This window comes from Castanea sativa, chromosome 4 (genome assembly GCF_040712315.1).
Source record: "Castanea sativa cultivar Marrone di Chiusa Pesio chromosome 4, ASM4071231v1".
Lineage (NCBI taxonomy): Eukaryota > Viridiplantae > Streptophyta > Magnoliopsida > Fagales > Fagaceae > Castanea > Castanea sativa.
This window is the reverse complement of record NC_134016.1, coordinates 25,833,529-25,977,707: the sequence shown is the minus strand read 5'-3', so window position 1 is coordinate 25,977,707 and position 144,179 is coordinate 25,833,529. Positions and strand designations below refer to the sequence as shown.

The 144,179-nt window shown below is 34.4% G+C and overlaps 6 protein-coding genes and 1 long non-coding RNA gene across 9 annotated transcripts in view; 3 read left to right on the top strand and 4 right to left on the bottom strand.

Annotated features, from left to right (window-relative positions):
* Positions 1 to 48,136, bottom strand: part of LOC142631655 (uncharacterized) — a 60,160-nt gene extending 12,024 nt beyond the window's left edge. The window contains exons 1-42 of one of the 3 annotated variants that reach the window (XM_075805880.1): positions 47,826 to 48,136; positions 44,638 to 44,713; positions 42,665 to 42,745; positions 42,496 to 42,576; positions 41,704 to 41,780; positions 41,513 to 41,567; positions 41,348 to 41,396; positions 40,930 to 41,067; positions 37,862 to 37,940; positions 35,581 to 35,659; positions 35,430 to 35,476; positions 35,086 to 35,280; positions 34,186 to 34,261; positions 33,410 to 33,490; positions 33,260 to 33,340; positions 31,374 to 31,450; positions 31,237 to 31,291; positions 31,102 to 31,150; positions 30,764 to 30,901; positions 28,588 to 28,669; positions 28,410 to 28,488; positions 27,343 to 27,389; positions 26,246 to 26,457; positions 25,696 to 25,783; positions 25,417 to 25,536; positions 25,197 to 25,315; positions 25,042 to 25,114; positions 24,819 to 24,938; positions 18,031 to 18,099; positions 17,740 to 17,910; positions 17,606 to 17,653; positions 17,368 to 17,509; positions 17,073 to 17,170; positions 16,749 to 16,893; positions 16,570 to 16,658; positions 16,204 to 16,314; positions 15,414 to 15,488; positions 14,289 to 14,354; positions 13,930 to 14,118; positions 13,737 to 13,847; positions 13,055 to 13,135; positions 12,528 to 12,889 (exon numbers count right to left, since the gene is read on the bottom strand). In XM_075805880.1, coding sequence (XP_075661995.1) covers positions 12,710 to 12,889; positions 13,055 to 13,135; positions 13,737 to 13,847; positions 13,930 to 14,118; positions 14,289 to 14,354; positions 15,414 to 15,488; positions 16,204 to 16,314; positions 16,570 to 16,658; positions 16,749 to 16,893; positions 17,073 to 17,170; positions 17,368 to 17,509; positions 17,606 to 17,653; positions 17,740 to 17,910; positions 18,031 to 18,099; positions 24,819 to 24,938; positions 25,042 to 25,114; positions 25,197 to 25,315; positions 25,417 to 25,536; positions 25,696 to 25,783; positions 26,246 to 26,457; positions 27,343 to 27,389; positions 28,410 to 28,488; positions 28,588 to 28,669; positions 30,764 to 30,901; positions 31,102 to 31,150; positions 31,237 to 31,291; positions 31,374 to 31,450; positions 33,260 to 33,340; positions 33,410 to 33,490; positions 34,186 to 34,261; positions 35,086 to 35,280; positions 35,430 to 35,476; positions 35,581 to 35,659; positions 37,862 to 37,940; positions 40,930 to 41,067; positions 41,348 to 41,396; positions 41,513 to 41,567; positions 41,704 to 41,780; positions 42,496 to 42,576; positions 42,665 to 42,745; positions 44,638 to 44,713; positions 47,826 to 47,933 — 4,137 coding nt within the window. In that variant the 5' untranslated portion in view covers positions 47,934 to 48,136 and the 3' untranslated portion in view covers positions 12,528 to 12,709. Of the gene's footprint in view, positions 1 to 12,527; positions 12,890 to 13,054; positions 13,136 to 13,736; positions 13,848 to 13,929; positions 14,119 to 14,288; positions 14,355 to 15,413; positions 15,489 to 16,203; positions 16,315 to 16,569; positions 16,659 to 16,748; positions 16,894 to 17,072; positions 17,171 to 17,367; positions 17,510 to 17,605; positions 17,654 to 17,739; positions 17,911 to 18,030; positions 18,100 to 24,818; positions 24,939 to 25,041; positions 25,115 to 25,196; positions 25,316 to 25,416; positions 25,537 to 25,695; positions 25,784 to 26,245; positions 26,458 to 27,342; positions 27,390 to 28,409; positions 28,489 to 28,587; positions 28,670 to 30,763; positions 30,902 to 31,101; positions 31,151 to 31,236; positions 31,292 to 31,373; positions 31,451 to 33,259; positions 33,341 to 33,409; positions 33,491 to 34,185; positions 34,262 to 35,085; positions 35,281 to 35,429; positions 35,477 to 35,580; positions 35,660 to 37,861; positions 37,941 to 40,929; positions 41,068 to 41,347; positions 41,397 to 41,512; positions 41,568 to 41,703; positions 41,781 to 42,495; positions 42,577 to 42,664; positions 42,746 to 44,637; positions 44,714 to 47,825 lie in introns of those variants that run through there. The other 2 variants (XM_075805879.1, XM_075805881.1) reach the window with 2 other exon arrangements.
* A 21,445-nt stretch (positions 48,137 to 69,581) lies between these two features.
* On the top strand, positions 69,582 to 73,515 carry LOC142630573 (uncharacterized). Its single transcript, XM_075804584.1, has 2 exons — positions 69,582 to 72,831; positions 72,917 to 73,515. Exons 1-2 carry the CDS (start codon positions 69,855 to 69,857, stop codon positions 73,273 to 73,275), a joined length of 3,336 nt encoding a protein of 1,111 aa, XP_075660699.1. The 5' UTR covers positions 69,582 to 69,854; the 3' UTR covers positions 73,276 to 73,515.
* Positions 73,516 to 86,440: 12,925 nt separating this feature from the next.
* Positions 86,441 to 90,321, bottom strand: LOC142633166 (uncharacterized). Its single transcript, XR_012843818.1, has 4 exons — positions 90,264 to 90,321; positions 89,532 to 89,594; positions 86,913 to 87,025; positions 86,441 to 86,816 (listed from the first exon to the last, which is right to left on the bottom strand). It is a non-coding gene; the product is annotated as an uncharacterized LOC142633166 (long non-coding RNA).
* Positions 90,322 to 90,971: 650 nt separating this feature from the next.
* Positions 90,972 to 91,541, bottom strand: LOC142632638 (uncharacterized). Its single transcript, XM_075807009.1, has one exon. It carries the CDS (start codon positions 91,539 to 91,541, stop codon positions 90,972 to 90,974), a length of 570 nt encoding a protein of 189 aa, XP_075663124.1.
* A 9,360-nt stretch (positions 91,542 to 100,901) lies between these two features.
* Positions 100,902 to 101,438, bottom strand: LOC142632637 (uncharacterized). Its single transcript, XM_075807008.1, has 2 exons — positions 101,243 to 101,438; positions 100,902 to 101,191 (listed from the first exon to the last, which is right to left on the bottom strand). Exons 1-2 carry the CDS (start codon positions 101,436 to 101,438, stop codon positions 100,902 to 100,904), a joined length of 486 nt encoding a protein of 161 aa, XP_075663123.1.
* A 6,548-nt stretch (positions 101,439 to 107,986) lies between these two features.
* Positions 107,987 to 117,174, top strand: LOC142630852 (uncharacterized). The gene is made up of 4 exons (XM_075804906.1): positions 107,987 to 108,446; positions 115,545 to 115,997; positions 116,073 to 116,298; positions 116,513 to 117,174. The coding sequence occupies exons 2-4, from the start codon at positions 115,557 to 115,559 to the stop codon at positions 117,022 to 117,024; spliced, it is 1,179 nt and encodes a 392-aa protein (XP_075661021.1). The 5' UTR covers positions 107,987 to 108,446; positions 115,545 to 115,556; the 3' UTR covers positions 117,025 to 117,174.
* A 12,048-nt stretch (positions 117,175 to 129,222) lies between these two features.
* LOC142630992 (uncharacterized protein At3g17950) lies at positions 129,223 to 130,326 on the top strand. Its single transcript, XM_075805044.1, has 2 exons — positions 129,223 to 129,581; positions 129,676 to 130,326. Exons 1-2 carry the CDS (start codon positions 129,498 to 129,500, stop codon positions 130,171 to 130,173), a joined length of 582 nt encoding a protein of 193 aa, XP_075661159.1. The 5' UTR covers positions 129,223 to 129,497; the 3' UTR covers positions 130,174 to 130,326.
* The last annotated feature ends 13,853 nt before the right edge of the window (positions 130,327 to 144,179 follow it).

Sequence of the window (144,179 nt, the reverse complement as noted above, 5' to 3'; positions counted from 1 at the left end):
AAAGTTAGCACACGCGGAGTGGGTGAGTTATCTCAAAAATTTTGAGATTTTGGATAAAAATGGACCTAAAAAATCCATCTTAAAAAAAACAACAAAATAGGACAAAAGATTCATTCTACGATTTTATAATCAAACCATTTCCTTAGTGACTTTTATCAACGATTCAAATGTCCTCTCTTTAAAACTAAGATTTCATTATAATATTTAGTTATTGTCACTTTGATGCAGCCTTGAGCACGGATCTGGGGGTGTCCTGCTGAGATGCAAGCTGCACTACAATGAATCAAAAAGAGCTAGAGGTGGTGGTCACTCTCACTACACGACTTCAAAGACGCAATGGAAAAGTGTAGTTCCAATGTCCCAATCCCCATCCTTAATATTGTCAAGTTAACCCTTTAGTAAAGGAAATTGAAGGAGCATTGTCTTTGCTTGACATTTGATGAAAAAGGCCACATTCGGCAACCTACGAATAGAACATCCATGCATAATTTAACTAGAGTCTCAAAAACATAATATTAACCTAAACTTACCATACATAATATTAAATTCAGACTTAAAAAGTGTTTTCCCTCCATATGACTTAAATAGAAAATTCCTGCCAGCAACCTTTATTAGGGGTTTTCACCAAACCACAAAAACCGCACCAAAATTGCCCGTAAAATGGCATAACCACACCGCAAGTAACAGTGCACTGCACCGTATGGTGTAGTGCAGTTTATGGTTTTATAATAAGAAAACCGCACTGCACCACACCCTAACTATATATTAATATATATTTTTTAATATTAAATATATTATTAATAGTTTAATAACCCTAGTTTTCAACAAAAAAAAAGTTTAATAACTCTAGCAAGTGTTGATTAGGAAAGTCAGTCCAAAATAAATAATAATAAAAAAGCTTAATATTTTAAAACTTGGCCCAAAACAAAAAGAAAAATAAGTTTTAGGCTGGGCAAGAAAAGCCCAAAATTTGAATATATACCAGCTTCAAACCACATTTTATACGCCACAATGCATATGTGATCGCAAAAATGAGGTGCGGTGTGGTTATGGTTTTGGCTAAACTCTAAACCGCACTGCACCGCACATATAACCGCAAAAATGAGGTGTAATGCAGTTATGATTTTGGCTAAACTGCATTGCAGAGTGCAGTGTTAAAAATGGCCCAAAGCTGCACCTCACCGCAAACACTCCTAACCTTCATGAACTTCGCTAACAACATATTGCCAAGTCTTCATTTCCTACAAATAATAAAAATATGGTCAAAAACACAAAACAATAAAACTATGTCAAGGGCCTTATTTTCCATTTTTGAGCTATTAGAATAGCTGGTCCACAGTCCTAAATAATCAATTCTAACTATGACCAGATCATGATTCTGCCTTGGCCTAATCTTGCTGCATTGATAATTAGTTACACCCATGCTGCATTTGGTCATGATTCTTTTTTTTCTCCTTGCATCTTGCATGCAATTTGAAGTTTATCTTTATTTGGACTTTCAGCAATGTTCTTTTACCAGCCTTCATACTTGAACAATCGCCAAAGCAACAAAGAAGCATAGTGCAATTTGAAGTTTTACAACCCCTTGGGAGCTTTAGTTATAATTTCAAATCTAAGATTATCACTAAAGGTCTGTTTGGATAACCCTTATTGCTGAAAATTAAAAACTTATTACTGAAAATACTGTAGTAAAATAATTTCTAAACTATGAATAGTGCCCGTGGGACTCAGTTTTAAAGTTATTGCTGCATTTTTCCGTACTTGCTAGTCTATGAACAGTGCGTGGGACCTAGAAATAAAAAAAGCAAAATGTGCACCCTACCGCTACGCAAACACAAACTAAATGTCCATCACCAAGTTATCTAGTAAGAACAATAGGTTTTATGGATCCATAGTTCAGACTGGGATCTCATAAAGCTTTTGTTGAAAAAAATCAAATGAAAAAAAAAATCAAGTGAAGATATTCAAAATTTATAAGCTTGCATTTTCTAACCAGGAAAAAAAGAAAAGAAAAAGGCATTTGCTGGCCAGACACGAAGTATTCAGACAAGAGAATAAATCAGATAATAATGTCGGTAAGACATGGATCAAGCAATAATATATAAGTATATGTAAGCCTGTGTGGTGATGTTTACTCTGTAAACATATTAAAAAGCGATATGTGAGATTCCTTGATGATTTCAATTATTGGGAATTAAATTTTCTTCATATGTTGGAGTCTAATACTCCTACTGTGAGTGGGGACTGTGTTTGGTAGAAATTGAAGAAAAATGGGGGTTTTGATATTCATTCTTACTATAATGTGCTAAGAGGGTCTTTCTATGTCATCTTTCCTTGAAAAAGTATTTGGAGGGTTAAGGCCCCTATGCAAGTTTCCTTTCATGTTTGGATGGCGGTGTGAGGGTAGATATTGGTAACAACCTGAGGAGAAGAGGTTTTTAAATTGTGGCCAGGTATTGTATGTGCTAGAATAGTGGCTAGATAGTGTATCATCTTTTGATTCACTATGAGAGGGTGTATTAGTTGTAGTGTTTTGTCATTAGATCATTTGGAGTTTTTGGGTTTTGCCTAGAAGGGTACTAGATCTTTTTCTTGGATGGATATATTAATTGGGGCATCTGACATTTGGAATTTTTATTTTGATAGCATCTTAAGATTTTGAAGATATGGTTGCAATGGGGCACATCTGACATTTAGAATTTGACACTGTCATGTTTAATGTGGTATTTAAGGAGTGTAATAGCTGCACGTTTGAATCGACACTTAGGTCTGCTTGGGATCAACACCCAGCACTTCAATAATTTCCAGAACAAAATTCCAACCATCAAAGTCTACCTTAAATCGTTACTAAAGCCGTTTTAAATAGGCTTCCAATGAGTACATCAATAAGGAAAGTATTTAAAAAAATAATCCCATGAAATCCTTAGTTGGATAAAGATTTACATTGGTGAAATTCCAAAATTTGAGGTTTCAAATTAACATATTCTTGGTGCATCATGGTGCCTGCACCACTGGAACATAAAAGTAGTAAGAGAATATAAATCAGCAATAGCTAGTTAAAGGGTTCTAAAAATGACAACCAAAACATAAATAACAACTAAAGTGGCTTAGTGGCTCCAGTATAACATGAATTTGATCGAGAATAAGTTTTGAAAACTAGTAGTTTTTGAGGTTAAGCCTAAATTCATCAAAATCCAAAAGCAAATAAGAGAAAGTAGATCTTCCAAATAAAATGTATACAAGGTTTCAAATACATCCTACTATGAGTCCAAGCAATAAGTTCCCAAAGCATAATAACAACTCTTTTAAAAAGAGGGTAGTTTTCAAGTAATCATTCAAATAACAAAGGAGATACACACACGCTAAAAGGTTGAAGCTACAAATCTAGACAAGTCAAAGCAGGAGCAATAGCACAATAGGTTAAAAGACGTGTTTTATTAGAAAGTAGATCCTTTTCAAACATTCCTCTCCAGCTAAGTTAACTTAGCATTGTAACCTCAAGAATGCATCAAGAAAATTAATCAAAAAAGAAATTGCAAATGTAAAACATTATCATGCTTTTCCTAGCTAATGCATGACTTACGAGCAATTTCAAAGGTTTATTTGATGGAGCATAGAAAAAGAAATTACCTTGCTTAGAGATAGAGATGGGCTTTACCCTAATAGATATGACCCCTACAAATCCAATTCCCCTCCACACTTTAGTTTGAAAGGTTTCAATAGTAGCAGTAGAAGCATTCTCAGCCTTGAAGGTAAAATAATACATGAGGCCCTCAACGCACTGCACATTTGCCTTCACCACCTCCTTGAACTTAAAGTTCTTATTCTACAAGAAATTGTCCCAGACACAATAAAGCCAACAACAATAACAATAATATTAAAGGTAACTAATTAAGAGGTTTGATTATGAAAAGACCATATCAGTGTTGTACTTGTGGATTGCTTCCATAGAATATTCACCAAGTTTTTTCTTATCAGCATCATCAATTATCCCCCGAATCCCATCGTCTCAATTCTACCACATGCGAAAGAGTGGGAGAATTCTTCAACATCAAAGCCTTGCAAATCAGAAAGAGAGACAAAAAATTGGACCTATAGTGGCGTTTGTAAAACGCCACTATAGGTACTAAAAACGCCACTATAGGCCCATTTTGGCTATAGTGGTGTTTGCTATAGTGGCATTTATAAACGCCACTATTGTACCGCCACTATAGACCAATGTTTTTTATTTTTAAAAAAGGCTATAGCAGCGTTTTAGAAGGATTCAGATCTTCTAGAGTTCCTAGGGTACTCTACCAAGTAGAGTTCATTAAATCCTAACCACTCTTTAATGATTTAATGGTTTAGATTCTGTCATGTCAGCATTTCATTAATAATATTCTTGAAATAATAAAATAATGTTGTAAACAAAACAATTAAGATGATTGTTAATGAAATGCTGACATGGTAAAATCTAGACCATTAAATCATTAAAGAGTGGTTAGGATTTAATGAACTCTACTTGGTAGAGTACCCTAGGAACTCTAGAGGATCTGAATCCCGTTTTAGAACACCACTATAGGTCTACAAACGCCACTAGAGAAATGAAGTCTGAAGGTGGCGTAGAGATAAGGGAGTGGGGGGTAGGTGGGATTTTTTAATTTGAGTGGAGATGATTATTGGAGGTAGGTGGGAAAGTGTGGTGTGGTGGGAAAGTGGGTTTTTAATTCTGAATTTTGCAGAATTTACAGTGGCGTTTGCAGACCTATAGTGGCATTTGCAAACGCTACTATAGGTCCCTTATTTAAATTTTTTTTGTTCTTAATTTGTTTTTAACTTTTTTTTAAAAAAACTTTTCTGGACCTATAGTGGCGTTTGACAAACTCCACTATAGGTCTTTTTTCGTCCTCTAGCTAGCCTTTATTATAAAAAAAAATCCAACTAAAAAAAAAAAAGAAAAAAAAAACTACCTATAGTGGCGTTTGAAAAATGCCACTATAGGTCTCCTCCTATAGTGGCGTTTGACAAATGCCACTATAGGTCATTTTTTCCTCTACCTAGCCCCTATTATCAAAAATAAAAAAGAAAACCCAACCAAAAAAAATACCTATAGTGGCGTTTGAAAAATGCCACTATAGGTCTTTTTGTCCTCTAGCTAGCCCTTATTATAAAAAAAATTTTTAAAAAAAACCCAACTGAAATAAAAATAATAATAAGTATCTATAGTGGCGTTCGTAAGACCAGGACGCCACTATAGGCCCTTGGAAACGCTACTATAGACCCATTCTTTTAAAACACCACGGTAGGACTCCTTGAATGCCACTATACGTATGCCTATAGCAGCGTTTTTGACAAATGCCTCTAAAAAAAACGCCACTATAGACTCACTATATCCGATGATTGCTTATCCCGTTCTCATAAACCTGTTGATGATACAAAACATATTCTACACGGGTCATCTCAGGGAGCTCACCAGGAAAACAATCATCATCGTCATCGTCATCGTCATCGTCACTAAGAAGTTCGTCATCCCAAGGTAAGCCAGCTTTCTCGCGATAGAGGACGTCTTCTTTTTCTTCTTGTTTTTCTTCATCTGTCTTCCTCTCTTGTGGTTCCTCCTGCTTTTCTTCCAGCCTCGGGACAAGGACATTAGCAGTAGCAGCCGCCATAGCCATTTCTGATGAGATCAGAAATTTTTATTTTTCATGATCTCACACTCACGTGTTGTTTCTTTTAGCCTTATTTTTATTTCTATTTACTTTACATTTTTACCCTTTGCGGCTTTGGTTCAAAGTTCAAACCCAACCCATTTGTTGCATAAGGTATGGCTCTAATTGCAAGCCACAAGCCCAAGTCGGTCAAGTCGGCTTTAGTTGAAAGTCCACTAGCCGACCTATAATAATGTTTTGTAATTAAAAAGTCCACTTAATCATTTGTTGCTTGACTTTGAATTTCCAATTATTCAAATGTATATCGTACAAAGTTGGATATTTTGGAATAGGAGTGTATTCGGACTTGTAAGGAACAAATTGGCAGGCTACATAAAATTTAGAATGGCTGGAGACTCGGATTGAACTAAATTATATATATATATATATAAAGAAACCCATTTAACTTGTGACACAATGGTAGGGTATATGAAGACTGCCAAATATAGCTTATTGTTTCTAAATCTTAATGATTATAAGGAGGGTTTATTCTTGAAATAAGAAATGATAGAAAACTATTCTAAACCACTTTACCTACCTTTTTTTCTTAGAGATAATTACCACATACTGCTAACTCTGTTGCTCAAACTATTTCCCCTCTAGACCTCCAAGCACTTTATGCATGGAGACGTGTCAATTTAGCTACAAGGCTTTTGACACTACTTTACCTACCTTGTGCTACATTCATTAAATTATGTATGGTTACCTATTATAATCTGATTCCAAAATCTCAAGTTCCATTTATTTTCCTTTTACATCCCGTAATTAAATTTTACGCATTTTTGCAAGTGGCAACTTTAGTTAGCTATACTACTAAGCTTGATTCTTGAAAAACTATGAGAATACATAAATAAATAAATAAAGCATCTCATATAAGCCCTGTAAAATGGATAGATCGATCATACAACCACTTGTACTTTGAGGGTCTTTAATATCTCATCATCTATCTCAAATTGCATGGGCTTCTTGTCCCTTCCAATCTTAAGATACCTGCGAAATGCTCCTTCAAGTCTTTAGTAAAGTCTGTGGTGTGGGCCTATCGATGCCGTATTTTTTTTCTACCCTCGATTTGTGTGTCAGCCCCTAAAAATTCAAAAAAAAAAAAATTTCTCACCAGAGGATCACGAGAACATCTAGATCATTGTGGTTCAACCTGTTTAGGCATTGGAGCACTTAAAGTGCCATATCAGGTCAAAATGTCCTTGGGCAACCCAGAATTGACCGAAAGTCAAAATTGGTCAAAACCACTCTAAAACAACATTTATCGTGTTTTTATATCAAAACTTGAGGCTATTGGAAATTTTCATCAACTTTGATCAAATTTGACCTAAGGATGACTCTCGGAGGCGACCGAAAACCTAATTTTGATTTGACTATTAGAACGGGTTAGAATCAATGCCATTGCGAAGAATATTGAATTCTATTTCCAATGACTGCTCATAGGTCGAAATCGAAGTTAAAATGGTTGAGATATCCAACCGTTTGATTTTTGAAAAGTCAAGTATTCTAAAAACTAGACACCCATACCTTTCTACTGCCACTAAGATCAGGTCAATCATTGTTTGGAAAGGCATCTAGCTAAACTATAAAAGTCAAAACTGAAAAGCAAGAAAGAGCCAAAAGCCGAGGAGTCGCAAAAAATATAAAAACCCTAGACCTCCAAGATTCCAAAAAAAGAAGAAGGAAATTTGAGCATTTTGGGAGCTATTTTCTCTCCATTTTTTCTCCTAAACACACACAAACAACCTTTGATTCTCTCATCCTCCACACATCAAGAGGTAGATTTCTTGCTTCCATTTCCTCCTACTTGGTCCATCTACCTTGGTTTTTAGGTTTGGAGGGGGGGGGGGGGTGTGGATGTAGCTTTTCAGCTACAATCAACGCCCATTTAATTTCTAGCACATTTATTGCTTTGTTTTAATTTCCTAGCATATCTATTGCTTTCCCTATCTCTCTAGCATGTTTTTATTGCTTTGATGATGTTGGCCTATCCTTCTCAGGCTAAGATATGCCTAAATTTCTTGTTTGTGCTTCTATGCCATTTTTACATGTTCAAATCTATATGTTTGGATGCTATCTTGAGTGCTTTTAGCTTCAATAATTTTTTTTTTGCCATGTTTTCTTTCTATGAGTCATGGGTAGGGTGTAGATCTAGATCAATTGGTTTAGGCCTACATTCAAACCCCCAAGTTCAATAAAAGGTTTAGATTAGAGTCTTACTTTCTTGTTTGGCCTCTCACATGCTCATACTTACTTTTACTCTTAGATCCATCTCTTTTGTTGCCATGTTTGGATGCTCCATGCTTAGATCCATGTTCATCCCTTAGATTCATGCTTGCATGTTTAGATCTAGCTTCTTGCATCTTTACCATACTTTACATGCTTTATGCTTCCCTCTAGTATGTGTTTGTTTGCACATGTGCCTTTTTCGTCATGTTCCGTTGCATCATTCCTTTTTGTTGGTTGTTTGGATGTGACCGCTTGCATGATATCTTATCTTGTTGGCGTGCTTGTGTCCTTGCCTCTCTTAAATGCCTAGCTTTTATCCTTGAGTGTGATAATATGCTTTGCCTCCCTTTTTGTTGCTTCCTTTGCTTGCTTTACGCCATCATGTACAATTATCATGTGATTTGGTTGCATCCTTTGCATACATACATACTTCCTTTGCTTGTTTGTTCATGTCTTTACATATGGGATCCCGAGCACCTTTCTCGGAGCCATGCTTGTTGGCATGTGGGTCATCCATAATCTAATCTAATGGATCTATGGACACCACATTCAAACCCACATTTTCCCCCTAAGGACACATATTCTATTTGTTTGCTCGTTTGTTCACATGCTTGCTTGCTTCTTCACATGCTTTCTCTCTTTGCTTGTTTGTTAGCATGTTTTATAACAACCCAAGAAAAAACGCTAGTTATATCTGCGCTATACCTCAAAAAGACTAGTTATAGTTAAGTCTTCTTGTAGTTGTTAATAAAGTCTAGTTCAACCTAGTATATGCCTGATGTGGGACTCACTACATATCCACACATATCACACAATTAATCAAATTGGAGCATCATAATTTCCCCCACTTAAATCTCTAATGTCCTCATTGGGGCCCAATTGTGGGGTGGCGTCTTTGAGCACACATGAGGTTACTAGGGCGGCTTTGACACCATATGTAACGATCCAAGGAAAAGTGCAAGCCATATCCTCAAAATGAGCACTAGTCACAATTAAGGCTCCTTGTAGTTGTTAATAAAACCTAGTTCAACCCAGTATATGCCCTATATGGGACTAATCACACACCTACACACCACACAATCAATCAAATTGGGGCATCACATGTTTCCTCTCCTTTGCTTGAGTGCTAGTTTGCTTGTCTGTTGGCTTCCTATTTTTTTATGTGTTGCATGTACGGACAGAGCATGTGATGTAGAACAGTTTTGCGACATCAGCATGTGTGCAACTTGCAATAAAAATGGCATAGATTAGTAGATTAGGGAGCTTAGTCTCTCCATGAGGTCCACTCTTTCTCTTAGCCTTTTCCATTAGAACCATGTCTAGTCACTTTCCTAGATTAGAATTCCTTTTCCTATACCTTGCTTTGGTCACACCTTTCAGGGTGTGAAAATTTCTAATTTTCTTTTCCGCTCTGTGTGTGATATATATTGTGCTTGTTGCATGTTGTAAAGGTAGCTATACACTTCGTGTGATGGACATATTTGGTTAGGGAGGCAACCCCTCCGTAATCATGGATGCTCTTGATCTTAGAGTGTGGGTATGCATTCAAGGTTTGTGTTGTAGATGCATACTCATGCTTTATTGGGTGCATGACCTACCAAGTGTGATCACCCTTATCCATGTCAGTTAGTGACATCGGTTTCCCTATGTATGTGACACGCATCGTGTGTTTGATACTTTGGTAAGCCTCGGCATACCTTAGTTCGAGCATATTAATGCATGTCGTATACATAGGCATGAAAAACCCGCCAGTGTTCCATAGCACACCAGATGTGAAACTCTGCTGGATTTTCTCCTTGAAAATGTGGCATCTACTTGCCATATTCTCACCGCGAAAGTTTTGGTGAGAATAGTGTTTTATGTGCTACGATGCACCTAAGCCAAATTGTTGTTAAATTTCCACCATGAAAATAAGGCAAAATGCTGTCAAATTTTCATCGTGGAAATTTGGTAGCAATTCAAATATGCTAGCAAAGCATCGACAAAAGCCATACCCCTTTTCGAACGCAGATCTCATTTCATAAATAGAGGTCGTACTTATTACATAAGTGTTTTATTGTAAGATCTAAAAAGGTTTTTTTTTTTTTTTATGGGAATCTAAAATGATAATTGGTCTGTTTGTAACTTAGAGCATTCTCATCTAGAAATGCAAGGCACAAAAAAAAGTACAAAAATGGATGATAGTGCTCACAAAAAATGCACAAATGAGCCTTACATCTGGTGCAAAAAAATTTATCGACTGCATAAAACTTACTTTTGTGTATTTGATTCTCACTCACTCTCTCTCTCTCTCTCTCTCTCTCTCTCTCTCTCCTCCCTATAGTTTTTATTTTTATTTTTTTGGTAATATGATGTGATGATGTGTGAAATCAATAGGTTGTATGCTTTGAACTTCAACGGTGGATTGGTGACCTGAAAAAGAAAGAAAGAAACTATCGAAGGTGACCAGGGTGAACCGGCCAAGGACCGTCCGATGGTTAAGTTAGATTTCTCTCTAAGACTTAAGTATAATGAGTGAATGAATAGTAATACATACCTTAGTCCAGCAAAGTTGGGTCCTTTTTAAAGAGAGTTTGAAGTGGGTCTACTATCATGGGAGATGTGTGGACTTAATGGGGAGAGTGGAGCGAATTTCGGGGAATTCACCTCACATATTAGAATAGTGGATCGTGGTGCAACTGTTCTTGGTTTGCATAAAACACCTTAAAATCTACTAAGTGTTTGTTGGTCATCTATACCCCCTTATGGTGTAGATGACTGGTCTTCCTTAGACAACTTCTTTCCCTGGTGTTGAATGTTGTTCTCCTCTTTTCCTTTTCATAACTATCTTGGACGTGGGTTTTCTTGGATGACTCTTTTGGACAAATCATATTTTTATAAATTACCCATCAATGGCACACCTCAATTTGTTGATAGCTTGAACACGTGGCATCATGAGATATGTTGATATTACTTGGCATACATGCTGCCACATGGCTGTCAGTGAGTGGTTGATGGGTCACATCACTTCGTTCCTCAAGTGGATTGGACACGTGGCATTCTCTGATTGGCTCGTGGTGCTTCAGTGACCCACTTGGTCACCTATAAATAGCTCAATCTCTAGCTTGCCCTCCTCTCTTTCTCATATTTTCTCATTTGACATTTTTGCTCCAGTTTGTCCTTCATGCTTCGTCTAGGATTCCTCTTCCGTCCTTAGTCTTCTTCATCTAACATCAGGTGTAATCTCCTCCTTGTTTGTAGGTTTTCTTAGAATTTACATTGGTTGAAATTTTAGTTTCTTCCTCTAGTGATAGAAGTGCCAACGATAGTAATAGCAATAGTGATAGTAATGGCAGCAGTAGTGGTACAAGTGTTAGTAGTAGGGATAGTTGCTCTACTGACGAGTTGTATACCTCTGGGGTTCCTGGGATTAGCTTAGAGGTCCTCCAAGAGGAAATGAGGAAACGAGCAGTTTTTGGATCGTCTGCTGGTCTGTCGTTCGTCCATAGCCCCTCCAAATATTCTTTCGTCCATTCCATCTTCTTCTTATCAGGTGGACGAAGTAATGGAATGTTGTGCTGTTGCCTGTGAATGTGTCGTTTGTAATAGATGCAGAGAAGTTACATAAGCTTAGGGGCAGATATCAAATTCCTGAAACCATTCATACTCGTCTTCCTACCCCTAGAGAATAGTGCTTCTCTCCAAATTCTCCAATGATTGGTGTATATGAGGCTTATCTTTTAAGGGTTCTTAGATTCCCTTAAAATGCTAGAGAGGTCCTCCGTAGACTAGGTGTTGCCCCAAACCAACTTAACCCAAATGGAAGTATCATTGTAGCGATGCAAGTGTTGTGAAGGGAGGCTTTTAAAGGGAATTGTCCTCTTACAGTGGACGAGTTCTTTTACTGTTACAAACCCAGTGAGATAAAAAAAAAATCCCCTATTTTTATCAGTTTTCTGCTAGGGGTTCTAGTTGTAGGATGATAAGATTTCTTCTAACGTCCGATAGAGAGTGGAAGAAAGAGTTTTTTTTTTTTTTTTTAATTTTATTTAGGGCCTTGGGCTGGTGATCTCATCGAAGTTGGTATGATTTCGTTCCCTCCCTTGGTTTGTGCCTAGGGTCGTCTCTGTTACGAGAGTATGTAACTTTCTTTTAGCTCATCCTAATTCCTTATATCCTCGGCTAACACTTTCTTACTTTTTCAGGTCACCGATCCATAATTAAAGTTCGAAACACATGGCCTACTGATTTCTCACATTATCATGATGTTTTCTAAACTGAAAAATGGGATAGCCAATACATTGTTAATTGGTTGCGTACAAGAAGAAAAAAAAAAAATATATATATATATATATATATATATATATATATATATATATATATATATAGCTTTATGATGCAAAATAAAGGAAATTTGCAAAACCGAATGGAATGCTCTAATACATATGTATATCAGTATATATATATATATATATATATATATATATATATATATATATAGTTACACACAAATCAAGGCAGAAAACACGAGTCGTACAACATAAAGCTGATTTTTTTTTTTGGTCTGAGGGGATTTTAATCCAAATTCTAACCGTGGAAATAACTAAAAAAAACCATTGAGTTATAAGACTCTTTACCAATGTAAAACTGATTGGGGTCACCCATATTATTGATATTTATATAAATCATCATTCGTTTATTGCTGGCCTCCCAGTCAGCCGTTCACAAAAAATTACAAATTGAAGGAAATATCATAAATTGCCACATCATAATGCTGATTGGGTTGACGGCCTTTTCCTAATTTGTATAAATTATTACGCTTTTCCTGCTGAACCAAATAGATGCATCTTCTCTGCAACCACAGCTTTCATGGCCTCCTTTGCAGATGCCATAACATAGACTAAATCTTTACTGGGGTTGCTCAATGAGTCCATGTAAGCCTTCCGCACTTCAGTGTTCACGTTGAACTTTCTGACGCCCCGCTCTATACAACCCTGTATGCAGTAGTCAAGCAAGCTCATATGATGTTACTCACCCTCAAAGCCATTCACCAACGTTAGTTATATTACATAAGAACATGTTTTGTTCTCGAATTTTTAACAAAACCTTCAAAAAAGCCAATAAATTCTAAAAAATTTGTATTTTATAAATATTTGTACCTTGATAAGTTCCTTTGACAAGCCAGAAGCTCCATGAAGCACCAGAAAAACTCCTTTCTTCAAACACAAAGCACGCAAATCCTAAATGTAGAAGGAAGCTAGAATCAGTAAAAAGCTAATATGGATGAGGTGGAGCCATGAATCAAAAGACTCAGCAGAAGACCGCCTTTTCAATGTACATTTTTTATGATATTCTTAGTCTGAGAGGAAAAAGGAGATTCAGCATTATTGAGTTGTAAGGATGTTATTCCTGACACACTAGATAATCTGGCCCAGTGGCCATAACATTACACAAAATAACCACGAATCTCATAGCTTTAAGTTGAAGCCAAAATTTTTAGCAGGTGAGCAGGACTAATGTGAGCTCAATATTTTTAACAGCATATTCCTTAGCCATTTAAATTTACAAATTAAATTTCAAATCAACACCATAGACCATATAACATAAAATAATTCTAGAACATAAAAACTTAGAAACCTTAATGTATCTTTATCCAAAAAAAAGAAAAAAGAAGAAGAAAGAAACCTTAATGTAACAAATATGGTAAGTTTTTAAGTATCCAACCAAATGCTGCCTTCCTTTTGTAAAGTTACATTAATTACACAGAAGTCAGTAAATTTTTTAATCCTAATTGAATTACTAAACTATATGGTGTCAAAAAAGTATTTATATATACTTTACCTTGAGCAAATCAAGTCTAAGATTTGGGCCACTTGCAGGGTATTTTCCATGGACATTTCCAACACACACTGCCAAAGCATCTATGCCAGTCTCATCAATGAATTGTTGAGCCTGAAATTCATGAGGCCGGTTATTGGCAACGTTATGTGTGAAAAGGAAAAGCTGACTTTTGCAAATTCAAAACAGAAGTAACCTGATTAACATCAGTCAGTCTTGCTTCATAATCTTCCACAGTCAAGTCATCTTCTGTTCCTGACAACCTCCCTAATTCAGCTTCCACTAGCATATCTTTTGAGTGAGCCAAGAATGATATGAACTTCGTATATGATACATTGTCCTTGAATGAAAGATGTGAACCATCTACCATAACTGAATCAAATCCCTGGCACAGTTGGGTTCAAAAAATGAAATCGACTTTTTAGTTATTATTTATTGAAGATAAATAGAATGCAATCTGACCGCATAGAATGCTCAGCAGTAAATCAAATGGAAGGTACTCTATGGTGACAGAAAGACATATGGCTTTGATATTAAATAAAAAAGACAACTAACCAACTCAAGAGCTTCAACCAGATCTTGCTTCGAAGTTCCATGATCAAAGTGAACAGTGATGGGGACCTGCCATTCATGTATTAGCATTTACTCCAAAACATCTGTGCATCTTACCTTAAGTATAAAGAAGTAAAAGAGTCTGGCAATGTAAACCCCTAAGAGAAATTGAATGGGGTTGCAGTACAAGAACAGGCTCATGAGATGTTTAGTGACCTAGTATTTGGTTATTAGAGAATCATTTGGTTGATTGAACTACTATGTGGATACATCATAGATAGCATTTTCTCAAAAATTTGTAGTCTCCAAGTATAATAGTGTAAGTTTCCTTTCAATTGCCTAAAAAGGTAAGCCAAACACCAAATCACATAAAGCTTGTGTTATTACTATGTCACTATTTAATCCTTCATATTCTCGGTATTCTTTTCCTGCATAAAAAATTGCTTATTCTTTGTTTATTTTTTCCTTTCATTTTTGCGGTATAAATTATTTTACTAATCATAAGAAACAAACACATCCAATATCTCTTTCTTGTAACACAAGATCGAGTACCTAACTGTCATCAGCAATAGTTTAACAAATTCTAACCTCAAAAAGTAGGAAGGATGTCTTCAGAGAAAAACTAAAATTCTAACCCATACATATTTTTTAACCAAACAAGGAATGAGATCAAGAGATTAACAAAATCCAATTATTTATAGACAAAAGAGATGCACTTCTTCGGGTAGAACAAAATAAATTCAGCAGAAAGTTTTGTTTCTGGTAAGGGTTTTTGGGAGGAATAAATTCAGCACTTTTAATTGAATGACTAATTTTCAATGCTCAAGTTGCATAACAGCTGTATAAAATATATGTCACATCTAAGCTAAACAGAGGCATATAAACACATTCTAAGCCAAAACAGGGCATTTTACCAAACAATAGCATTTGCCTATTGAGTATATCAAGTGCTTGATAGAAACTCGTGGAAACAACGCAGGCCTTTCTGTGCTTTTCACCCTGAATGTGCAAACAAGTGTTCTTTGTTTCTCTTTCAACCTTTCAGTGCTTTTTTTTTTGCCCCTCGTTTTTTTTTTTCCTAAACTTTTTTGCTTTCTACTTAAGTCAAGTGTATGAAATGGCACTTACACTGGCTTGTTCAGCAGCAGAGACACAACAGGCAACCAAAGGAATTCCCCCTTGCTTTAAGGCACCAGGATGAATCTGAAAAGGAACAGAAACAAGTCAGAAAATTTCCCTAAATCATGATTCTTCCAAAGAATTTCATCAATCATATCACCAATGCAGACAATGGTCAATAGAGCAAGATTTTAGCACTGAGGGATAAGATTAAAAGACAAGTGTTGAAAGAAATAATGCAAAATATTAACTAATATAAGTTTTTTAAAAAAAACCTTAATTTTTATACAAAAATAATGTAAATGTATGCTGTTAATTGAGATGAAATTAAATTGTTTCCATCATAAATAATTCACATCAAGATTAAAAAATCCACCTTGATACAAGTTCATTCAAAATTCAATTGAGACTCAATATAATATAATTATGCTTATGTTTCTCAGTAATCTCAAGAAAATATAGCCATATAGGTAAATATTTCATACAATTAAAAAAAAAAACAATACATAATCATTGACATATATTAACTTTAAAATATTAATTTAAGTATAATAAATTTACATGTGTTATTTGAATAGTTAAGAGTATATTGAGAAAATAAATCAACATAAAGAAATGAAAAATATAATCGTTAGATCCAAATACAACCTAAAAATAGAATAAAAATTGACAACACATGTCCATGCTTCAATTTGGAAACTCAATAGTCTTATCACAAATTATGGATAAAATCATGGCAGATGTTATTTATGAGTCTCCATGGCTATAATATCAATCTTCTAAATAGACTACTTCCAACCTGTAATATGGCAGGACTTTGTTCTTCCTCTGCAGCCGCAACAACTGCCTCAGCTCCTTCCAAATTATAAACGTTGAATGCTCCAACAGCATATCCACCTTTTTCTGCATTCTGCATATAGAGCAAATTTTGAGTATCAGTGGAAAAAAGTATCAAGATATCTTAAATTCTTTTTTTTATTTTTATTTTATAAATATTTTATTGATCCCAAAATAAAGAACAAAGAGTCACCCAAGTATACAGGATGTATATGATTGGGGACCAATATAATCAAGCACGCAAATTACAAAAATCCATCAAATCAAAAACTGAACATAGAGAATAACATCCTATGAAATCTTTATATATTATTTTAATGGACATTACAGAAAGAAGTTCTTTTGTAGATGAAAGTCTAAGGGGACGAGCCCAAGATTTCACAACTTCGGCCAGCGCTTTACTATCACCAACATTACCTATAAAGCAGATTTTCAAATTGTCAGACTCAAAATAAAATTTTCAACAAAAGATTATATAACCTAAACAATATAAGAACATATATTCACCCGGGAAAACAATGTATGGAACTCCAGGATGTCTACTTTCAGGACCTAGCTGCCACAAGGGAACACCAGCCAATGCTTGTCCAACTATCTTGGCACATTTTGCTTCAAGGGCTTTTGTAGCAAGATCTGATGAGGTGATTCCACCCTAAAAGAGAGTAATAATGTTTTCAGTATGTAGCATTTGAATTTGAGTACTTTGAAATTAGTCCACAAGCTCAAATTGTTTTAATAAAGCTTCCACAATGTGTCAAGATCAACATAAAGTACCATTGTTTGCCATGTCAAAAAGGTAAAAAGGAGGAGTATTGTTTATTATAAAAGTACCTTTGCAAGAATGTAACGAGGTTTTATAGTGATCTGCCTAACAATTTCCACCAGTGCTGAGCTCACTTTGAAATTGATCTCCAAACTCTCAGAAGGAGCTGCAAATGGAAAATGAATTGACACATGAGAAAAGGGGAGGCAGGAAAAAAAAAGTACTGCTGTTCCAACCATTTTTTTGAATACAGACATTTAACAACTGCTCTAGTGGACATTATCCATAAAGAACTTTATATTGTTCAGAGAATTCAATATACACATAGCTAAGCAACATATCCAGGAAAAAAAAGAGTCGAACTTTTTCCAGTGATGAGCTCCCGACTGGTCAGTATTAGAGTGTCCTTACGAGCCCTAAGAAAACAATCTGCCATGGCTGCTGTTCTACTGATTTCCTCTTCCCTCTCTTCTACAGACCTCATTGCAAGTTTATCAACAGAAACCTGTTTCATTACAAAGTTGGCTATTCAGTCTTTTATATGAAAAGCTATAATTATCACAAATCCACAACTAAAAGAGAAACTTAGTATTTGGGTCACCTCAATACTTCTAAAGATCTGGCCACATTGTTGTCTGAGCTCTTCCACCTGTGGAGGGAGCACCAACCAAGTAGAGATATCAAAATATTGGATAAAAGAAAGAAATAGAAATCTCCATTATTCATCATTTCTACCTGTTTAGTTGTTTTTGGAACATATGACCCCACAACTATTAGACCACCATTCTTTTCTTTGTTTATTCCTAGATCCTTTGGCAAAATTGGGGCTTTAGGGATAATTCCAATGCGAGTAGAAACAAAACTAGCAGCAGTACGGCATAGGAAACGTTTTCCCTTCAATTCTGCCTGTCAGTTTAACATAGCTTATTAAAACAAATACTAGCTTTTGAGGAAAACATCCTGGAAAGTAATCAAAATTATACTAATTGAAAAACAGAAATATTATAGCGATAGCAGGACATTTGCCTTGATCATTCCAGCTGCAAATACAGCCATGTCTCTTTCGCTAGCTGCATTAACTATACATGTCGACCCCTGTTCAAGAAATAAACCAGAAACAAATTACTCAAAACCTAGCATTTCATTGTCCAAAGAAAACACACACACACACCTGGCACAAGTGTGGCTAACAGTTTCTTTTTTTTATAAGTCCGGCTAATAGTTTTGTATCATATAAACTTAGTAACTAAGCTGTTAAGGTGCATTAAGCATGATACCTGTAAATAGATATACATTACATGACTTGACTATACCCAAACCTTATTACTATGACCTGCCTTATAAAAGCTTTCAACAATAACCATGTTTAATAGTTGTTAGTTTAAAATATGAAACTCTGGAGTAACATGTGGTACTTTTGTTTAGCTAGAGAGTGAGATATTGGATGTCTTAGTGCATTGCAACACTGTAGTACTTAGGACTCAGGCAAAAAGAAATAAAACCAATTTATGACTAGATAATGGAGTAGAAGAGTCAAAACTGTATGATTTGAATTACTAACATAGTAAGGCGGGACTTACAAGGCAAAAAACAAACTGGAGAATGAACAATGGATAGACAAGGAATTTCTAAGCCCAAGTACGATCCATGAAATCTTGCATCATAAACAGGACTTGACTAATTCACCTTATAGACTTTTAACCCCTTGAAAAAGGGAATAAGTGGGAATTTTTTTGTTTTGGAAGAATACAAAATGCTGACTAATGACTTTAATCACAAAAAGAGAAGGCTATGTTGCTGATAATTATACTAGAACAAAACTGACAAGTCAAACACTTCTCATAAAATTAGTTACAAAAATATCAATGTTATTATTTTTTATTCTTTTTTTATTGTTAGGTTACACATACACACCCAATGGGTCTTGAACCCACAATCTCTGTCTAAATGTTTTTCACCCCTTTTTTTTGGGCAATCAAGTAATTTCCTTGAGTAACACACTTTTGGTAATTTCTTCTCACATTTACTTTTAATTAACAAACTAACTTTCCAAATAGCTAGGTCCTATGATGCATTGAAAAATCAAATGTCATTTACTACATTAGCGAGATAAAGATAAAGTAGCACTAGGATAATGGCTGATATGTTCTTTTTCTTTTCACTATGTTAAGCCCTAAACAAAGATTTGCTCATCAATATATATATAAAAGCAGAGACCTCATGCAAGAGTGCATGAGGTTCTGCCATGTGGCACTCTATATGAGTTTTTTGCAATTCTCTTTATTATGAAACGATTTTTTCCAACCTCAAAAATTAAAACAATGCAGCTTTTGTGTTTAGCACTTATTGCTTCATCAAAAATCAATTCACTTCTTCCTCTCTCCTAACTCTTCACTTCTTTCCATTACCAAAAAAAAAAAAAAAAAAAGACTCTTCACTTCTTCCGGACAAAAAAAAAAAAATTCACTTCCCCATTCAAATTTAAATGCACACTATGGATAAGCACCTGGCAAAGTGAGACCAAGCTGTGCACTATTACACATTTACAATAATATTATACTTTCCAAGTAATTTCTGATGAAATCAAACCCATCTTTAAATTTTTTAAATTTCACTCATTTTCTATCTTAACTCTTTAGTTCTTTCTCTGTCTCTTAACTCTTCACTTATTCTAGAAAAATCAAAAACAAGAAACTCTTTCACTTCCCCTTTCAATTAAATGCACACTACGTACCTGTTTCTTTGGAAAATTATATATTGATGATGGATCAACGATTCCTCTATGAGTTCATGGACAAAAGCTCCTTTCTTAGTGTTTGTAAATAAATATTGTCAACTCTCTCTCTCTTTATTTCTTTCTTTCAATTTTTTTTTTCAAAATTTTATTTGGGATATTGAGTTTGCAGTTTGCAATGTTTGAGGAAGAACGGACTCAGGGAGATTGAAGCTTCAACTTTACCTATTTTGGCCAAGGACTAAAGTCATTAAACCCAAGGAGAAAAAGCCACTGGCTTCTAATTTATCAAACCCTTCTTCAGTATCTAAGTCCTAAGAGGTACAAAATACTAATACTCAATTTGTTCATTCTTTGCTGTTGTTTGGTAATGGGTTTTAGACAATCAAACTAGATGGTGGTTTGTTTCTTTTCATTTGAACTGTTTACTGGTTAAGATTTTTACTGAGCCACCCCGTTTTTGTAATTTATGATTTGTCTTTTGGTGAGTGATTTAAATGTGTTACATGAGGATGTGATTAAGAAAATTGGGTACTATGTATACCCTAAGGCAAAGACAGATTGAGTAAATAATCTGGTTTTGTTGGGCAGGTAGAAAGATCAAGGAGGAAGAAGCTTAATCAATAAATCAAGCTCTTCCATGCCACATGTAGTCGGAGCACAAACTCATGTATCTATTTGGATTGGGTCACATTCAAAGCGCCAATGGAGGCAAAACTTTTGTGGGATTTGAAGTGCAAAGAGCCCAAGAGTAATTACAAATTTATTTTGAATCCATAGTGTTTGATAAAATGTTTGACAGAAAATTTATAATTTTTATTTGGTTGTATGATGTAGCAGCCTATATAGTTGGCATGAGTGAAACAAATTAAATTAGCTACGGGTAAGAAAGTTGTTATTATTTTTAGGCGAATAATTTTCTTTTACTTATTGAGGAGTTAAGTATTATTTGGTAGCAAAGTTTTAAAATAATCTCCACAATCTACACATATTCTATGTCCTACTAAATGATAGAAACTCAATTGTTAAAAATAAGAACAAAGAAAGAAACAATAGAATTGCAAAGGTATAAATTAAGAAGTAAGTGGGTAGAAAAAATGATATGGTGTCTCCATTATTTGAAGGTTAGCCTAGAATCTATATAAACTCAAAAGGGTATTAAAGAATTGTTAAATATATTATACCGGTACACCTTTGTTAAAAAATTGTTAAATATGTTGAATCATGTCTACCTCAACCATCATTGAAACTACTTACTTTATTTATTTATTTATTGGTCAAGTATCATGTATGGCTGTTTGCAAGAGCCTTGATAATATCAAAGTGTGTTTGTTGCTTTGCCTAGACATGAATCACTATGCAACCTTAGTACTGCTATAGTTAAAATATTATTGAAGATGCTTCATAAGATCAACACCTTAGTTAGTCATTTCGTATGACAAGGGATAGGTTGAAGGAGTTTGATATGCATAATGTATGCTTGCAATTAATTGGTTTACAATCAACTAATGGTATGCAACAAAATATGCCTACATGCTCCGAAGTTTCTACTATAATTGTAGGTGATTTTAGCAATGAAAGTATTCACCATTTATGCTATAATATATGTAAAAAAAATTTCAAAAACTATTTTACATAAAAGTTTATAGCATTATCCGCGCAATGCGCGGGCAACCTTCTAGTTTGTAACAAATGATGACGAGACAAGCTTCATAGATATTCTAATTAGCTTCAATATTCAGTCATTCCCCTCTGGAGTAGCTAAAGTGCATGTTTCTCCTACAAAGGAAAGGTCCTGGAAAGGGCAATCTAGATAAGTTCCTAACCTACTGGCTCCTGTCTCTTGCCACTAAATTTAAAAACCATATATAGCTATGATGATCCCCACATAGCTAGAGGTTCCTATTGAATCCACCACATTGGTAGGGTTGTTAAAGTTGGTAATCAGGAGCAACTGAGGTTTGATTATGTTAATTCAAATTGGTAGGACCACTAAGATAGTGATTAAATTATCTTTTGCAAATTTTCTTCAACAAACAGTTTTTATTATATCGCTTATTTGGTGGCAGGTGGGGGGGTTGGGGGGGGGGGGAGGAGGGAGAGGGATTTGTATAGGAATGTTGCCAGAAATTTCACTTTACAGGATTATATAATAAGAAGAAAATTATGAAATCTCATGAAACCAAGTTTTATCTTAAGCAACATATGCATCTCTTCAACACTGAGTCACTGATTAGTTCTTTTTGGGTCCATTTCCCAATGCCACAACCTTATCCTCTACTAGGGGTCTATATGAACTGAGCCAAACTTGTCTCGACCAAGGGCTCAACTCAGCTCACTTATTAAGTAGAATGACCCAAGCTCAAGTTCATGCCAAAACTAATTTAATATAACGATATAAACTCAACCATTAAGATCTGTTACAATTATGGTTAAATGATTAAATTCTCAATTTTCTGATAGCTTAAAATTTTGGGTCGATAATTTATCATAGTATCAAAACAGGTGATCCTAAATTCAAACCTTGTCTCCACCCTTTCCTATTTATTACAAGGGAGTCTGGGTCCACACATAAGGAGAGTGTTAGATTTATGGTTAAATAACTAAATTAAAAATTCCCTTAAAAGCTTAAGTTTTTGGGAAAATTGATAATTTATCAACACGATTGGCTTCTAGGCTCATGTACCAGCTCAAGGGCAACTTGCACTAACATTTATTTTATTTTTTTTGATAAGTAACTTGCAATAACAGATTTCAGGAGGAAAAGCTTTAAAGAGGTTTAGTTATTTGAGTGTTGTCGCTGATCCTTAACATGGGACTTATGATTTACATTGCATTCTAAAGTTAGAGCGGCTAAGAGGGTTTTATCTACATGTCTTCCCTCTCATTAGATCTCAATATTGAGGTGCAGGATTCCCAAATTCATGAAAAGCAAGAGAGGACGGAAGGGCAGTGTTTATAAACAAGTATTCCCTCTTCCCTCTTTCTGATCTTCTGGTGTGGACCTGTATGGGAGGGTAGAATTGAGATCTGGACTGGTTTAAAAAATTTCGATTGTCAGGGTGAGGATAGGAACCTCAAGGATCATCAAGCTGCTCGTGAGCTTGACAAGCTTACAGAGCCCTTCATATTTCTGATCAAGCTGAGCTTGAGCAGGGTAAATCTCAGTCAGCTTGGCTAGTCTGGAGCCCTGGCGCATACCAACTTTCGGTTGGATTGGGACCTCCAACCCAAGCTAAAATCTGTCTATATTCATCCCAAATCACCCCATTTAATGAACTGCAATTTGCAGATTGGATACAACCTGCTTGAGTGAAAAAAGGTTCAGGAAATGGATCAAGCCTCATTGTTGTCCATCTAATTTGGAATGAAGCAATAAGGCAAAGATGCTGTAGATGTTGACTGGCCTAAAAAATGGAGGTGGGCTGAATTTGAGAACTAGGTGGAACTCACTCCATTATACTTATCAAAGGGCCAACAATATTGCCACTGTCCATGGAGAATTTATTAATCCACAAATGATGTACCAGAAATTTCTCTAGATTTTATTTTCTTATCCCTATCTTTATGGAGCAGACAATGAAGAAGAAAACTTCTGCAATACATGAGAACCACCAACTTTGCAGAATTTTGATGGAATTTCTTAAACCATTGTCTCCCTCACTTTTGTTGAATCTATCATTTTCTTTATTTCGTTCATCAAATAGAAACATTTTCTTCCTCTTCCCATCTAATTTTACCTTTCAGACTTTAATAGCAACTTTTTCCAATAAAAGAAGTTCTAGAAGCTTCAAACATAGTTTATGGACACAGTGGGGCAGAACATGATAATGTATTATTCTATCCTAATCACTGGTTCCTATCATATAAAATAGATGGAGTTTATTGTGTAATCACTCATTCTAAAAAAAACCAAATACATGAACTACCTATTCTTTTAATAGAAGCTTCAAAAAAATATGGCTGTTGATATTGATATTTCCCAGCCAATAATAGGCAGAGGCACTTAGACTCAGCTGGATTTATATTCTGTTTTACCCAGACACTTCACATTCCTGTGATTGTATCAACATGATATGACATTCATAAGGGTATGGTACTAAAAACTCAAAATGGTGGAAAATATTTGGAAATATATATATATATATATATATATATCCAACACTGGATGCTTACCTGCATGTAACATTCATACCCAAGTCTATGTACCAAATGTTATATCTATGGTATGAAAAATAAACAAACTAAAGCAGGTATTCTTCAAATAACGTTTATTTGATCCATTTAACAACCTCAGGATGCTCCAGCTAATTGTTATAGACTGGTGTCGCATGTGTTAGTTGGTTGGTTAAACTACAGATCATCTACTTCTTCATATAGAGAACTTAAAAGTATGGTGTTTTCTCTTTTTGGGGTTCACTAGGTTATGCCAAAGGGTGTTGTGGAGCTCTTAGCAAGTTGGCAAGGAAGGCATGGTAGACGTAGTAATATAGAGATTTGAAAGGTAATATCTCATTGTCAAATGTGATGCATCTAGAGGGACAGAAATGCTAAAAAAATTTACGGTTCTGAAAAATCTGTTCTTGACCTAAATATTTTTTAAGGGTTTATTTCTCAAATCTTTATTTGAGTGGATAAATTCTTCAGGTCTATTCTCTTTTGCCAATTTTCCTGAGATGCTTGATAGCTTACTTTAGAGCTTAATGCTGTTTTATACATCCTGTTTACATGACTTGTGCCCCTTTGCTCTTCTTAATGAAATATTTACTTACAAAAACTATATATAATACTTTTGATCCATAAAATGATAGTATCCCACTTAATTCAGGTCCAAAATTTATAAAAGAGAAGTGATAAACATATCTGCTGAAAAACATTCTAGCCTAGATGTATTTTTAATTTTTTACCCCTCAATTGACATTATTGACAAATTACACAACCACTTCCGAAGATATAGAAGCATATTATGACAACTACTTAACGAGGGAAATCACTTCAACCATGCAACTAATGTGTTATTGTACGTATGTATTTCTGCAGTTGTGTGTGTGCACGTGCTTGTGTTCACAATATTATGTACCTTTGGAAGATTGCAAAGACGCTCAAAAACAGCATCTGGTCCACCTTTCCTTAGCAGTTGTATAGAAATAGATGTTACTTTACTGGCTGGTATGCGGCCACCTGTTTTCTCCTCCACCCACTATATTTAGACAAAAAAAGTTGCAAAGTTATGAGAAATCTAGTAGTATTAAGAGTTTGTATAAACGATTACCCATTTTGAACAGACGAAGAAAAATTTTGACATCACGGAGGTTTGAAGCTTTGTAGCCGAAAGCAGCATCTTTAGCAAACTCTGTGTCCCCTGCAGGGACAAGCCTACAGACACCATGATCCTTATTATATTTTTGCATCTAATAATGACTGAACAAACCTTTCAACACAAAAAGGGAAATCTTACTTGTCAGAATCTGCAACATAGTGTACATCATCAATAGTGTAACGCCCTCCTTGAAGAAAAAATGGGCAAATGATCCATGCATCCATCTCCCCTAATACTGAAACAGCAGCATCAGCTTCCTAAAAAAAAGGCAGTCCTATGTCATGATGTGAATTGAAATTATTCAGTCTCAATAGCATTGACTCCATAGTAGAATTCTATTTTAAGTTCTTATCCTTGCCTCCGGAAAATGACCACGTAACGTTGAATCCCCTCTCAAAACTACCGTATAATCAATGTTCTCAACTGATGTAGCTGCAGTATGTAGGTTTCTGCAGATATCTTTTATCAATGCACTGGCCTGTAAGAAGATGATTTCAAACTCAGTGACCAGGAACAAGCAGATAGTATTGAGACACTTCTTATAGCAGAAAGTTGCGTTCTAATAAGGACTATTTTTATTAACGGATGAGAAACAATCTTAAAAGAATTTGCATGTGTATAAAAATGAGATCTTTACCTTTTCAGAACTCAGTGATCTGGAGTTAGTCAAAATGAAAAAACATTTAGGAATTTTTCTGAACTGGGCAATAAGTGATTCAATAGTCCTGCAATGAAAAATGTGCAAATTATAATAACTGTAAATTCATCTTTTGGAAGGTTTTTTCCATGACTCAAGGAAAGCTTTAGTCACGTCTACGCTATACCCGAAAGAACTAGTCACAATTAGGCTTACTATAATCAATTATATAGCCCATATCAACCTAGTATACACCTAATGTGGGGCACATGCCCCTACAACAGTTTCACAAACAAAATCTACACACAAATCTATACAAATTAGGTATTACAGTTGTCTTTAGCTACAAATAAAACAGTACACAGGGTTTATCTAACATGTGCAATGAGATGAATAACACTAGTTATTCAACAAAAATGCAGCAGCTTTGCTTTATGGCTTTATGTCTAAAAATAACTAGTTTTATAGAAATGTGTTTCATACTATCTGGTATCTAGATCAAATCTTTACCTAAGAAACTATAAAAAAAAGAACAATTAAAAACACTCACCATTCTGTTAAAACTTCAATATCATGAACAGTTTGTGTTCCAGTTGGATCGTCATCCAGAACAACCAAAATCTTTGAATTGTTCTGATTTAGTCTTTGTATGTCATCAATGGGATCTAGTGGCCACTCAGATGGAAGAGATTTTAAGACAACTTCTTTCTTAAGAACAGGAAGTTTTCCTTCGACAATAACACCTGTGAGTGTCTCATAAACCTGTGGAAATATAAATATTGTGTTTAAACCTACAATTTCTGGATTTGAACCATTAGATCACCTTTTTACACTTAAAAAGCTTCCCACATTGTGCACTTAGATTTTAATACAGTTAGAAAACTGGGGGGGGGGGGGGGAGGGAAAAAAGAAGAAAAAGTTTTAGAATTCAAATTTATGGAGGGTTTTAATCGATTATAAATGTATTTGAGCTTGAAATCTAAGGATTTCTTCATGCTATTACATAACCACATTCTAGTTTGAATTAAATTCAAACACAACTAGCAGAGAGACACAAAAAATGAAGAACAAGCAATCGAGAAACCATAACAAGCTCATCAACCTAGAAAAAGTAGGGTTCTGATTTGGTAGCAGTTAGAGATTTAATTGACCCAAGAAAAAGAAGGGGGAAAAGGACAAAAGAAGATTCAGATAAATCGTATCAGAAACAGGTTCAGTTAAAATCTAATTTAATTTTTTAATAAGTTATAACGTACTTTTATTAGGGAAAAAGAAAAAGAAAAAAGGAGATTCCATGATCTACCAATCGGAGTACCAAGAGATTATCATAAGTCACTCAACATAATTACTTACTTCAGATCATGTGAGAAATTAAGGCTATTTCAATTATTTAGTTACAACAGCATGGGTCAATGATAGCCCATCTTTAACAAGTAGTTGGAACACTCTTTCCAAATCTGATATTTTGTATTAATCTTTACACAATCAATGTAAGCTGGAACCATAGGTCAAGAATCAAAAGGCTTCTCGCTGGTAAAAGCAAATAGCAGAAAGGCTTACTGTTTGAATCTCTGAAATACTCAATTGATCATAAATTTAGCCTGACACATTAGATTGACTATGTTTCTTCAGCTTACTTGCTCTTACCTTAACCACACCAGAATCATCTTGCCGGCCCCAGCCTGCAGCAGAACCTGTTCAATAGTAAAACTATGAGTAATACTCTGTTGTCCCATATTATTTACTAATAAGTTTGCATTTCCAGTTTATGCTATATATATGGTAGCAAGTGCTATCTTTTGCCACCTCCCTCTTTCTGCAGAAAAGTTCTGCCACAATCAGAAATGTTGAAGCTAGTTTTGAAATTTCTGCATCTCGAAATTTATCTAAATGAAAAAGATTCATGTTTGGTGACTTGAAAAGTGAATTTTCCCTATGAAAGGAAAATATTATTGGCTTAGGTGAATCAGCCAAAGATGTTCATCTAAGATACAAGAAGCTTGCTTATGAAAATCATGAGAAAGTTTTTGAGAAACAGGAAAAAGTCTAAGTGCCTAATTGACTTTAGATGTAAACAGGCCTTAAGAGGAAGATTGCAAAGTCAGTTCACTGGACAGTCATATATCTAAAGCAAAGACGAATGATTGAAGGGAACAGTCAAGAGGGAGAGCAAAGAGGGCGAGGAACAGATAAAAGATGTAATTTTAGCTGCAAGAAAATTTCTGCATAGTTGATGAGAAAAAGAGGTAATTTATAAATATCCATCTTAAACTATCACTCAAGTTTCAATCTACCCCTAATTTTAAAATTGAGAAATCAACTCTCTAGTGTCATTAAAACTTCAAGTAGACCCCATCCATTCCAATTACCATCAAGTTGAACAAATTATTGCAAAAATTGCGCCACCCAAACAACCAAAAGAATAACTAAGATGAAACACAAAAGCTCTCTTCAGTTTCTCTCCTTTTTATGCTCTTTAATTTAATGTTAATTTGAAGGAAATTGGAACAGCAGGAGGCTCTTTGCAAATTTGGGCAACATTACCGGGTAGCCAAGTCACAGGTCAAATGCTTTGTCCTGCAAGACTGCTCCAGGTTTTCACACTGATCTTATCTATAGTTTAGTATGCAATGTAGTTTCCACTGATTTAGGTGATGAAGAACCTAAAATAGAGACTTTACGATATTATAATAATTTAGAAGATTATGCAGCACCTGACAGGAACAGCTGGTGTGCCACTGTGGCAATATGAAGGGGAACTTTATGGGAGGAACATTCACGAGAAACAATGCCCTGTAGATGATAATAACCATTATTTCTTTGAACTCATGAGGAAATATTCATATACATTGTTTCCACTAAAAAAAAGGCGTAAGTGGATTTTAGACTGACCAGGTCCTTCACAAAGATGTCAAGTGCAGAGTATGGTGTATAATCACCATCCAGCATGTGTGGAACACGATTTTCAAACATCCTGTAATAGAAGAACTTAATGAAGCTCAATCTACATAGTTGTAAATGAAACACTTATTCCAAAACATAGATGCATGCAGCTCCTCTTAATACAAAACATAGATGAATAAAAATGGGCAACACAACCTGAAGAAAATAAGGTTTTGGCGTTAATTAGTCAGCCTCCACCTTAGAATATATTTATATTAGGTTTATAACATAATTACACAAATACCCTTATCAATATGCTAATAGAACAAGTAACCAGAAAATAACTATAACACAGTAAAATCTCACAAGCGCAAAACAACATTTTTAAGCCAATAGGGAATGATGAATTTAATCATTTAACTATTATTCTAACACACTGTACGCCACACTCCCCCTCAACAAGTGGGCCTAAAATGTGAAAATTTTTATTTTAAGTTGAAGTTAGAGTGGAGACAGTTTTTTGACTCTGGACGTCCAGATTTGGTACCATGATAAGTTAAGCTAGTCCTAAAAGCTTAAGCTGATAAGAAATGGTGAATTTAATCACTTAACAATTATTCTAATGGTATATACAAGCTTCACTCATATAAAGAACCTTAAAGCTTACATCCTTGATTCCACCCACTCAATTTTCTAACTCCTAAAACGAGGAACAACATTCCAAATATCTACATAAGCTGAAACTAAATCCAAAAAAGAATGTAAATTAACAAAACCCTAAATTGACAACATACTAGCTCTGCCACAATACAACCACAAACCATAGTATTACCATATAAGCATGATTTTGATATCTTAACATTGCCCCACATAAAAGGAGGATGGAACCAAGTTGGTTCTACCATTCCAAGAAACTTTGAACCGTAGGACTATGGAGGGACCTACCTGTGGAGCTAGCACTGATTTTGCAAATTTTTATCCATGCCCTCTGCATCATTGCCAGAACCTACATTGGTTAGTTCTCACCAAATACTGATGCTTATAGGGGTAGGAGTTTGAAGAAGTTTAGTTGACTGAATCCTTAAATCTAGAATGATAGGACACTGCCTTGAATGATGAAATTAGAATATTGTGCAACTCCACCATGTAAAGCCTTTTAAGAAAGTAAAACATTTTATGCTATTTCTTGCACCATACTGACAATAGAGGGTAATTATACTTGTATTACAATGTTTTGGTTTACATCACCATCTGTTGTTGGAAGTTTTCCTTTTTAAAATTTAAGGAATCTCAACCATTTATTGTTGGACTTGCATTACAATTATTATCATGGTTGTCAGCTGTTTAGAGAGATTATTTATGGGAAAATGTTATCATTAACTTCAATAAAAATTGAAAGAAAAATCTGGATAAGGGACTTTTGTGAAGAAAAGGGGAAACTAAGAAAAATTAAGAAGGAATCTGCATATCATCCCACAGCTCATTAGAGAGTTTGAGACTTGTTAAAGCATCTTGCCCAAAAGCTTAAGCGAGTATGTGGAGAAGCCTAACTAGTACATAATTTCACAACCAAGACCATACCCAGCCAATGTGGAACGTATCTCTTTCACAACCCCTATCATGTGATGGCCCAAAAAAAAAAAAGGGACAATCCAAAATTACTAATATTCTCCAACCAACTGAACAGACCAAAGACAGTTATAACCAAACAAGTGAAGCATGTGGAGTCCAAGAACAACAAACCAATCTCCAATGTCATGTTAAAAAACTGCTTGTAAGTGGAGAGCGCAACCAGTGAAAAAAATCATACTAAGACCATCATATCCTCATCCTCCAAAGGAAATTTCTCTCACAAGACTGTTAGATACTCATTAGAAAACAGTGCTCACACTTAAGCAAACACAGAAGATTAAATCAAATGAGACTAAGTGTGCATTTGGATGCAGATGAAAAATTAAAATTATTTCACCATTCAGCTTATTTTTACTACTATTCATGGGTCTCACGGCACTTTTTGGCACTATTCATAGGCCCCACTGTACTATTTCAACTAACTTTTACCTTTATCTACAGTACTTTCAGCAATAATTTTTCAGTTTCAGCAAAATAAGCAGTATCCAAACACATCCTAAGGTTGAAACTAAGATTTCAGCAGTCATAACTAGAACAATACAGAGTTGCATACCAGGATGTCCCCCCACTGTTTGTGATGACATCAAACAACATTCTTGTACTAATTCCCAGTCGAGCTCCAAATGCCATTGCTTCTGCTCCTGAGGCTATATGAACTCCAGCAAGCAATTGATTAACCATCTTTACACCGCTACAGAACCAAAAAAAAAGTTCGTAATAAAAATTGACTTCCCCAGCAAAACCAGATTACCATGCCTCATGAAAATGAATAGACAAATTACCTTTTTTTTTTATTAGCATATATAAGGATGCATGTGTCCATGGATTTATTATTAGATGAATGAAAATTTAATGTACAGAGAAATATTGACCAATATGAGTCAGAAGTACCTTCCAGCCCCGCAACCTCCTCTGATAATATAAAGCTTCTCACTCAATGCTATACAAAAAATCAGTCAAGTATTACTCACAAAGTTAATTCTAAATCACTACACCCCCAATGAATTTCAAAAATATGCCTAGTACCTGCAAGAACTAAACCAGTACTCTTAAGAGCTTCATCTGTACCAGAAGCCATTATCTGAAAAGAATAAATTAGTGAAATTTCAGCCAACAAAAACCAAAGAGCTATTTTAGTAAAAGAAAAGGCGGTATTTTCACACCGTAAGCGTTCCCATGGCAGCCCTCTTAACACCACCAGAAACAGGAGCATCCACCAATTTCAAATTCTTGCTGTCATCTAAGACATTTGGAGATTGATCAATATATGATCACATTAAAAGCATCGCATGGAAAGATATAAGAAGAAAAGAGAAACCAAAGAAAAAATAATTCTCAAGAGATCAACATAAAATAAACACACTCAGCACTCATATAGAAGGAAATTATAAGATTACCCTTCAATCAGCAGTCTTCCCCTTTTCCTAAACATAGGAACTAAATTTAAATAATAATATAGTATCATTCCAACATATAAAGTTAGCCAATTAATCCCAGAAAAATTCAAGTTTTTATCCCAAACGTATTTGTGTCATATTCTGCATATACATACATATCAACCTAAGATGCATGTCAGATAAGGTGTAGCGGATACTGTGAAATACCCATGCTTCCTATGGGAGTAGGGATGAAATTTATTTTGGTAGTGAAATTCAAACAAATTTAACTTTCCCACAATGGATTGTCAAAGTGATAATACAAGCAGTCCAACATTTACCCTATGAAGCACGGGTGCGTTTTCGGATTCGGGTGCGGGTGCGGGTGCGGGTGTGGGACTCGGCATTTTTTGAAAAAGTAGAGTGCAGCGGGGTGCAGTAATTAAAAAATTATTTAAAAAAATTTTATTTATATTTTTAATATATTTTTAAGCATCTTTTTCACATTATATAAACATATACCAAATTTAAGAGCAATAGTAAATAATAACTAAAACATGATGTTCATAAATTAAATACAATCCACTTAATACCCTTTTTCAAGACAAAATTAAATTAAATTAAATTAAATCCTTAATACCCCCACTTAATAAAGCCACCTTCACGTGGGTTCTACCAAACTATAGACTAAAAAAAATCTCCAAAATTGTGCCACTTTATGCCTTATCCACGAACCTCTGGCCCTTTGTTTGAAAATCGTTTTTTTCCCCTTTTTGCCCTCAATTATTTTTGTTTTGATAAACTCTTTGCCTTCAGTTAGCACACAGAGAGACACATAGAGAGACTTTCTTTTCTTCTCCGAGTCTCCAACTTTCTTTTCTTCTCCAACTTTCTTTCTTCTTCTCCTAATAATTCTATCCTCTTTCCTCTCCATCTTTGCCGGCTCAAAAGACAGTCAGTCACAAGTTTTTATCCATTTTTTGTTCAGTTTTTATTTTCTTGTTCGGCGCCGGTACGGTGTGTTTCGGCGATTTCGGCCGATACAGACCGATTTGGCCCGAGTCAGGCCAAGTCTGCACCGCGTCAGCGTGAGTTGTGCAACGAAAAAAAAAAAAAAAAAAGAAAAAAGAAGCTAGACGCAGCAGCAGCGTCCCTCGCACGTCGGGCCGCGTCGGACGCAGGTGTGGCGGGCGTTTTGCCGCATCCTTGCATCCCAGCATTTACCCCCCTAGAGAGAGAGAGAGCAGTAACAATTATGGTAGTTAAAAAACCACTTGGTCTTTTCTTTTGTGAAAATTTTACATGGTAAGATCAAGTATAAGAGAAAATTTAAATACATCTTTCATAAATCATATACTATTTTTGTAGATGTAATTTGATGTTCTCATTGTCCAACACAGCCAAAAATTATAATAAGGGATAGTATGAGGGGAAAAACACTAATAACTGACATTAAATCATTGCATGATCAGGACAAATGAAATATAATCAAGATTTTGAGCAGTCTTAGAAAAAACCATTGCCATGATAATGAGATACAATAAAACTGAAGAAATTTTCTGGTTAAGGGAAAAAAAAATAACAAATGTTAGAGTAGTAAATTCTGCATAAAAGAGCAAAAGTTAACATGCCACATATAAAACAACATACTTATCAAACATAAAACAACGTACTTATCAAACGTTGCTCTAGTTGGCTCACAAATCCAGGAGAAACAGTAGATGAAAGGATAATAGATGCTCCAGATGGAAGTGCTACAGAACACATAAAATAAGGTTAGTACTGCTACAAAATAAGATGATATACTGAAAAGTTTTGTCTACCTGAAACTGCGCCAAGATCTCCATATATAACACTCTCAGCTTGAGCTTCGTTTGTGACCATGATTATAAGTACATCAACATCTAGAATAGAAAATGTGTCACAAGCAAATAAGTTCTTTCTCCTAAAAAAAGAATTTGAAAATAACTGCAAATTTTTCTCATAACATCTAACAGTAGATTGACATATCTGATTTCCTATTTTGGCAGTTATAGAACTGACTGGAATTAACTAGTGCAAGGGAAAATGTGGATTACGCTCTTTAGGCTACAGCTAATGTGTAATCATGTATACATCGATTTTTGCTCTTAGAAGCGTTGGTGCAAACATAATTATTCTGGCAAGCTTGTGCCTATGTAGATCATATATGTAACTTATATTACGTAATGGGAAAAATATTTTTGAGGTTCCAATAACAAAAAAGTAGTAGCCATATGATAGGCTGCTGCTTTATAGAGTAAGGTCCCAAGGGCAGGGCCTCTGCCAATGATAACAAAAATGGGCTTATTCCCCATTTATGGACTTCTTTTGTTTTTTGTTTCAAAGGTAAAATCAGACCTAACAGAGATATGATCTGAAAGTGTTTGGAGAGAAAAACCAATCATAATAGAAAGTAAAAATTATTATTGTATTGAAGCATGAAATTTACATTCTCAAAAAAAATCATTGTAGCCATAGAAAGATCACACTGAAAATTTTTCTATCAATTTTTTATTCATTCATTTGTTCACTCATTTATGGCTTATATTGGTATATATTTCCATATGTCTCCAACTACCTTTACTTGCTTCTGCTAGAGAGTTGCAAACCAAGCCACCAGCTTCGAAAAATCGAGTCAATGTTGGCTTATATGCCTGCACTCAAAGAAATGTGCAAAAATACATTAATTATAATGGTATTTTAAATGATCACCTCAATTTGCAACATAAGTTTACTTTCTAGTCAAAAAACAAAAAATATAACAAAATTTAAAAAAATTAAATGAATGCACAATCATGTGCAGACATACACAGTTCATATGCACAACACATGGACAAATCAGGCTGTTACAAAACAACATGAGGCTCAATCAGTTCTAGCTACAAAATAATGATGGTGCAAATGGGTTAACAAATTTATCCTTAAATATAAAGTTCACCAATTATATGATAATTAATTATTATAATATATTCTGACTAACAGTTGTATGAGTCTAGAAAAGGAAAAACTACTTTAGCACTTCATGCCTCCAAGAAATATACAAATGAGTCGTAAATGAATTTTTTAAATCATCTAAGTTCACTAGTTTTCCAACCTCTAATTTATAACTTTTGACACATCGATTTCATTACCTCAAGAGAAATAACAGAATGAAGCCATTTTGGTTTAATTTAGATCCCAGAGAATTTATAAAATAGTATAATGCAGTTCAACATTTAACTTCTGGTAAACTGCATGACTGCTATTCAATAAATTCCAAATCCATTTCACTACTTATTTCTCAAATTTCAGATAACTACATCATAAAACTCAAACTTCATTAGACAAATACATTTAAAGCAAGAAAGATCACAAACAAAGAAAGTTAAGAATAAACTTGGGGAAGGAAAGCAATTACTAATCATTACAGTTTCCTTTTTCAAACAAGTAATTTAATTGTTGAAGTATAATGCAATAAGAATTGAACTTAGAAAATTACATCATAACCAAGGACACAAAAGTTTGATCTCAGCAGGTGAGTTGTCATGCCAAATCCCATTGCTCCAAGACCAATGAAACCAATTCGGTTCACTGTACTAGATTTGCAAGCAATTTGGTTTGCTAGTTTCTTGGGATCGTACATTTCCACATTTGCTGCATCGGTAATACCCACTCCAAGGACTTTTTCCCAAACCTGCTCAGAGTTATACAGTTCAGAGACAACAAAATCGTATTGACATATGACAAGGCATAACTCAAAAACATTTTTTGAAACTTCTCCTGAAAGAAAGTCACAAGCACTTGCTGCAGAAAATTTTGTAAACAGAACTGTGTGGGGATAACCTTGGCTAATGTGGCAGTGTCATCATCTCCAGAAACATGTGAAGACCCTGAAAGAGGAAATGTGTGAAGTCTATAAGAACGAACTAGATTGCTTCCAAACATCAGAATTTAAACTAAAGTAGTAATACATAAAGTATTTTCAAAATGATACCAAGAATAAGTTGTTGATGAGCACTTGCCAATAGTGGAAGAGGAAAAGTAAGTGATTTGGCAACATCCAAAATAGTTCCCTTCAATATGGAAATTCTATTAGTCTCATGTACCGTAACAATAAAACATTAAACAGAACCAACAAGATGACTGAACATGTAAAAACAATTTGAATCTAAAATTATACTTTGGAAAATAAATCTTTCCTGCAATATCAGTACGTGACCAATATTGCCACGTTTTAAATGACAATCAGTTATATGTAACATACAGAAGCCAAATTTTCAACTTGACATCAAAATCATAATCTTAAGAACACAAAGATTCAAAAATTTATAAGTATGCCATATTGCTATATATTCTTTCAGTTCAATAAACAATAACTACATATGGATATCATTCTCAAAATCATTTTCTTCTTTTAATGATCCATATTTTGGAAATAAATATACATATCAATTAAACTTGACAAGCCTTATCTGAACCATTTAGATTATCACTTTTCCTATTTAAAATACATATTAGCCAAAAAGTATCCATTTTCAGACCCCAAGTGTGAGAGTGGCTAGAAACTAAAGTTCCACTTAACAAAGAAGTCTACTCAGCAGCAAGGAGACAATATTGAAACAGTGCATTAATATTTGTCTTTACCAACTGGATCTTCAGGATGTTATCTATGTAACTGAAACTAACGAGTTTCATTTAAGATAATTTTTCATTAATCTCATGGGTAGTGGCACCCCACTGACCTCCGCCATGCACATATTGCTCATCCTGTATAAACTGCAGATGATGATTTAAAAAAAAAAAAATCTAGTACATAATTTTTATGAATATGTGACTCCTATGCCTCCCCCACAACTCCAATCGCATCAACAATCTTTCTTGTCCATTTGATGCCATTACTACCGTTTTTGGTTCTTTAAATTTCCAAACTATTGATTTCTGTCTTCCAGAAAGAACTCCTTTAGTCCATTGATACAATCAACTGTGCCACTCCATCTCTTGCAAACACAATTCATATATGATATCCATTTATAATTCTGGGGCCATCCACTTTGCTTCCCATACTTTATCTGACCAGAAATTTCTTTTATGACACAAGCAAGTTTTTGGACAGATTTATGATGTTAGAATAATGATATGTAGATGTGTTCTGAATCTTAGACTCAAATTGAAATTCATACATCAGTAAATTTATTTCCAACATACATCAGAAACTATTATCTATATTTAAAACTTGGTTGGTTGAGGAGGTTGGCTACCCATATGGTATAGACATATGGGTGTCTATTCATCATCGGTGTCATCTAGCACTGCCAATAATGGTGGAAAATGTTGGAAATGTCCACTCACAAGACTATCATGTCATCTTTGGGCCACATGTTTGACCATAATCTATTTGATAACCACCACCACCCCGCCTAAAACACACTTTTTTTTCTCAATTTGCTCTCTCTCTCTCTCTCTCTCTCTCTCTCTCTCTCTCTATATATATATATATATATATATATATATATATATTCTAGATTACTTTATAACCATTTTACTTCAGTTTGTATGTAAATATAAAAGATAAAAATCCTACGTGTCAGTTTGGCTCCATTCTATGGTGCACCGTGTATTTGTTGCATATTAAGTTGTCAAACTCATGCCTTCCAATTACATACTTTTCAAATTGAGGTTTAGAGCTCAAAGGATTGGGGTGGACTGGATCTTAGTGAAATTTCAGAGATTTATCTATGTGTTGTTTACAAGTTGGAATTTCTTAGAGAAATTTGTTTTTTCGAGATTTTAATAGTAAGCTGTATTTGATGTTCAAATGTATTAAGGTCCTGTACATACTTGCATGGTTTAATGGAATTCTACGGTTTATTATAGTTCCCAATGGCACTTTATTTAAGTCTAAAGAGTATGGATTTTAGGTTGTAATAGAAACCAAACCAGTCAGACCAAATTGTAAAGTTGGTTCGGCTAAGTTCTTCTTGTCTCTTTCCATTTTTCTTTCAAATAAGTAGTGCATTTGAAGTTAACTAATGGTCTAAAAATTAATTCTTCCATAAGCTTGATGAAGAAATGGACATATTAATCAACTTCGAACTTGTAAAGAGCAAAAAAATTTGAGAATATAAAATTGGCTTAATATATAAAATGATATAGTTCTACAGGATAAATATGACAAAGCATTAAAAACAACATCACCACATACCTTTAATTGAACCCGAAGCCACATACAACCAGAAAATAGGATCAGAAAAACTATTTATCACGATATATCTTACCAATTTTTGAACAAAAGTGCTCAGAAAATGATGTTTGGTATTGCCCTGTAACAAATTGGGAACATGATTCTTGAAAACCCTGAAAAAAAAAAAAAAACCAGCATCCCACAGCCCACCCCCAGAATAAAAAGGAATAAAAAACTGCATGAATGGAGATTTTATTCTAATTGTTTCATAGGACATGACAATAAATGCATTCATTCAAATTACCAAAGGATCAATATAAGAAACCCTCATGAACCACCTCAAAGTAAAGGAAAAGCTAAAAGTGTCAATGAAATTCTTTAAATCATCAAAATAATCACAATAATTAATTGGTATAAAAATGTAGCATTAATGAAGAATGCTTTAGCACCTTGATGTATCAACGGTTTCTAGTAAACTCACTAGCATTCTGATGTATCAAAGGATTTTTGTTAAACTTATTAGCACTCTGACATATCAAAGGGTATGGCAAGCTTATCTATCTATATAATATATGAGGCCAGATCTACTGTAAAGTAACACAAATTTAAGAGCCATTTTATGAATAAGCTATGCATCCTACACCCCAAAGCTGTGAAAAGTTAGGATACTTTAGCTAAAGTAAGGAGATGACAGCACAAAGTTCTTCCACAGGTTGGCTAACTCCCATAGATAGTCCATCAAGCTTCTTTGCTCTATGGGTTTGAGGCAAGGCAATCCATTATTGCCACTCTTGATTGTCTTGATTATGGAAGTTCCTAGCAAAATGATTGGAAAGGAAATCTTAGGAGGAAGGATGCCCTGGTTTGAGAGGGAGGGGAGGAATAGAACAACTTTGACTAGGTCACACTTTTTGCATTTGATATTATCATTTTCTGTGGAGCTGAGGTAAGGCACATGTGCAAAAGAAGAACCTTAGAAGTACACAGGTTGTATACCCTAAGATTCTTTATATTGTCACAAAGCTAACGCTTTAAAAAATCATAGTGTAGAAGATGTACTCAAGCCCAAAGGCATCCAACAAAATAATGAACCCACAAACTATGATTCAATTTCTAAAGTAGAGACTACTACTTGGTGTTCAAATGTCCTTCTATTCCACTCCCCCCAAGTAACCCACATAAAACTCCCAGGTACTGCATTCCATGCTCTATTTCTTCATTTCCACCCTTGTAACACACCCTTCACTATCTTAGGCATCACCCATCGTAAGCTAACACTAATAATATGAAGTTCGATAATTTCATTGCCACTGCATTGAGGCAATTAATGATAAATAATTTTCTAGTTTTTACACATAACACACCAATTTCACAGCACCATACCCCTTTTCACCAAGTTATCTATAGTAAGGATTTTCCCCCAGGTTCTAGACCATACCAAAAAAAAAAAAAATTCAAGTGGGGGTTTTTACCTGTCAAATAGCCTTCCAAGGAAAATCCAAGCAACTAACACCCAACTCCCAATCATGAGCAGCTCACATGAATATAGGATTCCAGTGGATTTCTCCATTTCTCAACTAAATGCAATATGATACCATAGCCTCTTTGTTTACAGCTAATTGAAACAATACAGGATATGACGATGTTTAAGTCCTGTCAAAGCTCCACATATCCTCCCCAAATCTAACCTTCTTCCATCACCTAGACCAGAGCCAACAAATCTATAGAAAGAATTTTAACCTGTTTTAATTCCTTCCAAAGACCAAAACCATAAGAATGTTGGAAAGATAGGATTCAAGATGAGAAAATTAGCTTAAAAATAAGGGTGACCCCTAATGATGAAAAGAAGAAGGAGAGTCGCCTGAGATGGTTTTGTCATGTACAAAGGAGAGCAACTAATGCATCAGTTAAAAAGAGTAAGATGATTCCAGTTGAAGAAATGATTAAGGGTAATGGAAGACCAAAAATAACATTAGTTGAAATAGTAAAAAAAAATTGACAAGTCAATTAAGCTATCAATTAAGGAAGACACAGAGGGTATGACTTCAAATATAGTAGAATGGAGAAAAGAATACATGTGGCCAATCCTTACTAATCTGTTGAGGATCCATAGATGGTTCGAAAAAATTTGGCATTAAGGCTTTGTTGTTCCCCCCCCCCCCCCCCACCAACTTCCTCTAAAGTAAATCACTCTTTTGGCTGAAATGCCAAAGCCATTTTCCCAATAATGCCTAATTAAATGTAGTCATCTTCTTAATCCACAACCCTCTTTATGTAAAGGCAAACTAGCAATGCCCCAATCTACAAGATGAATCTTATTCTCCTCCCCCAACCCTACCCAAAGAAAATCTATTAAAGCTTTCCAATCTTTTAGCTACATTATCTAGCATAGTGAATAGGGGCACAAAATATATAGGTAAGTTAGACAACATACCCTTAATGAGTGCGAGTAGACCACCTTTAAAAGATATAATCTTTACAACCTAACCAACCTTCTCTCCATTCCTTCAATGATAACATTTCATAGATACCACAACTTGAAGTGAGCCCCAAATGGAAGACCCAAGTCATAGGTAATGAACCAACATGACGTCATTGCCACTTCCTATATCATCCAACGAACCCACTAGAAAAATTTCTCTCTTACCCAAATTTATTTTCAAACCAGTCAAAAAAAAAAAAAAAAGCTCTCAACATTCTTATTTTCTCCATCTCTTCCCCACAAAGGATAATCATATCATTGAAAAAAGACACAAAAAATAAAGAAATAAATAAAATAAAAAACTAAATGGGATACAATCAGGATATCAGGATATCTCCATGACTCCCCTCGACTGTAAACCCCATCAGATGAACATCCTCTATTTCCCTATTGATCATCTTACTCAGCACCTCCATAACTAGAATGAAAATAAGAGGGGATCAGGGATCCCCATAACACAATGTTATATATTATCCTTAAAAAAATCTCAATCCCTAAAGACATGTTTCAAGTTCTTGCACATATAGCTTGAGACTCAAAAGCCCAATAAAAATTCATAAAAAGAACCAGCTACATGAATATACAGCATCTCATTCTTAAGCTTGCTTCTAATTTGGACTTCAGAACATGAATTTCAGTTATTAAAGAAAGAAATTAAATTAAAAATTAGAAGGACTCACCATGAATTTCCAGCAGCATTAGAAATGATGTTGTATATTATCCAGGGATGAATACCAACTTTGACACCAAGAGAAATGGCCTCCAATGAAGCAACAAGATGAATGCCCTCAAGCAGCTCATTAACCATTTTAATTTTACTGCAATAGAAAACGAAACCATGATTTAAAAAGACATTTTATACACCATCAGCTACCATAATAAAACCTCTAATATCAATTTAGGTCACTTCTCTAACAACTAAATTAAGGAAATTTCGTTCAGCAACTAACAAGCTTGTTAAGCATATTTTTAACTTTTTTACTATAAAATTTACATTGGCTATCCAAATTATTAGTAAAACCATTAGATTAAGCCAATACAATTTTACAGCAGTCTTGATTATGAAAAGAAGGTTTGCAAGCAAAGAAGAAAACACACCTTCCAGCACCAACTTTGCCCTCAAAAACGTAAAGCTTTTCACACATTGCTGCTCACAAAACACACTCACAGATGATATATTAACATTTATAATAAAAAGTAAATATATAAGGGTACACAAAACAATATTCTAATACAACCATATTAGACCAAGAATGGATCTACCAGAGAGAAAAGGCCGAGCCCTTGCAATGGCGTCTGACCTTCCTGATGAAATAATCTGAATAGTTCAAAAAACATTAGAACCCTTACTGTTATGGACTAGCTGCTAACAAGAACAAAAATTGATCTTTACATTTACAAATAATCAATATGGGAAAAAAGAAGATATAATGTTAAGACAGACATAACATTACCATGACTTTTCCACCTAACAGCTCAGACATTCCCCTAGAGACATGTGCATCTACAAGATAAGCTGTCTCACAATCATCTGCAAGATAAATATACAGGCAGATGCAAGCAAAAATTTCAATATCAGGGCTATGTCCCAGAAGGAAAGCAACCATAAAGATCATAAATAGAAGATTGGTACATAATAGAAACCTTCAGTTCCTGAGCTAACTTGGTTTCATGCTTGGGAATTAGGAGTGACCCCCTAATTTCTTACTAATTGAAGATAAAATTTTTAAACAGAAAGAAATTACATAGGTAAAGAATAGAAGTCTGACATCCAAATTTCATTTCCCAATTATGGAACATTCCTTTGACATATGAGCATGAATCACATGAAACATAAACCTAAAATCACATTGATTGCTGACAAAGGATAAATTATCTACTGTGTGTGTTTGAGAGAGACATAGAGGGTTCCTCACTTGCAAACCAAATAAAAAAAATGTACGATATGTCAAATATACAAAAACAACAAATGTTTACTTGTGTGTACATGCCATAAGGTTCACACATCTGGTGATTCTTTAATGGATTGCAGCCCCTTAAAAACAGTCTACTATATATCTTTCTTTTCTACTATAGCAGATAATGTGTTCTTTACATGAGCTTCAGTAACATTGACTTAAGAAACAAAAGTTCAGATTTTATAATGGTGTCTTCTCCGCAACCGAATTGAACATAAATTTTACTCATAAGAACGCATTTTTCAGAGAACCATAGTATAAAGGAAAAAATATCAAGGTGTAAATTGCCTGTGAGGCGCTTTTCCAGGTTCTGGACATAGGAAGGTAATATGGTTGAGTGGAGAATGATGATAGCATCCTTGGGCAACCCTGCATATCCATAAAGTTACATATTTCATATATCAACCAAGAGACTGGTGATTATATTACACATTATGTGGAGAAGCTTCCTAGAGACCTTTCAAAGCACCCTCGTTACCAAAAATTACATCATTTATTTGATCTGCATGAGATATTAACACAATCAAAGCTGCAACACCTGCAAGGAAATATTGAGCAGGAAAAGCATCAGGCAGACATTTCTAAGACACAAAACATACATTTTCATCATTTGCATATGTCAAGGATTCAAAACTCGTTAAACAAAGTATAATAATGATGGTGATGCTGAGATTGGGTTCATCTGAAAACTTAGAATTAATAGGAATATAGTCAAATTCATGAAACTTTTGGTGGTATAAAGATATTAAAAAAAAAAAAAAAACAATTGCAGATAATAGTAACACATGATATAAGCTTTTTGGTTCAATAGATGGCTTCTAACAGGAAGCCCTCGAGGTATAACCTGATAAACTAAATTGGAGCAAAAGGCACATGCCATCAAACTTAATCTAAAGTTCATAGAGTATCGGAGTTTGAAGAAGGGAGACAAGGAGTCCTCGACCCATAACAGATAGAGGATTTATTTCATCACATAGTTTGAGCTCCTAGAATATGACACCCTTGGGTTTTCTATTCGATTGTATCAAACAGCCCAATGAAATGGGATTTCCTGATTGAACTGCATCATTCTAGGGCAAGCAGATCATTTTCTGATGAAGAGGATGAGCTTCAAGAGAATAATTCCCAGTTCTAGCAGAGTGGTCAGTTCTTGCTGAGTAGAACCATGCAATACCAGACAAGAGATAAAGCTTCCATAGAAGACTTTTTTTCTGAAAAGCCAATTCATTTGGGATCAGGTAGACATTGTTTCCTATTAAATATCAGTCTTGTCTTTGTGCCTTCAGATCAAGAATTTTATGTGGTTTATTATTTGTTCTACACACTCTAAATTTAAATTCAATCATCACTTGGTAGCACTCATTTTTCGTTTCAGTATTCTTGATAAATTACCACTAGTCCCAAAAGTTTAAGCTGATAGGAAAAGGTGAAATTCAATCATTAACCAATATTCTAACTCTCCCCCCTCCCCCCTCCCCCCACATGTAGACTCTACCTTAATAAGTGTGACCCAACATGTAGGATTTTTTACAATAGTAGCTAGAGTGAAGACATGGTTCAATGTAAGACCACTTGTTTTGATACCATACCAAATTAACACTAGCACCAAAAGCTTAAGTTGTTTTGAATCTGTAAATTTAACTATTATTCAAACCATCCTTCTTTAATAATGCTGAAAGACGAGAATAAAATAAATTAGAGAAATGAAAGCAAGAAAGAGAAAGAACACAATGATTATGTGATTTAGCTTGACGGCTTACATCCACGAGATAAAAACCGTAGGGGCAACATCTATACTGCATTCTCAATTGTCATTTACAATGAACCTACAATATATTGGGTCTCTTGGGCCATTACATTAACATAAACCCAATATCTTTAACAACTAACACTTGTCTTCTCAAATTGGTCCTTTGAACTGTATCAAAAATTTTCCAATTGACCACTAAAGGTTTTGTAATTTTTTCCTATAACATACTTAAAATTACTTTTACCACTTCTTAGTAGGTGTCAATAGAATTTAAGATTTTCTTACCGAGAACATTATTTAATTGACTTCTGCAAAGGTTTGTGTGTGTGTGTGTGTTTCCTCAAAAAATGATAATAAATAAATAATAAAGAACTTTTGCTAATATTCATAATAAATGAACTTTGTCCCTCGTCAAATGTAGCATATCCCATTATTCAAGGTTGGAAATGAGAACATTTCACTATAAATATTGAAACTGACAAGTGGCAAGGTGGAACAAGACTTTCAAGCCATAGGTAGAATCAAGATGCCATCATCCTCTGTTCAGAAAACAGAAACAAATACAGAATATACCAACTGTGGATATTGTCAGTCATGTGCAGCTCAGTTGATTATAATTACCCAACAAAAAAAATAGGCATCTAGATCATCACAGACATGCATTAATATGATTGTTTTACCTCTCCCTGCCTCCATAGGACTAGCACATCTTATTCCCCCAAGTTTCAAAAACTCAGTTATCAAAGGATCATATATCTGCAAATGGAGAAATTGCAATGAAACATTAAATTAATTACCCCAACATAAAATTATCTTTTCACGGGATGACATATCAAACTGATTACCAAGTACATACATAGTGCATAATGAAAAAGAGACAAAAACTAGATAGCCTTTCTTTTAGCCTTAAGATTACTTTTTTAATAAATTTTGCCTTAAAAAAGTTAAAAATTAACTAACATACATGATTCAGAAATTTTGAGATTTATCTAAAAAGAAAAAAATGCACATTTATCAGTCCATTTGCCCATTTGTATTACTCATTATTAAAAGAACAGTACCCCATGTTGGCCCAGAGAAACCAAGGGCCTAGGGTGTGACATCTATTGCAGTCCCAACCATCAACAATTTTGCATGAAGTGGCAATTCTCAAGAATGTAACCCACACTCGTTTTATTTGATAACCAAGTCAAATTATTACTGTGAGTTAACCACTCATCACATTGTTCACTGCCTGAAAGGATCAAGAGCTCAATCGTTTGTTGCTAGAACACTAATTGAAATATAGACCTCCTTGTTCTTGCAATCTAATGTTTTCATTGTTTAAGATATTCAATTGGAGTTCTTGTTCATGATTCAAACATGCTAAACAGTTTGTTTTCTATTAGTAATAGAAATTCATTTAAAAGGAGCAAAATAAAGTGGTATCCTAGTACACAGGATGTATACAAAAGAATAGCAAAGACCAAAAAAAAAAAAAAAGAACAGAGATAGAAAACTTAGCGACTAAACTCCATGAAAGTAGCCATGGAGAAAATATAGGAATTGGAAGTCAACTCTTATAGCGTCTTTAGAAAGAGAACTTTAAGATAGCAAGGATAACTCCTTTCCCTTAAAAGCACAGTGATTCACCACATGAGGCATGAAGGTGCTAAATCCAAACTTCCCCACTCCTAAGATTGCTCAACTTCCCCTTCCAAGATTCCAATATAGCAACTACTGAATTGGGCACTACTCAAGTGTCACCAAACAAACAAAACAGTAGCAACTACCCAACATCAATTCACAGCTATAATTGCCCTGAATCTCTAATTACCCGTTGCCAATATTTTCCTTAGTGTTGTAGTCCATGTGAAAAGAGGCTTACTATATCAACTCGCAACTCTGGGTGGGGTTCTAACTCTCAAAGGCTTACTCTATCAACTACAACACGTAGTATATAAAAAGCAAGGCTTATTAAATCAATCACTTGAATGCATTATGATGTTTTACACAAGGATTTAATATTTTATTGATTAAAAAGTAACAAAAAATTTAAGTTTCCCACACCTAATCATTGAGATACAAAAAGTTAGTTTGATTGATTGATTATAATCCTGTTTAGAGGCCATTTACTTGTTAATTACATGGGAAATACCACATTCTAAGTTGTTCCTCACTTTATAGAAACTTGAAGCAACCCACACAAACAACCAACAAAGAAGAATTTTTTTTTTATTTTGTTTATCATTGTTATAGCAATTGATGGAACAAAGCAACTCTAGAAGTCTAAAATGCTAATTGCATCATAGAGGTGGGATAAGCAAAAATCTAGCAAGTACCCAAGAAGTCAGCACATTGTTAGATGCTTAACCTTGCCTCCAATCCAATTGGTTGAAACCCTCATCCTCCTTTAGGTTAGCTACAAAGGCCAGTTGGTAAGAGCAAATTACTAGTTCGATAACATATAAATTTACTTTCCTCCTTTTTTTTACAAAAGAGTTCATAACTAAATAACTAGACTAAGAATCTCAATTGAGTAATATCATAGATTTCGAGGATTAATTATTTCCATTTGGTTACAATTTTTTACATGGGATACACAACTACCAAAATCGATATTTTAGAAACAGACTAATTCATTCAGTTCAACACTAAACAAATGCCATTTTCAGTCCATTTGACCCTCTAAAGTTTCTTAGAATTGAAGAAAATTAAACCAGTCCATTCAACTTTTTAATTTACCAGAGAGAACCAATTCAAATATCATCATCATATTTGTTCATTTCAAATAATCAAACTTTATAATTTTTTTTTCCAAAACCATTAATCTTATATTTTCATACTGTAATTATAGATAAATTAATTTATTTTTTTTTTTTTTTTTGTTCAACAAACAAAAATACAAAAACCAATCCACAGCAAAAACCAGCTACTCATACAGCAAAGGGACCATACCATTCCTAAATACAGAGCATGCCCTGTTCTAATTCAAGTTGAATCAAAAATTAAAATTACTACACATATTTCTATTACAAAGAGAATTAGTAACCTCCTCACAAATAATTAGAGACTAATTACTTGTTCAATACACTTATAGTTTTAATTCATTCATTACGATATCATTGTTGAACTTGAATCAATTCCAGAAACCATGTTTCTGTATATGTATAAAAGGAAGTAGCACCCCAGTCTTTGGCCAGTTTATTAAACTCCTTGCCCATGCGACACCCTGGTCACCCTAGACTGATAGTGTGATGATGAAATTTGGAACCTTTAGATTTAGAGCACATCCTTCAAGTCCATTGAGCCGACCACATGGGCATAGGCCGTTTTAGTTGTACATAAATTGCCTAATCATCGTCATCATCATCATCATCGTGGTGTGTGCATATATACATATGGTTGACACTTCAAATACACGTAAGTGGGCTGGTTTTCTCCAACGGAATAAAATGACAGCTATTGATCACCCATGCATTATGCATATATCACGGACCATAGCGAATACAATAAATTAAAAAAAATCTACCTACACATAATTTTTCACAAGTCAAATGTAAAAATAAACAATAAAAATCATATTGCTCCAATCACGACTCACCACCCAAAAATAAAAAGTTATAAAAACAAAAAAGAAAATTCGAGCGCCTAATATTGCTCTAACAAACAACAGTATATTTTCTAAAAATTAAAAATAATAAATTAATAAACCAAAAAAAAAAGCAAATAACAATGTGGTCATTTTGGCCACTTAGGCACAGAAATGAAGAACAAGAAAGAGAATAAATTCAAGAAATTCAATTTTCGAATTCCATTTACTTCTCTAACAGTTTTTTCCAGACAACTAATTCATCGACCAAGAAAGAAAGAAAGAAAGAAAGACAACCTCGAATGCCTGGACAGCGTAGCCAGAGCGGAGAAGAGAAGCGGCCAAGTCGAGGCTGATGTCGTCCAAGTTCACGAAACCAACGACTCCTTGATGATCAGACGCCATTGTTGCAAATAGAGAGCTCTCTGTTTTTTTTTTTTTTTCAGTCTGTGATTTTACTTTCCTTTCTTTTCTTTACAAGAAATGGAAACTATTTCAACTCTCAACTTTCAAGTTTATATTATAGACTGAGTGAGAGAGATATATATATAAATCAAATGGAGACGTATAGCCAATAAAAACAAATGGAGACGTATAGCTTTCTCCACAAAAAAATAAATAAATAAATGGGGGACGTATATATATAACATAATATTCGCCTGTAGCCACGTTTTAAAATTGCGGACACTGTCCACTCTCGGGAGTGGAGACTGGAGACTATTTAAAAAGGAAAAAAAAAATGCAAAGGTAACAAACTTTTTTTACAAGCCGAGCAGTTATTGTAAGTAAAAAAAATTTGAGGCAAGTGATAATGGGTTTAGATAAAAATTAATAAAAATTTATTATATCAATAGTTTGTAAGATAGTTGTAATTGTAAGACTAAAATTCTAAACTCGCTTTTTTTTTTTATCAATAGTGAGGGCTTCAATTTTTCTACATTTTTTATCATGTTTTTTTATTATAAGCTTTTTACTTTTTCCGTATTAAGCTTTTTACTTTTTCTATCGACATTAATCATTACCAACTTCTAGTATATCACCTAAAATATGATATGAATATATATATATATATAATTTTATGTTAGAGAACAAAATATTTTTATCAATTGGGTTAACTGGAACTTATTATAATATGATATTAGAATTTCACAATATATTTTTTTTTTTTTTTTTTTGGAGAAACCACAATAGATTGTTTGATTCATCAAATTTTGTCAATATTATAATCTTACATCTTTTTTTATAAAAATATTACACTTATATTTAATTTGTTAAATACACAACAAGTTGCGGTATTAATTTCAACCCAAGAATCTTATATTTTAGTGTTATTGTGTCTTCTTTTCTTTTCTTTTTTGGCAAGAGAACCAAAAATTCAAATCACTTTTTCCTACTTATAACTCTCAAATTATCCTCAAAAGGAAAAGGAAAATATAATTTCAAGAATCCATTATTCAATAAATCCATCATTCCAATAGAGTTTTAAGACTCCATGAAACAAACACCAGTGAATGGTCAAAGATAGAGGAGAAGAAAATGAAGGGAATTAAAAATATGTTTTAACTTTTAAGAAATATTTTATTTATTCCAAGGATTTTGTGGGAGTGAAATACAGTTTTGCTCCACAGAAGTGAAAAAAAATCTATTCATTCAAAAAAATGGATATAAAATGTCAATGTTATCACATATTGAGAAATTGGATATTTCCTTTTGTTGTATTCATCCTTTTATAAATTCTCAAACACAATAATAAAGTGCTTTTTTCCATTTTATTACATTCTTTAATAATTTATATACCACATAAACCCTCACATAAATAATCCTAATCACAAAATTTACGTATAAGTGCTTAATTATTATAAGATTTTTCTAAAGAAACTTGAAATTGATGTACTCCCACACGTGTACAGCTGTGACACGCAGACTGCAGCCAGTGCTGAATCAGTGCGACTATCTACAATTATTATGTTAATCAGCGCATACGTGGTGCTGACGGTGAATAGCTACCCAAAACAAGTATCTTGTGTCTTGGATCACTGAATGTTTTCTTTCTTTTTTATTGTCCTTATCCTGACACATCAATAGTGAATGAAGAGTGGACAATGAAAAGGAAAACATGGCGAAACTTCCTTTTGTTGTTGTTTTATGAAAGGGTAATATTAGAAGATTAATGATAGGACCAGGGACACATAAATAAACATAACAGATATTTTGTGCAAATTATAATACAAAATTGAGTTAATTTTTTTTTTTTTTTTTTTTACGAACGAAAAGGGGGATAGGGGCGATTTTATGTGTCTTACTCTTTAAGGTGTAACCTAATAGAAGCACCTCTTTAGAGAATGTTAAATTAAGTCATAATTATTGTGACTGAAGAGCCACAGACCTTACCCTAACACCCTAAGAGAGCCTGCGGATGGGCACAATACAAAACTCACCCCCAAATAATATCCGTTACGACTCAAACGAGGGACTTTATGCATGTATGCGAGATCCCCCACCAACTAAGCCACCCTTCCTAAGGCCTGTGTTAATTTATATGATCCTAGTTTTACTCATCATACATTTTTAAACTCAAAATTTCGGGCCACCAAGTAGGCCCAGTCTCTTCTCAAAAAACAAAAGTAGGCCCCAAGTCTATTCTCAAAAAAAAAAAAAAAAACCATAAGTAGCCTAAGCTGTACTATGTGAGATGGAGTTGGTGGCACTAGGGCCCTCTTGGATCGTCCTTTACTGCCAATAGATGGTGGATGTTGGATTGAGATCAGGTGTTTGGTGCAGTACTCTTTAATGGCTGAGATGAAAAGTTTTAAAAAAATAACTTTTATTCTTATTCATTAAATAAATAAAATTATGGTGTATCAAAAAAATAAATAAAATTATAAAAAATAAAGTGAAAGTGGTGAAAAAAAATTTTGAGTGGTGAGGGGGTATTTTCATCTCTAGGTATTGCACTTAATTCTAATTTCAGGATGTTTGTTGTTTTTTCTTTTTTTTCTTTTTTTTTTTTTGAGAAAAGGATGTTTGTTGTTGATTATATTTCACCACTTGTTTTGAAAGTTTACGTGTCTATGATTGCAATATTTTTAAATTGTATGCTCTATTGTTTAGTTATAAAGCATTTTATATCACAAAATGTTTTTATCTTTGCAGGTAATTAAAAATGTTTACATTTTCGATGTTTGTTTACATTCATGAAAATGTTTTGAAAAAACTTTTATGGTGTGTAATGCACCGTAAATGAAAATATTTTATTATATCACAAACCAATTCTCCGTAAAATGAATTTTTATTAATTATTTTAGAAAATGCAAAGTTTATAAATACAAATAAATGTCAAGAACTTGTATTACTCGGAAAAGATATAAGTAATTACCCAATATAAAAAAATCTTAAGAATAGTCTTGATCAAAATCTAATACAAATTATTGAAAATTTCAAAGTTACATTTTTCACCCCGTTTTGATCCCTTATAGCTTCAAAAATGATTCATGCTACCTTGTTTTGTTAGTAGAAATGTTATTAGGTTTTAAATTTATAAATTACATGAAAATGTAATAATTAATGAGTATGTAAGTGTAACTATTGTTGAAGTGCCTAAGATCAAAGTGTGTAGAAGTCAAAGTCACCGCGGATATCTACAACTAAAAATCTTCTTCTTCTTCTTTTTGCTGAATTAAAAAGAATAAAAATCTATTTATTTGCTAACATTTCAAAGTGACTTTAAAATTTGATAGGGCCAACGGTGCTTCTGAGACTCTAATGCATGGGCCGCGCTAGATGTATTTCAGGGGTTTAAATGAACCCGACTTTTTATTAAAAAAATATTATATATATAATATTTTTCTATCTGTTTAATCTATCATTAAAAATAATTCTGTACATTGTGACTTAAATCTTACACACCTTGATCACATATTAGCTTTACTATTTTTTTTCCTCAAATTACTAACTTTATAACAAGAAATTATTAGAACTTGATAACATTACACATACATGCATACAACCCTCTGTATTTCTTGATTATTAAATTATATTAAGTTATATTATATTTACAATATACATGCACATATTCACACAAATTACTTTATAACAAAAAATATAATAATAATGCACATATCAGACATATACTCACAACTAGCAAACACTCACTCTTTACTCTTAAAATCAGATATATCGATATAATCAAATAGAGAAGAGAGATGAGATGGGATTCATGAGAGAGATTCAAGCATTTGATTAGTTAAGTAGACACTTAGTGTATTATTAATGTATAGATATATGTGGTTGTGTTAGTTAATAATTCATACAGTGCAAGTGGGATGAGTTTTGTCATTTAGTTTAAAATATTTTATAAAAACAATAACAAATAGATAGTAATAATTGCATAAAAATAAAAATGTTATACAAACTTAATAAAATAAAATGGTCATATTTACCCACATTAATAATAGATAATAACGATTAATAATGAATTATCATGTGATAATTTCAAAATATGAAAACTCATAGAAAGATATTGTAACATTTTATGTATATGCGACTATTATTTTTTTGTCAATAACTAAATATATTTCAGTTTTTTTTTAATTAAATTTTGTTTAATTTAACTTTCTAAATGACCTCCTAAAAAAATTTATGGAGCCGTGCTCTAATGACATGTCCAACACAATTTCCTAATAATTTCTTAGGAAATTTATGGGTCGGTTTATTACTATTATTTAAATAACAGTTTTCAATGTTTAAACATTACATATATTTTTACATATTTTTTCACCTCATTTATTTTTAAAAAATATAAATAATTTTACTTAAAATCTCTTACTAAATAGACCCTAATGTCTGCATCCTAAAACATTGGATAATGGATAGTGGGTTTTTTCAAGGGAGATTGTTGAAAGGTGTAGGTAAAAAAGATAAATAAATTACGCACTGATGTGACTTGTTTTTTACCTCTATAATTTTTAAGTGTCGCATGTCCTCCTCTTCCGTTGAGATAAAAATGGGAAAGAATAAAATAATTTTATAAAAAAGAATTCGCGGTGGTCCTGGCCTTATCCCTACACCATCAAACACTTATAACGCAAATAATAAAATCATATTTAAAGGAAGGGGAACCATACCGTAGTTTGTTTACACTGACATGGTATTTACTCAACTGATACAAGCCATAAGGGAGTGTATCTACCATCAAGTTAGATTCTTTTGATTGGCATGATTGATGGACAATGACTATTTTGTAATTTATTTATTTTAATTATAGAGATAATAAAGCAATTAAAACTGAATCTAAAACATTCTGTTTTGTTTAAATGATGTCATTAATTTGTGCTTGAGTTTGACATTTTTGCCGAATGGGAAAAAAAGTCAAAAGGACTATAAATGGATGTCAAAATGAACAAGCGGGTGGGACGTCACCACATCATACCATTGTGTCCAGTTGTAAAAGGTTTCAAACTCTGCTATAGAAGCAATGAATTTCACAATTTTTTTTTTTTGGTTCTTCATATTATTATTATTATTATTTTTTTTTTTTTTGGAGAAGTTCTTCATATTATCTTAGGTGACAGATGTTTCTTAAAAAAAAAAAAAAAAAATTTATTAATATGTGTCCTAAGGGCACATAATAGTATATCATTTTTTAAAAAAATTTATCAAAAACTAAAAAAAATTTATAGATTTTTCAATTCTCCATAAAATGTTTTCAAAAATAAATGATTTAATATGTATCTTTAGAGCACACATTAATCGAAAACAAAATGACAAATTAAGATTAGTACAAGTACAACTATCATATTTATATGGCATTTATGGTACCTTAATTATAAAATAAAATAAAAATTTTGAAAGTTATATTTATGGTATATATTAGGGGTGGCAATTCGTGTTCGCGTGTCGGGTTCGTGTCGTGTCAACTCATACATATTTGACTATATGAGTTAACACTAACCCGACATGTTTATTAAACGAGTCAAGATTCCTCAACCCTAACACAACCCATTTATTAAACGGGTCAGTCGTGTCGACCTGTTTATCTGATTTTATCAAAATAAAGAAAAACATTTATGGAAAAACAAGCAAATAAATATTTTAAATATAAATTTTAGAACTAATGAGTAATTATATCACAAATAATCATTCAAAACTAAAGCATATCTCAATATCATAAATAATCAGTCACTATACGTCGAAGAAAATAAACTACAACAATTAATAAGTTTATATACCTATAATTTGAATGGTATATTGGTAAAATTTCATTTAATTAAACAGGTCAGACGGGTCAAACGGGTTCCATAGGTTGAACCCTAACCCAACCCGTTTATCAAACGGGTTCATCGTGTCAACCCGAATATGACACGAACCCATTAAGCCTCAACCCATAACCTGCTAATTTCATGTCGTGTCGTGTCGGGTTAGCGGGTCGTGTCCAATTTTGCCACCCCTAGTATATATAGACGGACTTGTTAAGGCTTGGACATTGCTGTTACCCAGAAAAGGCAGTCAAGACTCAAGAGACCACTATAAATGCATGCCAAAGAGAACAATTATGAGTAGAAAAGCCACCACTTCAAATTATTAACCATTCTGTCCTTCTAGGGACACAAAAACAGGCTTTGGAATTTGCAAAAACATTTTCAGACATGCCTTGTGCATCAGCAAAGCCAGTGTGTGTGGAATGAAACGTAGGGTATGAAAAGATTTTGTGAGGTGTGAATCTTGAAAGTATATTTGAAAGAATATCTAAGAAAAACATTAGATGAAAAACAAATTTTTTTAAAAAAATAACTATAAAATCCAAACTATATCATTAGTAAACAAAGGTTTGAAACAAATTTGGTTTCTAACAAATCGAGTCTAGAGAACTCGATTTTGGGCTTATGAATCGAGTATAATGTACTCGATTTGTTCATCTGGCAGCAGCTGAGGTGGACAGGGAGTCCACGTAGACCTAGAAATCGAGTCCAAAGGACTCGATTTCTTTGAAGCTCCACCTGTCCCACATAACTTTTCCAAATATCCCTCAATTTCAAACACTCTCACCGTCTCTCTCAGTCTCACTCTCAAATCTCTCTCAGTCTCCACCATCTCTCTCAGTCTCACTCTCAAATCTCTCTCAGTCTCCACCGTCTCTGTCAATCACACCTCAGCGACACTACACCATCTCTCAAAAACACCTACACCGTCTCTCAAACACTTTCACACCGTCTCTCCACACCCAAATCCGACCCAAAGACCCAAACCATCCCCACCACCACCGCAGTGAACCCATCCCACAATAAACCCACAACGAACCCATCGACACCACCATCAAACCCGCACCACATATGCCGATGTCCACTGCTCCACGCTGATCCATTCACACTCCGGCTCACTCCGCCTCTCCTACGAGGACATCTGGCTCTGATCCTCTGACGATGTCCGCCTCCACGCCTGGTTCATCAAGCTCTTCTCCGACTGCCGAGGTCACCTCTCCCAGTCCTTTTCTTTTGGTCTTTGTTTCAGAGTCTTAGGGTTTGAAATTAGAATTTCGTGCAAGTGAGTTTTTCAAATTTGAAGGAGTTTGAGAGGTTTTTTTTTTTTTTTTTTTGCCTTATTTTCTTTTTGTTTGAAGAGTTAGGTTCCTATTTCACTGAATTAGGGTTTTGTTGTTGTTAGGTTATAGGAATTTAGTGTTTAGAGTCGTTGAATTCGAGTTGGAGTGTGTTAGGTTTTTGTTGTTATAGTTTTTTAGGGTTTGGGTTTAATGCTTGTACAAGCTTGTCTTAATTTTTAGACTAGGCAGAATTTTTAATTTTTGCATTTCATTCGAATTGAGCTTTTTGAATTTGAAATGATTTTGTTATATATATATCAGTTTGAAACTTGAAATTAATGTACGTATCCTCATGCCCAGGAGGCTTTTTAGCAAATTCATGTTCTTATCCTCATACCTGAAATTAATGTACTTATCCTCATACCTTAAAATGCCTTACCTGTACTCTAATGATGCAGAAAACAATAAGTAATCATGCATGTTGTTTGTTGTTTTTTTGTACTATTGTCATTTATAATCAGAATGGACAGTAACCATTGCTGGATAGTTCATTGATAACATTGTTGTAATATGAGAAAAAGTGTCATATTACTAGATGGTTAAAATTAAATGAGTATATATTTAGTTGGTTTTGTCATGGGTCGTATAATTAGTATCTATTAGGTAGAGCACAGCCAATCAAGGAATGAACAATTGTCATCCAGAACACTTTCATTTTGTTATAATTATGGTTTACCTTTTTTTTTTTTTGCTGAATAAATACTTTATTGCTAAAAAAAAATCCACCCAAAACAGGGGAGAAACAAAAAGATCGGGCTGGAATCACCCATCTCTAACAAAGGCCTGAGATACATGAGAATGCGTGTTGAAGTTGCTAGCAACATGTCGAAGGCAATATCTGTGGTATACTCGTACTCGTCTATGATCATCTCTAGGCCAGTTTGCAATTGCGTTTCGAATACCCTTATGTCGGTTAGAAATTATGCAGATGTCCTTATTTGCTATCACATCCCCCAGTGCAAACCAGACGCAATCTAAAAACCACCTCCAACTAGGCCCTGACTCTTTGTCCACAACAGCAAAGGCGAGAAGCAAAACCTTGTTGTTGACATCGGTGGCCATTGCAATCATCAACACCCCTCGATATTTACCATACAAATGGGTCCCATCAATACTGATTACTGGCTTACAATGTCTGAATCCTTCAATGCAAGGAGCGAAAGCCCAAAATACATATCGCAATATTGTAACACATTCCTCCCTCGGTTCAGTGAGATACCAGTACCGAGTGCCAGCTTCTTGATCCAAGTATGCCAACAACAACTTTTTCAACCTTTCGTAAGACTCTTCCCAATCGCCGAATATCTTTGCAATAGCCCTTTGTTTCACATCTCATATCTTATAGTAAGAAAGCTTATGTTCATAATACTTCCCTTTGATGTAATCTCTAAGGTGTTGAATTGTTGCCGTGTGATTTTCTTGCAACATTGGAACAAATTCTGCTGCAAGAAAATTACAATCCATCATTCTACCATCAAGAGCCATGCCAAGGGTCATACAACTGTGAGGACCCCCATAAGATGTGACCATCCATGTTCCCTATTTAAGCTTCATGACTGCTCCAACATACCACTTGCATAACCCATCCATGCATTTCACATACAGTCTACTTTTGGTCGACCTACTAGTCAGAAAGTTTCTGTTATGCTTTGCGGCATAAATTATTATTGCATGTTTCACCGCTTTTTTATTCACAAAAATCAACCCCGTACAAAAATTCATGTCTGCATTCCAAGAAGAAGCAAATGCTTGCTCACCAACTTCAGGATAAACCATATTTTCCCAAGTATTTTCATAAAATGATAAGGCGGGAGGTTCATAAACGGGGGTTGCATTTGTAACATGTTGAACTCTAACAGTAGGGTTTGCATCATCTTCATCACATTCATCCATATCATCAACATTAGGATTGAGAGTAATTTCATGGTCATCAACACCCCTATCAAAGTCACCTCGCTCAATCCTCTCTTCGTACTCATCTCTATCGTCAAGATCTTCCCCAACACAGTGTTCATCTTCATCTTCAACTACTGGAAGTGTAGAGGATTCACCTCGATGTGTACAAAATTAATCTTCATATCTATTGTCAGGTTCGCTCTCAACTATTCTTGGTGTCTCTTGAAAAAGGGGTGTATAGCCTCCCAACGTGGTGCATTGATCATCTAGGACTGCAAACTGTAGAGATGTAGTTGATTTTACAATATCCTCTACGCCGACTTCTGCACGCGGCTCCAAAGTGACGTACGACTCAAAATTTGCTACTTGTTCCCATTGACGCATCTTGTGAAACATGAACTTCACATGTTGTCTTCTGTTATCGCCATATATCTGTAATTAATGCATTGATTGAGGACTTCATGTGGAGAACGGAAAGTAATATGTATGTCATGCAAAGCAGGGTTCAGTTGCAGCTCTTCTATAATTTTTATCTTCAAATCACTCAAGGTCTTTAACTTACAGCGTATCATCATATAACAGCATTGGATACCCAGACCTTGAAATGGAAATATGTCATAAGGGTTGGCATTGCTAAGGGATCCATTGTAGTATATATTTATATAGATCATTATCAACCTATAGATCATCAATTGCAATTGTGTTTGTGACAAATTTATAACTCTCAATCAACATCAATCACAAAACTTTGCGTATGACATGCCAACAATACTAACCTCAACCAAATTTGCATATACTCACATCCAAATCATTCTAGAGGCATGACTTTCAAAACCCATTCAAATAAGATATGATGAATAAAAATATTATATCAACTAGTTACCTGTTGAAATCTTTGTTACAACTCTTAAACAACTATATCTTAAAATAATTTATGCTAAAAAGACTACAAATGGGTGTCTTAGGTATCAAACTCAAAATCCATTTCATACCAATGACAAAAATCTAAAAGTATTAAATATTCCTAACAATTTATCACAATATTTAGTACTAAATATTCCCGATATTATTTTTTTTTAAAAACCTAGCATATTATTAATCACAATATTTACACTAACAAAAAAAAATATTCCCAATATGCTGTAATAACATAATTAATCACAATATTTGGTACTAAATATTCCCCCAATACTAATTATTGGCCAATAATTTAATCACAATATTAAATTTTTTTATAAAAACTTAGCAAATAATTTAATCACAATATTTACACTAACAAAAAAAAAATATTCCCAATAATTAATCATAATATTAATTTTAAAAAAACTAGCAATTAATCACAATATACTAGCAAATAAACTAATCACAATATACTAACAAATAAATTAATCACAATATTTCCACTAACAAAAAAAAAAAAAAAAACCTAATACGTTCTAATTGTTTCTTAAAAAAAAACCTAGCAGCTCATCATAATATTAACTAATAAAAAATATTTTTAATATTGTGTTACCTGTGAGAGATTGTTGTTAATGTGACAAATTGTGTGAGACTTGAGGAATGTGAGTGTGAGCTTGAGGTGACAAATTGTGTGAGGCTTGAGGAATGTGAGAACTTGAGAGTTGAAGAGGATATGAGAATGAGAGAGCACATATGAGCCGGGTAAAGGGGAGAAAAAGGTCCCAGTTAGGACCCACACGACACGTGGATGGGCTGGGGACCATTCACAGAAATCGAGTTCAGTAGACTCGATTTTTAAAAGTAAATAAATCGAGTCTACTTTACTCGAGTTATGTCCACGTGCCCGAAAAGCGGTGGGGACCCAAAATCGAGTCTACTGGACTCGATTTCCTTTAAAATGATTTCACGTGTGCACGTGACCTGAGTGTGAAACATGGTAGACTTGGAAATTGGAAATCGAGTCTAAAGGACTCGATTTTTCTGACCAAAAACCGAGTTCAATGAACTCGATTTTTGTGTGTACGTGGACTCCTTGTCTAGGTCAGCCGGTGCTACGATAGGGAAATCGAGTACAAGGTACTTGATTTATAAGCCCAAAATCGAGTCCAATGGACTCGATTTGTTAGAAACCAAATTTGTTTCAAACCTTTGCTTACTAATGATATGGTTTGGATTCTTTAGTTATTTATGAAAAAACGCCTGAAAAACATTTTTACAATATTTCACAACAAATTATAAATAGTAAGTTGTTATTATTTATTATTGAGTGAGGTAAAAAGTAATCTTAGTGATAGATTTAAATTAGAACTAATAATAACTTAACACGTATAACTTATTGTTAAAATGTTGTAAAAATATTGTGGACGTATCACTTCTTAGTATTTAAAAATTTATGAAGCCTTCAAAACAAAATCGAAACTGAAATGTAACAAACTAACGATGAGTAATACTAACAAAGAGTGGGAGCCCAAGAAGCAAGCATCGGACTTCTCAAGCAAGCCGACAGTGCTACAAGACAAGAAACCAAGGGAGGAGAAAAAGACAAGAGAGCAAAGAAGAAAAGAAATATTTAGATAAAGTAGTCATCACATTCGCATTTAATGCACTGTATCAACTTAGATGGATGCATTAATGAAAGAATGACCCTTTAATAGTGGTCTCACAACTTGCAACATAGTTTACTACCTTCAACACAATTTTGATGGTACAAGCTTCAAAGGAAGGTCCTTGACTGTATAAGTGGAGTGCTAGGATGCAATCCTAAGAACTATATAAAGTAAAGAAATACCTCCAAGAAAGACAATGAAACCTAAAAAAAAAAAAAAAAGGACAGAATTTGAAGAACAAGACTTTGTATTAAACACCTAAACTTTTTTTTTTTTTAAAATGTATATTACCTCCTCGGCCATACCCAAGGAAGTGTTACTTCTCTATCGTTGTGTTTCTTTTGTTAACTTTGAAGCCCTAACTCCATTAACCTTATAGCTGGATCATAATTATGCATTAAAGTTGACCTTGCAAGCTCATATTCTAACAAATTAATTGCACTGGGCCTAAAGAATCTGACTCCATTATTCTAAGTGAGCTTTGCATTTTTGGGCTCCTACAACACGTAATAAAACAATTAATAATAGTGATGATAAGGTGACCTTATTTCCGTTTGGATACAGCTAAAAACTGAAAACACTGTAGCAAAATAATTTTTAAATATGTGAATAGTATCGTGAGACCCATTTTTAATATTTTCCTAAAAAAAGTGGTTGCGGGTTCGGTGAATAATACATGAACAATGCGTGAACAATGAATTTTGTCCCTTTTTTGCGTTTCAGCTGAGATTTTTTGTGTGTTTACTTCCTGCCACTGTAGCCGTGGGTCCCACGTCCATCAAAACGCAAACATGAAACGCTGAATCCAAACCAATCCTTAGGTGAACAAGACAATCTTGACTTTTGCATTATAAATGTATTACTTGGTACTAAAACATTACATAAAATTAACCGTTAGAAAAAAGTTGGTTATATTTTCATTTTTACATAAAATTTTTTTTAAAATAATTTACTAAGTATACTTTAAAGGCATACCTTAATAAAACCTTCCAAATATATATACATATGTAGTTAAAAACCCTTTTTTTTCTTTTTAATTTTAGCCACCCTTTTTTTTTTTTAATTTGAACTTTTATATCAGCTTTCTATCCTTCTCTTCTTTTGCATTTGAATATTCAATGCTATAAATGATTTTTCTCACAGTTTTCAGGACATACACAATCAAAATTAGACTTTCATGATTTTTAGGACATACATCTCTATAATTGAGAAATACAAATTGTGGAAATCGTTATTGAAGTTCCTAAAAATTATATTTTCAAGATTTTGTGCATGTCAAAAGGGAAATTCCACAATCATAATTAATTAATGATTGAGTCAGATGAACGAAAATGGTGGGGACTTCATAGGAAATTACCCAGAAAGTTCATATATGCCGCTGAAAAGAAAAGAACAAACGAAAACAAACGAAAAGAATTTGGATCCTTTACGGAAAACAAAAAAGCATCAAAGAACACAATTTTCAATCTTCATAGCACGTAAAAATTCGTATAATTCAACTAAATGACATCTTTTAATATTTTTAATAAAGATATTTATGATTTATATTCCCTTCCCCAACTATTAAATTTAAAAAAAACAATCTCCATAGCATAATTAGACTTCCCTCGAGGTTCAATTATCAGAGAGAATAAAATCCCCTTTAATCTTAGTGAAGCTAAATAAAGTAATTAACCTACTTTCACCTCTTTAGACTTGGAAGTTGGACCACAAAAATGTCTTATAAACATCCGTGAGGGGTGGCCTAACAAACTTTGAGACCTAAAGCGATATATTTAAATGAGGCATTTTTGTTATTAATTAAATAATATTTATCTATTTTTCAATATCATAATTTTTATATAACAAAAATGCATTATTTTTATTTTGTAATGTGTGTATATATATATATATATATTTTTTTTTTTTTTTGTTGTTGAAGAAATGCTAAAACTATATCAAATTTTACTAAAAAAAAGTACAAATATTGTAGCAATGAATGTGATTAATGACACTTCAAGAAGATAATAAACAAGTATTTGAATGAATGATGTTAGGGATATTATAAATTTTACAACATGATGCTTATTAAGATGTATCACTAAGTAATTTAAAAATGCACAATCTAAAAAAAAAGTAATTTAAAAATGCACTTAATAGGTTGTTGACGTCTACAAATCATATTAATTGTCACATCAATTTGTATAAAGGTTTTAAAGTAAAATTTATAGTATTTATAGTATTTTCCTATCTAGATTATTTATTGTAATTAGTGACACATATCTGTAAGCTTTTGTATTTAAAATTGTAATATCTCTAACATTACTCAATTCTTTGGTACTTTTTAAAAGTAAAAGAAAAATGTAAAACTAATTTTTTCCTATATCTCAAAAAAAATATTTAAAAAAATATATATCTCAATTTTTGCCCCTATATTTGGGGGCATTTCTCTAGTAGGGGGTCCTAGGCGATTGCCAAAATGGCCTAAGCCTAGGGCTGGCCCTGACAGCAGTGAATATGGCAACGTTTTTTAACCTACAAGAGGGAACAAGACCCTTGGAATAAAAGCAATGGTCAAGGGATTTCTTTTGGGGGTGGGGGAATGGCCTTTAGCTATATACTAGTCTTAAACTTGCACTATGTATGGTGTCTTCTTTTCATATTTTTTTTATAAGTCCAAATTTGGTAAGGATGAGATGAAAAACTCTTATTTTACACCATTTAATTGAAAATTGTTTTATCATTTTTTTCTATACTTAAAACTCAATAGATCTTATCACACATAATAACATCTCATTAAATTTACAGTTAAGTTGGATTTACAAATGGGTATTAAAATTAATTGAGTGAGTGTGTGTATGTTTTTTAATATATAATATAATAATGTGGCATGTTGAAATTAGAAGGATAAAACTTGGAGTTTACACTACCTTCTTATAGAATTTAATCTTATTTTTTATTGGTAAGAATTTGTCACCAAAACAAACCATACAAATAGATGAGAGATAACTAATCTTAAAGTACATGAGATATATCTTTTTTTTTTTGAGAAACACACACACATATATAGGAGAAGGGGATGAGATAAGGGAATATGGATATCATTTAGTTATGCTTAACGTAATTACAATAATTAAAACAAATGTTTTGTTTTTCTTCTTAATTTACAATATGAATAAAAATGATTAAAAAGTAAACCCATTAGTTTTTTTCTTAATTTTCAATCGCAATTCCAGTTGACGTTAATATTCAGTTGTAAATTAGTAAGCCCCCATTATCGGTTTTGGAAAGTTTCTCCAATCTAGATATACTCGTTTTTTCCCATCTTTTCCTCATGAAACGTTTTTCCAAAACTCTTATTGCACGTAGTACTGGTAAGTAATTTCCAAATATAATCATTTAGTGTTATAATCTCTCTCCCTAATTTTTTTTTTTTTGTTATTAGCATTGTCGTCTACAACTTCCCATAATAGCTTGTTACAATCCAAAAGATGGATCCAGGCTGATGCGGTGGAGAATGTCCTTGATCAACTTGGTTCTTGATAAGAAGGAAAACATACACATGCATGACAGGCAACTAGTGTAACTAGGTATGCATGTGGACCTAATTATGCATGCTAAGATGCCTCATCCCACAGGACCCACACTGCCATTGTGGAGTCAGGGGCGGAGCCACGTTGCCCCTTGGGGGGGCCGTGGCCCCTGCAAAAAAAGAAAAAAGAAAAAAAAAGAGTCTATCAGCATATATGCAAATTTTAATTGGCCCCTCCATTGATGTACATCCGGCCCCCTTCCATTTCTGTTCCATACTTCAATTCACTCCCAAGAGGCTCTAGTTTCAATTGTAGACCTTTTTATTCTTTAATTAAACAAAACATGGCTCATAGCTCACTTATATTTAAATATCAAAGTACTACCCAACAAAACAACACTTTTATCTCAACACTTATATTTAGTGTTTTTTTTTTCTCAACTATCTACACTTAAATATTCACATGCTCTTTAATTTTTCATAGATTTTTAGAGAAATATATGGTTGAAAGCATGGGCATGGGGAGGTTGTTTGTGATGAGTCTTGAAGGGAAGATAAAGTTTGCACTTTGTGAAGATAAAGTTTCTAAGGTAAATTTTTTTTTGATTTATTACCTATTTTTTATTAGTTAAATATCATGTGGCAGTGGGTGTTATTAAATTGTTTGGTTTATGTTGTGTACTTGTGTGTTTTATTTTTACTTTTATTTGAGGGTTATTCTTAATTAAAAAAAAATTAAAATATAGGAAAATTTGAATAATAGGAATGATGATGGGCTAATTGTTTAAATTATAGTGGAAATTTTATTTTTTTCTTGAGTATGAATAACATTCATATAATTAAGTAAAAATTTCTCCTATAACAAAAAAAAAGTAAAAATTTCTAATTAAGATTTAATTTTTAAGTTCTTTTCAGGTTAATTTTTGAGTCATATTCTTAAAGTTAAAAGAATCATGAGCAAACAAAAAACAATTGATGCGCTCTTAGAGAAAAAAGATTTTAGCAATTCAAAATTTATGACACCAAATGTGGCTATAGAAATTAATATTGATACTTTAATGCCTGATGAACACCCCTCCAAACATTCAAGAATTCAATCTAAAGAGATAGATCGTGATTCAGAATCACGTAAACAAATATGTGAATTTTCTATCAACAAACAAGATGAAATCCGACGAGCTTATCTCAAAGAAGGTCCATATTAACTTAAATATATAGACGGTCCATATAACGATGATAATCATTATCGTTGAAAATCGGCCCCTCATGTAAAATTTTTTGGCTACGCCCCTGATTGTGGTAGCTAGACATGTCCAAAATATGTATTTATGCTCATGGAGTGGCAAATACCTTTCGTAGCCAGGCATGTCACACGTCCAAAAAGGTGAAGGTGCAATTGGCACGAATGCTATAAATGAGCATTCTCATTAAAGATATTAAAAAATACTAAAATGCTATATTTTACCATTTTTAACGCTTCAAATTAAAAAAAAAAATACCTACAATAAAGATGCTGAATGATAAATATTTTAACATTCAGTCCTAATGAGTTGGTTTGAGCTTTATTGTAGCTGGACTGTAAACAAAAAAAAAAAAATATTTATTCCTTCTCTGATCTCTCTCGCTATTCTCTTCTTTCTTTTTCTCTCACAGATGTGACTTCTTCTCTCTTTTTTTCTTTCTTTTCTTCTTACTCTTTCTCTCCCGTCTTACTTCTTCTCTCTTTTCTTCTTTCACCGGATTCAACAACTGAAAAATCATGGTGATAGTGGTGGTGCTGTGGTGTGTTGAAGTTTTATGGTTTTTTCTTTTCTTTTTTTCTTCGGTGGTGGTGGTCTTGGTGGATTTTTTTTTTAATTTTTTTTTTGTCGTGGAGGTAACTTGTGATTCTAATAATGGCGGTTGTTTTGGCTGGTGGTGTTGGTCTATTTTAATGGGTTTTGTGGTGGGTTGTTGATGACGGTGGTTGTTGTGGTGGTGGTTTTGTTTTGGGTTTTTTTGCTGTGGGTTGTGGCTGCCACAATGGTGGTGGTGGGGCTAATGGTGGTTGTTTTGGGTTTTTTGCAGTAGGTTGTGGCTGCCACGGTGGTGTTGGTGGTGGTGATCATGGCTGGTGGCTGGCGGAAGTTCCAATTTGTGGGTTTTTGGTGGTTCCAGTTTGCGTTTTTTTTTTTTCCCCCTCCAGTGGTGGTGGCCAGTTGCAGGGGTTTTGGGATTGTGTTTTGGTTTTGGTTTTGAGTTTTTTTTTTTTTTTGGTTGGGGGTTGAGGTGTGGGTGGTGGTGGTGGTTGTGTCTATGGCTGTGGCTGTGGGCAGTGGTGGCAATGGGTGCTAACAATGGCAGTGGGTTTGTTGGCAGTGGAAGAGATGAAATTAAGAATAAAAAATAAAAAATAAATATTTTAATGAAATGGTAAAAAATATAAAATCATTGACGATACATTATAAGATGAGTTATTAAAATTGATAAAGTAGTTTTTTGATAATGCTAAATTTTTTGAAATCTTAGACGAGAATGCTCGGTGATACATGCCTAGATATTACTCATATGTCATGCATCCTTCACGTGTTGGTGTATGTATAGATTATGTATGGTTTTAAAAATCAGATTGGACCTAGGTAGTTTAACCGAAATCTGGATGCTAAATTGGTTAGGTGAATTGGCCAAAATCAATGCAGGGATGGACCCACCAGGGGGGCACCCCGGACAAAGTAAAAAAAGGAAAAAAAAAAATTGGGCCACCTAGCCCACAGGAAAAAGAAAAAGATTTTTTTTATTGATTATATATATATATATATATATATATATATATATATATATATATATATATATATATATATATATTTCTAGACTTGTGCCTCACTCATCCAAAAACTTAGGGGCCCTCTCTTTTAATTTGCCTAGCCCAACTAGCAATTACTCAATTCAAAAACTCAACGAAAACAAAATTTTAAAAAATAAAAAATAAAAAATAAAAAATAAAAAATCTCAGTGAACTCAGTATTAGAGTACTAGCATTAGATGTTCTAAATAATAAATATTTAATATTTATAACACCAAATACTCAAAACACTACTGTACAAGATATTTTAAATGCTATATTAAAGTAGCAAAAGTAAGTTTTAATTTGTGAAAATAAATGTGTTTTTGCAACAGTTGATACTTTTAAGAAAAAATATTATTTTGTCTTTGTTGGTGAATGATTGCATCTTGATGTATTAAGAAACAATAATTTTGTGTATTGATCTTGGTTGATAGTTTGTTACTATTATATAGATATCTATTTGGATTTTTTTTTTCTTCTTATACTTCGGCTCTCTAACTTGAAGCCCTAGGTCGCCTTGAATGGATGGTTCAACTGTTAAAAAGGGAACAAAACCATATTTTGATTATTTGACGGTTTTGGTTTTTAAAACCATGAGTGTGTGTGTAGACGACTAAATTCTTAGTTCGAAATAAATCAAACAAGTAAAATAGTTTTACAAATGTGAATTTGTATTGATGAATATGTGGTACAATTCTCTGTAATTACAAAAGAGTGATCCTTTGATTCGATCTCCTTGAAAGATTTGTTAATTGGAATTGTAGTAATATAACTTTGGTCCGAACACAAGATATCCTTCAATTTGGCTGAAGAATGGATCGAAGATCTTTGAAACGGAATTACAATGAATCTCTGGCTATGAGCTTGTTAGAAATTCTTTGTTCTTTGTATTCTTCGTGTTCTTCGTGTTCTTCGTGCGTTCTTCTTTTCTGAAGGTTTGTGGTGGAAGTTCTTCAGGGCTTTAGAGGCTAGAATCCTTAGAGTTTCACTGATTTGTGGTTTGTTGAGGTTTCTGGAGGCTTTTGAGCTTGATTCTCGTGACCTTTGAGACCTGGACGAGTAGTTTGGATGATTTTCCTTCGAATGTTGTTTGTATTCGAGGTTGAAGTTCTTGAAATTCTTGGAGGCTTTGGGGTTTGATTCCGGCAGAGCTTCTGGATTTCTGAACTCAAGATATCTTTTTCTGTCCTGCCAAATGTCTTAGGAAGGCTTCTATCTATAGGAGTTTGGGGGTGGGTGAGCGACACGTGGCAGAGTTTGATTGGTGACACATGTCACAGCCTGATTGGTCTGCTTATGTCATCGCTTACACATGCTGGATTGCTTGTGTCATCGCTTACACGTGCAGGGCTGCTTGTGTCATCATTTACGCATGCTGATGCGTTCATGCCTTTATTTCAATGACACTTGGCAAATTTCTATTGGTTTTCTGAATAGTGATGGCAAAACCTAGCAGCAGTACGTGGCGCTTTGTAATTGGTTGTATTTTGTGGATTTGGTAGTATGATGTGTCAGCTGTGATAGGTCGGGAATTTTCCCTCTCTACAGTGTGTTCTTGGACAATGGAAACATCCAATCCATGAAGGCGAGTGATGGGTTGGATAAGCTCTCTTGTGTATGTCCAAGTCCAAGGCGATGCAAGCAAATGCACTGGGCTCCTGGAGCATATACCAAGAGTATCCTTTCATAAGTGTCCATCATGCCCACATTCATCGAGATGCGTTGTTGACCCATCAATGTGCATTCTGATCACCCATGTACAACACTTCCGATACGTTGGTGGTGCAACAACAAATGTTAAAAATTGCCAGATGAACAAATGCGAAACTTTTCCCCTTTGAAAATAAGGCAAAATATCTGAAGACTTTCATCTGTGGAAGCAATAAAATAAAAGAAAAAGATTTGGGTAGTGTGTATAGATGAAAGAATAAAGGAGATATTTTTCATTGTGGAAACAATAAAGTACGGAGAATGTTAACCAGCTCCGCTTGGTACTGGTTAAGTACAGAAAAAACAAAAAAAAATTGTCAGAAAAAGTAAAAAAAAATTTTAAATAGTACTTACAAAGCTGAAAAAATGATATAAATTATAAAAATAGACAAAAATTATGTAAAAAAAAAGTAAAAAAATTTGTGGTTAACGGGCACCTGCGCCCGTTAACACAACCCATAAAGTATATAGGTCAATAGTAACTCTATCCATTTTATTCGTACAAAACTTTCTCATTGCTGCTAATTTTTGTACAACATTTTAAATTACCGAGAGCAGTACATATCTTTTTATGTAAAATATAAAAAAAAAATTATCTATTTTAATATAGGAACTTACTTATTTTTATTTTACATACTATACAAAACTTCCTATATTGTATTATTTATTTTACACTACATTTCATTAAAATATCAATTTATTTCTTGATTTTTTTAATTGTTTATTTTTCTTTACCCACATCAATCTACTCTTCTTTTATTTTGGAAATACATAAAGAAAGGATACAAAATTAAATGCAAAATGAATAATATGTAAGTTAATGGAACAACTTTGCAAATTTATACTTCTTTTAGTTTGACTAATGAGACTGGTTTTAAGGCTTAAATATGTAAAATTCAACAATTTTTTTTCCTATTTTGCATTGTCTAATGCAAACGCTCTATCCTCACCTTTATTTTTTTAATTCCGAACTTTATCCTCTGATTTCGTCATGCACGTATAATGCCCCTTTAACTAATAACACGCGCGTTGATGTTTTCTTTTTTGTTGGTGGGAACGAATCTTCTACAACTTCGGCTGAGTTTGGATAGAGATTATTGTTTCTGCGTTTCACGTTTCAAATTTTTTTTTCTCTGCCGCGTTTCAGACCGAGGGGACAAATGTTACTGTTTATGCTACTGTTCATAAATAGTAGCCGCATTTTGTTGACTTTTTAGCTCTTTTCAGCACATATGTGGGTCTCATATACTGTTCACGAGACTCACAAACTTCACTTTTCAAAATTTTTTTTATTAAAAATGGGTCTCACAGGACTATTCATACATTTAAAAATTATTTTACTACAGTATTTTCAGTTTTTAATTTTCAATTTTCAATTTTCAACAATAAAGTCTATCTAAACGGACCCATCATTTTATAAACCCAAGAAAGTGTGACTAGTGCTACGTTTTTCTAGTTAAAATTTGATATGAAAAACAAAAATTATTGCTTAATAAATATCTGACCTCATTTTTTAATACAAATGGTGCTAAATCCATCTTATTCACTGACTCACTCTCAACGAAATTCTAGTCCCAAAAAATAAACAAACCATTTCTTCCAAACTATTATCTCCTGGGTAATGCTTCTGGAAGCAGATGATTTTAGTTTAAAAATGGGCGGTTCATTTTGGACTCAAGTAGTGGCAACTGTGAAATTCACACCTATTCCTGTTCTATTCAGCCACTTTTTTTTTTTTTACTAGAAAAAGATATGATATTTTTCGGTAAAGACAACAACCGAGTAACAGACAAGATCCAAAGCAAGTCAAATTGTCAAAAAGGTCCAGCGTCTTATCTATAGCGGGGGCCAGAAACCGCGTTGTCATGTTAGACACTAGCAGATGGCTCACAAATTTGGCCTTAAAAACCATGCAACATATTTAATTCTCTTACGGACAACATTGCACTGTCTTTCTGATACAACAATAAACTACATATATACTATATATAACATAACCGCTTTCACACATACTCTATCTCTCTTTCATTCTCAAGATTTGAACTTTGTTCCTCTCTCTAAATTCCAAATCAATGCTGGGTTTTGCTGCAAGCCCCAAGTAGGCAAGTACCATCACTCACTCTAAAGCTGAACATTCTTTTTTACCATCTTTAGTGAGTTAGTCTGTCTTTCTTTATAGTTTTATCTTCTACAGAATCTGCACCATTAAATTTGAATTACCATGCAGCTTGTTTTGAACCATTTATTGCTGATTTTATGCTTCACTGCATCCATATATGGTTATATTGTCTCTGGTCTCAACTCTGATGGGATAACTTTGTTGGCACTCCTGAGGCACTGGAAATCTGTGCCTCCTTCCATAACCTCCAGCTGGAATGCTTCTGATTCCTCTCCTTGCTCATGGGCAGGAGTGGAGTGTGACAACGCTCACAATGTGATGTCCCTTAACCTCTCTAGTCAGGCAATTTCAGGTCGGTTAGGACCTGAAATTGGGCACCTTAGTCAATTGCAAATCCTTGTCTTGAGTTATAACAATTTCTTTGGTGTCATACCTAAAGAGTTAGGCAGCTGTAGTGTTCTTGAGCAATTGGACCTATCTGTAAACAACTTTAGTGGAGAAATACCTGATAGATTTGAAAACTTGCATAGTTTACTGTCATTGAGCCTTTATGAAAATATGCTGATTGGTGAAATACCCGAATCCGTGTTTCGGATTCCATACTTGGAATATGTGTATCTAAACAATAACAATTTCAATGGCTCAATTCCAGCAAATGTTGGAAACATGAGTGAGGTTTTGAGTCTATGGTTATCTGGTAATCAGTTATCAGGGATGATTCCTTCATCTATTGGAAATTGTAGTAAACTGGAGGAACTTTATTTGAATCAGAATCAACTGGTGGGTATTTTGCCTGAGAGTCTAAACAATCTTGAGAACCTTGCTTATTTATCAGTCAGCCAAAATAGTCTTGAGGGTAGAATTCCTTTGGGTTTGGGCAATTGCAAGAGTTTATACTACTTGGATTTGTCGTTCAATGGTTTTAGTGGAGGTATTCCACCAGGCTTGGGCAATTGTAGTGACTTAACATACTTCGCTGCTGTGAGTAGCAACTTAACGGGCAATATCGCATCTTCCTTTGGTCTACTATATAAGCTTTCACAACTTCACCTTCCTGAAAACCATTTGTCTGGAAAAATACCGCCCGAACTTGGGAAGTGCAAGTCCCTGGAAGACCTACAATTGTATACAAACCAACTTGAGGGGGAAATTCCCAGTGAATTAGGGATGCTGACTGAGTTGCAGGTCATTGAATTGTTTAACAACCGTTTAATGGGTGAGATTCCCATTAGCATTTGGAAGATTCCGAGTCTCCAGTATCTTCATGTGTATAATAACAGCCTTTCCGGGGAGCTACCTCTGGAGATGACTGAGCTCAAACAACTTAAAAACATTTCATTGTATGACAACCAATTCTCTGGAGTCATACCTGAAAGTTTGGGGATTAATAGCAGCTTAATACAGTTGGACTTTACGAATAATAAGTTCACCGGTAAAATTCCTCCAAATCTTTGCTTTGGAAAGCAATTAAGTGTGCTGAATATGGGTCAAAATCAACTTCAAGGTAGCATACCTTCTGATGTAGGAAGCTGTTCAACTCTGCGAAGATTAATCCTCAAACAAAACAACTTCACAGGGGCTCTTCCAGAATTTGCCAAAAATACAAAGCTTTTATTAATGGACATCAGTGAAAATAATATTGGTGGAGCAATTCCATCAAGCCTGGGAAATTGCACCAACCTCACTTCCATTTTTTTGTCCAAGAATATGTTTACAGGGTTTATACCCCCAGAGCTAGGAAACCTCGTGAATCTGCAGACATTGAGTTTGGCTGAAAACAAATTGGAAGGTCCTTTGCCATCTCAGCTATCAAATTGTGTCAAATTAGAGAGATTTGATGTGGGTTTCAATCTATTGAATGGCTCAATTCCATCTAGTTTGAGGAGCTGGGCAGGTTTATCCACTTTGATTTTGAGAGAGAATCGTTTTATTGGGGGTGTCCCATCGTTCTTGTCGGAATTTAAAATGCTCTCAGAGCTACAACTTGGTGGAAATTTTTTTGGAGGAGAGATTCCTTCGTTTATTGGGGCACTGCAGGATCTATTCTATGCATTGAATCTCAGCAGTAATGGGTTGACAGGTGAAGTTCCTTTAGAGCTTGGGAAATTGAACAGGCTTCTGCAGCTGGATGTGTCTCATAACAATTTGACAGGAACTTTGATAGCTCTAGAGGAAATGCAGTCATTAGTTGAGATCAATATTTCATACAATCACTTCACAGGTCCTGTCCCGCAAACACTAATGAAGTTTCTGAACTCATCTCCATCATCATTCTTAGGCAACCCCAGCCTTTGTGTCAGTTGTCTTCCATCTGGTGGCTTAACCTGCACCGGAAACAGCAATTTCAAGCCTTGTGACCTTCAATCAAGCAATAAAAAAGGTCTTAGTAGATTAGAAGTCGCAATGATAGCCCTTGGATTCTCACTAGCTCTTGTTTTTATGCTTCTCGGATTGGTTCTTGTTTTTCTTTTCTGCAGAAGACCAAAGCAGGAAGCTGACACTTCTGCTCAAGAGGGACCATCTTCCCTGCTTAAAAAACTAATGGAGGCTACAGAAAATCTAAATGACCGGTATTTAATTGGGCGAGGAGCCCATGGAGTTGTGTATAAGGCCTCATTGAGCCCAGACAAAGTTTTTGCCGTGAAGAAGCTTGCATTTTCTGGGAATAAAGGAGGAAACCTAAGTATGGCTAGAGAAATTCAAACTGTTGGGAAGATTAGGCACCGGAATTTGGTGAGACTGGAAGACTTTTGGTTACAAAAGGACTATGGCTTAATCTTGTATAGGTACATGCAAAATGGGAGCCTTCATGATGTTTTACATGAAGTGAATCCACCACCAACACTAGAGTGGGGTGTCCGCTACAAAATAGCAGTTGGAACAGCACATGGATTGGCATATCTCCATTTTGACTGTGATCCTCCTATAGTACACCGTGATATCAAGCCAAATAACATACTTTTAGACTCAGAGATGGAGCCTCATATTTCTGATTTTGGTATCGCCAAGCTTCTGGATCAGTCCTCTGCTTCAACCCCATCCATCTCAGTTGCGGGTACATTTGGTTATATTGCACCAGGTAATTCTTCTGCATTTATTGTTGTTTAGCCTATTTCTATTTTTAGATTTTTAAATTGAATGATTTGTGTACCATGGCTTTACAGAAAATGCATACACAACAACAAAGAGTAAGGAGTCTGATGTGTATAGTTATGGGGTTGTTTTGCTTGAGCTGTTAAGCCGAAAGAAGGCATTGGATCCATCATTCATGGAGGAAATGGATATTGTGAGTTGGGTCAGGTCTGTCTGGAGCAATACAGGAGAAATTGAAAAGATTGTTGATTCAAGCCTTATGGAGGAATTTTTGCATTCAGATATCATGGAACAAGTTATTGATGTGTTTGTGTTGGCTTTGAGGTGCACTGAAAAGGAGCCAAGCAAGAGACCTACAATGAGAGATGTTGTCAGACAATTATTAGATGCCAGTACCCCCATGAGGAGTAAAAAGAAACAACCTATTTAAGTTTCTAACTTGGTTGTGCCTGTTGGCAAAAAAATTATTGTTTTTAATGTTCTAGATTTAGTTCCTTTGGAGAGTATTGTGTACTTGATTATGTAATTATAATGCACTTTTGAAGAAAATGGGTCAAAACACTCTCAAATGTGGATACTAATTTGCGTATGCATAAACACACCAAATGTTAATCTGAGGAGCCTTAAAATTGAGACATGGACTTCTGCAAATATATTTACATAGATTTCTACCACTAATGCTAATTGTGATTATGATATAAAGAAACTCAGTGCTACTTTTAGTACGTTCACATTGTTTATCTTCCTTGATTCAAAGAGACAGGAAATTCATTATTTTTACTTGTAAAGGAAAAAATAAAAATAAATAGACTTTGGTTTGAAATATTTGTCTTATTAATCTGACTATCTAGGTTGGATTCTGATTTTTCATGTAATTTTGAAATGGGTTGAGTTCTTTGAGCGTGGGCTTATATGGTTGGTTTCTTTCAACAATAAAGAAAAAACGTATGCAGATAAAATAATGTATATGCTTCATGGCCATCCGACTTGAGTATAAACTAAGCAGCAGCCTCTCAGTTCTGGGAAAACTTATATTGGGTATTAGACCTGGACTTCTCAAAAAAAAGTAAGCTGGACTTGTCTGGGCCCAAAAGATGTTCATGTTGGCTGCCCATAGTTTAAAAAAAAAAAAAAAAACCATAATCCTAGGATTTTATTTATTTAATTATTAGAGATATGTGTTTAAAAAAAAAAGAAAAAAAAGAATTGCAAGATTATTTTCTCTCTCTCTCCTGCTCTCTACTCTCCATTTAGTGATGGAGCTAGAAAATTTTGTCCGTGAGACCAAGTTATATATATATAATCATACATAAAATATGTAATCTGCAATATGATTTGACTTATGTTATTGCTTGTATATAACAAAAGCATGTACATTAAAGTTTGTCTTTATATTAATCAAAACAACTATTTTTTCTACTATATCTATTCTATTTGTAAACTATGAATTATCTTTTAAATCATACAGAATTTAAACATTCAAATCAAGATTTTATGTTAAATAAATTAGAGATCAAACAATTAGAGTATATAATAGTTTTAAAAATCAAGAAATATGTAAAAATATAATCAATTTAAATAATAATCATCACTTTATATGTATGTGTGTGTGTGTCTATATATATATATAGGTTGGGTTCAAGTTACACCTGGTGTAATTTTAAGCAATATTACACTACTCAATATTTTTTAATTGGACGCGAATATTGACAAATCCACCGTTCGATTACATTATCTTTGTATATTCTTCATGCTTACAAAATTTCAAGGTGATTAAAGATTAATAGCCATGTCATCAATCAATTGTTAAAATTCAAATTTTTGTAGTCTAAAATAATGCATAAAAGATGCATTTATAGATCAAATGGTAAATAGCATCCGATTGATATGAAAATTGGCATGCATGTTAGGACCATATAGAACATGTAATTCAACGGTTGGATTTTCAAAATATTAATTCAATAACAAGTTATTGGGTGGTGTAACATTGGTTAGAATTACACCAAGTGTAACTTGAATCCATCTCTCTCTCTCTCTCTCTCTCTCTCTCTCTCTATATATATATATATATATATATATATATATATATATATATATATATATATATATATACAAATATAAATTAATACAAAATAATAATAATAATATATAAATAAACTAAAAAAATAAAAAAACTCTTATTTCTCATACAAAGGATAGCTTTCCACGTGCATCCATGTGCATTCCCCTTGTTTGCATTTATCAAGACATGTAGCCCCTAAAAATACTGTAAGTGTAAGGGAAATGTCAACGGGTTTAGAACTATTTTTACAAATATTTTTTATGGAAAAATTATAAAACAACTATTTTTTTGATAACTTTTTATATTTTCTCGTGAAAGTAATATAAAAAATTTTCTAATATTAATTTATTAACAATTGTCCTAAGAGCATCCGTTAACATGACTTATACTATAATATTAAGATAGTCACTATAACATTTTTTGAATTCAAATTCTTAGAATAACAACATATATTTTTCTCTATTTAAACTTATCCTTACTTTATAAAAAATAAAAATAAATAAAAACTCCGAACTTTGGGTAAATTGAACATTGTGCTTTTAATTTAAAATTATAAACTCTTAAACTTTGAGAAATGCCCATATCGATCCTTTTGCTTTCATTGAATTAATGCTCTGAATGAATAATAAAACCAATCTTTTTAAACTGAAACTTAATATTTTTAAAATCATATTAAATTATACTAATTTTTTTTCCTCTCTCTGCGGAAAATTCTACCAATCCTTTTTTTTTTCCTCTATGATCTTTTATTTATTCCTTTAAAATTGTAAATTCTGATAGTTCACAAAATTTCACAATTTTGCAAATTGCATAGAAAGATATCCCAACTATGGAGCTCTTAGAATGGGTTGCCGCCAAGAAAGTAGGCTGGTGATTAGAACTTGACTTGGGGAGCTCTTATGAATGGATAAAGACCACTTATTGAATCCCTCTAGCTAGTTTAATGGCGGTGATTGTGTTGCATTTTGATTATGGTTGAGAGGTTTGTTTAGGGGTTTGTCTTGCATCGGAAGAACATGGATTAGGAGAATTGTTAGGGGATGCTGAAGATAAAGGGAGAAAGAAAAAAAAAAAAGTAAATAAATACATTTTCCATTTATTTTCATTAAATTTCAATTTAAAAGTATTTCTTTGTTAAAATGCATTGTGTGTGTACAAGGGATCTAGATCCTCTAGATTTTTTAGTGAACTTTATCACAGATAGTCCTTAAAATCCTTACATTTTCCTTCTAATATAAGACTAATAAGATTCCAAATGATGCTATGTCAGCATTTCACTAATTAAACTATCAAAATAATAATTTTTTGATAAAATACTATTTTGGTCCTTAAACTTTATAAAAAAAAAATGTTTTCCATTTCTAAACTTTAAGAAGTTCATTTTTTGTCTTTAAACTATTGAAAAGTTCATCTTTCATTCCTAAACTATTGAAAATATTTTATTTGTGTCCTTAAACTTTCCCAAAAATTTGGTTTTCATCCTTATACTATTGAAAAAAGTTCTACTTTCATTCCTATTTTTGTTTTTAAACTATTGAAAAAACTCTTTATAAAGTTTAAGGATGAAAAAAAAAACTTTTTAAAGTTTAGAGATAAAAAACAAACTTTTGGTAAAGTTTAGGAACAAAAATAATATTTTACCCTATTTTTTTTAATAAAAAAACTCAACTAATTGCTAACTTTGACAATAACATCTCTAAAGGAAGAAAAAAAAAAAAAAAAAAAACCCCAAAGTCTTTCCCCTCCTGCCAAAACTCATGGTGTGCATTCCTCCATGAATCACCATCCATAGATTTGTAGGAGTAAAGTATGTTTGCATCATATCACACATACATAACAATGAATCAACTCTAATTTCATAGCAATTTTACAACAAATAATAGGTGACAAGTTATTACTGGTTCTAATTTGAATCCACTATTTAAATTACCTTTTTACCCTTCAATAACAGCCAGTAACAACTTGTCATTTAGGATTTGTTGTGAAAATATTTTGGACAACATTTCTCTTTTATTAGAGGTCTTTCCCCTTCCCAGGCATCATTGTTAACGATGCAAAGCGGTTAAGCCTTGGTTTTTGAATTTTTCTATCAAAAATTATTATTTTAATGGGTTAATTAGTGGAATGATTACTCGGTGAAATCCCAATTCCATTGTGAAAATTGTTGCTCTCCTCACTGCCAAAGCCTCTAAAACTTCTACACTTTATGGCATGTGAATCTTTTCAGCTAAGGAAGCCATCACTTTACCCTTTCCATTCCGAACCACAATTCCAATTCTAACTTCACCTATCTCTGCGAACATAGCCCCCTCATAATTAACTTTGTATATGTCTGGTATTGGTGGTTTCCATCTCGAGCAAACAGGTATTGGAGGACAAGATTTGCTTGACAGTTTTGCCTAGAACTTGATCACTAAATTTTGTGCTGCCTCAAAAATCTTCATAGTGGATTGACTAGGCTCCTTGAGTCGACATTTATTCCTCCTATACCTGTGAACCATGCCACTACTATGAATAATTCCAAGTTTTTATGCTGTTGTTCGACCACACTGACCACGTCTCAGAAAGAAGAGAATTGTGTAAAATCACGTCGAATATCATTGAACCTAGATCCCCATTTAGGATGGATTACATCACATTCCCATAGGGCATGAAGAGTAGATTCCTTTAACTTTCCACAAGCGTTGCATAGAGGAGAGTCTAGAACTTTTCGGTGATGAAGATTCTTCAATGTTGGTAAAGCACTAGAACAGGCCCGCCATCAGAAAATTCTCTTCTTGTTCGGAATTTTTAATTTTCAAATACCATTCCAGAAAATTTTTTGTGTCACTGAGTTTGAGCTATAGGCACCCTCCCTGTTTTCCAACTCACAAAGAAGTCGATAACCCATTCTCACTGTATATAATCCACTTATACTTTGAGGCCAAACCACACAATCTTCTTGAGGAGTTCTACAGAGCGGGATGACTTTAATTTTTAGAACTACAAACAGAGTAATGGAATAATCAAACAACTCTAAATTCTAGTCCCTCGTATTTGGATCAATAATATCAAAAACTATGGAATCATCAAGATTTTCTATGTTATGAGGCACTGCTTTTGTTGGAATATATCCCCTGGAATCCTGTTATTATGGAACTATTGGAAAATCACGTATTTGTATCGCATACAAAACATACGCAGCGGAAATTTAACGGATCTACTTCATACACAATCGATAACATGCACTATGTAAGTTTTAGAATTGGAGAATAAGAAAGCATACCTTGGAGCGGTGAAATTCAAAACCGAAGATCAGAAGCACTTGGGAACACTTTTAATCTTTACTCCAATTCCACTTAATGTCCAAGATGTATGGTCTCTCAATCAGTTTCCAATGAGAGAATAAGAAAGTGTCTAACACTCACACACAAACTATTTCATTCTAAGTCTGATCTTAATAAAAAACACTTATGAAAGAGACTTCTTTATTTCTGTGTGTTTCTCTCATTATATAACTGATTATCTAATTGGACTAGCCTTTTGGGTCAATCCAATTGGGCTCTAGTATGTGGCTTGGAGTGGGACCAAAAGGGACCAATAAGATACTAGCTCCAATAGGCCTTGGGCTTTTTTGTCAACTCTTGACAAGTTCAAAGTTACCATAAATTATATTTAATACCACTATATAAATATAGTTGCACTCTAGGCCTTATCTATAAATTGTATCTCAAGACTTTATTATACATTCAACCCCTTTATTAAAATATTCGTAGTAATACAAAGTCAGGAATATAAACTACCACTTTGAAGATTACTACATCTTAATCATTGAGAACCCGGTTTAATCATTTTTGTTATTCATCATATATTTAAGAAATCCAATTTCATAAATATATACTTTAGTAACTCCTTACTAAAGTGGTTGGGTCCAACATTCTGAATAACCAAACCCATTAAACTTATCTCAAGGGAATATTTTATATCTCCGTTAAGAGATTATGAATTCCATCTTGAGAATATATATTCCATCAACACTAAATGCGGCTACCCAACATACTGAGGTTTTGACCGTGACCAATAGATCTCACTCCTGATATATCAAAGTAACCTACATCTCATGATCAGGTCCATTATTCTCTTAGGATTTAGAGTTTATGTAAATAAAAGTCGTGAAATTTATTATTCATTTGACAATCGTTAGGAGAATAATAAATCTCACAGCGGTCCTGTTCAATATGTCTTTAACTCTTAAAACATATCAACATACCAACTAGAAGTCTCCACTTCCATGATCAAGACAAATCATCTTAGTTGATATGTTATAGTTTTCGCAGATGAAACGCCCAATTTCATCACCGACTACGAACTACATTTTGAGTTTACAAGGAACTTGTGATTTACATCTTCTGTGACTAAATCACATAAATTACATACAATGCATCTCATGGACTATGATAATGTCCCATTAGTTCATTTATAGATGGTCTCATATAATTAAACAATTTAATTATTTATGACATGCCAATAATTATTTATGACATGTCATAGTCCTTTATAAAGGAACTTCAAACTTAAAAGGAAAGAATCCTTTCTTGAAGCATTATATGCTATACTTGGCTAAAATCTAATCTATTTAAGCAGTATGAGATAGATCCAACATCCTAATTTCAGAATTTTAATAAAGTTAAATTCCTAGGATAACTAGTCTTTTCCAAGTACTTTATATCAATCTAGATTAGACAACAAAAAACTCTATTGATGACAATAACTTTACATCATTCTAAATGATTAGAATGTCATCAATATACATTAAGAAATTTATTATTCTATATAGCTTTACACACATAAGGCCTTTTAATACTTGATCAAAATCAAACAATTTGATTTCTTGATCAAAGATGATATTTTATAATTTAGATGCGTGTTTTAGTCCATAAATGGAATTTAAGCAACTTGCATACTAGACACTACTGGTTCTTTGTTATGTACAAGTCTAGTTACATCATATAGATGTTTTTCTCAAGATTGCTACTAATAGAAGCTTTCTTGACATTCATTGCCATATTTCATTCAAATGAAATATAATGGATAAGAGAATCTAGATAGTGTCAAACTTGACTATTGGTGAAAAAATCTTTTTATAGTTGAACCATTTCTTTCTAAATAAATATTTTCGCCATTAGTCTTGACTTTGAAGGTTTGCACATTCAATTCTATCAATCTCATTTTTCTTGTAGACCTATTTGAGAACAATAGGATTAATGCCATTAGGCTCCTCTACAAGTTCTAGACTTTAAATAGAATGTAATTCTATTTACATAACCTTGATCCAATAATCCATATTCATATCATCTATTGCCTCTACGTAGGACTGAGGATAAAATTCATATCATTGTCGAATGACTTCAAAAGTTTATTCCAAACGTATGAATTTATTTGTTAATTAACAATCCTCCCACTACGATATTGTACCGGTGCACTAGCTATATTTGTAGAATAATGCCTTGTGATGTATCTAATACAACTATCTCATTTTTAAATGTATTTCATAGGTGTCCTACAACAAATTCTGACATTTTCCTTCTAGAACAATTCTACGTTTTGCTTTAAGATTATTCACATAGTCATCATCAAGAAACTTTATATTTGTACTTTACAAAAACATATCTTCTTTATGACTACCAAAACAATATTCTGTAATTTCTTTTGGATATCCAACATAAACACACATTTTTCTATCTTTTGATTTCAATTTGTTAGACTTCCTTTCTAGCACAAGTGCTGGACATCTCCAAAAGTGGAAGTATTATATACTAGGTTTTCACCTAATCCACAATTTGACAAATATCATAAGAAAAAACTTTTGAAATCAGATTTAGAAAATGTATAGTAATAATTGCAATATATCTCCAAAAAAAATAAGCAAATGGAAATACTAATAATGTACTTTACTATTTCTAAAAGAGTCTTATTCCTCCTTCATGTATGCGCTCACTTAAACGAAGTTATTGAAACTATATTCCTTTACAATAATGGAACCCTAGATCGTATTATCCTCTAAATAGAATTCATAGATTGGGAATATAACAAAATAATGGTTCTAAAAGCCCATCTTTCACCAATCTTGAATGTCATTTAGATTAACAAGATCTAGACATAAGTGCCAAAACATACATTGCTAAAGGACGAAAACTTTATCTTTCAAAGTAAAACATGTAAATTTCCATCTAGAAAAGAATCATGGACAATGCTTAGCTTTACCAAAACCGGAAACACTTTCCTTTTGGTCATACTTTTGAGTCTAATTTCCTTTTTGGCAACTACTAGGGCAACTAGCTTGCCCAACTGTTTGGTATTTTAATTCCTTTTTTTTTTACCACTTTTTCCTTTCAGTCTAGGCTAAGAATTTGAATTAAATCATATTGATCCTAGCCTTAGCTTTTAGGATGTCTTCCGTTGCATAGAACTCACCCATCAATTCAGATAATATAAAAAAAAATTATTTATTTTCAAAACAATCTGAATTGACCAAATGATTCTAACAAGGACTTATGGATCATATCCATATGAGATTAACATTTAATCTCTACATCCAAATATTTCAATTCAATTTATTTAAATAAAATATTTTCATAAAATGATATATAATTGGAACTCCTTAAGCTTTTCTTGGCATTCAATATGACTTATATTGAATTTCGTCTAGTAGCACGATATTCCATACCAAAACATCTCATTTAGACTTAATATTAAGTCTAAGTCTAGTACTAACTCTTGCATCTCATGCTGTAGCACAATTGAGATAGAAGCCAATGAAATATTATAGCATTTCAATGGAGACTATGATCATATCATAAGCTATCTTCCATTAATGCATCATGCGTAGGAAATCATGACAATGTTGAATCGGAACATAAATATGTACTTCAGCTCCTTTAAGCACCATGTCCAAAATTATTTCTTAGTTAATATGATTCACTTAAAATAGTAGCTAGAGAACAAAACTATGACAACTTTATTTTGAGACTATGAACATAATTACAGGGACATTATATTTTGCATCCATAACCATATAGTATGGAACCCAAAAAACATACTATACTAGGTGCAATGACAACCTAATCCCGCAATTAATATTTCTCGGAAGCGAGGTCATACCAATCACTATGATCAGGCGAGAAATATTCTCATTATTAATGCTATCATGGTAACTCTTACCAAACAAAAATAATTTGCCGCTTTTCCTTTAGCCTCTAAGTAATAATGACATAGCTCCTTTGGGAGGTTAACATTACACTTAATCTAGTGTACACCATTATCTAGAATTATGTGTAGCCACATTTCATCTCCCTTTATAGTGTTTAAACTTGTAGTACCATAAAACAAAACACATTCCTTTGGGATCACGAGGCATATACGCCAAGACAAGGTGCTTGTTCACACTACTTTAAATAGCTAAATTCAATCTTGTAGTACCATGAAGTAAACACCCTCCTTTGGGATCGCGAGACATATACGCCAAAACGAGGTGCTAACCCTACACTACTATGAGCCGATAATGGAGGCCGTGAGATCCAACCCTTGTATCTCTCTCCCACTAGAAATTTTAAAACAACTGTTTTGTCCTAAAAACATTGTGATCTAATTACAATTTTAACCCTGCACATCAAATGTGTTTAATTGTTTAAATTCAATGTGATGTTACTAAGTCACGTGACAATAGTGTAACGAACTTTCGCGCAACGAACTTTCGCGCAACGAACTTTCGTGCAACGAACTTTCGCGCAATCACAAAGAAGTTTAACCTTGTAATCTGTGAAGTAAATACCCTCCGCATGGAATGCAAGACTTGAAGTCAAGAAAAGGTATCTATTCACATTACAATAAACTTAACAAAAGGGTTTTATCAACACTCCCACTTGTTATTTGGGTTTTTCTTAAATAATTGTGATCCCATCACAACTAATAACCTTGCACTTGTTAAAGACTCTAATCTTATTAGAATCACCAACTAAAATGGAAGTCCTAAACTATTTAGGATTCCTTAAACACTAATGAATCAAAATTTAATTATATAGAACTCTATCCTTAATTTACAGATAAAGTATTTAAATCCCATTAGAAAATATATAACTTTTAATTAAAATTTTAATCTGATTAAAAACCTCTAATTAAAATAAATTAAGGACTTTCAATCATACAACAATTCTAATCTCATTAGAATGTTTCTTAAAAGACAAGTCCCAAACTATTTAGGACTAAGAGTTCCATTTAACTAATATATTTGATCTCATTAGGTCTTTCAGTTAGAAACATGTGTAATCTAATCACACATAGCCCTACTCTTTATACATGTAAAAAAAATAGGTGTTAGAATTTTTTGGCTACTCATTCTGGCGACTTGCCCAGTCGCAAGTTTTGGCTACTCATTTTGGCGACTCGACCAGTCGCAAGTTCATCTAGAAGTTCTCGCGACTCATCTCGCGACTTGCCAGTCGCGAAAATGCCCAAAAACAACTGTTTTTCTTTTAACCATTTTTGACGTTTCCAAAGAACAAAACACATTCTTAATGATAAAAAACAATGAGATCAAGATTAAAACTTGAATTTCATTGATGTTAAAGTGTTAAAATTCAATTTTACATGATTAAAATCAAACTTAAACAACATCATAACATCAAAATCAGTTTTAATCAAACAATAGTTTCAAAACTAAAATATGCAGAAAAATGACTGCATAATCTTCACAACTATGAAAATAGTCTTCTTGAATTCTAAAACTCACTAAACATGTTATATAGATTTGAAAATGAAAACCGCTCTGATACCAATTGTTGGAAAATCACGTGTTTGTATCGCATACAAAACATACGCAGCGGAAATTTAACGGATCTACTTCATACACAATTGATAACATGCACTATGTAAGTTTTAGAATTAGAGAACAAGAAAGCATACCTTGGAGCGGTGAAATTCAAAACCGAAGATCAGAAGCACTTGTGAACACTTTTAATCTTCACTCCAATTGCACTTAATGCCCAAGATGTGTGGTCTCTCAATCAGTTTCCAATGAGAGAATAAGAAAGTGTCTAACACTCACACACAAACTATTTCATTCTAAGTCTGATCTTAATGAAAAAGACTTATGAAAGAGACTTCTTTAAAACCTGTATGTTTCTCTCCTTATATAACTGATTATCTAATTGGGCTAGCCTTTTGGGCCAATCCAATTGGGCTCTAGTATGTGGCTTGGAGTGGGACCAAAAAGGACCAATAAGACACTAGCTCTAATGGGCCTTGGGCTTTTCTGTCAACTCTTGACAAGTCCAAAGTTACCATTAACTATATTTAATACCACTATATAAATATAGTTGTACTCTAGGCCTTATCTATAAATTATATCCCAAGACTTTATTATACATTCAACCCCTTCATTAAAATATTCATAGTAATACAAAGTCATGAATATAGATTGCCACTTTGAAGATTACTACATCTTAATCATTGAGTAACTGGTTTAATCCTTTACGTTATTCATCATATATTTATGAAATCTAATTTCATAAATATATACTTTAGTAACTCTTTACTAAAGTAGTTGGGCCCAACACTCTGAATAACCAAACCTATTAAACTTATCTCAAGGGAATATTTTATATCTCCAGGGAATATTTTATATCTCCAGTGAATATTTTATATCTCCGTTAAGAGATTATGAATTCCATCTTGAGAATATATGTTTCATCAACACTAAATGCGGCTGTCCAACATACTGAAGCTTTTATCGTGACTAATAGATCTCACTCTTGATATATCAAAACAACCTACATCTCATGATCAGGTCCATTATTCTCTTAGGATTTAGAGTTGATATGAATAGAAGTTGTGAGATTTATTATTCATTTGACAGTCGTTAGGAGAATAGTAAATCTCACAGCGGTCCAGTTCAATATGTCTTAACTTTTAAAACATATCAACATACCAACTAGAAGTCTCCACTTTCATGATCAAAACAAATTATCTTAGTTGATATGTTATAGTCTTCGCAGATGAAACGCCCAATTTCATCACCGACTACGAACTACATTTTGAGTTTACAAGGAATTTGTGATTTACATCTTCTGTGGCTAAATCACATAAATCACATATAATGCATCTCATGGACTATGATAATGTCCCATTAGTTCATTTATAGATAGTCTCATATAATTAAACAATTTAATTATTTATGACATGCCAATAAATAAGATTTTAGGGTATAAACCCCAACAGGAACAATCGAACTTTATTACCATCTCCAATTCTCCACAACATCCCTTTCTCGACAATAGACCTTGCCTTTAGTATGCTTTGCCATGCATATGAATGAGCCTTTTGAGTTCTTTGCATCAAAAACCGATCAAGGAAAGAATTTTGCACTAAACACCTTGTAAAATGATGAGGTTCTATCAATGTGCAGCCTCCACACTTGTTTTGCCAACATAGCCTCGTTGAATCCTGCCAAGTCCTTGAAGCCCAATCCCCCTTCCTACTTGTGTTTTCATAGAGTTTTCCAATTTTTCAATGAATTTTCCTTTGATCACCATGCTCACCCCTATCAAAACTTTTGAATTAGCATTTCAATATCATGGCAAAGTCTTATAGGTAGTTTGAAACAACTTATAGTGAAAGTTGGAATAGCCTGAACAATCGCTTTTAGCAAGATTTCTCTTCATACTTGGGACATTAGATTTTCCTTCCATCCCCATAATTTATTCCAAACACGTTCCTTGATGTAGTTGAGGATGGCATTTTCACTTCTCCCCACAATCGTTGGCAAACCGAGGTATTTTTCATTTTCCTTAATCTCTAGAACACCTAAGAAATTTAAAATTTCCTCTTTCTTCTCTTTGGCCACAGCTTTACTAAATAATAGTGTAGTCTTTCTCCAGTTTATTTGCTGAACCGTGGCTTGTTCATACACCGTTAAGATATCCTAAATAACTTCCTTCTTGTCGAATTCCTCTTGTAGGAAATATTTCTCCTTTAGGCTCGCCATTCATCAATATTGAGTAAGATACTATGCTGATACACTAAAAAATCAGGGTTATCTTAGGGGTGTGCGCAGTTCGGTAGAGGCGGTTTTTTTTCAAATTTATTACTGAACCGATAGAGATCGGTTTTTTCATAATTGGTATCGATGCACATTGCCTATGGTCGGTTTTACGACCTATAGCGGTGCGGTTTTTTGTGATGCGGTTTAGTCGGTTTAATCAGTTTGGTCAGTTTGAAATATTTAAAAAAACTATTTTTTTTAATAATAAAAAAATTGGGCTTTCAAGGCCAATATCAATATATCAACCTGTTCAAGAAACCTGTGCCAACCTAGTTAAACATAAAACAAAAGCAAAAGAAAAGTCATTATAAAAAAAGTAAAAATGCCAAATAATATTTTTCTACATCCAACCAACACACAAAAGCTTATTCCAAAACCTGTGCAAAATCTATGCAAAAAATCTGTTCACATAATGATCCAAATTCTTTTATTTCATTCACCATGCAAAAATATTTTGAAATTGCCTCAATAAGAGTTCAACTCCCAAAATACTATCATGTAGCATATAAATTAGTGTCACTGTGTGTGTCAGTGTCAATAACAATAAGCGTTAATGTATCCACTTAACAACGTATTACATTGTCACTGTCCACAGATGCCAAAAGAAAGATATACAAATTAAATTAGCATTTAGGCAAAAAAATGCTAATTGCTTGTATCCCCAATAATAATCCCACCCATAAATACCTAAATAACTACCATTAGTGAAAAGTCCACTACCAATAACATGTACAAATATAATTAGCATATAGGCAAAAGAATGCTAATTCTTGTAAGTCCTTTGTCTAGTAAGTTTGTGTACTACGCAACATTCTAAAACTCCTACAAAATACTAAAAAAAAAAAACAAAATAAACACGTGTTAATAATAATAAAATGTTTATGAACAATAGAATATTTATAATTAACACAAACAAATGTATACTTACATAATACTAACTACTAATTAACTCCAAGCAAAGAGCAACATATCACTCATTATCATCCAACACAACGGTGCTTGGATCCTTCTCCATAGGCATTGGGCAAACCGATGCAATTTCTACAATCCCATTCAAAATAAAATGATTCGTAAGCATTGAGCAAATAAATAAACAATTGATATATACAACAAACAAAATGAACATATATTTACCAGTGTTAATCTCAAAACCATCCATATCCTCCACATTATCCATGCACTCTCGAAGCTTTATTGGTTTTTTTTTCTTTGCATCATTCAACCAATTTTGGGTACAAATAAGGGCTTTAACTGTATTAGGAGATAGTGAACTACGGAATGAATCCAAAAAACGCCCCTTGTACTAAAAGCAGACTCAGATGCAACTATAGAGACAGGAATAACCAACACATCACGGGCAATTTGAGAAAGGACTCGATATCTATAAGAATTCATTTTCCACCACATTAAGATGTCAAAATCTTCCACATCAGGGTCCTTAGAAGATTCTAACAAATACCTAACCAACTCAGATTTGCTTTTCACACTATCCTCGTCTGCCAAGTGTTGCTTAAACCTATTATTATAAATTTTAATGCGATCAGACAATGAAGCATTGTCAACACTTGGCCTAGAGTCCCTAGACAGTGAAACACCACTACCACTAGAACTTGAAGCTCCATTTTGACCAACTCTCTCCACATACAACCTCTTCAATGCATCCCTAACCTTAGAGCTCATCGCATCCCCTTTGTCCTTTCCATACTACTCCCTAAACTAAAACTTTACATACTTCAATCTATACCTTGGGTCAAGAACAACAGCAATAAAAAGCATCAAATTGATATTATCCATACTTCCCCAATACTTATCATATTTTCTTTTCATCTCTACCGCCATACTCTTCAAAAGTGGATCCCCATCAACACTACACAACTGTTGCAATTGATATTCAATGCTAATTAGCTCATAGAAGTATGTATTAGAAGTGACAAATAAGGACCCAGAAAATCTAAGTGTCGCCTCATAAAATATGCCAAGAAATTTCACAAAGGTCTTAATATTTTCCCAATCAAGATAGTTAGGAGGATCAATGGGCTTTTTCCCATTTCCATCCGATTCACAAAAAAAAAAAAGTTTGTGATGCCCATCCTCCTCTTCCAACCTATCAAATGCTCTCACAAATTTCAAAGCACATTCTATAAGTGGAATTCCACCTTGTTGGCACATCAAGCGACAATAAACATTTGGCTTTGATTTTCTCAATTTCAACACATTCTTGAAACTTCTCAAACCTTGTGGGAGAAGCTCTCACATATCGCACCGCATTCCTAACTTTGGCAATTGATTCATGAATGGACTTCAACCCACTTTGCACTATCAAATTCAAGATATGCGCACAACAACGCATATGCATGAACTCACTACCCAATATGGTACTATCTCTTTCTTTTGTTTTCTTCTTCACATATTCAATTGCCACATCATTAGAACTAGCATTGTCCGCGGTGATTGTAAGCAACCGGTCTATACCCTATTTCAACAAACATGACTCAACAGCTCTACCTATGGTGTCCCCTTTGTGATTAGCTATAGGGTAAAAGTTCAAGATTTTCTTTTGGTAAGTCCAATCCCCATCAATGAAGTGTGCGGTGACTACCATGTAGTTCAAGTTTTGTATGGATGTCCAAGTATCTGTTGTCACAGAAACCCGTTGCTCAACAAAAGCCCCTCTCAAAATATCCACCTCACTAGAATAAATCTTCATACAAGCCTTTGCAATGGTAGTGCGATGGGGAATAGGAAACCTAAGCTCAACTATTTCCATAAATTCTTGAAAGTCTTGACGCTCCACAAATTTAAAAGACAATTCATCAATGATGATCATCCTTCCCAACGCCAACCTTATCTTCTCTTCACTATAGTTTGCAACCACTAACACATGTGAACCACTTTCCCCTTCTCTCTTCGCTTGGAAAGACAAAGTTTTTTGCTTATCATTACGGGAAAAAGGCTACTTCTTACACGCCTTCATGTGTTGCAACATGCCCGAAGTACCATTTTTCTTACCAAGACATTTATATTGATTTTTACAATACTTTTATTGAGACCTAGGATTATCGGGATCAAAACCAACCAACTTAATGAAGTGCTTCCATACTATAGACGGGTCTTTACCACCTTGTTTAGGTGATAGTGGGGGAAGTGATGTACCAAGTCCAATTGGTGCTGCAGGTTCAGGTGGGTTAGGGTTAGCACCAGGACTAGGAGGAGGTGGGTTAGGGTCCCCAAGTGCACCAAATCTAGGTGGAGCATTGACATCCATCTAATAATAAAATTTCCAATCAACAAAAAAACAAAGTTTTCACAACAATATCAAATTATAATTAATTAGTTTAGTTACAACAATAACAAACTAACAAATTAACAATCATTAGTCATTACTCAACAATTCATGTCACTAATATTAACAAGGAATTTATTATATTGTTCTCAATATAAATATAAAATAAAAGCTAATTTTATATATATAAACTTAAAGCATTAGATATCGAGTACTAAAAATTTAAAATCAAAATGATGAATATAATGAGTGATTAGTGATTACCTCTCCGTGAAGGATTGAAAGCGTGAACTCTCTCAATCTCTGTCTCCCTCAAAAATTAAAATGCTGAAGAAAAAAAAAAGTTAGTACTTAGTAGACTGTGACAACTAACAATGTATTACTAAGTTTACTAAGTTTATAGTTTATAGTTTATACTATTACTAACTTACTATAAACTTACTAGAGTAACAACTAAGACTAATGACATAGTTAAGACTTAAAGACATAGTTTATACTATTACTATAAACTTACTAATATTATATTATATTATTATACATGTAAGCAGCTACGAACAGCCAAGCCAACCTTAATAGTTAATATTAATAAATTATATATGTAATCATTATTGCATTAAGCATCTGTGTATGTATATATAATATTATATTTTTATACGTAATGTAAGCAGCTACTTTACTTGGTGTTGGACCCCCACAAAATAGAAAGACACAGGCACTGAATCACACGACTCACACAAGCTTTGCAAACATTCCAGTATACTACTGCTATAACTATTGGCTTAGCTGCTAAAGACAAACATTCAAACTTCAAAGTTTCAAACATTAAAAGTTTAAAACACATGCATAGTTGCATACGACGAAGAAGCTTAAAACAGTAAAACAGTTGTTTTTGGTTTTGCAGAGAGATTTGCTTTGAGAGATTTCAAGCATTCAAAGTTTCAAACAGTAAAAAACAAAAACAAACAAAACCAAAAGTCAAAACACGAAGAAGCTTACCGTTGTTTTGCAGAGCTCAGGCGAGGTGCTGCGTCAGGCGAGAGCGAGAGAGAGAGTTAAAAGATTCTGAGAGAAAAATATGAATTTATATACCCCTGAGAATTTGTAAACCTAGCATAAAACGCACAGTTTTGCTTCTTCTTTTTTTTAATAATACCCATACATACGATGTCGTTTTATCACTTTTATCAGCTTCATAAAAAAAAAAAAAAACAAAATCAGAACAGAGTATCGGTTTGGTTCGGTGCTGTCTCGGTTTTGGATTTCTCAATCCGATGACTGCACCGCATCGGCTTCGGAACGGAGGGTGAAGTTCGAACGCCGGCCTTGGCTCATTCGGTCGGCACTAGAGTCAGGACAGTTTCGTCTGCGCCGGTCGGTGACGTCGGATCCGGTGACGTTTTGCTGAACCTTAGTTATCCATGCGTCACAAAACCAATCTTCTTCATAATTTCAGTAAAGAAACACCATTCCACTCTATCGTTTGTCTTACTCATGTCTAACTTAAGGGTCAAGAAATTTGCAATCTTTAATTTATGGGTTCGCATATGGTGGAGTGTCTCAAAAGCAACTAAGATATTATCTAAAATAACTTTATTTGATTGGAACACACTTTGGGATTCAGATAATGCTAGCCATAAATTTTTTAAGCCTATTTGCAATAACTTTAGAGACAAGTTTGTAAGTGATATTACACAGTTCAATAGGTCAAAACTCAGGTACTCTAGATGGACACTTAACTTTGGGAATTAGAGTAATAAAAGTGAAATTAATAGATGAGGTAATAAAACCTATATTCAAACAAGTTAGGACTGCATATGAAACATCCTCCCTGATGCAAGGCCAGAATTGTTTGAAAAACAGAGGAGGTAACCCATCTGGACCTGGAGCTTTTAGCGATTCCATTTGTTTCAAAGCCTCATTAACTTCAGTCTTTACAAACTCTGTAGTTAGCATAGAATTTAACTCCTCTGTAATCATCTCCGGCACTGTTGCTAGGACTTCATCCAAATTTAAAGAGGAGGCCAAGGTGAACAATGTTTGGCAATACATGACTAACATGCTAGAAATCTCAACCTTGTCTAAACATAAAACTCCAATAGAATTTTCCTGTTCCTTAATCTGGTTCCGAAATCTATGGGAAGCACGGCTATGAAAGTATTTTGTATTTTGATCCCCCTCATGCACCCATAAAGCTCTGGATCTCTGTGTCCACATATTTTCTTCCTTGATTAGAAGCCCATTAATCTCCCATTTTAAGTGACGAACTCGGTCCATTGAACCTCCCTAGATTACCAACTCCTCAACCTGCCGAAGTTGATCTTTCTTTTCTTTCAAAGCCTGGGTTATATTCCAAAAAGCTACCCGACTCCACCAATTAAGTTTATCTGACAATTTTTTATTTTCCCTTCCACTTGATCAATCGGTCTACCAGGGAAAGCTTTTCTCCAAGCTGATTTTACAATATCTTTACATCCCTCATCTTCTGAGCACATTTGTTCGAACCGCCATGGTTTCTGTCTTCTTTTTGGAACCCCCATAGGCAACATAACTAGTGGTTTATGATCCAAAGATCCATTCTCCAAGTGCAAAACTTTTGTTGCTAAAAATTTTTCAAGCTAGTCAATGGTCGCAACGACTTTATCCAACCTTTCCTAAATCGTGTAACCCTTCCTGTGATCATTGCAACAAGTAAATTTACCTCCCATAAAACCCAAATCTTGGAAACCACATTCATCAAGCACACAACTACGGAATCAAATATTTATTTTCAATCTTCGTAATTTCGCCCAAGATTCGTGGCGATTGTTTGGCTCACCATAGAAGCCTGTGAACCTCCATTCATCCTCTTTCCCCTAGTTCACAATGGCATCAATATGATTAAGGGAGTAAATATCAATGGAGAAATCACAATATGCTTTCTAGAAAACAGTCACACCTCCTTCTCTACTCTTTTTGGAAACTTCAATCAATCCACCATATTTGTAACGTACCCGAATTTCTTCTAGCCTTGCTTTGTCAAGCCATGTTTCAACAAGGAACAGGACTGAGGGATCTTGTGCCTGAATCAAATCTCCAAGCTCCTGATCTGTCTGTGGGTTCCCAAAATCATGACAGTTCCAACATAGAAGATTCATTGCTTCTAGCAAGGCCGAATTTCAGCATTCGCCAATAATATAGTACTTTTTGGGTCATCATGGAAAACTAGCGTTCGCTTATTAAGTAGCTCATGATCGACAATCTTAGTGCTTATCCGTTTCAGTGTGGTAGTGGTAAGCACCACCTGTTCTTCTAGAGTTTGAGTCTATAGCAGCCTCTTTCACTTGGGAGCATAATAAACTTCAGCCACATTGTTTGCTTCATTTGAAATTGAGTTATTCTTTGGCACGTGAGGTGCATGCTCCACAAAATTGGCACATGTTTCTAATGGGCTAGCAAGGTTAAGGGTTTTCTTAATATTTTTTCCCGTTGAAGGATCGGAAATCTTTTCTGTTTCCATAATTAACTCTATCTCACAATAACCTCCCTTACTTAAATCAAACCTCCTTAACTCATGATCAATCTCCATAATTTTTGTATTGAAGTGCTCCCCCTGAATCACGGAATCCCCCATAATTGGATTTATGTTTAAGCTAGCACCATTTTGAATTTGAAACATCTGTAACCGCTCCCACAAAATCCTGGATATCCAAATTTTGTGTTTGGGATTCTAAGGTATCACTGTAGTGAGCTCCACCACGCATCTGTTGTACTAGTATGCCTCGTGTTTCACCATGCTCAGATGGTGTAGGTTTGCTCTATTGACTACTTCCAGCACCTCATTCTTTCTTCTTGGCTTCATAATACCCGAGTACTACCAGCACTAAGTTTTTATGCATGGGCAAGGGAGAGGCATGAATTCATGGACCATACTGCTAGTCTTTTTGAGTTAACATACCATTGCTTTCTATTTAAAAGATCACAGTCTTTATCAAAGTGGTTTATGCAACCACACCAATAACAAATATTTGGTAAGCGCTCGTATTTGAAAGAAACCCAACACCTAGAGAAATTCTCCAACGAGAAAATTCTGCCTCAATAGAGAGGGAGAGATACATCCACCCGGACTCTAATTCTCATAATACACCTCCTATCAACATCTGTGATAATTGAGTCCTTATTCACCACACCCACGGCTTCACACAAGTCTTTAGCCACTTCACAATTCAAATAGCGAATTGGAATGTCATGGACTTGCACCCATATAGACACTTGGTCAAAGACCAAATCTCTTATGGGAATACTATTATCATATCGTTGGATCATCACCAGGTGTTTATTAAAACTCCATGGTTCTCCCTCAAAATTTTTTTCAACCTCTTCTTCATTGTTGAAAACAAACAAAATAATATGATCTCCAACATTGCGTACCTTAAAACCATTTACAAATCTCTAAATAAGATTAAACATTCTGATTATAGCCTCAGTATTTAGAGCTTGTCTTGTGAGGAACTTGGTTGCAATGGCGAATTCCGATGAACTCCTATCCTTATTCGTTTAGAAATCACCACCTTCTCTATCATTCAGAGACATGTTTACCAAATGTTCCGTAAGGTTGTCCGTGATGAATGAGAAAGATAACTAACAAAACTCAAAAAGTGTTTCCCAAATACGCCAAAAAAATAAATCCCAATAAAACCTACATGTAACAGTTTTACTTAAGGAACTCAAAACCTTAAGTAAAGGAACAACAATTCTACAACCTAAGAGAAGGAGGAGCTGTTAGGATTAGTACCCTAAAATCCTTTGTATGCTATGTATGACATTATATTATATGTAATAAAATTGTTTTATTATTATCTAAAATAATGGTAACATGAATATTTGGACATTATTATATAGTCCTTGAGATGCATAGTATGTGATTTAGTCACAGAAGATATAAATCACATGTTCTTTGTAAATTCAAAATCTAAGTTCATAGTCGGTGATGAAATTACATTTCATTTGCGAAGACTATAAAATATCAATTAAGATGCTTTGTTTTGATCATGGAAGTGAAGACTTCTAGTTGCAGTGTTAATATGTTTTAAGTGTATAAGACATATTGAACTGGATATTGTGAGATTTATTATTCTATTAATGACTGTCAAATGAATAATAAATCTCATGACTTTCATTTACATAAACTCTCAATCTTGAGGGAATAGTGAACCCGATCATGAAATGTAGGTTGCTTTAATATGTCAAGAGCAAGATCTAAACAAACAATCAAAAACTCAGTATGTTGGGCAACCACACGTAATGTTGTAGGAACACATTTTCTCAAGATGGAATTCATTGTCTCTTTATAGAGATAAAAAATATTTCTTGAGATAAGTTCATTGGATTTAGTTATTTAGAATGTTAGGCATAACCACTTTGGTAAAGATTTACTAAAATTATATTTTATGAAATATATATGAATAACTTAAAGGATTAAACCGGGTACTCAAGGATTAAGATGTACTAATCTTCAAAGTGATAGTTATATATTATAACTTTATATTACTACGAATATTTTCATGAAGGGGTTAATAAAGCATTGGGATATAATTTATTAATAAGACCTAGAGTGCAATTATATATATATATATATATATATATATATATATATATATATATATAGTGGTATTAAATAAAATTAATGATAACTTTGGGTTTGTCAAGAATTGACAGATAAGTCCAAAGCACATTGGAGCTAGAGCTTTATTTCTCCATTTTGGTCTCACTCCAAGCCACACACTTAAACCCAATTGGGTTGGCCCAAAAGACTAACCCAATTAGATAATAAATTATTTATTTAATAAGAGTTATTAAATAAAATAATTGCCAAGTGCAGAAATATATGCGTATGATTAAAAAGAGAAAGATTTAGAGTTTTCTCTAGACACTTGGTTATTCTCTTGAACAAGTACGTATAGAAACGATTGAGAGACCACAAATCTTGGGCACATTGTGAAATTTGAGTGAATATTGAAAGTCTTCCCAAGTTCAATCTTCATTTGTTTTGAATTTCACTGCATCAAGGTACGCCTTCTTGTTCTTTGTTTCTAAAATTCAGATGTTGCATATTATCTCATATGAATGAAGTAAATTCGATTATATTCCGCTGCGTGTTTTTGTACGAGATACAAAACTATATTTTCCACGTGTTTTACCAACAAGAGCACCACCTTTCTTAGCGACAGAGAAACTTTAGTACCCTTTTGGAGCAAATTGAATGTTAAAGGCTAGGTCTTTTTTAATCATGTATGAGTTATGACACCTGCCCAATTGTTTTTTTTGTTTTTGTTTTGTTGTTGTTATTGTTTGATAGGTAGTGAATATGACACACCCAATTAATACTCGATAATCTTTTCAATTTTTAAACTTTTGTTTGAGTCCTAATTATGTGTGCAATACATACTAACTTTATATTTTACATCCATTTGTTATGTTATTTACATGGCACTAATCTTATTATTGACATCAATTTGTAAGATTTTTGTAATAAAATTTGTAGTAATTTTAACAATTGAAAAAAAAGCATCTATGCACAATCATAAATTATACATTACTCAATTACAGATAGATAAATTATCAATATTTTGCTACAAGAGTTGGGATTATCAAGATTCAAGGAATACTATTAAACTGCTTTTATCTTTAATTCTTTGCAGCTCTGTTATTCAATTTGTTTTCAAATATAACTTTCTAATGATTTTAAGGGAAGGGAAAGACACTACCACATATTTTTTTGGTACAAGTAAAGTTTTTCCATCGTATATATCAAGGGAGTCAATTTCGTACCCGAGGCTATACTGGTTTGACCAGTGGAACGATATATTTCAGCACCGGTTAATACCGGTGTACCGTTTTGGGTTTACCGTTATTTTTTATATTTATAAAATAAATATATGTGTGTGTGTATTATAATAAATATAAAATTTTACCATAAACCATTTCCTTAATTCAGAACAAATCATGGTTTTAGACTATAACATCAATTAAAAGAAAAAAAAAACACAATTTAAAAAATAGAGAGCTTAATTGTTCATTGCATACTAAGGAAACAAATAATACTAATAAGTTAATGCAAATAAGTTACCTTTCTGCCTTAACAAAAATTCAAAAATTACAAAACTATAAAAAAAAAAAAAAAAAAAAAATTCCTGTACTGGCCGGTATTGTCTGAAATTGGCCGAAACATAGCCGGTATTTAAACAGGTACAAAACGTTGATGTTTCGATACCGGTACGGTATTGACTACCTTGGTATATATATACATATATATTTCTTAGAGAGGTAAAGAAAGAGTTTCAAACTTAAGTGTGAACATCTTCTTTTTTATGGAGTCCAAACTATGGAGGCGGATAAATGATAGAAAAAATTAAATTTTTTTTTTTTTGAACCTTATAAGATCAAGGGACATAAATTAGTTAAATTAGCCTATTTGCACGTGCTCACTCAAAGGCTTTTAAATTTTGTTTTTCTAAATGTGAATATTCTTCACTCATCCCAATTTGGGATTTATGCCATTTTCAATCACTAAAAGGGGATGTGATAAGATCTATAGCCCAAATTAATAAAGTAAAACAACCAATGCACTTTGTAAGAACTAGACTGGGTATAAATGTTAGTAAATATACTAAAATATAAGATGAACTAGCCTCATCGCATGCGCTCCGCATGTGCATGAGGCTTCTTTTTTGGGGGGTAGGGTTAGTGTCATAATTTTCTATTCATCACAATTTGAGGCTTAAGTGTATGTTCAATCATATTATGAATTTGAGAACTATTGATACAATCAGGGGTGTCATTAGGCTAGCCACAAAAAATGAAAACTAAAAAAACATTGAAGTCTTATGTTCGTGTGTGAATGTGTTCATTTTTTGGAGCTAGCTTAAGGACACTCCTAGCTGTATAGTAGTTCTCAAATTCATAATATGATTGAACATATGTGGGGTAAAAGGCCCAAAAGGTGCTTTCGGTCCATGGGCTTTGTTCGAGGACCATTACCTGTCCAAGGATGGATTAGTAATGATAAGGATGTCAGATTTGGAGACCCAAGAGATAATTGTGGCAGAAGAGGCTAATGGAAGTGATCCGAGGAGGGATATATCCTCGGCCAATCGAGATGTGGGTCAAATGGTAAGACATGTTGACTAGAATGATCCTATAGGAGGTTTTGAAGATGAAAATATGTTTCACAGGGGCACGGAGAACAAGAACAGTTAGGAAATATTTTAGAGAAAGCTGCTATCACCTCATTGAAGGCTCTGTACCTAAGTCTCTGTACCTAAGTCTCTGGCCGCATTAATGAGGAAGTGATATCTGAACAGTGAATTCCAGCCTTACAGCTATTACCCAAAGACTTCCAGAAGTGGTGGATGGGACAAGTATCAATATGAGCAGTCTGGACTTACACGTGGAGAGGAAAAATGAGGGGCGAGGGGAAGTATAAGAAGGAAGGATGCCCTGGAGAAGAAGGGGGAGAAAGAAAAACACTGGAGATTGAATATTGTTAATCTTTAAGTAAAGAGAAATATAAGCACTTGGTTCTCGGCTTGAGTCTGAGGATAAATTTTATCTCATAAACTTTTTCATCCTTATTGTTTCGTGATCTTGGGCCATTGTTGTTACAGTTTAAGCTCATTAGAATCAAGATTTCTGACCCACACTCTATAAATTTATTATATTGGGCTCTTTGGGTCTATACCCTCCTTCTTGTTGGGCCTAGGCACGAATTACGTCCTTACAACATACATTTAAATTTCAAATTAGGATGAATAGAAAATTATGACACTAAACCCCCCCCCCCCCCAAAAAGAAGCCTCATGCATGCGCTCTACGCGTGAGATGGGGCTAGTAGTATTTAAACTTTTATATATTTATAGTATTTATAAGAAAATTCACCTCTTTGGACTAGACTTTTATGTGGTTCAGAAATATCCCTAAACATTACGTTTAACAGGGAAAAAAAAATTGAGGACAACCCGGTAAAAATGTATCTCTAACTTCACTTAAAATGCTTACAAAATAGGACACTCTCCTACTAATCCATATTTTCAAAACAAACTTATTTAAAATTTTTAAAAATGGAAAATTATGAAACAAGAAAAAAAAAAGCCTAATTGCACGAGCAAAGTGTGTGTGATGAGGTTAGTGTAATTTTTTATCCTCATGCATTGAATGGTCATATTCTATTTTGGCATTATAGATTTGTTAAACATGTAATTTTACCCTCAGGCACATATTAAAGAATAATCTATAATATATATTGAAGACGTTTGAGTTTTGGTTGATCTCACAATATTTTACAACATATGTTTTGGAGGCATTACACTTTTACACATCATTATCATATTATATATATTTTTAATTAAATTTAAATATATTCTATATTTAAATAAAAATTATTATTAATTATGACAACTATCAAATTTCATATTAAAAAAAAAGTGAAAAAATTCATGTATTGCAAAACTTTCTTGTGCATTATATAAGTTATTGATTAGTAAAAATTTATTTATGTGTTGTAATGCACTTTTTTCAAAGAAAAAAAATACATTGGTCAATAATTATTGTTTTTTAAAAATAATTTATTACTTTGTACACACAAATTCATCATTGTTTTCTGTAATTTTATTGGTATGTGTGTACAATTTGAATTTATTTCTTATTTTCTGGAAAATTTATAAAAGCATCATTTATTGAAATATTAAATGCACTTTAATATGTGTTCTTACATCACTTGTTAATAAAGGACAATTAATTTTAATATATCTTTTGGTGGCCTTTTAACTTTTTTGCTCCACTAAAGAGACACAATAAATCTCATACTTGTCAACCTGTTACTACTACTAAATTATCAATATTGACCTCAAAAAATCAAAAATTGCCCACACCCTAACACTTGATACAAACCCTCATTTTTGACCCCCAAAAAAAAAACAACTATCCATTTATCTTTAAAAAATCCATGATTTCTCTCTTTAAAAAAGTTCCTAAATTCATCTTGAAACACCATTGAAAACCCTAGTCAATCCTCCATGCCATAATTAAAATTTAAAGGGCCAATAAATTTAAGTATATCTTTAAGATCTTATGCATATTTAGTTGAATTAACTTGGTTCAACATGAATTTTGATTTTGATTGGAGACTATGGTTTGCAAATTTTATTTTAGACTTTTAATTGATGATTTTATAATCAAATCATTTGGTTTTTTTTTTGGGTGCTAGAAACACCTCCTGTTGGATGGCTGGTGAGATATATTCTAACGGCAAAGAGCGCTTTTTGAAACCAAAAAAATAAATCAGGCGTTTGGTAATGTTTCAAAACGTGTTTTCTCAAAAAAGCTACGTTTTGAAAAGTGAAGAATTCATCCAAAACGTGTGAACAGGTTTCTTGAGCTTTTGCAAATGCAAAAGCGCTTTTGATCAATATTTCCATTGGAAATACAAGGAATGACCCAAATTACCCTCATCTCACTAACCACAAAATACACTGAAAACTGAAAAGACAAACACAGAAAATAATAGCTATAATATGCCGGAACCTCCACTGCCAATCTCACTCTCAACAACCCAATCTGAATCTGCCGACATGGCTGAATCTGCATCAATTTGACTTCAATTCCCATTTAGTTTTGGGGTTACGAAGAGAGAGAGGTATTAAAGATTTTTGGTGAAATTAAGAGAAATTACCTTAGGTGAATCTTCCTGATCTGAATCTTCCCGATCTGAATCTTCCTATTTGTGAGTGGTTGAATTTAGAGAGAGAAAAAAATAATAGAGAAGATCAAGGTGAAGAAGTGCGTGGGTGTTACAGACAAAGTGCTAAGAGAAAAGGGGGAAAGGAGAAAAAAAGGAAAAAAGAAAGAGGAAGAGCTCTGTGGAATGTTTTGGAGATTGGAGGAAGTGGCAAGGAAACAAAGAGGAAAGAAGGGGGGAAAAAAAAAGAAGAAGAGAAAAGACTAAGGGTACATGTGTGGAGGAGAAATAAAGAGGGAAAAAAAAGGAAAAAATAAGGAAATATGGTACGTGTGTGGAGGAAAAAAAAAAGATGAAAAAAAGAAAGAAATATTATCACAATATTTTCACAATACTTTCACAATAAATCTTAAGTGGTAAGTTATTATTAGCTAATATTGGTGAGAAAAAAATAATTTTTTTAAAAAGAGAAAAAAAATTTTAATAGTTAGTTCAAATTAAAATAAATATCAATTATCACAATATTTTCATAATACTTTCACAATAAATCTTAAGTGGGAGGTTATTATTAGCTAATATTGGTGAGAAAAAAATAATTTTTTTAGAAAGAGAAAAAAATAATTGTAATAGTACGTTCAAATTAAAATCAGTATCAATTATCATAATATTTTCACAATACTTTCACAATAAATTTTAAGTGGTAGGTTATTATTAGCTAATATTGGTGAGAAAAAATTAAATTTTTTTGGAAAGAGAAAAATTGATTTAAGTATTATGAAGTAGTTGATTTAAATATGAAATAAACTCCTTTATATTTACATTGTCCTTTTTAATAATTTACTATTAAAACCACCACTTTTATAAGTGCTAGCCAAACACTCAACTTTTTTTTTTTTTTTGAAAGGGGTCATTCATTCATAAACTCATAAAAGCAAAACATCGTAAGCCAAGGCCTCCACAGCCGGAGGAGGAGAATCCTCCATCCAATATACATCATTATCTATAGAATTCCTAGCATGCTGAGCAAGAACATGTGCAACCTTATTCCCATCCCTCCTAGTAGTACTAAAGCTAGCCCACTCCAAACAATAAACCAAATGGCGAATATCATCCACCACATAGCCTAGCAAAGAACAATCTATCTTTGTCGATGAAATGGCTTGCATAACATTTACATTGTCTCCCTCTATAATCAGCTTGTTGAATCCAGCATCTACAGCAAATTCCAATGATCTTCAACATGCCAATAATTCTGCTTCCATACTAGAGCGCACCGGTGGCCCACTTGCTGTCATTGCCGCCATAACCTGACCATGCTCGTCTCGAATAATTGCTCCTACACCAGTTCTGTCCAGGTCGGAGAAAATAGCTGCATCGAAGTTTAATTTATATACAGAAGATGGTGGGGGCTTCCAGATCACACTGTAATTCTGTTCTGGCTGCATCACAGTCAGCTGCATTTGTGCCGATTTATACTCGTCAGGTACTCATCTGCTCTCTTCAAGTGCCTCGGGTCCATCAGATTTCCACCAAAAACCACTCGGTTTCTCTGATTCCATATAAGCCAGGCTTGAATCTAGAACAGCTCCACTTCCTCAGTCATTAACTTATCAATTAAATATTCCATAAGTTGCAGCACATCAGTGGAAGCTACACACCTCTTCTGCAATTTTCGACAACTACCTGCCCAAATATCTTGCACTGCAGCACACCCCCAAATTGCATGGATTGTACTCTCCGCCTCCCTTAAGCATAATGGACATTTGGCTTCCGATATTACTCTCCTCCGGACCAGATTAACTCTTGTGGGTAAAATATCAGTACAAGCCCTCCAACTGAATACTTTAATTTTATTGGGAATTTTCAGATTCCACAACACTTGCCAGATCTTCTTTCTTGCACTATTATTTGATGATTCTGCCTTATCCACCCCTTGTATCCTCCTTGCCACCATATAAGCTGACTTCACAGAAAAATACCCATTCCTATTATAGCTCCATATAATAGAATCAGCAACACTCAACTTTTTAAAAAAACACTTTTTAACAGTTTTTACCCAACAATCAATTTTTACAAAAAGTCCAATTTCATACCGCATTTTTTAAAAACTCCACTTTTAAAAAAAAACTCAATTTCAAAAACCTGAACCAAACTCACCCAATAACAAATATGATGTTGAAAATAGTTTATATTCAACTTTCCATATAATTTGCCGTGACCATAATTCGGCCTTAATAAAAAAAGGCTAAAATAAAACTCTTTGGGAATATGTTTAATAGACAGGTGGTAGTTAGTACTGACTATCTACTCTTCAGTTACATGGGAAGGCACACAAATTAAGAGATACACATAAAACAAAACAAAGCAAAATGGTAAAAGAAGTAAATAAAAGTAAAGCAAAGAAGAAAAATGACTGATAAAACAAAAAAAGCAAGAAGAAGTAGAAGTAGAAGAAGGCAAACTGCAGATGAGGTGCCCACTTGTAGCGACTTGGGTGGGTTGTTCGTTTCGTTGTTTTTGTATCAACTGATTTTCTTTTTCCGACCGAAATTTCCAAAATCCACAAATATGTTTGATATGGTTTTATATAGATCGGTATCTTGAGCGGTACATTTTGAAGGTGTTTCTGTACCAATTCCTAAGATTAACATGATAAGTACCGATTGGTAGTGTACGGTATGAACTTCTTTGGTCTAAACGGTGATTAAAGCTGACCATTGCATAAACAATTTTGGACACTAGTTTGGTCTATTATTGGACATTATATTATATTGAATCTAAACCTGGAGTTCATGGACTGGTTTCGAAACCTCAAGGGGTTCGGTCTAGGACCGTGTGAGCCTAACTCAATCATGGGCTTGCCAAGTGAGCCTTATCTATAACTCCCTAATTTGTTCTTGGTCGTGAGTGAAGGAAGAGAAAACTAGAGAGATTTTAACCTCCAAGTCACATAGTCAACTTTGTATATCCTTGATTAAGGCAATGTGGATCTAACTATTGTGCATGGTCACTATCACTTCTAACTGTAGCGTCCTTTTGTTTCCTGCATGGGTAATTATAATTGCTATTTTAGGTTTCCCGTTAATTTTCAACTGACTCACTACTCAAGGCTCCAAGCCAACAACTATCCTTTTTAATTATATTAGATCCGAACATTGGAAGATTACTAATTTCTTCTTGGTAGTCTATCAATAAGGTTATATATGATTCACGAATGTTCTTTTCCTCTTTAATATTTCATTTCCACTTAAATCTAATTTCCTTCTCCCTTTCAACTCTAATATATATATAACCCTCCTATCCACTACATTTGAATCCTAAGTGCTCCTAAAGCATCCATTCTGTCCTTCTATAAGTCTCATATGCATTTCTTAGTTTTCTCTTTTCTTCTTCCTTAGGTGATACTTCTTGTTGCCCTACCATTATGGGCAAGCTTACTAAATTTGTTGACTCTCCTAAGAACATAGGTGTATTTTGACTCGTTATGGGTATGGTAGATAACTGGCATCTAGGGCTAAATCTCATGTGTACGACATCATATATACTTCATGACTGAAACCGTATAGGATGCCTACTGCCTTAAACCTAGAGACCCTACCAAGACTTGTAAACTGCCTTGTGAAGACCACTCAAGCAACACTCTAGATTACAAACTAGGTTCCTCTTTAAGAATAGTCACACTTATCACCCACCACAACTAAAAATACTACCTAAAAGGATGATGGTTCCCTAAAGGATAACAACTTATATCGATATCACACTCCACTTGCTTTTGAACTACAATGGGTCTAATAACTACGAAGGTATATAGGAATTTTAGTTGGATTCATGTTGCATGGGTGCATACATGGATTTAAGTTCATTAACTATGAAATTAACCATCTGATTAGGTTTTTGACTTCGCATGTGCTGCATACTCAGCCAAAAAAGAGTCAACTGCAAATATTTCATTTATCATAAATGTGTATGCTTTTTACTTTAAGTAGTTTATCCTTAGTGTTTTTAATTTATTTTTCCATGCATTTTTCACAATTTCACAATTGTATAATAGAGTTTTTCAAAATATGCGTCTAGTCAATGGCATTCTAATAAGCTTTATTAGGATTTTAATTGAATTGAATAAATGACAATAGTGGAGGCTGATCTCTAAATTAGGAAATAGTGGTGCTTAAGACCATCCACATTCATTTTTCCTAATTCTATCATATTTTACCATCTAAAAAACTACTTTATCAATTATACCATACCATTTTCCAATACCCCAACATCAAAACTTTTATTTTTCTATTCTACACATTAAAATAATATATCTTTACAATAAAATATTTTTTTCCTTTTTTTTTTTCTCAAATCTATCCCCACTGAACTTTTCCCCTCTTCTCTTTTAGACTCCTCCATACAGCTACACCTCCATACAGCTACAGATCGGCGAAACTTGAAAAAAAAAAAAATCACCCCGATCAACGGCACAGCCATCACAAACGCCGATCTTCCACTCCTCCTCCATCATTCATATCAACCCAGGTCGGCGAAGCTAAAAAAAAAAAAAAAAAACATCACGCCGATCAATGGCACAGCCACCACAACACCAACCTTCCAGAGTCCTCCTCCACACAACTCCTCCATCATCCAATCGGCGAAACTTAAAATATAAAAAAAAAAAAAAAAAAAAAAAAAAAAAAAAAAAAAAAAAAAACCCACCACCTCCAAAGAAACCCACGCCGATCTGGAGCTCCGATTTATACCAGAAACCCACAACAAAAACCCACACGCCGATCTGGAGCTTCGATTCATACCAGAAATCCACAACAAAAACCCACACCTCCAAAAATCATACCAGAAACCCACAACAAAAACCCACACGCCGATCTGGAGCTCCGATTCATACCCGAAACCCACAACAAAAACCTACACCTCCAAAAATCAGACCTAAAACCCACAACAAAAAGTTATACCACGCCGATTGGAGCTCCGATTCAAACCATCGGAGCCATCCGCCAACCCATCGGAGCCATGCGCTTCCACCGTTGAGCAAACCCACGGGGTTCTTGAGTCTGAACAGTGAGAGAGCAGATGAGAAAGAGAGAAGGAAGAGAAAGAAAAGAAGAGAAAAAATGATAAGGAGAGAGAAATTTTCGGGGTAAAAGTGGAGAGAGAGAGAATTAAAAAATATATTTTTTTTATCCCATGAGCTACAGTACCATCTTACATTTAAGATGGTACTGTAGCTCAATTGTATATTTTTTTACAATTGTTGCAAAATACAACATTCAATGGAGCTGGAACTTTGGGCTGAATTGTAAAAAAAATTGCAAAGAAGGGCTCCATTTGCCATTTGCCACATTCATTGTGGATGCTCTAATACCTTCTAATCCTTGTACCTCAACTCAAAATTTAGAAATTTTGGTTTGGACTTTGTTTGAGGGGTTAAACGTCAATTCTTGGACCTTTAAACAGAGTGATGATTACTATCCTACACTAGCCCACAATGCTTATAGCATATTGTCATGGCCATGTTTTGGGTGACTTACACACTCTTACTCTAAGCGTAACTATCTATACAATATGCTTAAGACCATTCATAATGGGCTTTACAAAGTTCTAGCAAATTTTTTTCTCAAAAGTCACTTTTCCATTTTATCTACCAACATTTTTGAATATGCATTGCAACAAACTCTTTATTTGTTTCTCTATTTTATTTAAATATTACTATTTTCAACCCTAATCAACCCCACAACAGCATAACTACACCAAGACATAGCCCCCTACACCCTAAGAAAGAAAAAAACCCATAGAAACCTACATAGCCCTAACCCACCATCATCATCCTTGACACAATCTCCATGGCAATAAGGTCGAGACAACATATTTGGATGTTGTGGGGGCACCTCTCCTTGTGCTAATATCGTTCCTTTTACTTTCTCATCTTCATCTCTATCTTGCAAATCTCAATTCTCCTAGTCCTCATTTTCAAATGTGTGATCTTCGTCCTCATCTTCTTCATTTTCTTCATCTCTTTCTTCCTTTTGGTTTTGAAGCTTGGTATTGTTCAAATCTTTGTCCTTTTTATTGTAAAACCACCCATGATCTTAGTCTTGAAAAATCCTCAAGATTGTGGATTGAGCTTTTTGTTTCTAAAATTATCATGTTGTTGTCTTGAAAGGGGATCAAGTCTCACCCTAACACATGATGAGAGAAAGGTCGTTGAGAGAGAGTGAGAGAGATCTTGGGACTTTAGAGCTAATAATAAATGCTAGGAAAATCATTTAGCTTTTGCCACAATACTTATCATATTTTTGAGTAATATAGCAAAGCAAAAATTTGTCGACCTACTTGTGAGTTCGTTGAAGAAAGAAAAAAGAGTTTTCGTTAATAAAATTAAAAAAAAAAGTGAGGTTTATTACAAGGAAGTCAATACTATACCGAAGACTATTTTGATTTGATTAGGGGAATGAAATATTTTGGTATTGTTCAATTTCGGTGTACTATTTCGGGATTGTATGAATTTATGATTTGTAGTGAAGATTATATACTACAATATAAGTTAGTCTTGAACCAAAAAAGAATTAAAATAACCAACTTAGTGTCGATTATTTTAAATTTCATTCTATTTCTTAAAAATACGAAAGATTTACGAACCAACATGTAACCAAGAAAAAATTGGAAAAAACATTCGTTTAATGTTTTAATCAAAGTTTTTTTTTTTAATAAGGTTCCATTTCAAAACATAGTATTTAATACACGCAAACCTACCCAAATTTAACACTTAATCATAACCATCCATCATCATAACCGCTTCACCAAACCCTAAATACTCTAATTTCACTCTTTCTTCTCCACACCCTTTTGCCGCCTCTCCAAAACTTCTCTACCTAATACAATACCAATGGACTATTTGGGAAAGTATTTTGATTATATTCAGAGCAGCACTTAAATTCTTGGAAAAGTATAGGCATAAAAAGTGATCAAATGGTCAAGCTATGTAGCGGTTGTGGAGTAGTGTTGATGTTGCTTACAGAACCTGATTAAGAGCAGTGGCCGCCAATGGCCGAGATTGATCTGACTTTTAATCAATTTTCAAAAGAAGATTGTACCAATTTGAAATGCTTTTTTCGTCCAAAAAGGTTGAAATCAATGCTTCAGTATTTGAACCAGGATGTTTCAAGGGAGATCACTGTGCCACTTTAGTGACCAGCACAATGTGTTTTAGTTGTACTAGCCTGTATGGTATGAAATTGATAACCTTTATTTTATGGATGTTTTAGTTAGAGTAAAAGGAATGGGTATTCCTTTTTACCTTTTGCCTAGACACCTCTTTAAAATTCTTTTAATTTTTTTTATTAATCTTTGGAATTCTTCAAAATTTGCTATATTGAAAACTAGTGAGTCATCAACACCAAAAAAGGGTCTTATTATAGGGGCTTTCATGGTGCATCTTGTTCCTTAATTTCCCCATTTTGCTTGGAGTGATTGAATAGAGTGGACAGTTCTTTTGCACATAAGAGTAAAAGGTAAGATAATAAATGATTTCCTTGACGAAGACCCCTACTAGATGTGATATAACTCTTACTTTCTCCATGAATAAGAATAAAGTAACACAATCCATAATCCGATCTATCCATATTTCGTCAAAGCCCATCATTCTCATCACAGTTTTTAGGAATCACCCTTCTTGATTCAACCCATCGTAAATTTTACTCATGTCTAGTTTTATAGCCATATTATATACCATTTTTTCTTATTTTCTATGGTGATTTCATATATTTTTTTTATGCCTTTTTTACCTTGTATATTACCTCTTCTTTATGGTTAATGACTTGATGGTATTGCCCTAAGACTAATCTATTAAAAAAAAAAAACACAAATTTGGTTATATTTATTTAGTCACACTGCATACAAAATTGGGTTTTTTTTTTTAGGGTGTGTGTGGGAAAATGGGCCCATACCTATATATATTTTTTTTTTTCTGTTTCAATCCAAAGAAAAGAACCCAAATCCTCACTGGCAGGCAGTCACTCACTTACCAAATAAACCACCAATAGAGAGTTTTTAGCCAGAGAGGAAAAATGAAAAACCCTCCACACTTGAGAGAGTAGAGACTTTTTTTTTCATTGTGAGAGTTGTGATTGAATTGAGAAGGGAAAAAAAAGAAAAGAGAATCCCACTCTCTCTTTGAGTCTATCTCTGTCTACATTCAGAGTCACAGAGGAGACGTTACAAATTCTTACTCATTTTAACAACTGCCTCTGACTCTCTCTCTCTCTCTCTCTCTCTCTCTCTCACTGATCCCCTAAAAAGCTAAAACCCTATTCTCATTTGCTTTAAATTCTTCACTATCCCCTCTCTTCTCATCTGCCTCGGTTTCTCAGAACAACAAATTTCACTTCAACGCCTCAAGCGGTAGAGGGAGGGAGGGAGGGAGGGAGTGAGTGAATCCTCAGACACTGTTTTGTCTTCTGTTTTTTCAGGTATGGGTTTAAGGTTTTTTTTTTTTTGGTTTGGTTTTTCCTATAAAAATGTGGGAAAAAAGGGAATTGGGTTTTTTTTGATTGTTTGATTCTTGATTATTTTCTTTGTTATTTGGGACCCTGAAAGAACAGTAATGGCTGAAGTGCTGTACTGTGAGAGTCCAAAATGCGGCTTATGAAACCGTTTTTCTCGGGTACCAAATCGAGTACTTTTTTTTTTGTTCTTTGAGAACAAAATATTGATGATATAATGATTTCATAATGAGTTCTTGTTTGTGGGGTTCATTGTAAATGTTATATTTCCTTTGGTTTTTTCTTTTTCTATACGGTTTAGAAAGAATTTGGTAGATATTATCCTTGTCAAAAAAGAGAGAGAATTTAGTAGATATTATAATGTGTTTTGCTTCTTCTTTGTCTGCCAATTTGATTGCTACATTTTATTCACATTCTTGTTGGGTGCTTGAAATTGTGTTTTTCAATGCAAGATTATGATCGTGTCTACATACATATGAGGCCCTGATAGGGAATATGTTCATTAATTTTTATAATTTGTTAGTGACAATGGGGGAGTGGAAATTTGAACCCTGTGTGTCTTTGTTGGAAATACCAGGATGTGCCAGCTTGCTCTTGGATTATTCTTGGGATCTTACTGTTTTGAACACTTTTTCTTGCAGCACATATTGCGAAAGTTGATTTTGGCAAACCTTATTATAGCCTTGGTCCAATAGAGCTGGGGTGTGTTTTCTGGGTTACATTGTTTTTTGTGATGGCAACGCTTCTGATATGTTCCTTAGATAAATAAATAAATAAATAAAGTAAAAGTGTAAATTAGGGTTGTTCGTCCATTATATTTGTCTTTGAACCTTCCAATTGGAGAGGAGCATCTTATTGTTGTGTTCTCATATTTTTGTTAAAGCAAGTAGGCTCTTTTGCCGCTGGTCTGTCACAATTTTGATTTAAGAGGCTAGAGTTAGGGGTATTGAAATGTTGATGATTCTTCAGAAAATAATTTTGTTATTGATAGGTTCCTTTTCTTGACTGCAAACTAGGAATGAGTTAGTTCTTAGTCATCAACTTTGTTGAAATGGAGAAAGAAGAATGTAGTTCGATATTTTAAGCAATAGCTCTGCCCTTCCTTTTGAAACACTCAGGACTCTAGACTGCACCATTGGAAATTATGTGGTTATAGAACAATGGAAAGTCCTGAAGCAATCTAACCTTCTTTTTGTTGTTATTACAAGATTTTTTCTTTATTTGTTGATCATTATCGTATGGGAAAAATATAGAAGGCTATTTTTCCTCTTTAGTATAATGTTATCTGCTAAAATGGAGGTACAATTGATCAAGAGACTAACATTGAACTTGTCTGTAGATTGATATTAAATATCAGGACTTAATTATGTTGAACTGTTCAGGGATGTTAGGTCTCAAAGACCTTGTAACTATTGACTACTAAGAGCCTTTTGAAATTTAGTCCCAAAATTTTGGGGTCAGCTATGGATCCTCAATAGATTAGTTAGGATTGACCACATGTGTTCTTTTTCTCCATTCTAGTCGATTTGAAGTCATGCTCTCCGTTATTTCTTTAATTGACATGTCCATTTATTACTTCTAGTAATGTTATTTTAGGTATTCCTCTACTTTTTTTTGTTATCTCATTTTGGACCAACTCACTCTTTTTTGCCAGTGCATTAATCACTTTGCTTTGAACATGACCAAACCATCTTAAGCAACTCTCCCTCATCTTTTCATTAATAGGGGCTACCCCTAACTTTAAGCGGATTTCCTTATTTTGAATCCTATCTTTCATGTATTTCCACTTTTTCATTTTAACATTCTCATTTCAGCTACACTCATTTTATGTGTATGCTGCTTCTTAACAATCCAACAATCCAACATTCGGTACCAACATCAATAAAAACTAGAAAATGAATTGCTCTCTCAATCAATCCCCCACTCCCCCTAGTGAGCTAGCCATACACATTGAGTGTGCATGTGCATGTATGCACTCAACTTGCAATAGTTTCTTGCAAAGTACTTTTAATTGTGTGATAATCTAAAAGCAGCTCATAGAAGAGCATAGGATAAAATACACTTTTTTAAGGATAAAATAATTAGAGAGCCACCGGCCCCCAATTTATCCTGGATTTAGGACGTTTATTCAACTCTTGAATCCATTTCTTTTGTATTTTTATATAAGTATTTCCTGTTTCCTTCTATTCTTTTGTTTCTTTCATGATGGACATGGCTTGTTAATTATCTGCATATAGTTTTTTTTTTTTTGATAAGTAATAAAGATATATATTCAAGAACACTACCTTATGCAGAAAACATAAGACAGAGAGAAAAGTACAAAGGGAAAGAAAAAGAAAAAAGAAAAAAAGAAAGGAAAAGATACTAATTACACAAGAGAGAGCTAAGAAACATAGGGAGAGAGTCACTAGAGGTGAGTCTCCAAGCCCTAGACCAGTCAAATAGAGAGCCACTGAAAGAAGCCAATAGCTGGTCATCCGAACTTTCTATGTCCTCAAACGTCCTCCTATTTCTCTCCCTCCAAAGACACTACATCAAGCATAATGGAGCTAAATTCCAAATGCTAAACACATGCTTTCCAGGCCAATTCCACCAACCAAAAAGGATATCCGCAACCAATCTTGGCAAGACCCAAGAAATCCCAAAAGATCTAAACACCAAACTCCACAACCGATGAGCCTTACCACAATGAAATAACAAATGACCCACCGTCTCCCCATTATAACGGCACATGATACACCAGTCAACAAAAGCCATCCCTCTACCCCTCAAATTGTCACCTGTAAGGATTCTATCCCATACAGCAGTTCACACAAAGAAGGAAATACGCTGAGGAGCCTTAACCTTCCAAATGCCTTTCTAAGGAAAAATAATGGGCAAGGGGCTTCTCAACTTGTTGTAAAACGAACGGGTATCAAAATCCCCATTCTTTGTCAGTTTCCATCGCATACGATCTCCATTCTTAGTGTGAGGAAGATTTGAACCCAAAGTACGGAGGAATTCATCCACACCACCCATTTCCCAATCATTTGGTCTCCGAATAAAAAGAACATTCCAACTTCTCCGTTCCTCTATCTCGAACCGTTCAAGAGAAGAGGCCACCGATGCCTCTTTATTGGATGCAATCCCATACACACTCGGAAAGGACAATTGAAGTGGAGTGTCCCCACACCATTGATCTGTCCAAAGCTTAACTCTATCTCCCACCCCTACCACAAAGCGAATATTTTTGCTAAATTCCTCCCACCCGATACGGATACTTCTCCACAAGCCACACCCATGTACCCCTCTACCAAGCTTGGTAGTCCATCCCCCCCATTCTTCCCCAAACTTGAGAGCTACAACCCTTCTCCACAGCCTTTTCTCCTCAATTCCAAACTGCCATAACCACTTCCCTAGTAAGGCTTTATTAAAAGTAGTTAATTTCCTAACTCCTAACCCACCATGTTTCAAAGGTGCACACACCTTGTCCCATCCCACCAAATGTGTCTTGGAGTCCCCCCACAAGAAATCCCTTTGCAACCTCTCAATTTCATTGGCCACATGCGTAGGGATGGTAAAAAGAGATAAATAATAAGTGGGAAGACTAGGTAATGTGCTTTTAAGCAACGTTAGTCTTCTACCTTTAGACAAATACAACTTCTTCCAACCGGCCAACTTACGCTCAATTTTCTCCAAGATAGGATTTCAAACAATAGGGGACTTATGGGACGCCCCCAATGGCATACCAAGATAAGTCATAGGCAAAGACCCAATCCGGCATCCCAGAATCTCTGCCAAGACTTGGACATTAGGAACCTCCCCAATGGAAACCATCTCACTCTTCAGCGCATTAACCTTTAAACCTGTCATTGCCTAGAAACAAAGAAACATCCGAACATGTAGAATTTAATGGATTTTTTAGTTGGGTTGCCCAGATATGGTTTAGACAGGATTTGGCTATAACATCACTACAACTAACATGATCTGATGTCATTATTTTGACAATGGTTTTGTAGCTGGTGCATCAACTTCAGTTCTTTATTACCCAATTCTATTAAAGAAGCTGCATAAAATATAACTTGTACCTGAAATTAAGTAGCACTCACAAAGTGATATTCCTATTATTATTATTATTATTCTGATGTTATTTTATTATTTTTTTTTTTTTTGTGGGGGGAGTGGATAGTTTATATTTTGATGATGCATCTTCCTATTTGTTGAAAGCATCCAATTTATGAAGATCATGCTTGCTTTTAGACCTCTTTGGAGTTGAAAATTTTGATTGTTTAGTTATTTTGATTTCAAATGATGAGGCTTTTTACCTGTTGAAATATATATTCATGTTTGTATCTCCTTCCTTTTCATGAACATCTAATTCCTGCATTAAAATGAAGGTGTTAGTGAGGCATCCTGCGTGAGCATTTCCTAGGTGTCAAATTTTTGGACTAATTCATTGTATGGTACAATTTAATGGAAGAGATTAATAAAAGGGAAACCAAAAAATACACACAAAAAGAAATAGTTTATTCATTCCCTTACTATATATATAATTTGCATCATTTTAGTACCCTTTTCTTAGTTTATGTTCTTTATTTGAGTGGTGCACCATGACTAAAGAGTTTTCTTGTAATTCGTTGATTGATTTTATGGATCATTTGAGTCTTCGATTGTCACTTTTAGGCAGCTCTTCTTTTAGAGCTTTCCTTAGGCTTTATTTGGTAGGGAGGATAGAAAAGCGAGAGAAAAGAAAATGTTTGGAGGATCGGTGAAAGGAACATTATATTTTCCATTGTAAGTGCTTGTTATGAGGGAAAGAAAAGTGGAGAAAAATAAAGCAGCTTGTGTTAAATCACTATTGTGTCCTCGTATTGAATTGTTATTAATAAATTAGAGTGATAAGATTGTTGAATTATCTTTGTAAGGCATTCTGTCCTATTTTCCTTTAATTTTGGGATGATTAAAAATAGCAGACCTGTACAGGAAATAATCATCTCTCCTGTTTTTTCCCTTCCTTCTCTACTCTTCATAACAATAGAAAGTATCTATACATCTTCTACTTTTCACTCTTAATGAAATCCCTTATTATCACTATAAAAAAAAATCCATGATGATGTCTTTGGATTTAAAAAAAAAAAAAGTGATTTCCAAGTAAAAGATTAGCTTGCCATCTAATTTGGAGAAACTCCAAAACACCATAAGATGGTTGTAGATGACCATCTATTGGATAATGTTTTTTGAAGGTGGATGGAAGCTCTGTAGTTTTTCTCAATAGCCAGTTTGTTCCTTTTTTCTCCATGCCCCTTTCCTCTTAGTTGGTTCCTTGTGTTTATTATAGTTAGTTCAAGTTTCCCAATGAGCTCTATCTCAAATGCACTACCTCCCCTCATAAGAATGGGATGTACGGTGAGGTTGTGGATTCAACCCCCATTGGCTGCATATGTAAAAAAAAAAGAAAAAAAAAGAAAAAAAAGAAAAAAGAAAAAAGATTATGATTATGATTATCAGTTCAAGTATGGGAATATATAAATATTTTTGTTGGTGCATTTTTTTAAAGAAGCAAAAACATGTGGGATACGTATTTTAGAATCATGTGTAAAGAGTGGATGATTTGTAACCTACTGGGAAATCAATGTATAACAAAACATATTTTGTAAGATTATGAGTAATTTAATTAGTGTGATGAGGCCTGAAATGAACTTGTGGGGTGCTACAGATGAGATAACTGCACTAAGTTCAAAATCTGAATTCTTGGATCTCATTATTTTAAAGTTGGTAATTTATTTTTCTAGGGAGTGCAGACCAATCAGCTTAGTTGATGGTTTTTGCCAAGCCTTTTCTGGCCATATTAGGGGTATTCAAGATCCCATCCCCAGTGCTTGTGTTAGTCAAGCAGTTTGAATGCAGATAATCCTCATTGCTTGTCATATGATTGCAGAGACGTTAATTTTTTTTATTTTTTTAAGTACAGAGATGTTAAAACTTGTAGCTAGAAGAAGTGGTGAGCAAGATTGGTTTTATGATATTAGCTGCAACCCTATGAACTGAAAGTTGTTTTGCATGATATGATTTGTCTGAGTGACAGAGATGCTTGAGGGGACTGACTCTGTTTGTTATTCTTCAGTTTTCTGGTTTTGATTGGTCTTGGTCTGACATAACTTATAGGTCACGTATTCTTGGAAGCCTTGGAGGCTTATTGGTAGAACGCTTTTGAGGGTGAGAAAACTTCTGGTTGGTTATCATGGAATAAGGCATTCCAAGGGCTCGTTTGGTATGTGTGTTTAAACAACAGTTTTTAGTTTTTTTTGGAAATATGTGTGGGTGAAAAAGTGTGTGGAAATATGTGTAATGTTGTTTAAAAACTGAAAACATGTGTTTGAACTCGCGTACCAAACGGGGCCCAAATCTTTGAAGGTGAACATTTGGATTTGGAGAATGTCCACTTCCTCTGTACTAGGGTTGTGACCTGTTTTGGTGACTTAGTCATAAATTTCTGCACCTAAAATTACTAGATTGTGGAGAATAGAATGGTATCTTTTAGAGTAGCAGTTATCATTAATGGATCTAATCTATGTTAGCTTACTTGAGGCTGCAAAATGGCGCACTTTGTGAAATCTGTCTTAGCCTCTTATAACTGCGTAATGGAGGCCTTTTTATTTTATTTATGAGAAGCATAACTGTATAGGATTCAAATCATGAAAAGGACTTATTGTCACACTGCACAGGGCTTTGGAGGTGCAGTAATTCTTATTAAAAGATGCTATTATCTTTTGATGTGAGGTCAAGGTGGCAGGATATGTTGTAGCGCCAATATTGGATGTTCTTAAGGAGAATCTTTGTGGTTATCCATTGTAGCAGGATTAGTGTTGAGTTTTTGATCACTTTGATGTATTCTCCAGTGTATTCACAGAATGGGTTTACATCTTCACATAATGGGTTTGCCATTTGTTTGATCTGCCTTTTACCTTTTTTACAAGTTAGATGAAGTACTTTTGCATTTCCTTTTCTCCAATATAATTAGTCTCATCTTTTTCTATTTGTTCTCTTTTAAATATGCAATTTTGCTTAATATTGTTGGGTGCACAGGTTGGTTTTGCCATGGAGAGCTCTGATGATGAAAAGGATGGAGCCCCTGGGAATTACATTCCAAAAGAACTGACTCATAGTGTGGCGTCTAATGGTGCAAAATTTGTAGATGAAGTACTTAATGGTCAAAATGAACGTTGTTTGGAAAATTTTCGCATGGATAAGCATGTGTTTTACAAGCTGTGTGATATTTTGCAAGCAAAAGGCTTGCTACGTCACACAAATCGAATAAAGATTGAGGAGCAATTAGCCATTTTCATGTTCATAGTTGGCCATAATCTAAGGACACGAGCTGTCCAAGAGTTATTCCGATATTCAGGAGAAACCATCAGTCGCCATTTCAATAATGTTTTGACTGCGATTATGGCGATTTCATTAGATTTTTTTCAGCCTCCAGGGTCTGATGTTCCACCTGAGATCATGGAAGATCCAAGATTCTATCCATACTTTCAGGTACCCGGGTAATTAAATTAGATCGAGGTCTCATTTCTTGGTAATTATTACTCATTTTTAATTCTTTTCTGCTAGGATTGTGTGGGAGCAGTTGATGGTATCCATATTCCGGTGATGGTAGGTGTAGATGAGCAAGGACCTTTCCGCAACAAGAATGGCATGCTTTCACAAAATGTTCTAGCAGCTTTTTCATTTGATCTCAAGTTCCATTATGTTCTAGCTGGCTGGGAAGGCTCAGCATCAGATTTGCAAGTCCTGAATTCAGCACTCACAAGGCGAAGCAAGCTGCCAGTCCCTGAAGGTATTCTGCATATTTGGAAAGTCATGCTTACTCAGACGTTTTTACATCCAGTTAAACTGGCATTTATGATTTTTCTAAATTAGCATTGGGAAAGGATCTGCTAGTACATATTTGGTATCATTTTTTTAATTGTTTTTTCAAGAAATGTATTATACTGTCTGAACTCCTTGAAGTTCTTACTTTGACTACTGTATATGAAATTTTGATGATGCAGGAAAGTACTACCTTGTAGACAACAAGTATGCAAATATGCCAGGTTTCATTGCCCCATATCATGGTGTTCCCTATTACTTAAAGGAATATCCTAGTGGCTATCATCCACAAGATGCCAGAGAGCTATTTAATCAACGACACTCATTGTTACGAAATGCCAGTGATCGCATATATGGCGCTTTGAAGGCACGATTCCCTATATTGATGTCTGCTCCTCCATACCCATTACAAACACAGGTGAAGTTGGTTGTGGCAGCATGTGCGATACACAATTACATTCGTAGGGAGAAACCAGATGATTGGATTTTTAGAACTTATGATGAAGATACTGCTGTACTACAAATTGAGGAACCATTGCCCCCTATAGAGGTGGAACAGCCTGTGATGCATATTGACACCCAAGCTCTGGACATAGGTATTGAAACCGAGCAACTAGAAATTTCTTCACGGCTGCGAGACTCCATTGCAACTGAGATGTGGAATGACTACATCCGGGATTTATCAGCCATGTAAATTGACTGATTTTGGTTACAGATTCAGGCTAGGGTTGAAATTTTTTCAGGATCTAGAAACAGATGAAAGGTTTTTAATGTGATTTTGATGGTGTACATTGGGCCCTTCTGTTTATACAAAGGAAATATATTGGGTAGAGCATCATACCTTTCAAAGATTGCATAGCATGGTTTCTAGATTTTGAGTTTATAATTAAAAAAAAAAGGAACAAAGAGGAAGAAGCAGCAGAAAATGAAAATGCCTTTTACCCTTTATCAGTCCACTCCTGAAAGAGGCATTCTCCTCTCCCTTGCATATGATATGGTGTGCGAAACTGGACTGTCTCAAATGGGTAATTTTTACATGCTCTGGGAGCAATACTTCCCCCTCTCACATGAGGGGTGGCCCCATGGCCGGACCCACACGTGGAGCCCACCCTTCATGTGAGAGGAGGGAGCATTGCCCCGGAGCACCTAAGTTTTTTCTATCTCAAATAAGACATGGTCCCATCAAATGTGAAAGGGGGTCATTTGATAAGGACTGAACATGGTGCTTTTGTAAGCAACTATTTTTTGAGAACGAAATTTTAGTCTTTAACCAAACCAACACACTGCGGGTGGTTGCTGAACATGGTGTGAATCAAGAATATTTGAGGGACCAACCAGGTTATTGATGTTGAGGGAACAAAGGCTAAGCTTCTGATTTCCTTCTCTAACTCAACTACTAATTGAAGTCATTTTTCCTATTTAACATTCTTCAAAATGGATTTAGTTTGGTCCCTAATTTGCCCAACTGTCACGTATTTACTAGATATGATATGTTGATAGCGTGGCTGTATTTTTAAATAGTTGATTGCTATGTCATGTTCGACTCCACGTAGAGGTGGGCTGCAATGATTGATGCTTATGTAAGTTGCATTGATGGGCATGTGAAAGTGATGCATCAATCATAATTACCATTTACTACCTGATTAAGTAGTGGGAAAAAAGTGTACTTACCCATTCTCTTACAATAGGTAGCAAGTTTGTCATCCTGTGGGCATGTGGAGTGAGACAATGTTTAGCAGTGATTCCTTAAGGGCGTGTTTGATTGGAGATGAAATATGGATGATAGAAAAGAAGGGAGAGAAATGATGATTTGGTGTTGTTTGGCAAGGAGAGAAAAGATGGATGATTTTTGGTGGGATCCAAGCATTTTATCCTCAAGCTTACCAAAAATTGATCTCTTCAATTTGGAGAAAAAATAGGCATGAAAATGTGCTTGTCAACATAGTAACCATTTTGCCCGAATTCTTTAATGCGTCTCACCTACCCTCCAAGCACCTTCACCACACATATTTGAGGTATCTCCTTACTTCTCACTCTACACAGCTCTATCGTATGTCTCTCTCTCTCTCTCTCTCTCCAAGCTAATCTACTAGTAAGTTTGGCTTGCTTTGAAAGAGAAATACTCATGCGAATAGTCCAAGAACCAACCATCATAGAGAGAAAAAAAAAATGACGAAAGCTCGAGTGCTCTCTAGAGAGGAGGAAGTAGAGTTATCACGCAGTAATAAAAAAGTTAAGGACGGCCACCATGCAAACTTCAGTGATGGCTCAGGCGAGGACACTTTCTCACTAGGTGCCCAGAGTCCCTAGAATGGTTCAAAAGCCTCCTTCAAGGATAAGCTTGTGGGTTAGATATCGGGGGCTTTTGCTCAGGGCTTTGACTTCTCGAACTCCATGGATGCCGAGATTGAATCGGATGATGACGAGACTGAAGGGGAATCTCGAGATGGTAGAGTTCCAATCAAGCTAAACCGGGAGACAAAAATCCGGATTAGGGAGCCTTGGTCCAAAGCCATTTTCATCAAGCTTGTGGGTAGAACAATGGGTTTTAACTACATTTAAACAAAACTCAACCAGCTGTGGAAACCTTTAAATAGAATGGATTGTGTTGATCTTAGGTACGGGTTCTTTTTGATCCGTTTTTACACTAAGGAAGATTTGGATTCAGTTTTATAGAGGGGTCCTTTGTTCATTGGTGATCATTTCCTCTCGTTGAGGCCTTGGGAGCCATTTTTTAAACCTTCCATGGCAAATGTCGCATCGGTTGCGGTATGGGTGAGGTTAAATGAGCTGCCCATTGAGCTATATGAAAAGAATGTGCTTAGACAGATTGGTGAGGTGATTGGAAGGGTGTTGAGGATTGATACACATACAACCATGGAAGCTTGGGGCAAGTATACGAGATTATGTATCCAAATTGACACAAATAAGCCACTAACCACCACCATTGTCATTGGACATTTCGAACAGCCAGTCATGTATGAGGGCATCCAAAGCTTATACTTCTCCTATGGTCATGTTGGGCATCAGAAGGATGATTGCCCGTTCATTATTCGGAAAGGTAGGAAGGTTGTAGAGTCGGTAGAATCGACGGAGGAAGTATTGGAGGTGAGCTCACGTAATGTGCATGAGGCTGGTAGTACTGACACCGATTGCATTGTGACAAAAGAAAGTGGCACGGATGAGGAGGGGTTGTATGGACCTTGGATGGTAGTGTCTAGGAAAAGAAATGGCTACAAGGCGACAAAAAAGGTACTAATCCTCCTGAGGCTACTCTAGGTGCTGGCTGGAGGTTGACACGCTCAAACTCCCTTGAGGGACCCTGCCACGCGACCAAGCAAAATACTGGGTCACCCAAAAACTTATCTGGACCACAAGAGGCCGTGTTTCCTTCCATGATGGGCCAACATACTCTAAATGGGCCTCAGAGCAATTTAGGTGGCTTGAAACTGTTGCCTTAGGCTGCCCAGGCCCAGAGGTCGAACTTGAGGGACTCTGTAAAGGGCAAGAAAGTCATTGCCCGGAGTAGATTAGTATCACCTAGCCCTAAGAGTGTTGCTGTCCTTCTTTCAAGTACATCTCCTTCCCAACTTGCCTCCAATCTCAATCATGGAACCAACTCTCTTTCCAGTGCACCCTTTAAGTTCACGGCATATGCTGATGCCGAGGTGGACCATCAGCCTGAATGAGGGGAAGATAGAGGCCCTGGTAAGAGCAATTCCCATGTTGATGATTCCACATTTCAACTCGTCCTTGATGATGTGCAAAACGGACCCAGCCGAGAGACCCATTGGTTGGAAAATGCTCAAATTGCATCCCATCTCCACCTCAACCATGGGGATTCGCCACTGCATCAATTTGAGCCAAGTGTGCAAGCCAACCTTGATGTTCAACCTATGCTTTGTAGCTTGGGAAGCAAGGATGGGAGTCCTCATATTTCGCCTCAAACTCAGCCATGGGTCCGACCAGTTGAAGAAGCTGATGGAGAAGACAATATGGAGTCTGAGGATGGAAGTGGAGTTAATCCCCTCTGCTGATGTCTATTCCATTCCAAATCATACATGAACCGACCATTTTTGTGGTAATGGAAACTAAATTAGGTGGTGAAAGAGCTAGAGCAATCACTAATAGACTCCCTTTTGACGATGCTATTCACATTGAGACTATTGGTTACGCCGGTGGACTTTGGTTATTGTGGAACTCTGATAAAGTGGAAGTTCAAGCTCTTGCCAAAACATAGCAGGAAATTCATGTGGAAGTCAAGGTACGCTCCTCTGATTCTGCTTGGTTATTTTCAGCAATTTATGCTAGTCCTAGAACTGAGGAGAGGCAAATCTTATGGAATAATCTGTCAAAGTAGCTGAGTTACACAATAAGCCCTAGATCATGGTAGGGGATTTTAATGAGCCTCTGATAGAAGGGGATAAATTTAGGGGGAGAGGTGTGAGTCTCAACCGTTCCCTATTATTTAAAGAGTGCTTGGATAGGTGCAACATGATTGATATGGGGTTCTTTGGTCTAAGATATACCTGGACAAACAAAAGAGATATAAATGACCTCATTCTTGAAAGGATTGATTGTTTCTTCATGAATCCTAGTTGGTGTGTCTTGTACCCGGATGCTAAGGTTACCCATCTTCCTAGATGCCATTCTGATCACTGTCCTGTCCTCATGAAAGCCTTCCCACCCCAAGTAGTTAGACTTAGTCTACCCTTCTGCTTCCAGAGTTTTTGGTTATCTGATCGGTCATTTTCGAAGGTCGTTTCTAACGCTTGGAGTCAGAATAGGAACTTGGTCGATTCCATTGATGCATTCTCCAAAGATCCTGCCTTGTGGAATAAAAATAACTTTGGGAATATTCATGCTAAGAAGAAAAGAGTTCTTGCAAGACTATATGGGGCCCAACAAGCTTTGTCAAATAGGCCAAGTGCTTCTCTTATTGAGTTGGAGAAAAGTCTCCATGTAGAGCTGGGGAAAATTTTGGACCAGGAGTAAGATCTGTGGGCTTTAAAATCCAGAATTAACTGGATGATTCAAGGAGACTGCAACACCTCCTTTTACCACATATCTGCTCTAGCTAGAAGAAAGAGAAATCACATTGCTTTGGTCAAAAACAGTTTAGGGGATTGGATCACAGATGAGAGGGAAGTTATGGAGTATTTCAGAGCTGGGTTTATTTCTCTGGACACAACTTCTCATTCTCAAGCTAAGTGGTGCACCAAGATAGTTTCAAATTGGCAAGTCTAGCTTGCCGAGGAGGAGAAATGCAATCTTGTCGAGTTGGTGACTCCTGCGGAGATAAAAGAAGCCTTGTGGTCTATGAAAGCCTACAAAGCCCTAGGCCCGGATGGTTTGCATGTTGGGTTCTTTTAGCGTTTTTGGCTTGTGGTAGGGGATTCGGTGAAGGAGGAAGTGATGAAGGTGTTCAGGGAAAGGAAGGTCCCCGATTATCTGAACCGCACCCTTATAGTTCTCATTCCAAAAATCCAAGGCCTCAAGACTATTGGTAATTATAGACCAATAAGTTTATACAACTTAGTTTACAGGATTATCACAAAAGTCATTGTTGCAAGGATAAGGCCGCATTTGGATAAGTTGATCTCTCTGTTTCAGGCGGCTTTTGTCCTGGGAAGAAGGGGTGTGGACAACACCATCATTGTCCAAGAGCTTATTCACACCTTGGGTAAAACTAAAGTGAGGATTGATTAGATGGCAATTAAAATCGACCTAGGGAAGGCCTATGACAAGCTTGAATGGGGTTTCATCAAAGAGATGCTTTTGCGGTTTAATTTTTCTGAAAAATCTCGTTGAGCTTATTTTGAGCTGCATCTCTTCAGTATCCACCTCTCTTCTGTTCAATGGTGGCTGCATGGATCCCTTTCGGCCTTCTAGGGGCATCAGACAAGGCGATCCGCTCTCCTAGTATCTCTTTATTCTGTGCATGGAATTACTTGGTCAACTTATCCAAGAAAAATGCAGTGAAAAGCTGTGGACGAAGGTTAAAACTTCCAAAAGCAGACCTACCTTTTCTCACATTTTCTTTGCCGATGATCTGGTTCTCTTTGCCAAAGCTGATCTTGAAAATTGTAATGCAATCAAAGGTGTCCTTCACGAGTTCTGCATCAGATCTGGACAAGTTGTTAGTGAAGCTAAGTCCCAGATTTATTTTTCTCCGAATGTAGATTCTAACCAAATGGGTATTCTAGCAGACATCCTCGGTTTCCAAACTACTCCCAACCTTGGCAAATATCTAGGTTTTCCTTTGAAGCACTCTAGAAACTGGCATGACTTTGATTATGTCCTTGATAGAGTGAAGCACAAGCTTGTAGGGTGGAAAGCTAATCTTCTCTCAATGGCTGGTCGAACAGTCTTAATCCATGTGTCTTCCTCCACCATTCTGGCGTACACCATGCAAAATGTCTACCTCCCGAACAAAATACTTAAGGGTATTGATAGAGTTAACAGGAATTTCTTATGGGGGTCTATTGAAACTGAAAGGAGAATGCACTGGGTTAATTGGGGGAAGGTTACTAAGCCGAAGGATCTTGGGGGTTTGGGTCTCCAAACAGCAAAAGGTAGAAACACAGCCTTATTAGCCACACTAAATTGGAGGTTCAATACGGAAACTGATGCTCTTAGGGTGAGAGTTCTAAAGAAGAAATATTGTACTTAGCGGAGAATTAACTCCACCCGAGAAGCAAGGCTACCAGCCTCTCCCATTTGGGAGGGTATTAAAAGGGGAGAGGACACCTTTATAAAGGGGATCAGGTGGAATTTGGGTCGGGAAAGCAGCTTAAATTTCTAGACTGATGCCCGGATGAACCTTGGTCCCATTAGGAATCTCATCCATGGCCTGCTGCCTCAAGTTGATTTTGACCTCAAGGTTAGTGATGTCATTACTCCCTATGGTTGTTGGGATTGGTCTTTGATTCCTTTTGAGTTGCTCCAGAATATTAAAGCAGAAATTCAAGGCACTCCTACTCCGCTCATTACGAGGGGAGGTGATAAGCTGGTTTGGAAATTTTCCCCGAAAGGTGGTTTTGAGATGAAATTTTCCCCCCCTTTCCCTGAAAGCTGGATTTGGAAAGCCCACACTCTTCCAAGAATCCAAACCTTTGTTTGGAAATGCATGCATGAAAGCATTGGTGTTAAAAGATGTCTAGTTGGAAGAGGAATGGTCATGGATACTATCTGCCCTTTGTGCCAATTAGAGGAGGAAACAATTACTCATGCCCTGCAGGATTGCAATATGGTTAAAGCTGTCTGGCATCAGTTGGGAGTTAGAGTTTCCAATAGCACCTTCTTTACTCAAAATTTAATGGATTGGCTTACTACTAACGATAAATGGGTGCAAAACAAAAACCCCACTAGCTTACCATGGAATGTTGTGTTTCTTTTTGCGGTTTGGGGGATTTGGAGACAACGAAACAGCTATGTTTTTATGCGCAGAAGCAGCAACCCGAATTTGGCAAGAGATATTGTAGCGCAAGCCTTGGAATTCTTCCTGTGTGTTGATCAAGCTAGGAGTACCAGTTGCAAAAGCATTAGAAAAATCAGATGGGAAAAACCGGAGGTAGGCTGGATGAAACTTAATATTGATGGAGCCTCAAATTCTTTGTTGGACTCAGCTAGTGGAGTAGGCCTGATTAGGGATGAAGATGGCAGATGGGTTGCAGGTTTTGCGAGAAAAATTGGGAAGGTTAATAGCTTTCTTGTGGAGCTATGGGCTCTTTGAGATGGCCTCATTTTGTGCCAACAGATGAACGTGGCTGCTGTTGTTATAGAACTAGATGCAAAAGCTCTAGTTGATGCTTTCACTAATCCGAGCTATTCCAATACTGTGGTTTCTGGGCTATTTGATGACTGTAAGCAGCTAGTCACTCATGTTCCCCATTTTCGAATTAAGCATGTCTTCCGAGAGGCCAACATGTGTGTCGATCAGCTTGCTAGATTAGGCTGTTTACAAGCTTTAGATTTTACTTTATATTCCTGTATAGCACCTGGGCTTTTCTCTATTAATTGGGGCTTTTCTCTATTGATTACTTGGAATAACATGAGGTATGCCTTTTATTCTTCACCTGTTTTCCAATTTCTTACCATTCAATCATGTTCTTTGTCAGAGAATTTGAAGAATCAGTCATTACTAATACTGACTGTCGATTCCCAAGTTCGTAGGGACCATTAAAAGGAAAAAGAATACTGACAGTCTAAAGAACATTCTCATAGAAGGGATACCATGAATGATGATACTGCAATTTTACCACAGGGAAAGGGAAGTAGCTTGACTTCCACGGCTGATTATTTGAATCAATTAAATAAGCAGCTCATGGTTTCCATTATTTATCTGGTTTAATTTTTTCAATGTGGGATTTTGAATTAGTTCACTTTTTATCATTATTGCAAATTACTTATAAAAAAATTACAATAGTATGGCATTCACTCCGTGAGGATTGCTTTTTATTATCGGGTTAAGATATTAATTGATTTTCGATATAAAATTTTTACCAATTGAGCTATTTAAAAAACTAGAACTCTCAATTATTGCATATTTACTAAGACCATGTGCTAGGTAATTGTTCCAATCCTCCCCCAAGACACCCCCCCCCCCCCCCCCCCCTAAAAAAAAAACACCCAACCCTCATAATATAATGTATAGCACCTAACATAAACATCCATTATCACAACCATTTCCAATTGTGATTAGCCAAGAAACCTTAATTTCCATTAATTTCTATTTAAAATTACAACTCATTTATGCCCCATAATGTATGTGCCAGTGAACGTATAGGTACTTACATATTCATTGGTCAGCATGAGATTATTGTTGCCCTTATATTTGTCAAAAAGGACATTATAAAGAACTTGGGCTGTTGATCTATAGGGACTTTTCATTCCATGTCATTACTCATGAGTATTCTTTGGGCATATTATACTTTTTTCACATGAATTGTAGCTTCAATTTTGAGCTGTAAAGTTTGAAGTGGCCCTACATGAGTGATGGGATCTTATGTTCTATGCACTGATGGTATCATCTATTCCCACTCCGCTACTTCCTAATGTCGGTGAACTTTGAACACCCTTCTTTGAAATCACTTCTACTCACTTTTTGCCACTTTTGAGTTATATAAATCATTTTTAACGAAAAATGGTGACTATAATGTTCTTAATTATAAGGACAAATAAATTCATACTATAATGTTTTCTTTATGATTGTCTTGCAAAAGCTTGGACAAATCAGATCAAAATAATTTAAGGTCAAACAGTTTTGTTGGCATTAAGAATCAAAAACAATGTTGCTTAATTAATAGCTTAACAACTTTGTTTGTAGAGTAGTAGGGGGATGCTTACGCCAAGTACTATGGGTTGGCGTTTGAATCAGTTTTAGAACCTATGAGCATATTTTAGATTTTTATTTTTCTTTTAAGTAGGTAGAATTGAACTTTTAGTTTTAACAATTGTCATTGCATACAAGTGGTCTTTATTCTTGTTTGTTATCTGGGATTAGATGTGACAAGTTTGGGTAGATATTTACTAATTTAAATTGGGTTGCACACTTGATTTCTTTGTAATCACTAAGAAATTATTTGGTTTTTTTTGGAGTACCACATTGTTTATGTTTAGTGATATTTGGTCGTTATTGAGATTTCTCGCTATGAAAGTTTTTTCAGAAATAACACTTAGGAAGAAAATATATTGTACACATTGCAATAAATCTCATCAGTCAAAAAAAAAAAAAAAAACTCTTAATAAAAGAGAAAATTTATTGATACTTAAAACATTATACACATTTTACTACACACCTCACCACTCTTCAAAATTTCACTCATGAACTCGCTCACCATGCAAGATGTAACGTGGCTTCTCAGGTTTGGAAAGGTGTCTCTCCTCCCATGGTGCAACACTGCCTCCTCCACCTTGACTGTCACTAATGTTTGTCTACTACATGCCTTTTCTTCGGTTGTACTTCAGTTTATTGATATTCATCCAGTTTTCCATCAAAGAAAAAAAGAAAATTCACTTTTCTGTCTCCTTATATCTGCATTTGCTTTCTAATTTATGCAATAATACTTATTAGATGCGACACTTGTCAGGTACAACTTTGACATGCGGTAGTAAGCATTACCATAGAAAAAAAAATTAAGGAGACAACTTCCTAAAATGACTCACCTAAACGTTGAAAAACATTCAAGGAAAAGTTTAAAAAGTAACACTTTTTTCATCTTGAGGTGACGAGGATGTTGAGTAGTTGCTTTAAGTAATAAGCTTTTAAAATCAGCAGAGATGTTAATAAACATTTTAGACTCAGTTCCAGAAAAAACATGTTTAAGACTGTGTTTGTTTCGAGTGTAAAAAAATATGGAAAATATTTTACACCACTAGGGATGTTTGGGTTGGCCAGAAAACTAAGTCAAACGAAAAATCATTTCCATTGACCGTAAAATATGAAGGCCTTAAATGTAAAATAAATTATATATCTATTTTACCTTCAAACTATTTTCCAAAAATAAAAAATAAAAAGAACAGAGAGAGAGAGGCCAGTCACCTAAACTTGAGATTGATTCCACCGCCATTTGAGCCGCGTCTCTCACCACTGATCAAGCAAATCTTGACTCCACTATTGTCTGTGGCTATGCCTCTCATCGCCAATCAAGCAAAGCTCTTCCTCCCTTTGTCACCCATGTCATCGATCTGTCCTCTTTCTCTCTACCCATGTCGAGCAAACCATTGTAAGTTGAGCGACTCACCATGATTGAATCGCCTTCATCGCCTCTAGATCGAACCATCGACTAGCCCATGACTGATCTCCCTCTATTTCTCAATCCGCCTCTCTCTCTCTCTCTCTCTCTCTCTCTCTCTCTCTCTCTCTCTCTCTCTCTCTCTCTCTCTCTCTCAATTTGATCGGATTTGATGAATGTTTTTATTTGGTTTTGTTTCTTTTGTGTTTATATATTGAGAAATGATATTATATATTTGTTTGGAAGCTGAGAAAATGTGAGCAACTAATAGAAAATATATTTTTTATAGCATTTTCAAGAACACAACCAAACACTTAAAAAATATTTTTCAAAGCATTTTTTAGAGTGCCACCAAACACCTAAAAATATTTTCTTTTTCAAAAAATATTTACATCTGAAAATATTTTCATTTGGAAAACATTTTACATAGAGCCAAACACAGCCTAAGACTCAACTATTAAACAAGTCAAACTTAAATATAATAATATTTTCACGAACAAGCTCATGAATATAAGACCGGACTAATGTAGGTACAGTATTATATGTTTATGTGTATAAATGTTTAAAATATACTTATTATATAGACTTGAGATTGTATTACAGTAAATTTGTAAATAAGTTCATACTATATCAAATTATAATCTATTCCTTTATTTTTATCTCTTCTAGCCACAACAACATAAATATCAAAATAAAATAAAATATTTATATCTCCTATTTGGATTGGTTCTTTGCTAAAATAAAATAAAATATTTATTAACAAAACATGATGTTGTGATTTTCATAAAGAACAAGAATTTAAATAGTTATTTTTGTATTATACATGTCATTTTGAAATGTTAGACTATAGTTTTAATGAATTTGTCTTAATTTATAGTTTATATTTTGTTTGTTATTTTTATTTAGAGGAAAATTTTAAAAAAATTGATATTGGGTTTATAAATCTAAGGATAGTATGAGAAAAATAAATAATTCCTTTAAGATTCTTATGAATAAATCAAACATAGGAATAATTATATTTCAAGACATGCAGATTGCAAGAAATCACATTCGAATGTGATTTCTTGCAATCTGGATGCCAGGGATAATATGAATTCCTCTATACCAAACGTCACTTAAGGGTTTTTAATTAATTTCGTTTTGCTCAAACTAATTATCAAAATTGGATAAGAACAAAATGATTGGAGGATGTATTGTGGTCGCCATGAGTATATAAACAAAAATTGTGCCAAGTGGCTGAACTCAAATAGAAAAAAATAAAGAATATGTTACTTTTAGAAGGAAAATGCTAACAGATGCCCTAAGGGTAATAGTTAATAATCAATTTAAAAAAAGTTTTTAAAGAAAAAGAAAAAAATAATTAATATTTTGACAGTTTTTTTTTCATTTCTTATAAAAATAGTGTCAAAACTTTTTAAAAATGAATTATTAACTATTGTCCTAAAGGCACTCGTTGGTATAATTATTTTTAGAATATATTAAAATTTTTTTTTCGAGAATCTAGATTATATTATATTAAATGTGTATTGCCTTAGTCCGCATGAAAATAAGTTCCATCATAAATGTAATAACTAAGCGATTATTACATGATAGGAGAAAATATATACTTGTTATACTCTGAATCTGTAATATTCTATAATTATTGCTCGAATTTGAGCTAAATCTAATGGAAATGAGTCTAGACATTGCTTGATGAAGAAGACCAGAAAGCTTCTATCTTTTCTTCTTCTTTTCTCTCTCTCTCTCTCCCTTTTTTTATTTTTTTATTGATGTTGTTGTTATTTACTAAGTATTTAATAATTTTTAACGCTAAGAAAACAATAAAGATTGTTAGGCAGAGTTTGAAGACTACGACCCCACCATTAATTAATGGATTTCCTTGAAAGAAAATTGTGGTTTAAAGTTTAAACAGTGGCTCTATCTTGGGGAATTATTGATGTATGTGTAATAAATCCTCATTTCTGTTATATAAGAGACATTGACCATTCACCATAAAACTTTCCATGACCGTAAGTCTACCTCAAGGGAGATGACATCAATGATAACATTATATCCCTAAAAAAACCTCAAGGGACCTTTTCAAATTTCAATACTATTTCAAAAAACAAAAACAAAAAGGGTTACACTACAGTCCATAGGTGATGAGGAGTGAGGACAACAACATGAATCATTTCAAACACAAATCTTACTTCCTAAAACAGAACCCCACACGTTACCATCCAATCTGCCCCAATTTCTTTCTTTCTTCCTTTGCAAACACTTGAACTCCAATACTTTTCCATTACATTACATTACATTACTTCTAATCTTGCCACATTTTTACTTGATTGTAATAAAGTTTCTCTCACTCACTGTGTTACTCTCACTCTATCTACAAGAAGGAACACACACACACGCACAACGTCTCTGTCACAAAGCAAAAGAAAAAGAAATGCTAGATCCAGCAAATGAAATGCTACCTCCACCTTCATCTCCTACAATCTCCTCCGTTTCCTCTTCCGATCTTGACACTGAGGTATACCCATTTTCCCAAATTCCTTCAAACCCTTTAAATTTTTCTGCTTTTTTTTAGTTTTTTTGGGGTTAATTTCTTTCCATATTTGGTTCAGTCTACAGGGTCATTTTTTCATGACAGAAGCACAACTTTGGGGACTCTAATGGGTGTGAGCTTCCCTGCTATAACTTTCAGAGCCCCGTCACAAAATCGAGACCCCCACGTAACCGTGTCAGTGTCGGTGTCCGTGTCCAGGAAGGCCAAGAAGACAAGAAAAAGCAGCGGCGGCGTTCCGCCGCAGATAATGGTGGAGAGGCGGCGGAGGTGGTGGAGGCTGTGTAGGGACGAAGAGGCGAGACCATCTTCGCTTGGAGAGTTTCTTGAGGTGGAGAGGAGGTTTGGGGATGGAGCGTTTTTTGGTGCGGCGGCGGCGGAGCTTGAAGGTGGTGTGGTGGTGGAGCAGCCGCAGCAGAGTCAGAGGAATGGACGGCTGTTGTTTGCTGATGGAAGGGTGCTTCCGCCTGCTCCTGATGATCAGGCTGCGTCAACGGCTGGGGCGCTTTGTCGATTCCCGGTTTCACTCACTGGGATCTGTAGTGGCGGTGTAGGGTAGATTTTTTTTTTTCGTTTTTAAAGGTGAGGTTCTTGGAATTTAGTTATTAGTGTTACTAATATTTACTATTAATTGAAGATTTAATATTGTCTTGAATTAGTTTTGTCTCTGAAGATAAAAAAAAAAGCATGGTTTTGGCTGTTGGGGTTTGCTTTTTTGTGCTTCTTTTTATCTTCTCAACTTTTATAATTTGATATGGGCTAGGTGGTGTTATCCAATCAGCATAACAAAGAATACAAGATGATATCCAATCAGCATATACTTAGATAGAGATGCTTAGATTCATTTTTTTTCAGTAATAACCATATAAAAATAAAATGTATAAGTGCTGTGAAAACTTATAAAAAAAAAAAAGGGTAAATTTCATTTACAACCCTTGAAATTTGGACTAATGCTAGCTAAGTTCAAAACTTTTCAAAACTAACCAAATTGGTCCCTAAAGCCACCCTAAAATAGTTCGAGAAGAAATAATTATCTGTTTAGTAACTAAATTGGCTTTAGGGGCTTGACTAGCTAGTTTTGAAAAGTTTTAGACCTTGTTGACATCAATATATATATAAAAGTAGAGACCTCACGTGGAAAAGTATGAGATTCTGCCAAGTGGCGTATTTTATTAATTGAAGATTTAATATTATCTTGAATTAGTTTTGTCTCTGAAGATAAAAAAAAAAAAGCATGGTTTTGGCTTTTGGGGTTTGCTTTTTTGTGCTTCTTTTTATCTTCTCAACTTTTATAATTTGATATGGGCTAGGTGGTGTTAGCCAATCAGCATAACAAAGAATACAAGATGATATCTAATTAGCATATACTTAGATAGAGATGCTTAGATTCAATATTTTTCAGTAAATATCATATAAAAATTAAATGTATAAGTGCTGTGAAAACTTAAAAAAAAAAAAAGGGTAAATTTCATTTACAACCCTTGAAATTTGGACTAATGCTAGCTAAGTTCAAAACTTTTCAAAACTAACCAATTTGGTCCCTAAAGCCACCCTAAAATAGTTCGAGAAGAAATAATTATCTGTTTAGTAACTAAATTGGCTTTAGGGGCTTGACTAGCTAGTTTTGAAAAGTTTTAGACCTTGTTGACATCAATATATATATATATATATATATATATATATATATATATATATATATATATATATATATATATATATATAAAAAGAGACGAAAAGTATGAAGGATCTCATTCATTATCATGCAAAGAGAATTAAAACATTCTCAAGTGTCACATTAGAGATAAAAACAAATTAAATATTAACTTTTTATTTCATTTTGGTTCATTGTTTCAAGACTTTTTTAATTAAAAAATAAATATTTTTTGTATCATTTGGTTCAATATTTCAAGACATATTTGTTTTTGTCTAATTAAATCTATATATATATATATATATATAAACAGATACCTCATGTGGGAAAGTATGAAGTTCTGTCAAGTGACGTATTCTATGTAAAGAAAATTGAAATATTTTCAAGTGTCACATTAGAAATAAGAATAAATTAAATATTAACTTTTTATTTCATTTTGGTTCATTGTTTCAAGACTTTTTTAATTAAAAAATAAATATTTTTTGTATAATTTGGTTCAATATTTCAAGACATATTTGTTTTTGTCTAATTAAATCAATATATATATATATATATATATATATATATATATATATATATATATATATATATATATATAAACAGATACCTCATGTGGGAAAGCATGAGGTTCTGCCAAGTGACGTATTCTATGTAAAGAGAATTGAAATATTTTCAAGTGTCACATTAGAAATAAGAATAAATTAAATATTAACTTTTTATTTCATTTTGATTCATTGTTTCAAGACTTTTCTAATTAAAAAATGAATATTTTTCATATCGTTTGGTTCAATATTTCAAGACTTTTCATCTCTCGCATATACACACAAAACTCTTTATATTTTAATATATGCACTATTTTCACCTCTTGCACTTCTACCCATTTATATATACCTACTCATGGCCCTTCATGCCATACCATGTCAAATACACACAGACAAAAAACGATGTCATTTACCTTCAATTTTTCAACAACACCTACCTAACTCTAACATTGTTGTTTCATCTAATTCTAACTCGTATAAGTTGGCTACAGCCAAGGAAGGGGGGCTTGGATTTTATATTGTGTGACAATAGTAATTATGATTTTGATATTAAGGTCGGAAGTTGTAGATTTGTGCGCTTAATAAATGATGTAGATGTGATTTACTGTGGGTGTTTGAAATGTTTATTTTTTTTTAGAATTAAAGAAAAAGAGAAAGATACATTCTATATCAACTTTTATTCTATAATATTCATTCAAAGTTTTTTTTTTCTCATTATTTTAATTGAATAATTATAATGGATATGTGTGTATAATTTATAATTGTTACTTTTTATGATGAACTCATTACCAATAAAGTTCTATAACAATTATGCTATAATCCATATACAACATTCTTTAAAATTATCTTACATAAAATATAACAATATTATCCATGCATCACACGGGTAACTTACTAGTTAGTCCAAAATTTTAGACCTCATGTTAGTGGAATTTACCCCCAAAAAAAAAAAAAAAACACTTATGGGGTAAGTTTTAATTTCAACTTTCACAATAAGTGATTGTTGAGTCCTCATGATTTGGAATATAAGTGACTAGCCAGTAGGCACTAGCCCAAATTTAAGCAGTACAGATACAGTGGAGATGGGAATGGGATTTAGAATCACGTTCAAATTGTAGTGAATGAAATATACAGTGCCTGTTTGTTTCAACTTTCTCACCCCTAAAAAGCACTTTTTGAAAAAGTAAACATATACGAGATTTGGGCACTTTTCACCTAGCATGTATATGGCTCTATTTGGTTTTTTATTTTTATTTTTAATCACTTGTCACTCTTCCTTCAATTTTTTTCACTCGTTACTTTTCACTCATCACTTAAAATTATCAAATTTCTTTTAGTCACTCGTTTCGCACACTTCACTCAACTTGTCATCACTCAAATTTTTCATCATTTTGTAGGCCCCATACCTGTGCCTTGTCAGAGCAAAGCTGGCGCAAAAGGTTTCATCCCATCTTTTTCTCTTTCCTCATTTCCCCTTCCCCCTTCCCCCTTCAGCTCTGTTTTACTCTCCCAAAGCACAAACCCGAACCCATAAAAATCATCAACTCACCTCCCTTGACAAACCCACCATACCACCAGCAAGTTCCCATGGCAGACCCGTTGTTAGCAACACTACAGACAGAGTGACCACAAACCCATCTTCCTTTTCTTTGATTTAATTTATCCTTTAGTTTTTTTTTTCTTAACAACACACAGAACACAACAAACCCACAATCACAACCCTCAAAAACACCAATTACAACCTACAAAGATCTCAACAACACAAATTGGAACCCACAAATACACAACTCACAGATAGTCACGGTAGAAATTTTGTTTTCAATTCTTCCTCTCCACCGCCAAAATGCTTCTTCCTGGATCGGTCTCATAGAAAATCGTTCACTCGAAGAGGCAAATTGGTCTCGCGGCAAATGAAGATTTAAAGAAATAAAGAAAAAGAAGAAGAAGAAGCAAAGGGAAGAACTACGCTTGAAGAAAGAAAAAAAGAAAGAAGAAGAAAAGAAGAAAGAGCAGTAGGTGTGAAGAGGAAAGGAGTAGGTGTGAAGAGGAAAGGACTCGTTAGTCTGACTTGTTGATTAGACCATTCATGAGTGGGTCCTACTACTTGCTTGTTTTTACAATAATGCCCTTGTAACTCATTTCTCATCATTTGAAAACACCTCACGGGAGTTTCCGAGTTTGTTAAGAGCATCCACACCAGCTCCTTCATTTTACACATTCACTTTTACACTAAAAACCCACTTTTTCTATTTTACACATCTAATTTTACAAAATCTCCACATCAGTTCATCTATCCTACAACCCTTTTTAATTAAATAATTAATTTTCTTTAATATTTTATTATTTTCCCCCAACTACCTCTTAAATTACCGCTCTCTCTCTCTCTCTCTCCCAGCTCATTTCTCACTTTTGCTCTCTCTCTCTAAACCCATCTCTCAGACTCTCCCTCTCCCTCTCCCTCTCCGATCACCAACTCAGATCACCATCCGCGAGTCCAATCGACGAGCTCAGATCACCATCCGCGAGCTCCGATCGCGATCCACGAGCTCCGATCGCGATCCGCGAGCTCCGATCGCCGATCTGCCAGCTCCGATCCAACGTCCGCGAGCTCCGATCCATGGCAAGACCCATGAGCTTCGACCAGTCAAGCACCGATCTACCAGTCAAGCACCGATCCGTGTTTATTTGTGTACGTCTGTGTTTTTTTTTTTTGAGCAAAGTGTATCTCTGTATATTCTGTGGTGAGAAAAAGATGAGAGAATGAGTCTGTTGAAAACAGATCAGAGAGAGAAAAAAAGGAGCGAAGGAAAAATGATAAAATATGGTATAAACGAGCTACAGTAACTGTGTAAATATACACGGTACTGTAGCTTGGGGATGGTTTTACACTATTTTACCCAGTTTTAGCTCCACTGATGTAGCTCAAAATGTGTAAAATTGAAAAAATTTTGCATTATACATGATTATCCACCAACTGATGTGGATGCTCTAACTCAAAAGCCAAAAAAACTCAATTTTGTTAACTGAGTTAACATCCGGAAAAATCAGCCAAACAGACATTATACATGTGGGGTTCACAGTTTTTGGGTTATGAGTTAACAAAACTTAGTTTTATTAACTGAGTTTGGCAAAATCCAAACAGCACCTATATCTTCTATATTATTTATAATTGGATTTTTTTTTTTTGAATTGGATTTTTGTGTAAGTCAGAAATACCTCTAAACTTTATATTTAATTGGGAAAAAACTTGAGAATAATTTAGTAAAAATATATTTCTAACTCTATTTAAAATGCCTACAAAATATGACACTTTTCTACTAATCCATGTTTTCAAAACAAACTTACTCAAAATTTAAAATTTAAAAAAAAAATTATGACATTAGACAAAAACACATGTAACGAGGCTAAGAACTATATAAGAATTTATCTCTAGTTTGAGATTTGGGAGAGTTCCGCTCAACCACAAAGGTGAGCTTATTTGGTATTTCTTATTATAAGGTCCCGAGTTCGATGTTTTCAGAGGAGTTCACTTGATAGAAGTGGGAACATGAAGTGGTCCTGCCTTGAAGGGATTTCTTATCATTTAAAAAGGGAGGGGAGAGAGAGAGAGAGAGAGAGAGAGAAATCCCTTCAAGGCAGGACCACTTGGAGAGAGAGAGAGAGAGAGAGATTGATTTTGGAAGTTTTTTAAAATCTAATATTTTTTTGAAAGTAAAAATTTGAAACCTCCATTTCTTCTTTCAAGATACAATATTTTTAAACAACCTACTTGAAAAATAGTGAAAAATAAATTGTATGAAACTAAGGGCTAGATAAGGTAAAGACAAAATTACAATTCATACCCTTAAGGTTTTGAGTAATTTTGGTTTTACCTATCACAATTTCAAAATTTACATCTGTACCCTTAATATTATGTATCAATTATCATTTGAAAAAAAAAAACTCTTTCGTATATTAGTTTTGAATTAAATCACATCAGCATATTTTTAATAATTCATATAATTTTTTTTACTATCCCCACCTTTTTCTTTTTTCATTTCATGTTCTTTTATCTTTAACACTCAGCAAGTGCTCTACTTCCCTCCACCACTATCGATCTGTTTCCCATCGTTACCATCATTGCACTTGTGAGTTGTGACTTAGGCTCCCAGTAGGCAGTAGTATACTTTTGGTTACTGCCATCATCACCTCCAATTTTAACACGAAGTAAACACCAAAATACAAGCATGCATGCTGATTGCCGAAAGAAACAACAATTAAAGCACCAATCCCAAATTCCTCCCCCTTCTCAATATTGAGTATTGTATTGAGTTTTGAGTACATTCAGTACACCTCTTGTCAAATTTATCCTGTCTTGTTGAGCATAGAATAGAGACTAAACCATTGGAAGGCACTCAAAGAAGTGGTTAGGTACAGTGGTTGGATATGGCCGTCCCTACTAAAAAAAACACCATGTAAATAGAAAATCATCTCCTTACATTGCTGTATTCTCCATGTTTGTTAATGGTGGTATGATTACTCCCACTTAAGGACAATCACGATACGAAAGCCTATCCTGATCTATCTAGAAATCTCTCCTATTACTATATTTTTTTTGTTAGTATATTACAATTAGTTTCCTTGTATATTTCCTTGATTGAGCTAAAATCAAGGACCCATTACTGTGTCTTAGCCCTAATCAAGGATATTTGTTCATTTTACAAACACTTAGACCTAAATATTTAGGCCTTTCCCATAGTCAATGATACACACAGCAATATACAATACATACAAATTACTCACTTTACTCTTTTGTGTTCTTTCTCTCTCTTTTCTCTTATCTTCAACATGGTATCAGAGCCACTTCTTTAGCAATTCTCTCTAACATATCACCGAGCCACTTCTTTAGCAATTCTCTCTAACATATCACCAACAAGTCAACAGCAATAGCAAAATTGCTAACTCTTCACTCGACACACAGATTAGTTCCCTGTTTGTAAATTGGTCTACTGACTTAAACCAAAGTTCATTCTTATCCCACATGTATCGTCACGCTCCACCAAAAGCTTCTATGTTGTTTGCCACGTGCCTCCAAGTGCCTCTTGCATTAGCCATGCGCCTGCATTGTAGAGAGGGAAAATTCCCGACTTATCACAAGCTGACACATCATACTATAAAGTCCACAAAGTACAGCCAATTATAAAGCGTCACGTACTGCTACTAGGTTTTTGCTATCACTATTCAGAAACTAACAGAAATTTGCCAAGTGTCGTTGAAATAGGGACATAAAATGTATGCAAAAACCAATCACACATTAGCACGTGTAAAGAATGACAAAAGCAACTCGGCGCGTGTAAGCGATGACACAAGCAGTCCAATCGGGTGCTGACATATGTCACTTTGAAAATCAAAACATTTCAGCCAGTCAAAAGATGCCACATGTCTTGGAGAAAAAGTCTTAAAGCTCCTCCAATTAGACTGTGACACATGTCACCAATCAAGCTTCGCCACATGTCACTCACCCACCCCCAAACTCCTATAAATAGAAGTCTTCCTAAGACATTTCTACACACCAAGACATCTAGAGCACAAGCAGCATCAAAGAAGATTCAAAAGTATAGAAGTTTTGCTAGAATCAAGCCTTGAAGCCTCTAGGAACTTCAAGAACTTCAACTTCAAATATGAAAAACATTCGAAGAGAAATAATCCAAACCATCTTCCTAGATCTCAAAGGTCACTAGAATGAAGTTCAAAAGCCTCTAGAAACTTCAAGAAACTACAAATTGGTGAAGCTCTATGGATTCAAGCCTCCAAAGCCCTGAAGAATTTCCACCACAAACTTTTGAATACGAAGAACATTCGAAGAGAAATCATCCAAATAATCTTCTTAGATCTCAAAGGTCACTGGAATGAAGTTCAAAAGCCTCTAGAAACTTCAAGAAACTACAAATTGGTGAAGCTTTACGGATTCAAGCCTCCAAAGCCCCAAAGAACTTCTGCCACAAACCTTTGAATACGAAGAACGTTCAAAGAGAAATCATCCAAATCATCTTCTTAGATCTCAAAAGTCACTGCAATCAAGTTCAAAAGTCTTTAGAAACTTCAAGAAACTACAAATTGGTGAATCTCTACGGATTCAATCCTCCAAAGCCCTGAAGACCTTTTGCCACAAACATTTGAATACGAAGAACATTCAAAGAGAAATCATCCAAATCATCTTCCTAGATCTCAAAGTTCACTGGAATCAAGCTCAAAAGCCTCTAGAAACCTCAACAAACCAAGAGTCAATGAAACTCTATGGATTCAAGCCTCCAAAGCACCGAAGAACTTCCACCACAAACCTTTGAAGACGAAGAACGCACAAAGAACATGAAGAACAAAGAATTTCTAACAAACTCATAGCTCGATATTCATTGTAATTCTATTTCAAGGGTTTTCGATCCATCCTTCAGCCAAATTGAAAGATATTTGGTGTTCAAGACAAAACCACATTATTACAATTCCAATCAACAAGTCTTTCATGACGATCGAATCAGAGGATCACTCTTTTATAATCTCAGAAAATTGTACCACATATTCATCAATATAATTCATATTTGTGAAACTATTTTACTTGTTTGACTTTATTTCTAACTAGAAATTTAGTCTTCCACATGCATGTATGTGTTGTTTTGATGTCACCACGCATTGTTGACTATAACCCATGCACTTTCATGCACCCCCACATGCTATACTCCATCGAAAATGAGCAAGTGTTAGCATTAGCCACATCGGCCCAAACAATGTCATTAGCCACGTCAGCAACCATGTTAGAGCCATGTCATTTTCCACGCCAATACAACACCAATATCATGCACTTGTCAATAACTAATTCACAAGAATCACAGCCATGTAACTAGAGGAAAAATTCATTTAAGTTTTATGTATTTCATTCTATTAAAATGAAATCTCAAATTTCTCAATAAAATAAAGATGTATTTCATTATTTTCCGGTTTCTTATTTTTATGCCTTATTAAAGAAGTGACGACTCCACAATGTAAAACCCTCATTCTAAGGGGGTAAGAATATTGAGGTTACCACTATTGAACAATATGCATGAGAGATGGATAAAATGAGTTGATTGTCATTCAACTGATGTTGAGAGGTGTTTAACATCTTCTCGTGTATAATAGAATCTGAAAACTCAATTAGTATGAAAACACTAATGCTTGTTTAGGTCCCCAATTTTAAATTAAGGCTTAATTGCTTTTACTCTAATTTATTTAAGTGCGGAACAAGAGTAAAACAAACGCAATAAACCGGAACACTACTCTAAGCCATAAGCAAGTACAATAAGCAATAAATGTAAAGCTTAAAGAGTAGGAAAGAGAGATGTAAACATAAAGATAACACCGAGACATATTATCAAAGAGGAATTCGAAGTGCCTGGCGAAAAACCTCTCCGTGATCCTTTAAGCCGAAATTGATCCACTAGTGAATAAGTTGGAGTACATGAATATCATAAAGACTCTCCAAGCCTAATCTATCAAATGTACTTGAGCCGTCCAATCTCTAACTACTAACGAACTTCTCGGAGTCTTGTCTTCACTAGTTATCTAGATCCTGCAATTCCGCCCGATTGCATCTGCCACTCAATGGCTCCTTCCAATGCTTCCCATGTTGGAAAAGCATAGTTTGTATCTTATACAAAACATACGTAGTGGAAAATTAACGGATCTACTTCATTCACAATTGTTAACATGTACTATGTAAATTTCAGAATTCAAAAACAAGAGAGCGTGCCTTAGTGCGGTGAAATTCAAAACCAAAGATTATAAGTACTTGGGAACACTTTTAATCTTCACTCCAATTTCACTTCCGCCCAAGAAGTGTGGTCTCTCAATCAGTTTATACGTATGTGTTCAAGGGAGAATAATAAAGTGGCTTACACTCACATATACACCATTTCATTCCTTATTCAAAACTTATGAAATTTTGTATGTTTCTCTCCTTATTTCTAACTGATTATCTAATTGAGTTACCATTTTGAGTCATTCCAATTGGGCTTTAGTATGTGGCTTGGAGTGAGACCAAAAGGGAACAAATAAGACTCTAGCTCCAATGGGTCTTAGGCTTTTTCTATCAACTCTTGACAAGTCCAAAGTTACTATTAATTATATTTAATACCACTATATAAATATAATTGCATTCTAGGCATTATTAATAAATTATATCCCAAAACTTTATTATACATACAACCCCTTCATTAAAATATTTGTAGTAATACAAAGTTATGAATATTGACTGCCACTTTGAAGATTACTACATCTTAATTCTTGAGTACCCGATTTAATCCTTTAAGTTATTCATCATATATTTATGAAATCCAATTTCATAAATATATATTTTAGTAAATTTTTACTAAAGTAGTTAAGCCTACACTTTGAATAACTAAACCCATTAAACTTATCTTAAGGAAATATTTTATATCTCAGTTAAGAAATTATGAATTCCATCTTGAGAATATATATTCCATTAACATTAAATGTGGTTGCCTAATATGAGGTTTTGATTGTGACTTTAGATCTCACTCCTGATATATTAAAGCAACCCATAATTCATGATCAGATTCATTATTCTCTCAGGATTAAGAGTTCATGTAAATAAAAGTCGTGAGATTTATTATTCATTTGACAGTTGTTAGGAGAATTATAAATTTCACAGCGGTCCAGTTCAATATAGCTTAACTCTTAACACATATCAACATGTCAACTAGAAGTTTTCACTTCCATGATCAAGATAAATCATCTTAGTTGATATGTTATAGTCTTCGCAGATGAAATGCCCAATTTCATCATCGACTACGAACTAAAATTTTGAGTTTACAAAGAACTTGTGATTTATATCATCTGTGATTAAATCACATAAATAACATATTATGCATCTCATAGACTAAATAATAATATCCAAATATTAATGTTACCATTATTTTAGATAATAATAAAATAACTTTATTAATCACAACATAATGTCATACATAGCATCATACAGTAGGATTTAAATGGCATATATCCTAACATCCCAAAGACACCAAAACTTCTCTCAACGCTCAGAATGAGTGAGGTAAGAGTTTAGGCTAAGAACCTCTCAAGGATGTGTAGATGGAGAGGTAGGAGTAGATGGAAACTTTAGAGAAATGATGTAGATGATTGTGGGTAAAACAATCTCTAACTTTCAAGTGTTTGGCTAGGGTTTCTCTCTCAAAAGTTTCTTCAGAAAATACTCCTTCTTCCTTTTACATTTTGTGGGTAATGAGAGTTTATATAGTGTCGGTAAAGAATGTGAAAAGTCACACTCCAAAAAGCAATAGGCAGTGAGTTTCGCGGGTCACTCGCAACTTAGCCTGAGTTGTGAATCACTCGCAAAATCAGCATGTCAATGACTCTTCAAATTATAGCATGTGCTTCTCATGTGGCTTGTTTCACGAGTTAGCAATCGCAAGTCAGGTCGTGAAAACCACTTCTTCACAAATTCTTCACCAAACTCTCACACACAGCCCTTACATTAAATCCCACAAAAATACTGGGAAATGATTAAACAAAAATACAATGAAATTTAACACGGAATTAAAGCTAACATATACATAGTTGTAAATCACAACTTTACAGAATCCTTAAATTAGTTTCTTTTCTTTTTTCCCCTAGTTTTTGCTTGATTTGATCCACCCTTAGAGCACTAGCAATGGGGGATGTAAAAAAACACCTATTTTACATCTTCAAACACTACTTTATTTATTTTACCATCTCATTTTACAACTTACCTCACATCCTAGTATCTATTTTTATATACAACTCAATAAAATAATATAAATTACATAATCAAATAATATAAAAAATCTATTTCTCTCTCTTCTCTCCCATCTCTCTATTCTACCTAATAACTCTTCCCCATTACTACCCGCCAATATCAACCACAACCCATAAAAAAAAAAAAAAAAAAAAAAAAACAACAACAACCAAACCACCACTACAAACCTAACAAACCACCAAGACCCACCACCATAGACCCAACAAAACACCAAGACCCACCAAACCCACAAAATCCGAAGAAGACATGAACCCATCATTGATCTACGCCTAGAAGCAAAGGAGAAGGCAGAGGAGAACCCACGGCTGATCTACACTTGGAAGCGGAGGAGAACCCATCGCTGATCTACACTTGCCACCACCACGCCACCACCACGTCGCCAAATCTAGCAATGTCGGCTTGTCCTTGTGGAACCCAAGAACTTAGAGGATGAGAGAGTGGAAGGAACTCTTGAGATTTAGATTCCAACCATGGAGTCAGAGAAGAGAGGAGATAGAGAGAAGAAATGAAGGGGGGCTGATTTATGAGAACCAACTATTCACAGGTTGTAAAAAAAAAAAAAAAAAAAAAAAGATACCCACCCCTAGATATGGCTGATTTTTGGCTTGTTGGTTGCTAAAATAGCAACTAGGAGGTTTTTACAACCCCAATACTAGTGTTCTTAGGCTAGAAGATTGCAAACCTAATTAGTGGCAACCCATACTCACAAACACTTCCCCACATTCACCAACATTTTCCCGGGCATACAAGGTGTGAACACAAAACTCAGAAGACACATTTCCAGCACGGGGTCAGAGACTCAGAGCCAAGAATGGGCTTTGACAACAACGATTTAATAAACTGCTGCACTATCTCCCGTATCTCAGTGGTTATGTAACTACGTACCGAAAAAGGTTATCACATTCATTTTACATTGATTTTGTTGCCAGACAAAAGCTATGGTAGCAGTTCTGTTCTGAAAATTGTTGCAATATCACATTCATTTTATTTAAAGAAAATCTTCTTCCATCTAGAGGAGATACTCGGTTATTCAGTATCGGACCATCCATTCCTACTAGGGGCAAAATTGCTTCTCAAGGAGAACAAATTCAATTTTGTACTTCAATGCAACAACTTGATATATTCATACTTCTCTAAATTCTAAATTTATCTACTATACTGAAATATCTATTGGATTCACTCACTGATTTTGTTAATTAATTTGAGCAAAATCAATTACTTTATACAACAATCAGGGGGCATTCAAGATATTGTAAGAAGATTGCTCAAATTAATTAACAAAGTCAGTAAATGAATTTCAAAATTTAGAGAAGCAAGGACTTATCAATTTTTTGAGCCGAGGCATGAATCTAAATCGGCTGTTCTTAAGAAGCGATTTTGCCCTCACTAGTAAATTTTTTTGATGTAGATGACTTAGGCCGTTGCTCTCCAAGATACAAAGACAACTTTGTTAGTGTGTCATAACTTCAAACTTGTCACAAGATGCCGAAACAAAAATTTTAAGATATAAGATAGGGAGAGGGGAAATATGATAGTTGTGTTTAGTGTCCAATTCCATTGGACACGTTAAGATATGAACATTTATCCAATTTTGGACATGTGTCCGTAATCCAACATATATAGTGGAACTGGTTATTAGATACAAGTTGTATCCGTAGGAAAGTAGCTAGACCTACACAATTGATTGGCTTGATTCATGATATGCTCTAAAATCCCCAATTGAAAGGGTACTCTTCTGAACGTTTGAAAATTTTGAAAATTTTGTATCAAATCTCTTGAAAATTTTCTTGATGAGATTTTGCCGACAGAAGAGGAAATTTGAGGGATTCCATCCCTTTGATACTGGTGTTGCCAAGGTCATCTCATAGGAAAGGAAATAGATGATATTAGGGGATTTGTTTCAGCTAGGTCTCCACTTGCTGGCTGACCTAATTTTGTCATGGTTGTCGTTGATGACTTGATTCTCACCACCCTAAAAAAAAAAACATGGGTATGGGCTTTGTCAAACACATAGTTGGGCTTTTAAGTTCTAAAACAATGGGTTTAGAAAATTTTGAACACATCCAAGAATTATGTCTCCTTTTTTTTTTCTTGCGTGGGGTAGCATCAGTTCGAAAGTCATAATGGAAAGAGTGTGCTCTGTGGTTTGCAAGTTTAATTTGGGTGCTGTTGTATATAGCATTTGGAAACAGAGGATCATGGTTTCTGTTCCCTCTGAAGGAAGGATCTTTGGCTACTAACTATTAAACGAGAATTGAAAGCAAGGATTGAGGGCAGTGGTCCTTATCCTGAATCTCATATCAACATCATTCTTCGTTGTAATTTGGTTTGCTGTTGTGTTTGTCCTCCGTTGTGAGGCAGCCAAATTTAGTTGCCTCTGTGTTTTGATTTTTTTTTTTCCCCCCAGTTTTGTGCAGACCTTTAGTCTGTGTAGCAATCTGTTATCGATTAGCCTAATATTTTAAGCTATTAGAAAAAAAAAAAAAAAATCGAATTTAACAGTGTAATCATCATTCTAAGTTTCTATTAAAAAATGATGTTTATGA

What these genes read in the sequence shown, in the direction of transcription:
- LOC142630573 (XM_075804584.1), top strand. Translation starts at nt 69,855, where the DNA reads ATGCAGCTTGTTTTGAACCATTTATTGCTGATTTTATGCTTCACTGCA. An exon ending in ATTTGGTTATATTGCACCAG is followed by an intron (nt 72,832 to 72,916) that starts GTAATTCTTCTG and finishes ATGGCTTTACAG; the next exon opens with AAAATGCATACACAACAACA.
- LOC142632638 (XM_075807009.1), bottom strand. Translation starts at nt 91,541, where the DNA reads ATGGACCGAGTTCGTCACTTAAAATGGGAGATTAATGGGCTTCTAATC.
- LOC142632637 (XM_075807008.1), bottom strand. Translation starts at nt 101,438, where the DNA reads ATGCAGCTGACTGTGATGCAGCCAGAACAGAATTACAGTGTGATCTGG. An exon ending in TGGGCCACCGGTGCGCTCTA is followed by an intron (nt 101,192 to 101,242) that starts GTATGGAAGCAG and finishes AATTTGCTGTAG; the next exon opens with ATGCTGGATTCAACAAGCTG.
- LOC142630852 (XM_075804906.1), top strand. Translation starts at nt 115,557, where the DNA reads ATGGAGAGCTCTGATGATGAAAAGGATGGAGCCCCTGGGAATTACATT. An exon ending in GATTCTATCCATACTTTCAG is followed by an intron (nt 115,998 to 116,072) that starts GTACCCGGGTAA and finishes CTTTTCTGCTAG; the next exon opens with GATTGTGTGGGAGCAGTTGA. An exon ending in CAAGCTGCCAGTCCCTGAAG is followed by an intron (nt 116,299 to 116,512) that starts GTATTCTGCATA and finishes TTGATGATGCAG; the next exon opens with GAAAGTACTACCTTGTAGAC.
- LOC142630992 (XM_075805044.1), top strand. Translation starts at nt 129,498, where the DNA reads ATGCTAGATCCAGCAAATGAAATGCTACCTCCACCTTCATCTCCTACA. An exon ending in CTTCCGATCTTGACACTGAG is followed by an intron (nt 129,582 to 129,675) that starts GTATACCCATTT and finishes TATTTGGTTCAG; the next exon opens with TCTACAGGGTCATTTTTTCA.